At 39.9% G+C, this 144,179-nt stretch overlaps 1 protein-coding gene and 1 long non-coding RNA gene across 6 annotated transcripts; one reads left to right on the top strand and one right to left on the bottom strand.

Annotated features, from left to right (window-relative positions):
- Positions 1–48,765: 48,765 nt before the first annotated feature.
- Positions 48,766–51,770, bottom strand: LOC125913449 (uncharacterized). The gene is made up of 3 exons (XR_007455031.1): positions 51,458–51,770; positions 51,168–51,314; positions 48,766–48,913 (listed from the first exon to the last, which is right to left on the bottom strand). It is a non-coding gene; the product is annotated as an uncharacterized LOC125913449 (long non-coding RNA).
- Positions 51,771–61,768: 9,998 nt separating this feature from the next.
- Positions 61,769–141,257, top strand: RAP1A (RAP1A, member of RAS oncogene family). Of its 5 annotated transcripts, XM_049616572.1 has the most exons (9): positions 61,864–61,919; positions 69,287–69,380; positions 120,278–120,361; positions 124,621–124,689; positions 128,037–128,093; positions 130,411–130,551; positions 132,162–132,305; positions 137,076–137,191; positions 140,560–141,257. In XM_049616572.1, the coding sequence occupies exons 3-8, from the start codon at positions 120,305–120,307 to the stop codon at positions 137,160–137,162; spliced, it is 555 nt and encodes a 184-aa protein (XP_049472529.1). In that variant the 5' UTR covers positions 61,864–61,919; positions 69,287–69,380; positions 120,278–120,304; the 3' UTR covers positions 137,163–137,191; positions 140,560–141,257. The 5 variants fall into 5 exon arrangements, with proteins under 5 accessions (XP_049472532.1, XP_049472528.1, XP_049472529.1 ...); XM_049616575.1 differs by lacking the exon at positions 69,287–69,380 and having other exon boundaries at positions 61,769–61,919; positions 120,278–120,308; XM_049616571.1 differs by lacking the exon at positions 69,287–69,380 and having other exon boundaries at positions 61,852–61,919.
- Positions 141,258–144,179: the final 2,922 nt, after the last annotated feature.

Below are 144,179 nucleotides of genomic sequence, written 5' to 3'. Positions count from 1 at the left end.
GAACTTCCATCCAGTATGCCGTTACAAGGCATACTTCCTTAAACTCAATTTCTACTTAGTACCTCTACAGTTCTTTTTCTTTTTCTGGCTTTTAGGCTCCTCCATACCTCTCCAACTAAATTGTCCATCTCTTCCTGAAGAAGACCTACTTCATAGGCCAGGAATTTCAAACACGTATTACCATGCTCATTTCTACTTCTTCTTCTTTTTTTTTAATGTTTATTCATTTCTGAACGACAGAGAGAGACAGAGCACAAGCAGGGGTAGGGTGGAGAGAGAGGGGGACACAGAATCTGAAGCAGGCTCCAGGCTCCAGGCTCCAGGCTCTGAGTGGTCAGCCCAGAGCCCAACACAGGACTTGAACTCAAGAACTACAAGATCACGACCTGAGCCGAAGTCACCTAACCGACTGAGCCACCCAGGCGCCCTGCTCGTTTCTACTTCTGACGCGGGGTTCATATTTCCTCCACTTTGGAATTTCTTCCCCATTCCCTTTCCTCCTACTTAGTCTACTCAAATCCATTTCTCAAGACCTGTTTCAAGTCCAAAACCAGTGGGAAACATCCCCATTGATCATCCTTTCTGTGAACATCTATAGTACTTAAGAATCTGTACACATAACATAGAATTTGAGTATATATTATTTTCTAATACTGTTTTCTAGAGGTTCTACATGGGCATGCATTGCCTCCTCATTCTGACTGTGAGCAGGAAGCTGGGCACAAAGCAGAAATTGAGTGTGATTGACCGCAGTGGTAAGTGCATGTTCACTGAAGGCAGAATCCCAGATCAAAATATCTATGTATTGACTTTGTGACCTTGGGCATAATGCTTAACTTTTCTATGCCTCAGTTTCTTCATCTCTAAAATGGGAATAATGAGGGGTGCCTGGGTGGCTCAGTCGGTTAAATATTGACTCTTGATCTCAGCTCAGGTCTTGATCTCAGGGTGGTGAGTTCAGGCCCCATGTTGGGCTCTGTGCTGGGTGTAAAGCCTACTTTTAAATAAATAAATATATATGTATATATATGTATACATATATACATATACATATGTACATATATATATGTATATATATGTATACATATATACATATATATATGTACATATATATATATATATGTAAAATGGTAATAATGATCATGGTAACACTATCTCATAGAATTGCTGTGAGAATTAACATAATACACCTAAAACATCCATCAAAGATCAAGTTAGAAACATCACAGAATTTAGCACTATGGAAGCCCATGGAAATACATAGTGTTACAGAGGGTTTCACATCTGAAAACCCTTTCTGCTGTAAACCAACAGGTAAAATTTAACAAGCCTTCTGTTTCACAAGAAAATAAAGATATTCAAAGGTCAAAGGTGAAACCACAGCACAACCCCAAAGAAGAGGGTTAATGTTAAAGCAAGGGGCTATTCTAGAGCATTTGCTGAGACACAGCAATGTCTAGATTACTATCTAAAGCATTTGTTTTAGTGGCCACTTGGAGGCAGCACCATAAGTCTGGAGTCCAAGTGAGTTCAGGGGTAAGATTAGAGACCCAAACATTTATCCAGAAGTTACAAAGGATTACACACTCAGTGAATAGTTCAAAGAGATGAACAGATACCTCTCAAAAGAATATAGTGAAAAATAATAATATCAGTCATGGTACTTGGTACAGGATCCAAAGTCTCTTTTGTGAATTTTTAACCACATGTGAGACCTCAGATAAGTTGGGGGCCTAAATTCAGATTTCCTTTATGTTCCAAAAAAAAATCAAAAACTTAGTCAAAGAGGTCCAATATTGGTAGTACTCTGGCAAAAACAACCACAAATTCTCTCTACTCAGACCTCTAAGAACTCCCACAAAGTTCCAAAGAATGTTAGCTCACAATCAAAAATCACAAAATACATGAGGACATAAAATTCCCTGAGTGAGAGACACAGAAATAATGTATAAGGGAAAAATTACCTTCCAAGTTTTTAAGTATAGATATTAATGGTTACAGAATATTAAGTAAGTATGTATAGTATGTTTACAAAATAAGAGAATTAATTGAAAGTATAAGAAACTAAAAATGACCATACATATGTGAAAAAGAACTAAAGAGATATTCTAAAAATGTAATAACTGAGTTTAAAACTCAGTGGACAGGGGCACCTGGGTGGCTCAATGGGCTAAGCGTCCAACTCTTGATTTCAGCTCAGGTCATTATGTCATGCTTTGTGAGTTTGAGCCCCTCATCGGGTTCTATGCTGATACCATGGAGTTTGCTTGGGATTCTTTTTCTCCCTCTGTCTCTGTCCCTCCCCTGCTTGCTCTCACACACACACACTCTCTCTCTCAAAAATAAATAAATTTGTTTAAAAAAACCTCAGTGGACAGATTAAATAGTAAAGTGACCCAGAAGAAGAATTCATAAATTGAAAAACAAAGCTGAAGAAAGTGTACAGACTTAATATCACAAAGATAATGGAGACAAAGATTAAGGAACATGAAGGCCAAACTCCGTGTCTATTGAACTTTCCAAAAGAGAGACTAAGAAGAAAGGAGGGACAATAATACAAGAGATAATGCTCTTTTCAACAAGTGGTGTTGGGCAAACTGGATATTTCACACGCAAAAAAATGAAGTTGGACTCTTATCTTATACCATATGCAAAAATTAACTCAAAATGTATCAAAAACCTAAACTGAAGAGCTAAAAGTATAAAACTCTTAGAGGAAAACACATGGGAAAATCTTCATGCCATAGGATTTGGCGATGATTTCATGGATATGACACCAAAAACAGGTAACAAAAGAAAAAACAAATTGGACTATCTAAAAATTCTAAACTTTTGTGCATCCAAGGATACTATCAACAGAGTAAAAAGGCAACCCATGGAATAAGAGAAAATATTTGCAAATCATATATCCAATAAAGAATATCTGGGAATGCAAGCTGGTGCAGCCACTCTGGAAAACAGTATGGAGGTTCCTTAAAAAACTGAAAATAGAACTAGCTATGACCCAGCGATTGCACTACGAGGCATTTATCCACAGCATACAGGTGTGCTGTTTCGAAGGGATACATGCACCCCCATGTTTATAGCAGCACTATCAACAATAGCCAAAGTATGGAAAGGGCCCAAATGTCCATTGAAGGATGAATGGATAAAGAAGATGTGGTATATATATATATATATATATATATATATATATATGTATATATACACACAATGGAGTATTATTTGGCAATCAAAAAGAATGCAATCTTGCCATTTGCAACTACGTGGATGGAACTGGAGGGTATTATGCTAAGTGAAATTAGTCAGTCAGAAAAAGACAAAAATCATATGACTTCACTCATATGAGGACTTTAAGAGACAAAACAGATGAACATAAGGGAAGGGAAACAAAAATAATATGGGGACAGGGAGGGGGACAAAACAGAAGAGACTCATAAATATGGAGAACAAACAGAGGGTTACTGGAGGGGTTGTGTGGGGGGTGGTGTGCTAAATGGGTAAGGGGCATTAAGGAATCTACTCTTGAAATCACTGTTGCACTATATGCTGACTAATTTGGATGTAAATTTTAAAAAATAAAAAATTAAATTAAAAAAATAATTTTAAGTCAAACACACCATAAACTAAAAAAAAAAAAAAAAGAATTAATATCTAAAATAGATAAGGAACTCCTACAACTCAGCAACAAAAAAACAACCCACTATTAGAAAATGGACAAAGAACTCAAATAGACACTTGTCCAAAGATGCACAATGGCCAATAAGCATATGAAAAGATGGTCGATATCATTAATCATTTGGACAATGCAAATCAAAAGCATAATGAGATAACACATCAGACCCATTAGAATGGCTATTTTCAAAAAAGAAAACCAAACCAGACAGAAAATAGCAAGTGTTGAGGAGAATGTGGAAAAATTGGAATCTTTGCTCATTGCTGGTAGAAATGTAATATGGTGCAGCCACTATGGAAAATAGTATGGTGGTTCCTTGAAAAATCAAAAATAGAATTCTATGATCCAGCAATTCCACGTCTGGGTATATAGTGAAGGAATTGAAAGTAGGTACTCAAACAGATATCTGTCTGCCCATGTTCATAGCAGCATTATTCACAGTAGCCCAAAGATGGAAATACAATCCAAGTGCCCATCAATGGATGAATGGATAAATAAGATGTGGCATATCCAGACAATGGAACATTATTTAGCCCTAAAAATGAAGGAAATTCTGACACATGCTACAATATGAATGAACTTGAGGACATTATGCCAAGTGACATATGGCAGTCCTGGAAGGACAAATACTGCATGATCACACTTATATGAGGTACCTAGAGCAGTCACATTCATAGGGACGGAAAGTAGAATCATGATCGTGAGGGGCTGGGGGAAGGAAGAGTTAGGGTTTAATGGGTACAGAATTTCAGTTTTAACAAATAAAAGATGTTCTGGAGCTGGGTGGTGGTTATGGTCATGCAACAATGTGAATGTACTTAATGCTGCTGAAATATACACTTAAAAATGGTTAAAATGGGGGTGCCTGGGTGGCTCGGTCAGTTAAGCAACTGACTTTTGATTTCGGCGCAGCTCAGAGTTGGGCTCTGCGTTGGCAGTGTGGAGCCTGCTTGGGATTCTCTTTCTCTTACTCTCTCTCTGCCCCTCCCCCACTCACTCTTTCTCTTTCAAAAGAAATAAATAAACTTTAAAAAATGGTTAAAAATGTAAACTTTGTTTTGTATATTTTACCACAACTTTTTGATTTACTTTATTTTATTTTATTTTATTTTATTTTATTTTATTTTATCTTTTGAGAAAGAAAGAGAGAGAGAGCAGGGGAGGGGCTGAAGGGGGGGGAGAAAGAGAGAGAGAGAGAGAGAGAGAGAGAGAGAGAGAATCTGAAGCAGGCTCCATATTCATTGCAGAGCCCGATGTGAGTCTCAATCTCACGACCCTGGGATCATGACCTGAGCCAAAATCAGGAGTCTGAGGCTCAACTGACTGAGCCACCCAGGCACTTCCACAACTTTTTAAACTTGACAAAATGATAGCAGTTCATTTTCCAAAACTGATAAAAGACACAAATGTTCAATTAAGGAATTACATGAATCCCTTGTAAAAGAAATACAAATCTAGACACAGGTGAAGTAAAACCGCAGATTAACAAAGAGACGATGTTAAGACTAGTCACAGCACAAAGATATCACCTACAGAGGAATGATATTTACCCTGACAACTGACTTCTCAACACCGTGATGAAAGCCAAGACAGAGAAGTGTGAGGTCTTGCAAAGACTGAGAGGAAAAATAATTCTACCTAACAACGTATGCTTTATTTTTTAAATGTTACAAAAGTAGGGCAAATATACCCCATGTCATTCTGTACATAACCGTGAAAACAGCACAGTTAGCATTTCGGTACAGTTGGTTTTGTGTCTGACTTCTGCACCAGAACATAAGGTCGAGAACTGTGTCTTCTGTTAGATTTCGAGAACATAGCACAGAGCTTGGTAGCTTAAAGACTGTTGACTGAGTGGGATAAATTAAATAGATAGCCAAATAAAATGCTAATCATTTTTGGTGATGTACAATAAGACATCTACATTTGTGTCCATTAAATTCTTTGAACAAAATCAAGACACATGGTCTGAATATGGGGCAGAGGATTTAAAACGGGAAAATACCCTCAAAACTATGCTGCCTTGTGTTCATGTTCCATGACCATACCACCAAGGGAGCCTCTCAGGACTAACATCACCAATCTCCCCTTCCTCTACCCAAACCTACTGCCGTAGTTCAAGTGAAATTTATCAGTTGTCTACCCAAGAAAATCAATTACATTTATGTTACCACTTAAGTCTCTGCCTGGGACAGGAAGCCATACTCTTTCCGTTCTATTGATACAGGCTGGGAGCTTAAAGCCAAAAATGGCCTTGAGTTACTGTTTGCTTCATTTGCTTTACTTCTAGTTCTCAATCAAGCATTTTGGGAAAACCCATTCTAGTGCCTAGCGTACTGCTAGCTGCTGTTGTCCAGGGAGTACAATTAATTGGGCTTTTAGTGGGTACTAGGTACTGCGTTAAGAATGTTAGATGCATTATCTCTTAATTCTCACGACGATGCTTCACAAATGGCACCGTGATGTCAATATTGTGGGAGATGAGGAGATTAAAGTTTAAAGAGATTGCATAATCTACCCAAAGCCTTACACAGCAAATAAGGCTGAGATTTAAACCCAGGACTGAATGACTCTGAAGTCTGTGTTCTTAACAACAAGCAGCTTATGGTGCATCCGGGGAGATAAGAAACTCACATATGAAATCATTGGAAAACAGTATTTGTTGAAACGCCAAACGTAGCTCCTTAAATCACAGATTATGGTGGTTCTCCAAGGCCACATCGAATTTGTTTTTGTAAACCCCGAGGGACAGTCAAGAGGAAAGGGCCTGAGTTTTACAACAAAATAAAAGTTTACAAGAGCCCTGAGTCATATACAACCAATAAACTCAATGATTGAACATGTGGGGTGGGCAGACAAGAGAACTCAGGAGAAAATGCCCACAGTGCTAATAACCTGTATTTCTCAGAGAACTAACAGCTCACAGAGGAGCACTTTCACAGAGATCATGGCACGTCTTCACAACAACCCCGGGAGATACAACTTACCTCCATTTCACAAGTGATGACAAAGTGTTGAGTGAGTGGCCTGCCCCACATCACCGAGTCATGTTCCAGACTGCCCCTATGCAGACTGAGACCTAGATCTTTGTCCCAGACCTTACATTTTCTGATCGGCCTCATTGCCATTCAGGAGGGCAGCCTGACATCCATTCTGCCTGCTTTCCCCAGAAGCTGCCCTACCTGGTGCCTTTCTGTTCCATGCATCCTGCAGGATCTCTTCCATCAGTCCAGCTGGTGGTCTCCTTTACCAACTGCAGTGGAAGCTTCCAACAATCACATTCCACCCATCCAGCCCTTCTGCCTGTGGAGGATCAGGGGTCCCTTGGTTCTGGGGGCAGAGACTCAGACATACTTGTGAAGCCCTCAGCCTCCTAGAACTTATGATTTCCCTTTTTGTCCCACAGCAACTGTTACAGCCATCAACCAAGGAAAAGCTGGTTGTTAGGTAACTTTCTAACAGACATTTTGAAACTTGGAAGTGGGAGAAATATTGAAATTTCTGGAACTCTGCTCCTGTGTGCCTAGTTATCTTTTCCCTTTGCCTAAGTTCCCCTACAATAGTCTAACCTTCTTGCAGTCCCTAAATATTTATTGAGCTCCTATGGGGTGCCAGAGACTCTTCTAGGTTCTGGAAATGCATCACTGAGCAACACAGGAAAGCACCCGTTCTCATGAAACTTGCACTCTGGTCGGGAGCATCAGATTAATTAAGCTGATAACATGCGAGGTGGTGATGGGCACTGTCGTAAAAAATAAAGTTCAGGAGTTAGAAAATGACTTGCAGAATGGAGCCCATTATTTTTTATTTGAGAGAGAGAGAGAGGGCGCAAGTGAGCGAGGGGCAGAGAGAGACGGGGAGAGAGAGAATCCCATGAGGAGCAGAGAGAGAGAGAGAGAAGTAGGGCTCATCTGAAACAGGGCTTGTGCTCACCCAATGCGGGACTCGAACTCACAAACCGTGAGATCATGACCTGAGCTGAAGTCAGATGCCTAACTGACTGAACCACCCAGGTGCCCCCGCCTTTTTTTTTATTTTTTAAGTTTATTTATTTATTTTGAGAGAGAGAGAGAGAGAGAGAGAGAGCTGGGGAATCCCAAGCAGGCTCCACACTGCCAGCTCAGAGCCTGCTGTGGGGCTTGAACTCAATGTACCATGAGATCTAGAGACGCTTAACTGACTGAGCTACTCAGGCACCGCCCACCTTTCTTTTTTTTTAAGTCTATTTACTTAGAGAGAGACAAGGAGAGAGAAAGCGAGCTGAGGAGAGGCAGAGAGAGGGGCAGAGAGAGGGAGAGAGAGAATCCCAAGCAGACTCCATCCACCCTGCCAGCATGAGCCTGATGTGGGGCTTGAACTCATGTACCATGAGATCACTCCCTGAGCCGAAATCTTGAGTCTGACGCTTAACTGGCTGAGCCACCCAGGTGCCCTGGGGCCTATTTTTGAAAGGTTGGCCAGAAAAAGCAGCTTTACCAAGGCGCTTACATACAACAAGGTAGCAAATAAAGTTGATTGGCTCTGCCGGGGAAAGGCTGTTCAGGCTCAGGGCACATGGCACTGAGTGCCTGAGCTCAGCACAAACACGGGGCCTCCATGGAATGGCAAAGAGCCAGCGTGGCTGCAGCAGGGCAAACAAGGGGAGGGTGGTAGGAGGTGAGACGTGAGAGCAAGTCGGGGAGCAGATTTTGTGGTGCTTGGAAGGCCCAGAGAAGATTGTTGCTGTTCAGGCCTCCAACCTCGTTCAAACAAACCCAGCCGCCGTTTGAGGCCAGGATTGCTGGGTGCTGAAAATTCAAAGATGAATAAGACAGAGATCCAACTGGCAAGAGGCGTGGAGTCTGAAGAAAAGCAGAGACAAGCAAGCAGGCAACTATATCACAGGGCAATAAGTGCTCTGATGGGGTGAAGCGCAAAATCCTGTAGCAACACGGGGAGGGCACCCAGTGCACCTGGGGATGCCCGAGAGAGTGGCATCCAGGTTGTGCCGTCCAGTACAGCGGCCACTAGCCACACGGGATTCCCGAGCACTCGAAGTGTGACTAGCATGACCGAGGAAATGAATGTTCAAATGTGCTTAATTTTAATGAATTTGAACTTGAAAACCGAAGCGGTGGGAAATAGTGTCCCATCAAACACAGCTCGGGTGTTTTGGTGGGACTACAATTCCGCACTTGCTATTCCGTCACATAAGCTATGATTGTGCCGGAAGGTTCGTGTACTTTCAGCTTCTTACAACGTGGCTACCAGAAAATTTACAATTAACATGTGGCTCCTGTAGCGTTCGTGTTGGATGGCGCAAATCTAAACTGAACGTGGAAGGGATGAGTCAGCGCAAAGTAGAGGGAGCAGCCTCCAGGCAGAGAGCCTACGTGTGCCAAAGCCCAGATGGTAGTGAGAGCTTGGCACCTTCGAGGAATTACAAGTAACTCACTGAGATGAGCCGCGAGATGCCAGCAAAGAGCGGGGGAGACAGGAAGGGAAGGTAAGCAGCGGCCAGGTCCTGAGGGATTTGTGTACCACACAATCTGAGCTCCATCTTGAGTGTAATAGGGAGCTATAGAGGGATCCGGGCACAGGAGCTGCCTGACCGGCTTGGAATTGTTGAAAAGGTCACTCTGGCTCTCATGTGAGGGATGGATTGAAGGGGGCAAGAAGGGAAGGGAAAAGACCAGTTAGCGCCAGTTGCAAAAACCAGGCTGGAGACCAAGGCAGTGACAGGGAGGCAAAAAGAGAAGTGGGCTAACGTGGGACATTAACAAGAGGTCAGGTTGGCTAGACTTTCCATCGAGCGAGGGTCAATGACTACTGCCCTCAAAGCGGAGGGTCTAGACAAATGACCGAGCTCCTGAAGTACAAGGTCTGACCCTTGTGGCTGCTTCCTCTCTCCACCAAGATTATGAGTAATAGTTGGTGGGAAGAAAACTGTCCGGGAATTGTACTCGGGGCATCTTATTTTATCTTTAATTAATGGATTTCTGGAAGTCTGTATATTCCATGCTGCCAGGCAGACAGCTCGAGTATTTTCATTTCCTTCGATCAAAAGATGGCCGAGTGACAAGATTATATCTCTCAAAAATCGTCTTGGAAAGAGACGTGTATTTGAGGTGCTTCCCTCCTTTTCAGTGGCAAACAAGGAAGGGAAAAAATATTAAATACAGCAGAGTGCCACCCCTCACCTTAGCAACCCAGGAACATACCCAGGTTTTGTGGAGCCCAAAATTTATATAGATTTTTTTGAGGGGTGGGATCTTTTTAAAGAAAAGAGTACTAACTTGTGACTTCAAAATTGCCAGGTAGGTCCTCCAGCAAATGAGGGGCCCTGATGCTTAAGCTTCATGAGCACATAAATCTGCCTCAGTATCAACAACTTTAAGATGCCATTTTGTTTATCCACCAGACGCTTATCAAATACCTAATGCGTTATGGGCATTGAGCAGGGTGCTGGGGCTATAAACAGACTGAGATGAGACATAGGCCCTGCCCTCAAGAAATCTACCCGTTAGCGGAGGAGAGAGTTAAACAGGTCACTGTGGCAGTGCATTGGGAAAAAGTAAAGATAAAATGTCTGTCCACGGGGTATCGTGGGTACAGAGAAAAGAGGCACCTGACTCACCTGAGAGAAGAGTGGTCTAGTGTCTTCCTGAGAGGTATGGGTAATGCTTTAAGTCCCATGAAGCTGCAAAATTTGTCAACCAAAAGTAGAAGGGCCTTGAATGGCAAACTCAGTTCTTGCTAAAAGACTCGTCACTGCTGAGATGAACGGCTTATTAATAACTTGAGATCCTCCCCCAAGGCAAAATGACAACCTTGTTATGAACTGAACTGTGTCCTCCCAAAATCTATGTATTGAAGCCCTAACCCTCAATTGTGACTATATTTGGAAATAGGGCCTTTAAGGAGGTAATTAAGGTTTAATGAGGTCAAAAGCATCAGGCCCTGATCTGATAGGACTGATGTTCTTATAAGGAAGAGACACCAACAAAAGGAAAAAGGAAAAATAATTTTTTTAAGATTTTTAAATTTTTAACAAATGTTTATTTATTTATTTGAGAGAAAAAAAGAGAGACAGAGAGAGCATGCGTGAACAAGTGGGGGACAGGCAGAGAGAGGGAGGAGAGACAGAATCCAAAGCAGGCTCCAGGCTCTGAGCTGTCAGCGCAGAGCCCGACGTGGGGCTCAAACCCACAAACTGTGAGATCGTCACCTGAGCTGAAGTCAGATGCCCAACCCACTGAGCCACCCAGGTGCCTCCAAAATAAATTAATTCAAAAAGAAAAAAAAATAATGGGGCGCCTGGGTGGCTCAGTCTGTTAAGCATTCAACTTCGGCTCAGGTCGTGATCTCACAGTTCGTGGGTTCGAGCCCCGTTTCAGGCTCTGTGCTGACAACTCAGAGCCTGGAGCCCGCTTTGGATTCTGTATCTCCCTCTCTCTGCCCCTCCCTTGCTCATGCTCTGTCTCTCTCTGTCTCTCAAAAATAAATAAACATTAAAAACATTTTTAAAAAATAACAACAAAGAATTTTTTTAAAAGAAGATTAAATAATTAAACAAAACTTTAAAAAAAGAGAGACACCAGTTATATTTCTGTCTTTCTCTTTCTCTCTCTCCTCCTTACCTCCTTTTTTCTTCCCCTCCTTCCCTGGCAAGCCAGGAAGAGAGGCCTCATCAGAAACTACATTTTTCTGTACCTTGTTCCTGGACATATAGCCTTCATAAATGGGAGAAAATAAGTTTCTGGTGTTGAAGCCGCCCAGCCTTTGGGCAGAACTTTGTTACAGGAGCCTGAACAGGCAAGACAGACGCCTAGAGCAATGTGGTCAGTTTCTCACTAGGCTGGGTCCCGGGGTGGGAGAACCACTTGGTACCCCTCACCTCCATGGGCTCTCTCCTCTATTCCTTCTTCCAGACATCTTAGCCCCTCTGCGGTTTTAGAATCATCCCCCAGGGGTCGTGTTCATAGCTAGCAAATGATTCTCTGTTCCTGGATTGAGGAGGTAGCTAATATTGCTAAACAAGTCCTCGTGATACTTAGAAATAGGCCAGGTTGGCCACTGTCTAGGGTACAAGACCCCAGGCAGATCAAGTCCTGATTCTGAACTGTAAAACGAGGGCTGGGCTAAGTCACCCCTAAGCTCCCAGATTCTAAGCTATATATTTCCAGGGTCCACTTTCAAGGGAGTTTGAGGACTGAAATGTCCCCAGAGTCCCACAGAAAGGAATCATTCTCTAAGAGGGCGATGTGCTTCTGGCCAAGAGGCCCCCAGCAGTCTTCAAATCACCCTTGGGTGCACAGGTGACTGTACCACCTACACAAAAGTCTTGGAGTCTGCTGCTTTTTGTCACTTTTGGATCCATGAATGTATTTTGGGAGGTGGGAATTCAGAGGTCTCTCTGGAAGGTTCTGATCAACAAGAAATATTAGAGTCTTTTCCCAGTTAGACAAGGAGACTCTGTGATACTTCTTCCACTTGGAAAAAATAAAAATAAAAACCAAGCATAAAATGTCAGGGAGGAAACTGCTTGAGGCCTATGTCCTGAGCATTGATGTGGGGAAGCTTCTTAGTCTCCCAGAGGACATTGCCAACATTTGCAACCCAGCCTTCATTTTGGCATGGAGACTCAAATGCTCTATGAGCAAACAATGGCTAGCCCCTGGCCCTTGCACCATGACAGCATTGTGCCTGGTCAGTGTGGCAGGCCTTGGGAGGCAGGCTGTGACACTGAGGGTCTCTGAGGCCATGTGGAGGGAGGGGCCATCTCTTGTCCCTTGCTCTTCTCTTATAGCCCTATAGTTGAGCGTGTTAGAATACATAGAAACGGAAATCATCTGGAAGTCAGAAGGGACTCCAAGGTCAAATGAAGACCTATTGAGTTATAGCAGTTCACTTGTTGGGCACTTATCAAAATGGCTTTGAATTGTGCATTTTTTTATGTGCCTCTGAACTCCCAATTGATTGTCAACTCAAAAAGCCATCTATTGCTTTCGTGTCTCTTCCTTGGTGCTTAGTATGTTCATTGCTGAACGATGGTTCCTGATACCAAATGTGTGGGAGTTTTCCCATGGTGCTCCAATTCTTCAGCACCAACGGGGTGTCCAACGACTCAGTTCTGACACTAACTCCTGCAGTTAGCGTCAGACCCCACCAGTTAAGGGCACAGCCCCCCAAGTCTGCCTCCATTGCAGATGCCAGCCACGAATGGGGTGCTCAGGCTACCCAAGCTTATGCTTAGCTAGCTGCAAGTTCAGAGGTTCCCACAAGCCCCTTCCCCAGTTCCACAACTGGCTAGAACAACTCCTAGAATTCAGGAAAGCACTCTGCTTACATTTATCAGTTTATTACAAAGGATATAACTCAGGAGTAGCCAAATAGAAGACACTCATAAGGCAAGGTACGAGGTGTGGGGGCGGAGAGTGCATGGAACTTGAAGGCTTCTTTGAACACACCACCCTCCCAACACAACAGCATGCTCACCAACCTGGAAGTCCCCTGGGTCCCCTCGTTCAAGACTTTTTATAGCCCATCTCCAGCCTTCCTCTCTCCCTGAAGGTCAGAGAGTAGGGCTGAAACTTCAGTGTTTCTGGGGACCAACCTCCACCTTGAAGTTACCACGAGGTCCCACCCTGTAGAGTTCCATTGGCAAAAAACACAGGTGTGGTCAAAAGGGACCCTTTGTGACTAACAGAAGACATTCCTATCACTATGGGAATTCCAAGGGTTTTAGGAATCTGAGACAAAGACTCAATATGTTTTTATCATACCACAACTGCACACAGTAGGCTCTTAGTTAAACACGTATCAGTTGGTTAATTCCTTGACTAACTTGGAATGCAAGAAGCATAACTAGGGATGAAAGATAATAGCAGACCCCCATTTTTTTGACAGTTCCAATTCTTCTGCCTGTCCCAATTCCACTTATAACCTTGAATTTGTTGAAAGAATAGATGACCGGAGCGCCTGGGTGGCTTGGTTGGTTGAGCGTTCGACTTCGGCTCAGGTCATGATCTCTAGGTTTGTGAGCTCAAGCCCCACGTCTGGCTCTGTGCTGACTGCTCGGAGCCTGAGCCTGCTTCCGATTCTGTGTCTCCCTCTCTCTCTGCCCCTCCCCTGCTAACGATCTGTCCCTCAATAATAAATAAATGTTAAAAAAAATTAAAAACAAAAAAATAATAGATAACCTAGCATTCCTTGTGGCTATTCTTTTGTTGTCGAAAAGCTGAAATTTATATTTAGGAGTTTTGCTAGGTTTAATTAAGAGGCTGCCCGACCATTCTTTACTCCCTGACCCCCTCACTGAAGCCCTAAACCCGAACAGGATGACAAAAAGCAGAGGCTGGACCACAGGGTGCTTAGCACCTCTGCGGCACGCAGGCCTGCCACTGCCAGACACAGGGGCTTTCCAGAAGCCGCATCTACACGGGTCTCAAAGGGTCAGTGAGCAGAAGATACACCAGCACCAGGGAAGAGGCAGAGCAGGTCGTCAGGGCCGTGCTGAGGCCGTCAGTTACGCAACAGGATTTGGCTGCCTTTCGGAAGCTGCCTTCCGCACATTCCAAGGGCTCTACCGTCAGACAGCAGAGCAGGCCCCGTTGTCCCCAAGAAGGCCGACTCAGAGAGGACGTCCCCGGCCCCCACAACGCACTGCTGTTGGAGTTCCACACGTGCTGTGGACTGAAACGAAACTGAAATTATCCAAGGGGGGCTGTGGGCAATTTGGAACTCGGGAATTCCTGAGGCCTCAGCTGACGAACCTGAAGAGATTGCTTTGTTGTAATTCCCAGAGCCCACGCTTCCGTCGAGAATAGTGACGCTGAGATGGTCCGTGTATCCCCTGGGTTCAGTTCCCATCTGAGGAGGGAGTGGGCTGCCCCAGATGGTTTCCACTTGGCCAGTAGGGGGCGGCCTGGGTGACACTGAGGCTTCATTGGCCCATAGGTCCTTCTCCATTTGGAAACTGGGTTCTGCCATGTGACGTCTTCTCCTTCCTCATCCTCTGTCCTAGCAGGGCACCAGTCCGGGAATAGCAGGGTGACCAACTATGATGGTTTGCCTGACATGGAAAAGGTTCCTGGGACACAGGACTGCTGAAACCAGGGAAGTCCTAGTCTCAGACAAACTGGGATGAGTTGGTCACCCTGAGAAATGGCCAGGACTGACCGGAAACAAGTACAGTCCCAGGTAGGTGGTTACGGGGTCGATTCAGAACCTGGTTTTGTTTGGAAGGTGTCTATATTATTCACTTAAATTTGGTGATAAATAATGATGTGAAACTACACAAAAAAACGGATCTCTGCAGTCGTAGGAGAGTAAGCATATAGACTCTAGGATAGAAAATAATCCAGGAAAATGTAAAGTTTATGAGACCAACACCCATGGTTTCTGTATACCTATCACATACTACAATGCATAGCTCATGGTAAATATCCAGTAAATATTTGCTACATAAATGAGTAAACAAATCCATGAGTAAACAAAAAATTCCACTGCTGGCTCCATCATCACTAGCTGTGTGACATTAATCAGTTAAGGAACTGTTTAAGCCTCTGTTTCTTCATCTGTAAAATGGGGATGATAATAATTAGCCACTTTATAGCTGTAATGATCTGAACAGCATCCTTCCAAAATTTATACTTTGGGGTCCCAGCCCCTAATACCTCAAAATGTCACCACATTTTGAGATAAGGTCTTTAAAGAGGTAATCAAGTTAAAATGAAGCCATTAGGGTGGGCCCCAATCCAATCTGATTTATAAGAAGAGGAAATTTGAACACACAGAGAGACACCGGACACACACAGAGGCAAGACTGTATGAAGACACAGTGAGAAGATGGCCGTCTGCAAGCCAAGGAGAGAGATTGCAGAAGAAACCAAATCTGCTGACCCCTAGATCTTGGACTTCTGGCCTCCAGAGCTGTGGGAAAATAAATTTTTGTTGTGTGAGCTACCCAGCCTGTGGCACTTTGTTATGGCAGCCTGATAAAAATGAATGCAACAATAATTAAACAAAATAACACATGTAGGTCATCTAGCCCATGAATGCTCGGTAAATACCTCTTGTTTTTATTCCTACTTGCTACTAATAAGAATATCTGTGCAGGACACTGGAAAAGTATATAATACGCACAAAAATATACAAAAAGGATAAGCAGAGTTATTGTCCACACTGGGGGGGGGGGTGGTTTTGGGGGACAGTGGAAATGGACCCTGCCCTGTATACTGACCACCGTGCTGGGATCACAGGAGAATCTCTGTCAGTAAACAACACTGAAGCCCAGAGCTTCTCAAACCTCAAGGTGCACATGAATCTCACCTGCGGATCTTGTCAAAATGCAGATTCTGATGGTGTGTCTGCGTGGGACCAGCAAGCCTACATTTCTAACAAGCTCCAAGCTGATTCCCGTGCTCCTGGTTAGGGGCCCACACCAGGCAACACTGAGGAAATACCCTGCTTAGTCCCAAGGGGAGTTATAAACTATTCGGATGCAACTTCGGCTCAGGTCATGATCTCCCGGTCCGTGAATTGGAGCCCCGCATTGGGCTCTGTGCCCACAGCTCAAAACCTAGAGCCTGCTTCACATGCTGTGTCTCCCTCTCTCTCTCTGCCCCTTCCCCTCTCCCCCCATCAAAAATAAATAAACGTTAAAAAAATAAACTATTCAGATGCACAAGACACAAAACAAAATATATCAAGTGACTTGACAATCCTCACTAAATTGTATCCTGTATCTATACAATGAACAGAGTTCAGAGTACCCTTTAAGTAGACATATAATCCGGGGCCATCGAGGTAAGGTGCTCAAGCCAGTGATGTTATTTGGAGAATTCCCGGAGGAAGACGAGAAGGCACTTGATTCAGCAGGGGAAATGAAAGCATTCTCTGTAGGGAAACCTCTCTGGGCTAACGCAACCTTTTCTAGTCCAAGCTAGGTTGTATTCAGCTCTTTATTTCCCCATCCAAATAAGGACAGAAGTGGCATTTCGCTGCTCCTTTGAAGGGGTGAGGAGAGGAAGGCGTGGGTGTGTTTATGGCACTGTTTGCTACCAACCAAGCTAATGTTTGGTTTCCTTATCTGTGGAGAGTGTAATGGATGCTGGTGCCAGCTTGGAGGCCACCTGATCTCAATCAGACACTAAAGTCATTAACAAAGCTACCAGGAGGTAAGCGTCCCTGTGGACCCGCAGCCAGCACTCTGGGAAGAGGGCGCATGTAGGAGGAAAAGCAGACTCGGCCTTGGGGGCCTAGGGAACCTGAGATGAACGTCTCTGATAGATGTTCTTCTGGGCTTGCTTCTCCTGTTGTGCCCCGAGCAGTCCCTTCCAGGTCCCCACCACACCCAGGTCAGATCTTCCTTGTCTCTGGAGACCCACAAGCATTCCTGGGTCGAGCAGGTGTGGATCCAGCAACTCAGGGAAGCTTTTCTAGAGTTGAATGTGCAGAGGGGAGTTTAAGGAGTAGCAGAAATCTCAGCCCCTGAAAATTCGGATTAATCAGGTAACATCAGGGTGTGCTTCTGCAGGAATCCGCGTTTCTGATAAGATGAGTGGTCAAGACGACCCTGACGGTAATTTCTCCCTGCATAGGCTTTTGAGGACTTCATTCAAACCATCAGACCAAGTACATTCTTGTGTTTAGACCAGGAGCTTGGTTTTTGGAAGCTTCCTAGCTGCGTTTTCAGGTCACTTCACCTCATTAAAGTCTCAATTTCTCATATTTACAAAATAATGGTACTTATTTCCAAATAAATCATGCACTAAATGGGAGATAACGCATGTACAGTGTTTAACTGTTGTTATAACTTCTTTCTTTATTGCACTGAAGCACATGTTTCCATGTTTCCATGTTTCCAGTTGTTACCATGATGCAATCGCAAGCCCCATAAAGGCAGTGTGGGCTGTGGCTTTTGTCCCTTCCCTCCTCTCATCCTGAAGTCTACTGTGCTTCTCAGATAAAATTTAAAGGAGCCTCTCCTATATGCCAAAAAAAAAAAGACAGAGTCCTTGCCCTGAGGGAATACAGTCTCTTCGAAGGAGACAGATGACTCGACAAAGACGTATAATCAGGTATCGAGTATTTGCCCTGACAAATGTCTAAATGGGCAAAGAGCGACAAAGCAGAGCGTGTTTACTTTTAGTTTCGAAGAGACAAGAAAGAGTTGAGGAGCTTCTGGGTTGATGAACATGAAATCTGGGGAGGGTGATGCCCTCTCCCCATTCGTTGGCCTCCACATCTCTGCCATCTGGCTGCTCATAAACCAGTTATCTAGACTACTGGCTCTCTCTCCTTTACAAGTGCCTGCCCGGCCCCTGAAGTCTTGGCCTTGCAGGCCGCTAGGCTCCAGCGGAAGCCACGCCCACATCAAGTGATCTGGAATAAACTAATAATTTATGTTCACTGCACAAACCACTACAACCACAACTGTGTTATGGATCCATTGCACTTTTTATCATCAACCTGCACCAATCAAGAAAGAAAATCAAACTGGCCTGGCCTCTCAGGGACAAGCTTGTGCACCAGCATCCACTGCAGTGCTATGGGCAGGGGAGGGTCTGAAGGCCAATCTTCTCTCTCTCTCTTTTTTTTATGGGGGGAAGGGGCAGAGAGAGGCGGACAGAGAATCCAAGGCAGGCCCTGTGCTAACCGAAGCGAGTCCAATGCAGGGCCCGAACCCATGAACTGTGAGATCATAACCTGAGCCAAATTTTGATGCTCAACTGACTGAGCCACCGAGGGGTCCCCAATCTTCTCTCTTTAACAACAATAAAGGAAGGTATGGAGGGTCCCACCAGCCACATCAGAACTCCTAGAGAGGTTGATTGAGTGGAACTCCACAAACATTAATTTGAACTCCTATCACAGGCAAGAAGGCACGAAGCCACTACTAAAATTACAAAACCAGAGAAGAATCCCATCTAGCAGGCAAAATGACCCAGCACACAGATAAAATAAAACTGAGAAAGGGACATGCTTTAAAAAAAAAAAATACGTTTCTCTAGTATCCCAAAAGAAAAAAAAAATATGGTACAGAGTAGACATTTAAACCAAGTTTTGAGAAATAAGAATTGATTGGCCATGTGTCCCAGAGTATACGTCTCTGCGTGGCCTTGTGTATGGGCACAGGATGGAAAGGAAGAGGTACAGGGTCAGTCACCAGACAGAGGGAGTTATCCTATGCAGAAACACGCAACTGCCTGTCTTGTTCAGGGATCTGGAAGAGGTTTGGAGTGGTCAGAGCGTGTTTTGTAGGGGGAGGTGGAAGAGGATAAACTTACATAACTGGATCAAGACCCAATCACAGGGGACCTTGGAAGCCATGCTGAGAGGTTTGGACCTGACCACGAGGGCAACGAACAGCCAGTAGAGAGGAGTCGTATGATGAGATATGCCTGTAAGAGTGTTTCAGCAAAACTTTTTTCTTTAGTTGCAAAACTAATTTCTTTTCAATGGGAAAAAAATTAGAGAACACCAGAAAAAGATCATTTATAAATCCCACCATACATATACAACTCTTAGTTTTCTGGAATGTGTCTTCCAGAAGAAAATAACCAGAGAAAGGGAACTAACACGTAGTGAGTACCTAGTACACACAGAGTGCTTTACAGAGGTTATCTCATTTAATGTAATACTAAGGTTCCCCATTCCATGTAGGCAATAGCCAGAGGGTTCTGGGCAGGGCAGAGGCGGGAGAGGAACTGACTCAGCCTTGCATGACTAGGTCACCTAAGATGAACATCTTTATGAAAGCCCCCAGTATCTGTATCACCAGGGTCTAGTGCTCACACGGTGCTCCACTGGGCAGATGAGATGGGTAATGGGAAGATGGGAAGAGAAGCAACTTTGGAAATGGGAGATAGGATAAGTTCTCTTTGAGATGTTTATGAAACACACACACACACACACACACACGCACGCACACACAGGAGAGAAAGCTGATTTGAAACTAAATGTTTTGGAGTCAATGTTATCTTAGAATGAAAGCCTTGAGAGAGAAGGGAGAAGACCAAGAACAGAGCCCTGGGGAATGACAGACCTTAAGGGGCAGAGCAAGGGAGACTCCAATAAGGTTTGTGACAGAGAGTCAAAAAAGAACCAGGAAAGAGGGGTGCCTGGGTGACTCAGTCAGTTAAGCATCTGACTTCAGCTCAGGTCATGATCTCACAGTTCATGGGTTCAAGCCCCACATCGAGCTCTGTGCTGATAGCTCAGAGCCTGGAGCCTGCTTCACATTCTGTGTCTCCCTGTCTCTCTCTGTCTCTCCCCCACTCACACTCTGTCTTTCTCAAAAATAAATAAATAAACATTTTTTTTTTTTAAAAAAGCAGGAAAGAAAGACATTCTGGAACTTATCAAGTGTCAGATGTCATAGAGGCCAAGCAAGATGAGCCAGGGAAAGAGAATACAGAGTTTAGCCTTTTATCAGCAGGAGCATTGCCAGAGCGCTTCACAGAGGAAGGTGAGGGAAGCCTGGCTGCAGCAGGTGAAAGACTGGATGGAAAGGGACAGTGAATGCAGGCTCTGCTTTTGGAAAGTTTGACTGTGAAAGGAGAGTGTTTGGGGTTTGATTCATTTGTTTTGTTTTGAGAGACTGGAGAAAATATATATTTATGAGAGAAAGGGGCCAGTAGAGGCTAAATACAGAGCCAAGAATGGGGGGATGATAACCAGGGGGGGCAAAGTTCTAGAGCAACTTTTCTCAACCAAAGGCAGTCAACATCTGGAGACGTTTTGGGTTGTCACATCTGGGTTGGGGAGTTGTTAGTAGCTTCCAGTGAGCAGGGGTCACAGATGCTACTCAACATCCTGTAATGCACAGACAGCACCCCCCCCCCGCCACCCCAAAGAAGAAGGGTGTGGCCCAATGTCAACAGTGTCTAAGAAACCCTATTCTAAAGGAAAAACAAGGGGCGCCTGGGTGGCTCAGCTGGTTAAGCATCTGACTTCGGCTCAGGTCATGATCTCCCGTTCATGGGTTCTAGCCCCGCATCAGGCTCTGTGTTGACAGCTCAGAGCCTGGAGCCTGCTTCGGATTCTGTGTCTCCCTCTCTCTGCCCCTCCCCTGTTTGCACTCTGTCTTTCTCTTTCTCAAAAATAAATAAAACATTTAAAAAAATGTAAAAAAATAAAGGAAAAATAAAACATATCAAGACAGAAGTGATAGGATTAGTGTCCATAAGATACCATTAAATAAATATACAAATAAATAAATAAACAAATTAAAAATTCCATCTGGAAACCCTATAATTTAAGCATGGCATGAAGAATTTGAATACTATGTAGATATTACAGACTGAGGGATAAGACACAGACATCTCCAAAGTTTTGAATAAAATGATGCTGGAGTATTAAGGAATGCTTGGCAAGTGGGCATGGCAGAAGGAAATTGATATTTATTGAGTGTCTTCTGTATGCCAAGCATTGTATATAGTTCTGTGAATTAATTCACTGCAGTCCAGTGAGCAAGGTATTAGCTCCATAAGCTGAGGAAGAAACACACTACGAAGGTCAAGTCAACTTGTCCAAGGTCACCCATCTAGTGAAAAATGGTTCTAAGATTTAAATCCAGGTATGTCTTACTCTGAAGTCCAAGTACTCTCCACTATGCTGTGCTGTCTTCACACTATAACCAAATCAAGTGATGTCTCAATCTTGAAGGATAAGTAAGAATTTGCCAAAGAGGGGAGAGGTGAGGAATAGGGCCATTCTAGGTGTTGTGGAGCACGTGTAAAGGCCCTGTGGTGTGAAACAGCCTAGCTAGCTTGTGAGGCTATGTGACTGAAACAATTGGTACCCACCCAGGGCAGGGGCGGGGGTGGAATCCAGCACCAAGCAGTAGATGAGTAGTGTGGCCGCCATATAGCTAAGTCTTTTCTAGAAGTCAGCAGTTCTCAGTTTTAGCCTTTCCTGAACGTACTCAGCCACCTAGAGCCTCCTTATCCTCTGTTTTACATGGTTTTCCTTTTACCCAGTATTAAAATTTCCATATTCCAAGCACAGAGGTGTCTAAATATTGGTTTAGGGTTTAGTAAATCTTTCCCTTTTCTATGACAGCAAACACGAACTATGTAACTTACAACTCCCTTGACTGAGACTCATTTTACAAGGCAAAATGAGTTATAGACTAATTTGGGAATATTTAAGCACCTGTTAAACAGCAGTGGGCACACAATTGCCCAGAACATAAAACCAGGGCTGTCAGGGAGCAGCGCTAGCTTGTTAACTATAATGCCAGATAAATGTCATCCTCTGCTCAGGCTTTTTAATAGTTTCTTAAAAAATAAAAATAAGAAGTACTCAGTTGTACTTCCTAAGGCATTTCCTGTTTACAGGGTGTATATTCTAACAGCTGTGTTAGAAAGTGTGACCTAAGGGCCTTTGGATCAAATCGTCCTTTGAAGCTACTAGGTGCCAAGCTAGGGGATTACTCCCACCCAGGCCGGAGCTGGGTCTCCTGGTCCTGATCCTGGTTGTTCTGGTTTCCCAACTCCTACATCCATACAGTCCTGTGTTGACTGCAAGGGGATGAAAGGTTCATGGAGGTCTGGAGTCCACCCTGATTTCATGGAATGTGTCATTTAATTGGGAACACAGGACAGAATGATTTTCACAAAGGATTTTGCAGGGATTCCTGTACTCCCTGGTCACAGAGCAGAGGTTGCCAGGCATAGATGGCCGCTGGTTTTCTACACTCTCCACTCAACCTACCCCCAACTTATTTCACTGCTTTGGAAGAGTGCAAAAGGGCAGAATAAGTCCAAGGCTGCTGGACATATGCCCAATTATTCTTTGGGACAAGGGGTCATCCCCTGATGGTGATAAGTTTGTACATGCTTACAAAACAGACAAACAAAAACCTTGTTTTTAAGTACAGTCAACTTAAACACAATTATTCACTTCTTGGCCACCGAATTTTAGTCCACTAAATTCACTAACATTTCAATATATTAAAAAATACCCAGCCAGCCCAAAAGAGGTGACTCTCATTTCATACAGAAAAAGATGAATGCAAGAAGATGTTCATCACAGCATTATTTGCCATAGCAAAAACCTGAAAACACCCTAACTTACAGCCACAGGAGAATGGATCAAATTTTGAAAGTATGATATGTACACAGGAAGATATTCTGCAAATATTAATAACTACGCTTAAGAGAGCTGAATAAGAAAATGCTTACATTATAATGTTGAATGAGCAAAATAAACTACGTGACTTTATATACGATGGATAGTTTAGCTGGGAAGAGGATGCACAAAGGATTGGATCCATTTCCATTGGTTCTTACAGACACTTGCCAGGGAACAGTGCAGGAGATAAATTCATGGTCGTGGGCTTCTCCGCCATGTGATGTAAGCCCTGCAAAATGAACAACCCATTCTTTCGTTCTCTCTGGAAAGTCATCCAGTGCCATGTACCTTAAAGTTGAAGTAGATGTTGATGACCATCAGGACGTTGCTTCAGGGTGTTGAGTCATTGCAAGCCAACCTTCCAATGGTTGGCTTTTCAAAAGGGCCAAAGGTGGGTGAAATTTTCTGGAGCTAGTATGGAAAAACTTGAAGCAGCCATTAATGAGTTAATCTAATCATGTTTTCTGAAAAAAGCATAACTGACCATCAGCTGTTGAAAGTTTATAATTTTTATTGACAAAAAAAAAAGATCAGAAAGATGTGTAACAAGATACACTATGGATCAGTTTTACTATCAGAAAAGAGCAAATCTCTCCTATGTTGGAAACACTTAGAGATAAAAGGATCCTGAAAGAGGGGAGAAGAGAGGAATAAGGTCTCTCAGAGCTAGTTTACATTCCTCTAATGCCTTTAGAGCGATTCGTTTATAAATAGGAAATAATTTATAACTGACTAGCGTGGGTAATGACCAGAATGCCATTATTTAGTAAGAACAAAAAGAGTAGCAGCTATTAGAACCAAAGTAAAAAAAAACAAAAAACAAATTTGAGTCTTCTTCAGTTAAGATACTGGACCTGGGAAGATGAACTCCAGCTGCTCACCATAAAATTCTCAGCACGAGAGTCTGCAGCTTTCCACTGCAGACTAGAAAATTGAGTATCTTTGATCTTTATTTTCCCACTCTGCTGTATTTGCTTACTAATACTAGGAGTTGAGGCCGGTAAACAAAGAGCTTGCTTCTACGATACTATGGGCCAGAAGGAAAGGGGTAGGAAGAGCTACCCATCTCTAGTTACTGCATGGTGGTTCTATCCACCATTGTTCTTGTCTTGATCCTCCCTTTCAAGTTCAGACACCTGCTTTCCGTAACTATCCAGCCCCAGGGGAGCTGGGGTTTTCGGTATTGAAAAAATATTTATCACATCCAATAATAGATTGCTGTCTGTATCTATTTTTAAAACTGCCTTAGGTGTCTTGGAAACTTCTCAAAAGAGAGGAAAAGGACACCGAAAGTGTATGCTCTGTGAAATATTAAAGCTCTGAAGCCAGAAGGCCCGCGATTAAGGAGATAAAATAGATATAGATGATGGGTATACATCAGAAGCATGTTGTCAAAGATTAGTAGTTACTAAAAGTTACTAAACCTGTTTAACACCCTTCCAGTAGGGAAAAAAAAAATTGAAATCTGAGGATTTTTAATAGAGATCTGGGCCATTAAGCCATTATGTAATTTTTATCTTTTCTTGCTCCTTTTACCAGAAAGCACAGCGATATCCTCTGCAGTAAGTACATTTCCTCTGCCTCTAACGTGCTATGGTGTACAATCCTAAGCCAACTGCCTATCTCTTCAGACTCAGTTTCCTCATTGGGAAAGGAGGGAGTTAGTTGGGTCTGCCATTCTACGTTTTCCCAAAAGAAAATGTTTAGAGAGTTCTAGGACATGAATTATCCTATATCACCCATTCTAAGACACATTTAATTGCAAGAGACACCCTTAGTTTATTTATCACTAAGAGAAAACAAAATCCTGCCAACTCCATTATGACACGATGCCTTACCCATAACCTCCTGACCCAGGGATTAGTCACACCAGCCTCTCACAGTTTTAAAACATGAGACAATTCTCCTTGCCTTCAATTACATTGCTTGGCTTTTCTTAGGCACTTACTTTGGGTATATATCGGTAACAAACATAACGCATTTTTTTCAATCTGTTTGTGGGTATTTCTTCTTTTGTGGGTCCCATAAAATATCTGTCTATTGTCTCTTTTGCAGTTATATGTGGAATTGTGGTAATTTCTCCAATAATAAATATCTACTTCACCAATATCAGATTCATGCCCCACTATTTCCATGCCTTCTTCGAGTATGATAACTTTTCATTTCAATGCCAAATGATAGTGTAAGTTTTGTAATTTAAGCAGCAACTAAGCTCAACGTGTTATTACCAACAGTGTACTTAACACGATTGAAGTAATGACCGCATGAACAGCTATAACTCAGTGTGAGCCTGGGCAGACCATGCCCGCTGCATCACGACTGCCGCCTGGATGACCTCATCGTAGACAAGTATTCCAACTGATTTCAGAGGTCTTTAAAAATAGTGGGGTGGAGTGGGATGTGTGTTTCAGAACCAATGAATTGAGATATGCCTTGTTCACAGTCAGGGATGGGGATTTGGGCCATAGTGAATGTTCAATGAATATTTTCAGGTTGTTGAAGGACGGGAACGAAAGGGTAGGATGAATGAAAGAATGAGTGAACAGACAGACAAGCAGCTAACTAGGCGTGCTGGAAAGACGGCTCACGGCCTTCTTTCAGACTTTCTTATTTGGTGGCAAACTACCCTGCAGGCTTGGATCACCAGGGTCAGCTGGAATCAGGAGTCTCCCTTCACCTAGGACTTGGCATCTGGTTCTCGTTCCTCTTATCCTTCCCCACCACCTCTTACGCCCCCGTCAAACCATGAGACTCCAATGTCCCTGTGGAAGACTCATGTCGCAAGGTCTTACGTTGCCCTGATTCTTCAACACCAGTGGCCTTGACCTCTGATCCTCTCCAGCGGCCCACTGCCAGCCCTCTTACCCTTGCCCTTGTACTTCAACCATTCTAGAACATTCTGGCCTTGATTGTTGCCATCCTGCCTTTTGCACTGGGGCACCCAGGAGGCTACAAGCCACCACGCAGGTTCATTTGCTCCAGCTTCAGGTGGCGCTCAAGTTTCTGCCGCTTCCCCCTTTGCCCTCAAACCCCCGACGCCTCCACTTTCAGCACATCATCTTACTTCCTACTCCACGAGAAAATGAAAGCCAGAAGGTTGGAACCCCCTGAGCTCCCTTCCCGGTGCCTACACACGAAAAACTCTGACTTGATCTTTTCCTCCTCTCCTGTTCCAGGGTGACTTTTTTCTCCAGTTCAAGGCTAATCCCTTCATCTGGCCTCTGCCTCCTCCTCAGGAAGCTCTTGCTCTATTAATTCTCCCATCTATCTCCTTTACTCCAAGCCTCCCTTCACTTGATCTTTCCTGACAGCATGTAAATATTTTCACCTCTACTCTGCCCTTCCATACCAACGCTCTCTCACTCTCCTCCTAGCAACATCCCTTTCCTTCTCCTTCAGAGTCAAGATTGTAGAGGCTAGCCCATGATCGTGGTCTCCACATTCGGCTCCCATTCCCTTGAAGGTCTACTTCAACCTGGCGCACATCCTCAGCATGCCAGTAAAATTGTTCTCCAAGGTTATTAGTGGCTTCTGTGTGGCCCGTCAGCATCTCACTTTGTCTCCCTACAACACTTAATGCTGTATAATCTCCTTCCTGGATGTGGCTTCCCTCTTTGGTTTCTGTGATACCATTCTGTCCCTTTTCACATCTTCCTTCTGTGTATTCTTTGACCAGAGAGAAGAAGGCTCTGTCTTAAGGCTTTTGCTCTCCCACTCTACATATGAACTCTCCTTGGTGATCTTCAATCAAATATCCAGCTTCAGCTTCCACATACGACCTCAGCCCCAAATCTTTCCCAAATATGTCAAACTCAAACTTCTGTCCACATAGACGACAACAGGCCCCAATCAAACCCATCATCTTCCCCCATAAACCTGCTTCTCTTCCTGCCTCAGTGATCAACATCACCATCCACACAGTTGTCAAGCTTGAAATGTGGCCGTCCCCTTGTTCTCGTCCCTCTCTTCTCACCTGCACATCTGATCAGTTACTTAGGCTTCTAGAGCCTTCTTCTACCATCTCGTGAATCCACTCCCACTGCTTTTACTTTAGGGAGAGCTTCATCATCTGTCACTTGGATCATTATAGTGGTCTGCTAATTTCTTCTTCTCCAATATACCTGCCACATTACTGCCAGAATAATCTTTCTAAAATGCAAATCAGATCATATTATTTCCCCACTTAGAATGCTTTGATGGCTCCCCAGTAGCTTTCAAGATAAAATTAAAACCTCTTAAACACCTAATCCTTCATAATTTGCCTCTGCCCACATGTTTGGCCCTTATTCCACTAAGTGCCCTAAGTATCCTTCTTTCTTCTAATCAAACTTGACTATCTGCACAGGATGTTTCATGCCCCTGGGCCTCCTCCTCGGATGCTCTCCTACGCTTTTCTCCTTGGTCCAGCTAACAAAACTGTTAAATATCCTTCTCGACTATCTCCTGCTCTAAGAAGCCCTCTGTAACTCCCCGATTAGCTGCCGCTCCCCTGTTCCACAAGAACATCACCTCTATCATCATTGCTGGTGGTTTCATATGTCAGGTCCTAGAAAACATTCTCCAGGAAGGCAAAGACCATGTATTATTTGGCTTAAGCTGTTATAAATATTAGTAGAAGGAAATGAATGAACAAAGAAATCACTGAGCCTTCAAGTCTAAAAACAAGTTCAAGTGAATAAAAAGTTGTTTTCTACTCAAGACAGGGGACAAAGCGTAGATAAATTAAGTAGCGATAACATTGGAAGAATTATGGGAAAAAGCACTACAAGGGAGCCTGGGTGGCTCAGTTGGTTAAGCATCTGACTTTTGATTTCACCTCAGGTCATGATGTCACGGTTCGTGAGTTTGAGCCCCACTTCAGGCTCTGCACTGACAGGCAGAGCCTGCTTGGGATTTTCTGTTTCTCTCTCTCTCTGCCTCTCTCTCTCTTTCTGCCTCTCTCCCTCTCTCAAAAATTAATAAACATTTTTAAAAAAGAAAAAAATGCACTACATTAAATTAGAGATCTTCATATGCTTATATATATCTTTCTCTAAAATGTACCATTCCCTTAAATAAGTGTTAAAGCAGTTATGATTAATGTTTTGGTGTCTTACTGACATCCTAATTTTTTAAGTGAAAAAAATCCTAATTCATTAGGAAAATACCTTACACTGAACTCTCAAGGGAATAAATCCAAGTGGAGCCTAAGTACCCGAAACACAAATCCAGGCACCACCAGATACCTCGGGCAACTTTCGTTTTGCCATCCAACACTTCAACTTGGATTTAAATAGCTCCAGGGTCTCTTCCCAACCTATTTCCCACCACTCCTCTGTATTCAACCCATATTCTGCTCAAATTGCACTTCTAAATTTCAATGCTTCATATTTTCTCATTGCTGTATCTCTTCTACCTGGGCCTTAACTCCCTCCACCAAGAATCTCTTTGCTCCAGAGCACCCGGGTGGCTCAGTTGGTTAAGCTTAGGACGTTGGCTCAGGTCACGATCTCATGTTTCATGGGTTCCAGCCCCGCATCAGGTTCTCTGCTGACAAAACAGAGCCCACTTCAGATTCTCTGTCTCCCTCTCTCTCTGACCCTCCCCCCCTTTCTGTGCCCTCCCCCCATCAAAAATAAATAAACATTAAAAAAAAAATCTCTTTGCTCCACTTCCAACTGTTTAAATATTAAGTGCAGCTTCAGGTGTGAACGCTTCTCTGATTCTTTTTTGGAGAGATTAATTTCTCTTTTCTCAGGAGTCTCATGACCTTGTGTACCTATTAGTATATCTGATTTAACTTTTTAAACTTTTGTATAGCAAAAATTATAATAAATCCTCATACGTGGTTTTATATTGACATTTTTGTTTATCTAACATTTTTCAACCCTTTAAAGACAGTACAGATATAACTCTTTTGATGACATATTTTAAGCAAATACATTTTAAATACAGAGAACAATACCATACTCTATCCACATTGATACATGATAGTTCTAACTCATGCATGTTAACTGGTGTATATTATTCCCTTGTATAAATATTCCACAATCTATGCAGCTAGCCTCTTCCAAGTTGTTGCTACTGTGAAACAAGAGACATACTTGGACATGATCTCTCTTGCGTACGTCAGAGAGGTTTCCCAGGATTCCCTCCTGTGAATCATATTCTTATGAATGGGCAGTTAGATTACACACATCTTCAACTCTACCAGCTCTCACCCTCACCTCTCTGCAGTGTGAGGCACCTGTGAACAGAAGGAAGTCCCAAAGGGTAGGCTAATAACCGGTGAGACAGAATGGAGAGCCCAGAAACAGTCCCAAACATACATGGAAATTTGCCCTATGACAAGTAGGTGGCATTACACATCAGCCAAGATACGGACTGATAGTTGGTGTCCACGCAGAAAAATAAAAGAAAATCACAGTTACCGCACACCATGTACGATAACTAATTCTAGGTGGATTAGACTCCTAAACATCAAAGACAAACTTTAAAACTTCAAGAAGCTTGGGTGGCTCAGTCGGTTAAGCATCTGTCTTGGGCTCAGGTCATGATCTCACAGTTCGTGAGTTCAAGCCCCACATCGGGCTCGGTGCTGTCAGTGCAGACCCCACTTCAGGTCCTCTGTCCCCCTCTCTCTGTCCCTCCCCCACTTGCGTGCACATGCTCTCTCTCTCTCAAAAAATTTTAAAAACTTTAAGAAGAAAATATGGGAGAATATTTTTATGATCTTGGGAAAGGAAATGACTTATAAAATAAGATACGAAAAACACAAGTCATAAACGTCCAGATTGATACATTTCATTATATTAAAATTAAAACTTCCACAACAAAAAGGCTCAACGTGAACAGTCAACCCAGCAGCTAGCAGTGTATATTTATAATGTATACAGCCCTCCTAAAATTAGCATTATAAATAACATAACCCACAAATTACTGAGAAGACGACCACTCAACAGGAGAAAAATGGGCCAAAGATGTGAACAGATACAGAAAGGAACACTAAGACTGGTGAATAAACGTAAGGGAAAATGGTCAGGCGTATTAGAAATCAGAGATAAATTAATGCAACCAGGTGTCATTTTACACCTGTCAGATGAGTAAAATTAAGAAAAAAATGTCTGAGTGCTGGTGAGGATGTGGGAGCACGTATGCTTACTGCTTTTGTGTCTCCCTCTCCTACTAGAATGCAAGCTCCAGAGAGCAGGGACTTCCTTCAGTTCACAGGTGCCTCGAGCAGTGCTGCACTACAGAGAGGTGAGGGCAAGAACTGGTAAAGTTGAAATGCCTGTAATCTAACTGTCCATTCGTAAGAAAATGATTCACGGGAGGGAATCCTGGGAAACCTCTCTGATGGGTGCAGGAGAGATCAAGTATCTTGTACTGATTTATACTAACTTGATATGTGGTAGGGCATGTTCCCCCAAACTTGTATTTCTTCACAATTGTGTTGCTTTTTTATGGCCTTCTGAATGTGCTACCTTCCAAATTTATATTGCGCTTGTCCAGCAACACCCAAAAACCACAATAAAACAAAACAAAACAAAACAACACTTGCAGATTTTGATTGGAATTGCACTGAACTCATAAATTACCTTGTGAAGAAATGACATCTTTTTTTTTTAAAGTAGGCTTCATGCCCAGCATGGAGCCCAATGCAGGTCTTGAAACCATGACCCTGAGATCAAGACCTGAGCTGAGATCAAGAGTCCGACACTCAACTGAATGAGCTACTCAGGTGCCCCTGAAGTGACACCTTATTGATTCTTACTTTCACAAAATATAGTACCTCTCAGTAATTATTTAGATTCTTTTATGTAGAAAACCAATATGGTTTTATAGTTGTTTCCATGATTGTCTTAAACATCTTTAGAGTCTTTTTTTTTTTTTTAAGTTTTGCTGCTAGGGAACATCATTTTTTAATTATAGTTTCTAATGATTTGTTTCTCTTACATAAGAACGCAGTTGATTTTTGCATTTTGATTTTGCTTCTATGGATTTTGCTGCATTCTCTTATTTTAATAGTTTGTAGATGGTCTTGAATTTCCTGTGTTATTAAATATATTGTGAATAACAATGATTTGTTTCTTCTTTCCAAATCCTTACACATTTAATTTCTTTTCATCTTGGGGTTGCTTGCTCGGCCCTCCAGTACTCAATTTAATAGAAGCAGTGATGGTAGACATGTTTCTCTTAATCCTGACTTCAAAGGGAATTTTTCCAAAAAACATTATTGTTTGCAATACATTTTGGGTGAACACCATTTACCAAGTTAAAGAAGTTCCTTCCATGATAAATTTGCTAAGAATTTCTATTATGAATTAAATTTTATTAAATGTTCTCTCCGTATCCATTGAGATGATGATTTGTTTTTTTCCCTTTTAATATATAAGTGTATTGAATTATATTAGCAACTTTTTAAATGTTCTAGTTTTGTGTTCTGTGATATACCCCAACCGAGTATAAATATTAGTTCCAATGCATTGATGAATTTAATTTTCTATTATATTACTTGGGATTTTTACATCTGCATTTATGAGAGATTATAATTTCCCTTTTCTATCTATCCTTATCTGGTGTTGATATCAAAATTCTATCAGCACCATAAAATGAGTTGTGGTCATCCTTTCTTTTTCTGTTCTCTGAAATAGACTGCATGGGATTATGTTTTTCTTTTTCTCAAGTGACAAATCTCTGTCAGATTTGCTTATAAACTACTCTGGTCCTTGTGTATTTTGTTTCATTTCTGTAGGTAGATTTTAAACTACCAATTCAACTTTGTAAAAATAGCTATAGCTCTCTAAGTAGATTTTCGATTTCCTCTTGAGTTAGTTTTGGTAGGTTTCATTTTTCTAGGGAACTGGACATTTCATATAAGTTTTCAAATTTCATTGCATGAAGTTTTAACATTCTCTTATGTTTTTTTAAATTCTACTATATATGTAGGGATAAGAAAACATGAACTTTTCTTGATCATTTCCATTGTAACTTTGTTTTCTATTTAATTTCTCCTCTGTATTACTTCTTTTCTGCTACACTCTTTTGTGTGTATGCCATTGTTTCTTTTATCAGTGTCCTGAGGTGGACACATGGCTCATTAATTTCTAGACTTTTTTCTTTTCTAAAGAAGCATCTTAAAGCTTTTGTAAGTTTCTCTCTATAATTTCTCTGCAGCTTTTGCCACATCAAACATGTTTTAATTATATTTTATTTAGCTTCTATGTTATCCAATCCTAGTTATATATAAGAACATATAAATGTAGTTATTTTTTTCTTTGAACCATCAGTTATGATTTATTCCTAACGTTATTTAGAAGTATTTTTAAATTTCCTAATTTATGGAAATCAACATTAGGGGTTTTTAAAGTAAGTTTTCTTTGGGGCGCCTGGGTGGCTCAGTAGGTTAAGCGTCTGACTTCGGCTCAGGTCATGATCTTGCGGTCCGTGAGTTCGAGCCCCACGTCGGGCTCTGTGCTGACCGCTCAGAGCCTGGAGCCTGTTTCAGATTCTGTGTCTCCCTCTCTTTGATCCTCCCCCATTCATGCTCTGTCTCTCTCTGTCTCAAAAATAAATAAACGTTAAAAAAAATTTTTTTTAAGTAAGTTTTCTTATAACTCAGAGGACGTGACCTATGGGATACTGATTTATTGTCGTCTGGGCTGAGACAGATGGCTGCAATGTGCCATCAAAGACCCGCATCCTTCCATCTTTCTGTTTTGTCATCCTAATACATGGCTTCCATCACATACTTTCTTTGTATTTGTCACAGGAAATGGTTTGCATGTAGCAGCCGTTGGTACAACCTACTGTTGAAACATACAATCCTGCATGAGAAGCAATAAACAGCCCAGACTGAATAATCATGAGATATGTCTTGAAACCCACGAAATGGTCCTCTTTCTATTCTCATCAGCTTCTTCCTGTCAGATAAGAGTTCAGAATCCTGTTCTGGAATTGCCCATCAGAAACCTGGGCTCTGTCCCATGCCGCAGTTCTGGACCTCAAGGACTGCCTCCGACATTAGGCATCTAGGAAATATTTGTTGAAGTAAAGAATGCATAATTTAAAAGGAATGAATACTCTCAGTATGCTAATCTTGCAAGCCCCAAACTAGAAACGGATGGTAAATGTCACAAACAGCAATTCAATACTCTTGCTAAAGAGACTGGAACTAGAACATAACTGGCCTATGGAACAAGCAGAAGCACCATGTACTGCATAGTCTGGAGGGGGAACAACTTAAGGAAAATTCATTTCTAAACAACTTTCTGGAAACCTCTCAGGCAAATATATTCATGAATCTTCTGGCTGACCTGTCACACGTGATTGTTTCATTGTTCACAACATAAGCAGCGTCTGTCTACTCAGGACAGCCGAGACTCCACATGCCGGATGTCGTCCACAAAGCAAACCTAGATAATTGAGCCAAAGGCACATGGATACGGGGGAGTGGGAGACTGACGTTAAGGGAAAATGGTTTGGATTGTACTTTGCAGATGGTGTTGGGCTGTCCCTTAACTGCACTCTTCCTTCCACCTTGCGTCCGAGTCAACACAGCTAGGGTGTGGTCGCTCATAAATATTCCCAAAGAGCAATGACGATTCTTTTGGATTCCTGACCAAGCCATCTCTGCTGTGGGAGAACTATGGGGTGTGTGTGCAGGCCTCTCAATGAAGTTTTAATCAAAGCACTGTTTCCTTCCCATTGTTGCTCTTGGAATGGCCTTGTTCTCTGAGTCCGGGCTCTGACCACGGCACCTCCGCTGAATTTTTCCATAGCAGTTTTGGATTTCTGCCCCACCCCCCTCCGCACTGCACACCCCCATTTCCTCTCTTCTCTGTTTTGGCTCTGTGTGGTTCTTGGTAAAGTAGCTGAAAAGTAACAAACCCGAAATACCTAAGTCGCAAATGAGTCACCACCCTTCAACGGCAGAGCTCTGAAGATCAGTGGGTATGCCAGGGGATAAATAACAGAGAAGGTGGCTGCCCAGAGAAAGAGAGAGGGAGAAAAATAGAAACAAAATGAACAAGTTGGCAGAAGTGGCTGACAGCAGCTGAGTGGGTGGAGCGGGCGGGGAATTTGGTTGGCTTGCAAAGGTGACATCAGCACTGTGGCTTGTCACACCCTGGCTGACTCAGGCTAAGTGCAGGCCCCTCAGGAACTGCTAACACTGAGCTGTCTAGTAAAACTCAGCTGGACCAGTCACCTGACCGCTCTGCTCTTCTGTTTACAAGCTCTGGGTCCCAGGGCTGTGGAATTCTCGGTTCAGGTTGCTGCAAGGCTGCTAATCAGGGACACAAGGATGTTGCTCCGCAGCCATTCCCTCTCTGGTCATGTGGTATCTGGGTGACAAAAGTCAGGCTGTAGCTTAAATGACTTCTTTGTACTTTCGGTTTGTTGGGAGTTTTTAGAATGCGTCATTTTCCTAAGACCTGATCTTGAAGCATCATAGTGGAGCTGGATGCCAGCCTAAGGCTAAGGCTGCGGGCAGGTCGGGAGTGACGTTTGGGAAGTGGGGGAGGGTCGGGGGGGGGTGAACATGGTGGCTAACCAAGGCGGTGGCTCTGCTGTGGCATCCAAGAACACTGCCCCATCGGGATGGGCTTGGCTGAGAAGCCACTGGGTGTGTGTCCGGATTAGGACACAACTCCTACTTTTTACACTTTTCTAAGTGAAACAAGAGTAGAGTAGGCTGAGCCCTTGGAACATGTCTAATGGTCTGGTTTCATGGGGATCTGCCTGGCCAGCCCTCAAGTCCCTCTTGAAGACTTTTAGACTGTCACAAGAGACCAGAAAGAAAAACCACGTGCGCAAGGAACAAGGGCCAAGAGGCACGTAGTCCTGTTAATGTGGTATGGCTGCCGGGAGAATCTTCTGGAAAAAGAAAAAAAAATTATAAAATGTCCCCTGAGATAGGCTGTCACAGATCATGGGGATGACAGTATTTGCTCACAAGCTGTCTGGTTCTCATTTTAGGACAAAACCAGGAAGTTTGAGGACTAGCTTAAAAACAGAGGAAAACAAAATAAGTTGATCTGGGTTTTTAAGCCTGCAGGCACGTTCTGCTTCAGTTGGTCCCACAGTGGGGGCTGGTGTCAGCCTTTGGTTTCATCTCCCACAGCCCCCACCCCCCACCCCTATCCCGCATAAGTGCATAGCCAGATGCCATGCCATCACTTGGAAAGAGCAAAGCTTGATCTCAAGAGGAAGTGGGGCGACTTAAAACTAACAAGGCTTAGCAGCTAGAGAGAAAACGACTACGACGCCTGTAAAGAAAGATGAGAATTCAAGACTTGAACAGGGCAAACTTTTTGATCCCAATTAAGTCCCTAAAAACTACCGCCTCTGCTCACTTTGACCTTCATTCGGTTGAGCCAACCAGTGAATTACTACTGCATATCCTCCTTGGAAATGATGCTTACAAATCATCTCAGGTCAGTCCATATTCTTGGCCTCAAAAGTCTTCAAAATGTTTTTTTAAGAGGATGTAAACAGGCGTGCCTCACTGGTTCAGTCAGTTGAGCATCTGACTCTCGATTTCCACTCAGATCATGATCCCACAGTCGTGGGATCGAGCCCCACATCGGGCTCCACACATAGTGTGGAGTCTGCTTGGGATTCTCTCTCTCTCCCCCTGCTCATGTGCTCTCTCTCTCTCTCTCTCTAAAAATAAAATAAAATAAAATAAAATAAAATAAAATAAAATAAAATGGAATAAAATAATAAAATAAAATAATGATATAAACAATATATGCTTGTTATAAAAATAAACGTAGTAACAAAAAATTAGCCATAGTTCCAACACTCAAATGTTAAAGTGTTTCCTTCTAGTCTTTTTGTTTTTAATTTTAATGTTTGTTTATTTTTGAGAGAGAGACAGAGTATGAGTGGGGGAGGGACAGAGAGAGAGAGAGAGAGAGAGAGAGAGAGAGTGCAAAGCAGGCTCCAGGCTCTGAGTTGTCAGCACAGAGCCCAAAGCGGGACTGGAACTCGTGAGCCTTGAGATCATGACCTGAAGTCAGATGCTTAACTGACTGAACCACCCAGGCACCTCTCCTTCCAGTCTTTTTATAGGTGTAGATTTATTCTTTTAACAGTTACTCTCCTATATACAGAATTTTGTACACTGTTTTTGTTAAATATATCTCACTGTTTTTTCCTGCTATCATATGGAAATTATGTTATTATTATTATTTTATAATAGTTCTGTTATGACTAATATTATTCATTGTTTAAATAATTTTCCTTTATGTATATAGAATTAACATAATCTATAGAGTTAACTTAATCATCTCGTCTGTTTTAGACATTATATTTGTTTCCTTTTTTTTTTTTTAATGCTTTTATTTATTTTTGAGAGAGAGAGAGACAGAGCACAAGCAGGGTAGGGGCAGAGAGAGAGGGACACACAGAATCCGAAGCAGGCTCCAGGCTCTGAGCTGTCAGCGCAGAGCCCGGTGCGGGGCTCGGACCCATGAACCGTGAGATCATGACCTGAGCCGACGTCGGATGCTTAACCGACTGAGCCATCCAGGGGCCCCTATTCGTTTCTTATTTTTAAGACTCTAAGTCTTGGGCGCCTGGGCGGCTCAGTTGGTTAAGCAGCAAACTTGGGCTCAGGTCACGGTCTTGCGGTTCATGAATTTGAGTCCCGTGTTGGGCTCTGTGCTGACAGCTCGGAGCCTGGAGCCTGCAGCCAGCTTCCGATTCTGTGTCCCCCCTTTCTCCGCCCCACCCCTGCTTGTGGTCTGTCTCTGTCTTTCAAAAAATGAATAAACATTTAGGGGCACCTGGGTGGCTCAGTTCGTTGAGCGTCCGACTTCAGCTCAGGTCATGATCTCACATTCTGTGAGTTTGAGCCCCGCGTCGGGCTCTGTGCTGACAGCTGAGAGCCTGAAGCCTGCTTCAGATTCTGTGCCTGCCCCCGCCCCCCCCCCCCCCCCACCCCCGCTCGAGCTCTGTCTCTCTCTGTCTCAAAAATAAATAGAAACATTTTTTAAAATACTTTTTTAATGAATAAACATTTAAAAAAATTTTTAAAGACTCTAAGGCTTTATTTAACGAATGTAAAAAATTTGGAGACTTTCACATCAGCCCATCAGGTAAATCCTACCAGGATCTGCATCTGTAACCTGAGAGCTTGAAGCACCTATAGGACACAGACAATCAGAGAGGGCTGCCAGTGGACCTCATGGGGGATCTAGCCCCTCTTGGGCTGTAAGAACCATGGATTTCTGGTACAGGGTCTTGAAGGACATAGAAATTGCTTAAGGCAATGTCACTAGCATCTACCTCTGTATTTCCCCGCCAAACGTGGCCACAAATTCCATCTCCAGCCCCACATTTTCAAGCATCCTGGGGATAGTAAAAAACACTTTCAGTGAGTGAAAAGAACTGTAAAATAGAGGACAGGGGCTACACTTAATGTGACAAAGCTGAGGATCTCATTTTTTAAAAATTTTTAAAAATGTTTTTATTTTTAAAAAATGTTTATTTATGTTTGAGAGAGACAGAGCAGGGGAGGGACAGAGAAAGAAGAAGAGACAGAATCCAAAGCAGGCTCCGTGCTGTCAGCACAAAGCCCCATGTGGGGCTCGACCCCACAAACTATGAGATTCTGACCTGAGCTGAAGTTGGCCGCTTAACCAACTGAGCCACCCAGGCACCCCAAAGATCTCATTTTAAAACGTAAAGTATCTTACTGTCTCTCATTCTGATTTCTTGCTGGAGCATGCTGATTTCTTTTGGGCTCCTCTGGTCGGGTCATTTGCTAGAAAGGTATGGCTTGAGCTACAGAATGAGGGCAACAGAAGCAGAAAGGGTTGGCACCAGTCAGGATGGCAGCGTCAGCTATGGATATAATTTTATCATTTACCAAATAGCTCACGGTTGTGTATGGTTGTCATTAAATATTTCATGCAAATGCTGTGCTCTTTCAAAGGCGAGACCTGTGTCACATAGAATATAGTTTCCAAGCATCATGAAGGAGAATGTTTCACATACCAAGCATTTCTTAGTGATTATTTAAGAATGTGAACAATCCTGAGTTGAGTGCTATTTTTTCCCATTTTGCATGAGGCAATTAAACTACAGAAAAAGTGAAATCAATAAGTCTCCCAAGGGGAAATGGTTAATAAACGTTTGAGCCAGGATTAGAACCCAGGGCTAACTTCAAAGCCTGTGGGGTCTTTGTACTATATCACGCCACCTCTCTTAAACCTAATAGATAAACATGCTTGTAATAAAAGATGAGCTCATACTCATAGATTAAAGGTGGGGCTTTCTCTGAGTTCTGGAAGTCATCATTATGCGCAGGTAGGATCCTTCGTACCATTTTCTTGAGGCCCTAAGGATAATCTGTGAAGACTAGGAGTCAGCCAAATCAACTGTGGATAAGGAGCTCTTCCATGAGGTGGTTTTAATGAGCCTGTGGAGGCTCTGACAACAGGAGCCCACGAGGAGTGCCCACCTCCCATTTTTCCCAAGGGGAGTCCTTGTGACACATGGTGGTTGATGAAAATGAAAACAATTCGTTTAATGTGTTTTTTAATCCCTGTACAATAGAATGATTAGGTCATAGTGTGTTTTCCCACTGGACTTGAGTTTTGTGAAGTCAAAGACCATACTTATCTTCTTCATTGCTACATTCTCACTCCTAATACCCTGTTTTATCCATAGTAGATGCTCAATAAAATTTGTTAAATGAATGAATGAAAATAGTATCTTACCAAGTCTGTGCCAAAGGTGTGGACGGGAGTTAAGTATGGTCATGATCAACTCCCTGGGTATAGATGTGTTTCTCAGGATGTATAGTTTGAATCAAGGTGGTCCAAAGCAGGGTTGGTCAGGGAGTGTGTGCAATCAGCTTCTATTTAAAAAAATTTCAAAAAAAATTTTTTTAACGTTTATTCATTTTTTGAGAGACAGAGCACAAGCAGGGGTGGGGCAGAGGGAGAGGGAGACACAGAATCTGAAGCAGGCTCCAGGCTCTGAGTTGTCAGCACAGAGCCCGATGCAGGGCTCAGACTCACAGACTGTGAGATCATGACCTGAGCCAAAGTCAGATGCTTAACCGACTGAGCCACCCAGGTGCACCCCCAAAAAAATTTTTTAAGGTTTATTTATTGTTGAGAGAGAGAGAGAGACAGAGCATGAGCAGAAGACGGCCAGAGAGAGAGGGAGACAGAACCCAAAGCAGGCTCCAGGCTCTGAGCTGTCAGCACAGAGCCTGACATGGGGTTCAAACTCACGAGCCGCGAGATCATGACCTGAGCCAAAGTGGGACGCTCAACTGACTGAGCCACCCAGGTGCCCCAATCAGCTTCTATTTTTTAAATATCCATAATAAATTCTTGGTTGGGAAGCAGGTAGCCATCTGACTTGGGAAGTGAAGAGTTTCCTTTTTCCCCTGTTCTTACAGCATGGAGGAATAAACTTACTCTTTTTCTCTTCTCCTCGATTCTTCAATCAAACTGGATTTATGCTAGGCTTAGGAAGAGAATCCCTCCTGCAGAGAATGCTTACAGCATCCTGCTTGTTCCCCAAAGGGAAAATTTTGGCTGAAAGTATACATTAAGCCCCATCATTAAGCAATTAATATTGTGCCCAAGAAACAAAAAGCAAGAGCATTACAAGTGGATTTTGTCATAATCCTACATCTCCCAAACGTGTAAACTCCAGGAAAGTCCAGATCCCCAGCAGGAACCCATCTGCTATATTTCTGGTGTGATACTCTTCTGTTTATATTTGCTCATTTCTCTCACAGAGTGCCAGGAAAGAAAAAGTGATATTTAAAAAATTCATCTGCTAGTATTTATGCAAACACATTTCTCTCCAAGTGTGGGTTGAGCAGTGTGAACGAAGCAGATGCAAATGTCTCCAATGGACCACAATGTCACTTTAATGAAGAGAAGAGAGAAATATATATGCCTGGCAGATTTAAAGATCAGAAGACAGGAACTGTCCTCTGACCAGCCACCCTCGATGGGGAGGAGTTGTGGGACTTGAGCCCCAGATTTGGGGGCTCATTTGAATCTGTCAATGAATCTGTGGAACGTCTCCTCTGAGCTAGCCAGTTAGGAGATTATAAAAGCTTAAGATGCCTGGTTGAGGGTGTAACAGTAAACAATTATAAGACACCATGTCACTGACATAAGGATAAAGGAGAAGAAACTTTGGTTAAGCCTCAGTTATGTGCCAAACTTTTTGCTGGGCGCTTCATGCACATTATTTTGTTTAATTCTGACCCCTTTCCTATGATACCATCATCCTCGTTTTTCAGAACCAGCATCACAGCAGCCAAATAATTTGCTCGACAGGCTCTTTTGAAAATCAATGCTCTTTCCCCTATATCATACATAAGAAACTTATAAGGCTTCAAATCCAATGTTACATGTGTTTGTTGTCTAAATAGCTAACATTTGCTGAGTGCTTTTTTAAAAAATATTTATGTATTTTGAGAGAGAGAGAGAGCGTGCGCACGTGCACAGGCCCAAGTGGGGGAGGGGCAGAGAGCGAAGAGAGAGAGAATCTCAGGCTCCTCTGTGCTGTCAGAGCAGAGCCCAGTGCAGGGCAGGATCCCATGAAGCAAGGTCAAAATCAAGAGTCAGACGCTTTGCCGGCTGAGCCACCCAGACGCCCCTGTAGAGGGCTTTCTATGAGATAGGCAGAAGTCTAAGTTCTTTATATGTGTTAACTTTGTAACCGTCCTATGAGGTAGATATAGCTATTATCTATCCCTCATTTTAAGGATGGGGAAACCGAGGGGCGCCTGGGTGGCGCAGTCGGTTAAGCGTCCGACTTCAGCCAGGTCACGATCTCCCGGTCCGTGAGTTCGAGCCCCGCGTCAGGCTCTGGGCTGATGGCTCAGAGCCTGGAGCCTGCTTCCGATTCTGTGTCTCCCTCTCTCTCTGCCCCTCCCCCGTTCATGCTCTGTCTCTCTCTGTTCCAAAAATAAATAAAAAACGTTGAAAAAAAAATTTTTTAAAGAAAATAAAAAAAAAAAAAGGATGGGGAAACCGAGTTTCCATACAAATAAAGTCACCCAAGGCACAAGGAAATAGCAGAAGCCAGTCTGGACTCCAAGCCCACACATTTAAGCCACACATGTACTCCACTGCCTCTCCTCTGAGGAGTCCTTCTAAGCACCTTCTAGAATCCCACTCTCCCCTTCAACCACCCCAAGCCTATGCTGATCTGGTGGAGACAATATTCAGCAAACACAGTATTTTGATTCCTCTTAATCCCTCTTACAGCTCGTATCCCAGAGGCCCGCCTGGAGGTGTCATACTTCAAGCAGGTCAGGATGGTTACAAGCTTGAAAAACCCTAGATGATCTACACTCTTTAGAGGTCCAACAACCAAGCACTATGATTTTAGAGTTTCCTCCTTAGTATAAAGAGAAGATTCCTCTGTTTGTGATGGGGGCCGGCAGGCCTCCTCTTCCAGCCCGATGCTAGGAGGAGAGGCTGGCTGCAGGCTAGGCCCAGAGTCCCCTCGTCCTCGCCTGGCTTCTCCTATCCAGGTCTCTGCCTGAAGGAGAATGAGATAAATTAGAAGAATCAAGGCAGGAGAGCTCTTTCCCATTCCCTGTGAAAGCCCTTGTTAGGGCGCCATGTTTAAAAGGGTAGAGCAGTGAGGAGAGGGAGCCAGGGGCCTGGTCTCAGAACCAAAAGTACCACTTACAGAGAAGCAAGCACAAGAAGGGAAGAAACTGAGACTGCGCCTTAACCCAAAGGTACCGAGTTAGGCCTAAAGGAGCTGCTTAAATCATTGAATGACTAAATTTTAAAACCTATTGAACTAAAATTAGTTTTTCCCTCCAGCTACCCAGCAGGTGTAGGATCATAAGGGATATCAGAGTGATTCAGAGAGAAAAGAAACTATGTGTTCTTTACACATCTGAGTGGAGTGAGTAATTGTGAATCCTGGTTTACACATGAAAGGGTAAGCAGATGTGAGTTTCAGCAGTCAAAGTCAAAAGCGGAGGCTCCCATGGCTTCACTCCCTCCCTCCTCCACAGTGGAGTAGGGTGCAATCCCCAGGACCTTTCTTTGAAGACCTGGTCTCTCCCCAGTGAGGTCTACATACTTATATTTAGACAATGTGAGAACACGTTCAATGGGGAGCCTGGCTGCCCCAGTCGGTACAGTATTCTACTCTTGATCTTGGGGCCGTGGATTGGAGCCCCACGCTAGGTATAGATTACAAAAAAAAAAAAAAAAAAAAAAAAAAAAGAACACGCTCACTAACCTCAACCACCGTGTTCAGTGTGGGTAAACTGCCTGCCTGCCTGCCTGTCTCTGGTGAGTCGGTGATGACGGTGGCATCCTCTGGGTCCAAAAAGTAGAATTGTAGCCACTTTCTATTGCCTGTGGCTGTCCAGGACACTGACCACCAGAGAGTGGTAACCCACAGCTGAGAATGAAGATCTGGGTCTCCAGGCATCCATCATTCCCATCACAAGAGGAAGGTGCTAGAGGTCCCCTGAGGAGAAGGAAGGAGAGGAACAAGGCTGCAGTGAGAGGGATCAGCCTCAGCAGGCCTCTAAAGGGTTAATGCATCTGTGGGTAAAGGGACCCAGTGCTCTGTGTGGCAGAAGCCTGCCGTTACTCTATAAATGGAAAATGAGAAAAGAAGCCTCTTCTTCTCCGTGTGCAGGAGTGACAATTCCTATCTCTGTACAAGCTTTCCTGAAAACAGGCTGCAGAAAGTGTAGTTGATAGGTGCCCAGGTTGGAGAGTTCAAATCCCGGTTTTGTCACTTCCTTCCTGTGTAACCTTGGGCAAGTTACTTAACCTCTCTGTAACTTCCATCTGTACTTTCATCTGTAAAATGGAGAAACTAATAGTACCTTCCTTATAGGATTGTTAGAGGAATAAATAACACATATAAAGCCTAAGGAACAGTTCTTGTCACATAGTAAGCCCTCATTCAATTTGGCTTGATTACTTTTATGACAAGGGTATAAAAAGTATCCTTTTGCAGGTCCTTCCAGTTTAAGGTATCCCTAAAGGTGCTGAAAAGTGACCAGGGGTAAACTCCAATAAGATTTTTCACCAAACAAGTCATCGAGTGTCTCCCTCCATAGGCCAGTGACCTTCAGAGGGACCTGTACTCCACACCCTCGTGTGGCCTTCGGTCAAAGAGGGTTTCAAAATGAGTTTGACATCCTGACCCTTCCTGTCATTGGACATTCTGATAACCATGTTGTGCAAGAAGACAGTACCAGGCTACTGTCCTTTTCCTGTTGAAGGCTGAGTTCAGGATCAGGTCAGTCTTCGTCCAAAACGGGCACATCAGCGACACAATACCCACCGAGGGAATGTGGAGTCAGGAAGCCCTGGGTTTTCAATTCTGGCCTCATGGCTTCCTAACTACAAGAGCCCAAGAGAGTTGTCTTTCGGAAAGGGGGATAATAATACCTACAAAGTAGGGTATCGTGGGGGAGAATTAGATTCTTTATATAACGTGACCAGCCTAGAGTTGGCACTCAGTAAGCGTCAGTTCCCACTTCCTCTCGCCCTGTTTCCTCCTGGGGAGGGAGCAGTCATCAAATATTGCGGCAGTTTATTTTTCTCCCACTTATCAGAGGCGAGAGATCGTGAAGATGGGAGGAAAACATGCACCCATTGTTCTAATCTTTTCTACCTGGTGAAAACTGTCCATCTGTCTCTTCCAGCCCTTAACAAAAATGATCGAAGTTCAGCCGATCCTGAATTTATCTACCTACTCTAAGACCTCTTGAGCAACCTAGGAAAAAGTGTCCTGTTGATCTCTATCGAAGGTGGAAACAAATCAGGTCTCAAGAAAATTGACCCCAGGGGCACCTGGGTGGCTCAGTCGGTTAAGCGTCTGACTTCAACTCAGGTCATGATCTCGCAGTTCGTGGGTTCGAGTCCCACATCAGGCTCTGTGCTCAGAGCCCGGAGCCTGCTTCGGATTCTGTCTCTCCCTCTCTCTCTGCCCCTACCCCGCTCACACTCTGTCTCTCAAAAATAATAAATAAACATTAAAAATTAAAAAAGAAAAAGAAAAAGAAAATTGACCCCCATATGGCCCCTCCGAAAGTTTGCAGGATGTGTGCAACATCCAAGGGGGCGGGACAAGGGAGGCCAAGGGTCAGGCCCGGCCACGGCGCTGTGATGCTACATCAGCAAGGGAGGAGGTCATACAAGTCCTGCTAGCTTATTACTAGAGTTTGAAGGGCAAAGATGAGTCTGCCGCCAGTCCCCTCGAGCTACATTAATTCACAATCACAGAGCTCAGATCCACTCAAGCACCCAACTGCCAAACTCACCTATGCTTCACCCCTACGGTTGCACCTGCTCCATTTTCTTCAACTGCCAGAGAACTTCTCTGAGGTGGAGCAGAGGCCAGGGACCTGGGGCCTCTGGGATGGGAGTCTTCTTTGCTGCTGACACATACACGAGCTGACATGGAGAAGTACAGCTGCTGAGTCCAGAAGCCACTTCCCAGAGATGACAGAGGGACCCAGTGCTGGGTTCCTGGAATACCTCTGATTTGGTCCAGAACCTCGAAGCCTTCCGTGCCTGTTTCCCAGCATGTGTGGGAAGGGTAATGACAGCCAAGGCAAATTGCTACCTACTACCCCACCTGTCATCACTCGAAGTTTGAAGAACTTGACCAACTTCAGACTGCTGTGGAGATTAATGAGTATTTACCATGTATTTAGAGATAAAAGGTACCAAAATTACCTTTCAGGGCGGAGGCAAGCTGTAGGGTGTTAGCTAGGCTGTAGTGAAGATTTGACAGACTGTTCCTTTAGCTTGTAAACGGAACTCTAATTTTTGTTAAGGTAGAACATTTTAGATAACAATTGTTTTATTTGTTTATTTTTTCCTTTGTGAGATACTTCAACCTCATTCCTTCCAAGTCCGAGGCTGAAGGGTTGTGTTGGAACACCAAACCCGCTCCTCCCAGGTGACTGGTTCAGGACTGAAATTTAAAAAATAGTGAACATCTTTTCAATTCTTCTTCATACCATGCCTGCTAAAGAGATAGTACCTAGCTCCTTCCTCCCTGCCTCTCTTCCTTCCTTCCTTCCTTCCTCCCTCCCTCTTTTCTTTTCCTTTCAAAAAAATTTTTTTAATGTTTATTTATTTTTGAGAGACAGAGAGAGACAGAGCACAAGTGGGGGAGGGGCAGAGAGAGAGGGAGACACAGAATCCGAATTAGGCTCCAGGCTGTCAGCACAGAGCCCAATGTGGGACTTGAACTTGTGAACCACAAGATCATGACCTGAACTGAAGTCGGACTCTTAAGCAACTGAGTCACCCAGGTGCCCCTCCTTTTCTAAGTAGGCTTCATGCCCAACACAGGGCTTCAACTCGCGACCCTGAGATCAAGACCTGAGCTGAAATAAACACTCAGATGTTTATCTAAGCCCCCCAGGCACCCCTTAGCGTCTCTTTCTTTTCTTTCCTTCTCTTTCTAACAAAACGAGTAAACATTTCATGGTTGAGACTCTATTCAGCTTTTGCTCCTGTTCAGCTTTTGCCCCAAAAGCTGTCTTTGATTTTTTCAGACGAGCTTCATTTCACGCTCATTTTGGAAATGCAGATGTTTATTTGCTCCTGGGCCACTTCTTCCTTGCCTCTCTACTCAAACTTCAAGAACACAAAGGAAAAGATTGCAACGATCGTTTGTAATCGGCCGTCCCAAACCTCTGATGTAAGTAAGAGAGGGCAAAGCAGGCTAGAGTAGGCCTCGGCTGCTCTGCTCACAAGAGCCGTGTGAAAAGGAGGAAGTGGGAAGAGGCCCGGTGGCTGTGGTGCAGGCCATCAGCAAAGTCAGCACCTACAGACTGATGAAGACAGCAGAGGAACCTGCGCCTGGTGCCCCACAGTGAAACTGCCTATCAGTCGGTATCAGGGGCTGTCGAGCCCAATTCCTGCACACCGTCTGCACTCCTCGCTGCTGTCAGTGACACAGACATCCTTTGAAGCCGGGAGGCTGCTTCCCGTGGGCCTAAAGTCTCTGCCTCATGCTCTTGTCCACGTTCTCCCTCGGCACCGGGCTTGACTCCAAATTCTTCTTGGAGGTTCCTGCTCTATGCTGGTGCTTCTCGAAATCAATTCCCAGTGGCCAGAGTGTCCAAGGTTTAAAATGAAAATCAAATGAAAGCAAAATCATCAAAACAAATACAAATGAGTCCCCACTCCTGACATAATTTTGATTTCTGGATGTGTTTACAATGCTACAGTTCCTACCTACTTCCCATCTTGCACTGACACTTGCTGCCTCTGGCCCTTTTCCTTCTTCCTCCTTTTGGGCCAAGCCATTGACAACCATTCCACAAAATGGTTGAGCAGTGAAGTCCCTGTCTCATATAAACTTATCCCTAAATCAAGTGTAGTTAAAACAATCTTGGGCTCTTTATCAAAAGTGGTCAGCAATGTGCTTTGAAACATCCAGGCCTGTCACCTCTCTGAACAGACCTAGGGTCATTTTCTGACTCATTAACCTCTCTGACTCTGGTTTTCATGCTGTTAGGCTACCTTGGGGTTAGTTGTGAGACAAAGAGCTACTGACAGAGGTTCGAGTTAGTAGCGATAATACTCCATTAAACCTCAGACAGACGGCTGACGTGGTTTCTTACCTGCCGGAAATCAGCAAACATGGGAGTGGAGTGATTTCCAAGACTCAAGATCTGCTGAGTGGTCCTCATAGCTAACAGCTAACAGAGGAAGGGGACACCCAAAATAAGCCTATCCAGTGAAGTGTTGGGCACAGTTGGCCTACTGAGGATGGTGGTTTGCACATCTTTGTATTTTTGCCATCATTTGGGCAGGATAAACATCCCCAAGGGTCCATTTACCCCAAATGGCCACCACTTACCAATGCAAAAACAAACAAACTTAAGTTTGTTTATTGAGAAGAAAACCAAAGCTTTGAGAGAGGATAGGGACAATGTCTTTGGATCCCCAGGACCTAATGGCTTCAAAATATAATTATTGAGGTCATTGATTATTCTGAGGGTTAATCATACATGATTCTCCATCCTTTCAGTCTTGGAACTGTCTGTCTCAGAGAGCAACTCTCTGTCTCAGAGTATAGCCAGGTAACAGATTATGGGTCGATCAAATTCTCAATTTTTACAAAACCTGGAAGGAGGAGGAGAAGAGGAATAGGAGCCCGAGCCTCACCGATGCTGAGAATTAATTAATTGATTCGTTCATTGATGTGTTTTAAAGATGTTTCCCTCTAAAATTCAGTGGGGGGGATGGGAGGTGGAAGGCAGGTCCAAAGTGGTCACCAAGATGGCCAGAAACCCAAATACTGTTACAGGCAAAGGTCTCAGTACAAGAGCAAAGAAAATCAGGCAGTAGGATTGGACTGTGTGTTTCTGAGGTCATGTCAGCAGTCTCCTGGGCCACAGCCTTCGCTTGCTCAGAATGCAATTTGTTCAGGCAGTGCAGCTGGGGGCAGCAGGGCTAAAACATTGGCTGGCGAGAGAAAATCAAAATAATCCCCATTAAGTTCCCATTATCTTAAAAATTAGAAACCCTAATGAGAGGCTTCCAGAGCAAGCAGAGCAGCAGGGGGGCACCTCTGATGAACGCTGTCCTCTGTGAGGATGTCACTGTCACCGTGGGCAGGCTGAGTGCCTGAGTGCCTGGGAGCAGTTTCCCTGGAAGCAGCCAAGACGGATTGGGCACCCCCAGGACTCGGATGTCATGAAAAGACAGAGAAGCAGCCCAGAAGCGAGGCCAGCACTCTGAAGGAGAGACCCGTGGCCTGAGGCGTGATTGTCTTTAACCCTGAATTTGGTCAACTTGTTCCTCAGACACTGAACATATTTAACTTGGAAGGTCCCAGATTCTAAGTGTGGTGCCCTCTAAAGGCAGGTAAAATGCCCCGTGGAAGTTCTGAACCTGTGATCTCATCAGGTTTCAGGTAGAGGAGCCTCTGATAAGAAGGTAGCTGGGATGCCTACTCCCCTGGCAGTGAGCAACTGGGGACACACTCTACTTATAGGCCTGGCCAATGGCCTCCAGTGTTTTCCGTCTAAAGGCTACATCTCCTCACCAGCTCTGCAACACATCTTGACGCCACGCGGTCCAGTAGTACCACATCATCTGGTGGCACTGGGCCAGGAGCGTGCCCAGATCGCTCAGCACCATACAGGGAGTCTACAGGGCCCGCGGGCTCCCTCCCCCGCACTCCTACTGGAGCACAGGAGATTATCAGGCGGCGAGTCATGGTGTTGTTATTATTACCCTGATGTGTAATAAATCTACATGGTGCAATAAATTAAGGCAAGGCTCTGTTCTCACTTTACATACTGCCAATAGTTTTATTGTAACAGCTTGAAGATGTGAGTTTTCCTTTTTAGGCAGAGCAGAGGAAGCTGTGAAATCTGAAGAGAGAACAAAAGGAGATGAATGTAGTTTGCAAAGACAGGTATTGTACCCCAGCCGGCTCATCAGGACATCCAACACCTAACATTTTTGTGCTGAATGGTATCGGGGGAACTTGGAAGCCTTACAATGCCCCGAAGAATTCATTTGAATTCATTTTCATATCAATGTATCTGCATTCTGCAGCGCTGACTTCTCTAACAAGACTTACAGCACTTTCTTTCAGCGGTGAACCTGAGCTGATTATAAGATCACAAATTGGTTCTGGAACTCATTAAAATCAGCAAATGAACATTAGCGAGATAGCTGCATGGGCTGAAATTGTGATAATCTGTTCATTTTGGCAATGACAGCTCAGGGGATGAAGAGAGGGGAGGTGAGACCCTACAACTCCCCTCCCCCACTCCCCCTTTCCCCCGGGAAGATTATGATTCATTTCAGACCCCTGTCCAGAGATGCACATGCTCTGGCTTTTCTTCCTTTACACCGAGCACCCTGTTCTGTAGGAGGCAAGGGAAGGCCTCGAGAAATGCTTCCCCTCTACCCTTTGCCAAGTTCAAAGCTCAGGCAAGGCCGTCAGCCACGTCCCCAGCATACCTGACACTTAACGAATTTTGTAGGCATCCTGTTCTTTGCTAGCAAATTGTCAGCTATGAGATTTCTTAACACTCTGGTTCCACAGCCTTCCTTTTATCTTCTTCCTCTCAGGTCTCACTGTCTGTGCTTTATGTGTCATTGTATCCCCTGAAAGCTTAATAACATAGTTGATACTTAATATATAAATGTTTATGAACTGACTTTCAAAGTAGTCATCTAGCTCATTCTACAACTTCCAGCATCGTTGCCCTACTTTGCCATCATGTATTGCCCTGCAAAGCCACGGACTCCTTACCACCTTCCAGTCCATAAACAACTACTTCCCTTGGTAATCCCCTTGACAAAACCCTAAGTTCACCCCTCTCTCCTCCTTAGAAAAGCCCATACTCCTTCAGTCAGCAGCAAACGCAAAGACAGGAAATTTCACTCTCTGAGTTTGGATGTTCTCATGAATTCTATTTTTCTCTCCTAGGTTTTTCCCCTAAGACGTTCTACCTCTGGTTAATCTGCAAAAGCCTAATCAGTACACACTCTGGAAAAGCTGAGGTCATAATTTCTGAATCTGGTTTGCATTTGGGATTTGCTTCTGAAACTCAAAATTAATATTGTAAATTTACTGGAAGTGTGTTTTTTGCTTTCTGGCCTCAAACTAATATTTTTTCACACACAAACATCAGTATCTGGCTCAACCTAGTTATTAAATGAAAAAGAAATTTCCAACTCCTTCCCTGACCTTTCCCTGTCTCACCACTGCCTGCCTCCAACACACACACACACACGCACACACATACACACACACACACACACACACACACACACACACAGAGTTACTGTCAATGGGAAAGATGCAGTCCTTGCTTGAATTCCCCTTAGGTTGTATCATTGTTTAGAAATTATTGGTTCTCATCCAGAAGCAGACATGGACAAAGTAAGGAGTTACTGTTTTAGCTCAGCCATATAAAGTAGCACAAACCCCAGGCTTCAGTCTTTCTGTGTTCAGTGTTCTGAACTTTCTGTGTTCTGGTGTTCAGTCTTCCTTGTAATGAATAAGCAGATTCATGTTAAGAATACTTACTGAGTACTTCTGTTATTCCTAGTACCGTATTGTCCATTACGTTATCTCATTTAACTTGATTCTTGCCTTTTAAGGTGTATTGATGTTTTCATTTTATAAATGAGGAAGCAAATGTTCAAAAGTACCAGGCGACTCGTGTTGAGTGGTAGAACCAGATTTTTGGATACTAAGTCTACTATTGTAGTAATATTTCTGCTTGTCTGATTCTCAACTTTGTGCTAACAGAATCCTGTTATATGCAAGAACTGTAACTCCATACGAAGTGGCTGCTCTTAAGCAACCTACAGAGCACAGAAATCCCATTACAGCAAATACCCTTCTGACAAAACCCCATGCTAGAGCTGGTATTGGCTCCTGAGTTTCACCTAGTAAATACTCAAGTAGTACTTTGCGAAAGTTTCAACACATTTCTCAGAGGAAATTTGGCCTTTAGGACATCTTTAAGATTGGGCTGATGTGTTAGGCCACCAGGGAAAAACAGGAAACCTGATGATAAGATGTTGGTTGTGTGCTCCTTTATGCGATAGATAGCGGTCCTAAAAGTTATACTAATTTCATTGGCTGTAAACAAAATTGAAAATAACGTGAAAATAGGAGACAAAACCATCTCCACCTAGGTTTTTTTGTAAAAGGTACTTGGAATCATAATGTCAACTGAAGAAAACATTTGGAGGTAGTAAATAACCACTTATGCTTCCTACAAAAGTAGCTGGTATTTTTATCAGCATTCACTATGTGTCAGTTACCATTATGAATTTTTATGTATTATTTAATCTTCACAACAATTCAATGAGGTAAATGCTGTTTTCGTTTTATACACAGAGAAACCGAGGCTCAGAGAGGTTAAGTAACATGACCAAGGTCACGTAGCAGATGAGCGGCAGGACCAGATTTTGAACTTACACAGTATGGTTCCACAGTCTACATGTTTAATCACACTTTGAGTTGCAAGATAAAATACAGAATGTCCTGAATTTCAGATAAATAAACCCCAAATATTGCATGGAACATAGTTATACTAAAAACATTTTTGTTTATATGAAATTCAAATTTAACCGGACATCTTGTCTTTTCACTCGCTAAATCTAGCAAACCTAACCACACTATCCTGCCTTCTATAAATTCTGTATATATTCAGGTTGCCTAATTCAGTGGTTTACATGTGCTTGAGTTTTATTACAGAATAAATAATGTTAACTCATATCCACAAAGCTAGGGCAAGCCCTCCTGGATTCCTTTTCCCTCCACTTACTGAAGGCTGGGGACCGTCTTTTCCTTGATAGTGCAGTTAAGTGCAAGCTTTTCTCTTCTGATAAGAAAAAACTTGGCTTACCGTTGGCGCATTCTGGCCTCCTGCCTACATTGGGCTTTCCCTTCAGTGGCCAGCAGTGTCCTCCCTGGTGTTCATCCGTATCCAATTTCCTTGCTGCTGATTCTTCCTAGGAGTTACAGTGCCGCATGGCTGAGTAGCTGCTTCCTTCTAGATGACAGTGTTCCCAGAAGGAAATGGAAAAGAATGAGCTGGCTACAACTTAGCAGGAAGGGACCCTGCAGATAAAGTCTGTGGCATAAAACATATAAGTAGGCAATACACACATCACCGAGCAAACAGCTCTTGCTTACCTGTGTGTGCACTCTCCACTAGGATGTACTTCATGCATTTCAGGACACGCACCTGCCTTCTTTTACCGCCCGAGCAACCTGTGCTGCAGAAATAGAAACTGCATCTAATGGCCACATAAAAGACAAGTGTCCCATGGCACCTGGGTGGCTCAGTTGGTTAAGCATCTGACTCTTGGTTTCAGCTCAGGTCATGATCTCGTGGTTTCGTGAGTTTGAGCCCCACGTCAGGCTCTGCAATGACAGTGCAAAGCCTGCTTGGGATTCTCTGTCTCCCTTTCTCTCTCTGCCCCTCCTCCATGCTTGCTGTCTCTGTCTCTCTCAAAATAAATAAACTTAAAAAAATTTTTTAAAAAGACAAATGTCCCCCAAAGTACTAAAAAGCAAATATAAGGGAACTTGGAATTAGCTGATGTTCATTATCTTTTAATAATGCGAATAATTGAAAAGCAACCATCTATTTACAAGCCCGGATAGTTACAGAATCACCTTCATAGTCAATATTTTTTAAATCTTTCAAGCAGCATGAATTTTTATGAGCCCAAGATGAAATGATAGATAATATTTCTTATAACATAAAGCAGCATTTTGTCATTATGTGACAGGCTCTGTGAAAACCACTGTACATGTCTGACCACATAATTTTTACCAAAACCCTGTGAAATTCTGTACTTTTATTATATCACAGATAAGAACACTGAGGCTGCCAGAGGTTTAGCAACTTGCCCAAGTTTGCACAGTCGGTAAGTGGCAGAACCTGTGTTTAAACACAAGAAGTCTCACTCCAGAAACCATATATTTAATTCCTGAACAATGATACCTCCACAGCATAAGATCAGGAGATATAGCTTCTGTGGTGAAAAGCAGTTTTGTGTGTTTTGTTTTGTTATTTCACATCTGTTGTTAACTCTTTTATTCCAAAGGCGTGAAGTGTTCTCTTTCCAAAAAAGTAAAGAATATCCAGGAGGAGAAGAAGGTGGGTGACAAATAGCCAAACTGGTTAGGATTAAATAGATGATTAAATCCCTAGAAACATGCAATCTACTAAGACTAACTTATGAAGAAATAGGAAATCTGAACAGACCAATTACCAGTAAGCAGATTGAATCGGGAATCAAAAACCTCCCAATGGACAAAAGTCCAGTACCAGATGGCTTCACTGGTGAATTCTACCAAACATTCAAAGAAGAATACCAATCCTTCTTAAACTCTTCCAAAAAAAAAAAAAATAGAAGAGGGGAATACTTCCAAACTCATTTTCCAAGGCTGGCATTACCCTGATACCAAGACCAGACAAGGATGCCACAGGAAAAAAAATTACAGTCCAATATCCCTGATGGATACAGTAAAAATCCTTAACAAAATATTAGCAAACTGAATTCAACAATATATTAAAAGGATCATACACCATAATCAAGTGGGATTTATTCCAGGGATGCAAGGATGGTTCAACATCTGCAAATCAGTTAATGTCATACACCACATGAGCAAAATGAAGAATAAAAATCATATGATCATCTCAACAGATGCAGAAAAGGCCTTTGACAGTATTCGACATCCATTTATGAGAAAAACAAAGAGGGTATAGAGAGAACAGAGGGAACAGACCCTTACATAAAGCCTACATAGGACAACCCCAAAGCTAATATCATACTCAATAGTAAAAATCTGAAAGCTTTTCCTCGAAGATTAGGCATAAGAAAGAAAGAAAGAAAAGGCATCCAAACTAAAAAGGAAGAAGTAAAACAGTCACTATTTGCAGATGACATGATATTATATAAAAAAAAAAAACCCTAAAGACTCTATTGAAAAAGTATTAGAGTAAATGAACTAGATAATACCGCAGGATACAAAATTGATGCACATGCACCAAAATTTCCACACTAACAATAAACTCTAAGAAAGAGAAATTAAGAAAACAATCCCATGTACAATCCCCCCCCATTAGGGAAAAACATAAGAGTGGCAATAATTTTCTAAAATCTGACACCAAAAATAAGAGCAACAAAAGCAAAAATAAACAAGTGGGACTACATCAAACTAAAACAACTCTGCACAGAAAAGGAAACCATCAACAAAATAAGAAGGCAACCTACTTACTGGGAGAAAAGATTTGCAAGTCCTATATCTGAAAGAGGTTATTATCAAAAGTGTATAAAGAACTCAAATAATTCACTAGCCAAAAAAAAAAAAAGAAAAAAAAAAGAAGCAAATAAACAAACAAAACAACCCCCCCAAAATGGACAGAAGATCCAAAGAAGGCATGCAGCTGGCCAACAGGTACGTGAAAAAATGCTCCACATCACTCATCATCAGGGAAATGCAGATCAGAACCACCATGAGATACCACCTCACACCTGTCAGAATGGCTAGCATAACAACAACAACAACAAACAACAGGTGTTGGGGAGGATATGGAGAAAAGGGAATCTTGTGCACTGTTGGTGAGAATGTAAATTGGTGCAACCACTATGGGAAACTGTATGAAGGTTCCTCAAAAAATGAAAAACAGAACTACATATGATCCAGTAATTCCAATTCTGGGTATTTATCCAAAGACAATGAAAACCTAACTCAAAAGGATACCTGCACCCCCACGTTCATTGCAGCACTATTTATCATAGCCAAATATGGAAACAACTTACATGTCCGTGGATGGATGAATGGATGAAGAAATAGAGATATATACACACACATATACATGTAAAATAAGTCAGACAGAGAAACACAAATATCATAAAATGTCTCTTATATTTGGAATCTAAAAACCAAAACCAAACCAAAATAAACTCTAAGCTCATAGAAACAGAGAACAAATCGGTGATTGCCAGAGGTGGGGGTGGGAGGGGAGGAAAAATGGGTGAAGAGGGTCAAAAGTTTAAAAAAAAAAGTTGGATGCTTTATAACTAGTATCCAGCTCATACCACGTGACTCACCACACAAGGCAGTCGGGCAACACCTGAACTGGTTTCTGCCCTGCTCAACTGGACAAGCCTAGTGATTGCTTCTTGTATGTCACAGCGATGTCAAGTTGCCACAAAGGATTCTAAATGCTCACTCTCATTTTCTGTCATTAAGGCCAACTGGTGCTAAGATCTGAATGCTTGTATCCACCCCCCAATCTATATGTTGAAATCCTAACCCCCAAAGATGATGGTGTTAGGAGGTGGGGACTTGGAAGGTGCTTAGGTCATAAGAGTGGAATTTCATGAATGGTACTAGTGCCCTTGTAAAAAAAGGTTCCAGAGAGATCCTAGTCCCATCCACCAGGTGAGGACACAGCAAGGAGGCACCACTATAAACCAGAAAGCAGGCTCTAACCAGAACGTGACCTTGCTGACACTTTGATCTCGGACTTGCAGCCTCCAGAACGTGAGAAATAAATTTGTTGCTTATAAGCTATGCAGCCTGTGGTATTTTGTTGCAACAGCCCAAAATGGGCTAAGGCACCTGGCAATAAAAAAATTCATGGACCAGTACCAGTCTTTGAACCATACTCTGAATAGCACTAATATAGAAAAGATCAGCTTAGCATGTAATTAATTAAAATATAAAAATATGCTAATGAATTAGATGGTTGGCTTATATTCTCTCCCCAGCCCTCTCTCCACAACACACACACACACACACACACACACACACACACACACACACACATTTATTGAGAACCCACAATATGCCTGGTACATTTTGGGCTCTGGGAATATAGTAATGAACAAAACGGATCAAGTCTGTGCCCTCGGGGAACTTATATTCTAATTCAACCAATGTTTTGACACCGAAAGATCTGGGTTCCAGTTTGAGATCTTGCCAATGAATAGCTCGGCTTCTGTGCAGTTCATTTAATCCCTTTGAGCAAGTTTTCCCCTCTGCAAAATGAGACTTAAACCTACTTTAATGATATTTGTTTGTAGGATTAAGTTAGGCACTGTGGTGTCATTTTGAAAACTGTAAAATGGTATACCAATGCCCGGTCACTTATATCTGTAGCAACAAGCATAAAGTAGCAAGCACTCAGTTAAAACTTGTTGAATAAATGTGTGTAAGGTCCTATATGTGTGAGGTATGTTTTTTTGTGTAAAATATGCCTGCTTTTCAAATCCTTTAAACCACCGCACCAACAAGAAAAGTGTATTAGGTATTGCAGGATTTAGCATATGTAATTCTGTTGGGTTACAGGTTCCCAGGAATCCTGGTCTAAAAATACATTTTCTAAACATTTATTGGATGGAAGCCTCTTCTTACTGATTTGTATCACAATCTGAATGCTTCTTAAAGACGTCTTCCATAAATTGACCCTAGGAGTTGCTAACTATGCTGGCCCTGCCAGTTCTAAGTGTGCTGACGACGCTCCCTAGGATTACAAAATAGAACTGAGTTGTAAAAGCACCCTAAGTTTGGAAAGCGCTTGGAAGAAATTCTCAGCAAACAGTAGCATGAAAACAAACACAGTCCACTTCTCTTCAAAAGTTTGAATCTCATGTTAGGAAATGTCATGGTTATGTGTTTGCTTTTGTTTTAATTTTAAGGTCAGTTCATCGAGTCCAATGACGAAAGCTATCAAAAGAATATTCTCCTGGGGCGCCTGGCTGGCTCAGTCGGTTGAGCGTCCGACTTCGGCTCAGGTCACGATCTCGTGGTATGTGGGTTCGAGCCCCGCGACGGGCTCTGTGCTGACAGCTCAGAGCCTGGAGCCCGATTCGGATTCTGTGTCTCCCTCTCTCTCTGACCGTCCCCCATTCATGCTCTGTCTCTCTCTGTCTCAAAAGTAAATAATAAAACGTTAAAAAAAATTAAAAAAAAAAAAAGAATATTCTCCTGAAAATTATCTTTTCTTAGAAAAACAGAAAGGCAAATCAATACCCTGTCAGCACAGCGTAGACACAGATGTTGTGGCAGTCAAGTTCAGCAGACAGAAGAGTCCATTTGCTGGTCGAGGTAGGGGGTTGTAGGTAAGACTGTCCTCATCACTCAGCCCCAAGTCATCCAACTCCTGGGACAAAGACTCATCTACCTCCACGTTGTTTCCAGAATGCTCTAGAAACTGGCTACCAGATGTGTCATGATTATGATCTATTTCAAATACCTGTTTCTCAGGTTTTTTCCTGCTTGTTCTTCTTCTTTCATTCATTTCTTCTTAATTTCCCAGAGTTCTGCCCCAAACCTGGCGCTCTGACCTAATGAATTCTCAATTGTAACAGAAGTGCCATGGAATGATTGTGGGTTTTTTTGGTTTCTTCTGCTTCTTTTCCGTTTTGTTTCTCCGAGGGTATAACAACATTCTCTCTGGGGGTTAGTGATAGTACTCGCAGTCAGGGAGAGGCATAAATTCGCTTCACTTTCCATGAAAGCGTGTAATTCAATGCAGTGGCTAATTGAGGATTACCTCATACATATAAGGTGCAAGACTGACAAGGGGACACTAATGTGATTAAAACACAGTGATCGGCAAGGAGGGAAATGTAGTGACAGGAATAAAATGAAAACACAATACATACGACAAGGCAGCTTGCAGGTGCCACAGGTGAGGTGAAAACAGAAACTGTGGGATTTCAGAGGAGAGGAAAAATCAGAAAAGGTTCCAGGTAGCTGCTGCAATTTGAGACAGGCCTCCAAGGATTTCAACAGATGTGGGGGCTGGAAGAGGGAATGGGGGGCACTATTCCAGGCGGAGACAATTTAAGCAAACAGGTTGGCTCCTCTGTAAAAAGTTGGTAGGAATTACAGCCAGTAGTTCCATTTTGCTTGAGGAACAGCTCTTTCTAAATAAGGGCGCCGTGCAAGGGAAGGCTGGAAAAGTGGGATGGACGCACATCACGGGGCAAATGCCAGTTTGAAATTGACAGAGAAATAGCAATAATTTTAAAAATAGGGTGGGGTCACAATGTGGCCACCGTTTAGAGAGGTGGCTCTGGCAAGAACACATGACAGATGGCAGGGGAAGTAACTAAGCAGGAGACCAAAGAGGAGACTATGGGAAAAGTCTGGACTAGAGGTAATCAGGCATGGCAGCAGAGGTGGAGAGAAGCAGAAGAGACACTGTGGGGCGCCTGGGTGGCTCAGTCAGTTAAGCACTCAACTTGGGCTCAGGTCATGATCCCACAGTTTGTGAGTTCGAGCCCTGCGTCAGGCTCTGTGCTGACAGCTCAGAGCCTGGAGCCTGCTTCGGATTCTGTGTCGCCCTTTCTTTCTGTGCCTCCCCCACCCCCACCGCTCATGCTCTGTCTCTCTCTCTCAAAAATAAATAAACATTAAAAAACAATTTAAAAAAATAAAAAGAAGAGACATTGTGTAGGAAGGACCTCTACCCATCTGTCCAATACAGTATCCCCCAGGTATATGTGCCTCGTTAAGCCTAATTTAAATCCGTTAAAGTTAAATAAGATTTAAAATCCAATTCCTCAGTCATGTTAGCCACATCTCAAGTGCTCGATAGCCACATTGGCTGCTGTACCAGACTATGTAGATAAAGAACATGGCATAATGTTCTATCGGACGGCACAGATTGCTACACTTTGGGGACTAACTGGACACAGGGATGGGGAAGATTAAAGGCAGCTGAGGCTTGGCAGTTGAGTAACTGAAAAAGATAGTGTCATAAGCAGAAAAGGGGATATCAGGAGGAAAGATGTCACTTGGTTTCTGTCAAACACCAGGCAGAATAAAATGTCTACACAAATGCGTGGGTGTCCTCGGTGAAAAAAAAAGGCAGGTAAAGCAAAGCACCCAGTCGGCTCCCCAAAGGCTTGTAAAGGGACCTGGCAGAATCCAGGTGGCTTATTCCCTGCTGTGCTCAGTTTCTCCCCAGCTTGTGCAGCTCCCTCAACCTACTCCCAACCAATGGCTCAAGTGTGCTGCCACAGGGCAAGAACCCGAGGGCCTTGCTGGTTCTTCGGTTCCAAGGCTCCTCCCTGAGCCTATTTTTTCCTCATAGATACCTTCACTTCCTCTTTCGCAACCCCCTCACTCACCCTTCCCCATGCTTGATCCTTGGAAAGTCCCCTTTCCTCACTTATTTCACTGTTTCCTCTTTCTCACAGGGACCACCAAACCCTTGACCCCACTGTTGTATTATTTGCCTCTCTTCCCTCCCAGTGTAGGTTCCAAGGGGCTATCACTACAACCACTCCCTGGTGTAGACTTCCTCACCTTCTCATTGACTTTCATCAGCAAACCCAGCCCTGGTCAAATCCACCTCTCCTTCAATCCCTCAAGCAATGGAATGTGGCTGGAGAGAACCATACAACTTTGCCTAATGGTCTCACTTTGAATATAGGACCACCAGCTCAAGAGGGTCCTCCTCAGTGTTGTCTACACCACACTTCTCTAGTAACTCTTCAATGCTTCAAGAGAAGTCTTGCTCATCTTCTTTTAGCTCCTTAAATAGCCAATAGCCCCTCCCCATTCACAGTTTTTATTGCATAGAGTAAAGGAAAGCATATGGCCCAGATCTATCTCATCGGATCCAGTGAGGTAGCTAGCACATACAGTACTCAATGTAAACTGGGAAAATATACACACTGTGTGTGTGTGTGTGTGTGTGTGTGTGTGTGTGTGTGTGTAGGAGGGTGGGTCAAATTGCTAAAAGGCACCACCCCCTCCAGCTGGAGTAATTAGAAGAGGTGCCCCTCCCCTCCCTGCTTCCTCCAGATGGGTATGGCCTCATAGCTGCTTGGTTGGCAGTACAGGGGCTGCGTGTTAGCTTCCACCTGTCCCCTTCTGCTCTGCAGAAGCTTAGGCAGTGGCCTAAGCATGCCATCACCAAATGGACTACTTAACCTACCTGCATTTGCACCCACAGACTTTGCCTTCTCTCCAAAAATAGTGTGTGAACATACAGTCCTTATTCCTACCCCAGGCCATGCCCTTCACTAGGACATCATTGCTTCTCTTCTTGAGGACAATCTTTCTCCACTTGTCTCCTATCTTCTGTGCTATCATATTTATCTCTCTAAAGGATCGTTCCTCCCATCTTAAAATACTCTCCCTTGATCCCAAATACCCCTTGGGTACTGCCCTTTTCTCAGTTGCCCTTGACAGCAAAGCTCTTCAAGAGCTGTTTAGACTTGCTATACACACTCTCTCTTCCTCACTTCTCATTCTCTTGTTCACACACCCTAATCAGACTTTCTCCCCTGTGAACCATTGAAACTGCTTTCATCAAGGACATTAGTAACCCTCATCCGGCCAAATCCAGTGTTCAAACTCTGTCCTCAGCTTATTTATTTCAGCAGTATTTGATAAGAGTGATGACTCTCACCTTCCAGAAACAATTCTCTTATCTTCCATCACTCACCCTTTCCTGGTATTCCTCTGATCTGACTGGTAGCCCTTCCTCCTTTTCTACTTAATCTCCAAGTGTTGGATTCCTCTTAGTCCTCTCCTCCAGTACTCTCCCTCCCTAAGTGCTTTTATGTAGACTTAAGGCTTAAAAAGCATCTATGCTGATGAATCCCAAATATATATCCAATTGTTGTACTCAATATTCCATGTGGGTGCATAACAAGCACTTCATGTAACATGTACAAAACAGAACTCCTGATTTCCCCCATCCCCAAATTTCTCCTGTTGAGTCTTCCCCATCTTATTAAATGGCACCACCATTAACCCATCCTTCAGGCCTTGAACCTAGGAATCATCCATGATGTTTGTTCCTTCACACACTCTCTGCCAAATCCACTCCAAAATATATCTGAAAAGCCTTCTCACCGTTTCTCTGCTGCCATACAAGTTACCTACCACCACCAACATCCTTAGGGGTCTTCCTGCAGACATTTGTGCTTCCCTATTGTGTATTTTACACATATTAGCAAGAATAACTTTAAAAACATTTTTTTAAGGTTATTTATTTGAGAGAGAGCTCCAGTACTTGTGAGTGGGGGAAGGGCAGAGAAAGAGAGAATCCTAAGTAGGCTCCACGCCATCAGTGAAGAGCCCAACTTGGGGCTCGATCTTAACAACCGGGAGATCATGAGCTGAGCCAAGATCAACAGTGGATGCTTAACCGACTGAGCCATCCAGGCGCCCGAAGAATACTTTTAAAAAAAATTTTTTTTAACGTTTATTTATTTTTGAGACAGAGAGAGACAGAGCATGAACAGGGAAGGGGCAGAGGGAGAGGGAGACACAGAATCTGAAACAGGCTCCAGGCTCTGAGCTGTCGGCACAGAGCCCGACACGGGCTTGAACTCACAGACCGTGAGATCATGACCTGAGCCAAAGTCGGAGGCTTAACCGACCGAGCCACCCAGGCGCCCCCCAAGAATACTTTTTTTTTTTAACGTTTTTATTTTTGAGACAGAGAGAGACAAAGCATGAACGGGGGAGGGTCAGAGAGAGAGAGACACAGAATCCGAAACAGGCTCCAGGCTCTGAGCTGTCAGCACAGAGCCCGAAGTGGGGCTCGAACTCACGGACCGTGAGATCATGACCTGAGCCAAAGTCGTCTGCTTAACCGACTGAGCCACCCAGGCGCCCCAAGAATACTTTTTAAAACGTGAATCAGATGTGGTCATTCCTCTGCTCATCCTCCCATGGTTTTCAGTTGCTCTTATAACAACTCACAAGGCTCCATAGGATCTGGTCCTTCTAAACCTCTCTCAACTTAACTATCGCTACTCTCTGGCCAGCTGGTTCCATTTAGCCACACTGGCCTTTTGCTGTTCCTGTAACCTACCAGGTGTATTCCCAACTCTGAGTTTATGGCTGATTGTCTTTCAGCACGAAAAGCCTGTTTCCCTCACACCTCCACACTCATTTGCTAGGCTCATTCCTTCATATCCTATGTATATGATAGGTGCTCAAAGGTCTCCTCTGTGGGGCAGTATCTGGCCAGCAATAAAGTCATTCCATTCCTGGTTTTATTTGTCTTCACACTACATAATACGGATTGAAATTTTTGTTTAGTTTGTTGTCTGTCTCCACTCTCCCAACCCAGTAGAATCAAGCTTCACAAGGGCCTTTGCTTGCCTAGGGCATTATCCCTTGCGCCTAGACAATGCCTGGCACTTACTAGGTGCTCAGTTAGTACTTGTTGAATGGTTGCATTCCCTTCCAAATTCTATTCCTCCTGAATCGTCGGACTCTCCTTCATTCTGTTTCCCGCCTTTCGCAACCTCCTACTCAGCTCTTCACAATACCCCAACACCTCGTTCCTCCCCATGATCCTCAGCTCTCACCACGCTCCTCTGCGCGGCTCCTTTAAGCGGACTCCGGAAAGCCGTGGGGAAGGCGGGGCCAAAGTCTAGCTGACGGAGACTCGGAGGGGCGGGGTGGAACTGGGGGCGGGGTCAGCGTGCTGCGTGCGTGCGCGTTCTGGAGGCGCCGCCGCCGCCGCCGCCGCCGCCGCCGCTCTCGAGGCCGCTGCCGCCGCTGCCGCCGTCGCCGCGCAGAGCCGGAGCAGGAGCCACGGCCGAGAAGAGGGAGGAGGTGGAGGAGGAGGTGGAGGAGGCGCCGGACCGGGGGGGTGAGTGAGGGGCGGGGAGCCCAGCCGGCCCCAGAGGGAGCGGGGGACGCGGGTCGGCCGAGCCTGGGCTGAGGTGGCTCATGTCGCCGGTCAGTCCCTTGGCTCCCCCTTCCTCCTCCGCGTTCCCTCGGTGTCCGGGGCGGCGGCCCGGGGGCCTGGCCGGCGGGAGGGGCCGGGGCTCCGGGAGGCCCTGCCGCCGCCGCCGGGGCCAGAGCCAACCACGCCCGCGGACCGAGCCGGTCGACTGTGGCGGGGCCTGCGGGAGACGGACGGGAGGGGCCCGGGCCGGGTGTGGGAGAGAAAGAGGACATTGTGTCCCCCACCCTCCAACTCCCCGAGGTGTCATGGCACAAGCCCATTTCCCTCGCCATCTCCTCGGACACAGTGCCCTCGCCACTCACTGCCCGAGAGATGCAGAAGCTTGGACATCGCTACCTTTTCGTGCATGTCCCCAGACTAGGGTCAGACCTTCCCTCCAACCCAGCTCTCCCCTTGGGCACGCGAAGAGGGGGCTGGAGGGTTAGGTGAATTTTCTGTCCTCCCTCCTCTGCTAGAGAGGTGCGGAGAGTAGGCGGGAGCGTTGCCCTCCCTGCGTTCACTTCTGGCAGGGTCGGGGTCTCCCTTTCCTTCCTTCCCCCCTGCCTCCCACCACCCGTGCCGAGGGCTGACATCTCTACGCCCCACTCCACCTCCCTGCCCCTTTCCCGCCCTCTTTCCCCCACGTCTTCCGTAGCTTTGCCATGTGTTCGCCTTTTCGGCGTTGCCCTTCTTGGGTCTCTGCTTCATCCCTGAATTTTGTGAGGGAAGGGGTCACCGTGTGATTCTTGTCTTCCTTCAGACTGGGGCCGGTAGGAATGTCACTTGTCCCCCTCAGGAAGTTAAGGACGGTGTCTTCAACCGGATTGTGTAATTTACTGCTAAAGGGAGAAGGTGAGGGGGAAGATTCTTGCGCCCGAGAACTGGAATCTCCTCGCAGGGCGAAGCACCAAGAGTTTGGGGGACCTTTTGACCTCTTGTTGGAAAAAAGAACTATGACTGAGTTATGTATTCCTTTTTGGGAGGGAAGATGGTTTTGTCACTGCTTTGAAGGGAGGAGAGTATAAGAGACAAGGGAATACCAGGGTAGGAGGTTAAGGGGCCAGGGCCTTACAGGTGGCCACAGTTTTCTGCTTCCTGGATGTGGGATGAGGATTCTTTCTGTTTTCATCACCGTCAGGAGTAAGGTATCAGCTCTTGGTTTTAAGGTGGGGCTCCTACCTTCAGAAGCATGCTGTAGGGCAGTCTCAGAAGGGATGCTGCTGGAAACAGGATTTGGAAACTTTTCTTCTGGTTTCCTGTCAGTGTGTGGGGGCGGGCATGTGTACGTGTACTTTTTCTTTTCTTTTCGTGTAATTGATATCTGCAGTATTTTGACATAATAATCACTAAATCAGTCCCGGAGCCCCTTTCTTTCTGTCTTTATTAGGATTTCTTACAACACTTTCTGTTTTGACATTATATTTGCATCGGTTGAAGCTGTTTTTTAGTCTGGCGTTTCACTGAATCCTGTCTCCTTGGTATTTTGAATTCTGCACTGCAAAATGTGATTAGGTGCGAGGTATTGAGGATCACACGGTGCCTGGCACAAGGGAGGCACTCAGTTTGTGGATGAATTGAATGATTACAAAGATGTGTCTAGGTGTTATCCATATTCTGTCCTTTTGAGAGATGGCTTATAGTAGAATATTGCATTTTACTTCCGATATAAAATAGTAGTTCTTAACCTTTTCTAGGCCACTGACACCTTTGAGATTATGATGAAATATATAGACTCTTTCCCCAGGAAAAAAAAAAAAAAAGTACTAGACCAGTTTCAGGGACACTCTGAAGCCAAACATAGATACCTGTCTCAAAAGTAAACTGGAATCCTGAGTATTATTCAGTTCCATATTAAAACTGTTTAAAACTGTTCACTTTCTGTGTGAACCTCAAGATTGACAGTGTTGACACTTTAGACTAAACTTTGGGTCTTTAGGAACAAGATTTTGGAGTAATTGTTCTTACAATTTTAGGAGGAAAAGTTGTCACTAATAACTAGTACTAGTCAGTTTTAAATCAATACACTAGTGGCTTCCAAAGAAATAAGATTGTTATAGAGACTTTTGGCAGCCTAAAATCATAATCACAACTGACGTAATTTTTATTGTATAAACTGCTTAATAATATCAGCACGTGAACATTTTCACAAATCAAACTATTCATTTTTCCTGTTCTCCTCCAATCATATTTATATGCATGGTTTTTCATGTAGTTAAAAATTATTGTATCAACCTTTAATATTAATTCAACAAATGCTTTTTGAATGCCTATTGTGTGAATAAAATCGAGTTCTTGTTGTCGTAGAGCTATAGTCTAATCAGGAGAGATGGGCCGTAACCAAATAAACACAGACTATGTTAGACGATAAGAGCTATGGAGAAGAGTGAAGTAGGGGAGGGGAAAGAGAGAAACGGTGGCAGGGAAGACATGCGACTGGAGCAGAGACCTGAAAGAAGCGAGTTATGTGTGCTGTCTTAGGGAAGAAGGTTATAGGCCGAGAGGACTACAGGCGCAAAGACCCCCTCAGTATATTTGGCCTTTTTGAGAACAGCTAGGGAGACAGTGAGGGAGTGAGAGTTTAGGTTAGAGAAGTAACTGAGCATTATAGGTCATTGTAAGAACTTTGGATTTTACTTTGAGATGAGCAACCATCTATTGGAGGATTTTACGGAGAAGAGTTTCTGAGAATCGTTGTGTGTGGAAATCAGCTTGGCAGGGAGTTGAGGTGGGCAAGAGTGTGAGCAGGAAGACCAATTAGGAGGTTAATCTTTATTTTAAACCTTTTTCGGAGGTTGCAAAGTAGTTCATCTACCCTTTGTTGGGCATTATAGGCAGTTTGTTTCCCCTAACTAAAATAATGAAATAAACACTTTTGTATATGCAACATTTTCTTTCTTTTGGAATATTTCTTTGGGATTAATTTCCAGAAGAAGGACTGCTGAATCAAAGTATATGAATTTACTTGTCTTCTTGATGTATCTGTGAATTCCTTCCAAGAATACGTTGTACTAATTAAAGTGATAGCCACAGTCATCAGTCTTAAGTATCAAGTCAGTTGTCACTGGCATTGAGTATTATTATTTATTACTTAAAAAGTCATTTGAGTTATAAAAAAATATCTTTTAGATTGTTAGGTTGAATTTCCCAATAGCTTGAATTTAGAGTTCATATGTTTGTTCACCTCTCTCTTCAACATTTAACAAGAGAGTGCTGATTGTTCGGGATATGGAGATGAATTAGACAGGGTCTTTGTCCTCAGGGAGTTTTACATTCTGTTGTAACTTAGATTCGAATCGTTAAGTAACTTAAAATCTTGCTATCTTGCTAAAAGTTTACTATCATTTGTGAACTTTGTTATTATATGGCTGATAATCTTTTATATAAAATAGACTTTCCAATCAAGCATCTAATTCTTCATATTGATAATTACTTTTTTTTCTTACAAAGGGAGTTTTAATTAATTTTTAATGTTTACTTTGAAAGAGAGAAAGCATGAACGAATGGGGGAGAGGCACAGAGGAAGGGAGGGAGGGAGAGGAAGAAAGAGAGAATCCCAAGCAGGCCCCATGCTTTCAGCACAGCCCAATGCAGGGCTTGATCTCACAAACTGTGAGATCATGACCTGAGCTGCAATCAGGAGTCAGATGCTTAACTGACCGAGCCATCCAGGTGCCCCTACAAAGGGATTTTTAAATGATATCTGCAATTTGTGTAATTTGTTTTCCATGTCTTTATAATCTTAAAACTGACAGCTCCATGTTTTGTTCTTTGCAATAAATTATGCAACTAGTACTTAGTTGAATTTTTAGATTGTTATAATTCTTTACAGTTATTCAAAACACAGAGACCATTGTTTCTGTTAAATAAGGTTAGCATTGCATTGTTGACATTTTTTTGAGTTTCAAAGGGAGAATGATACCAGTCTGTTTGGATAGAAATTATACCACTGTGAGGACATTGCTCGGAGTTTCTAGTTCTGGAATCTAGATGGTTCGATTTGGCATAAGCAGAGAACTTCACCACCTCTGAAGTGAGTCAAATAATTGAGTTACCTGCAAGCACCTAGCTCTGTGTTTGACACATGCTAGGGACCCAACAAATGTTCCTGCAACGTCAAATAACCTCTGAGTTCCCGGTTCTAAAATTCTCATACTTTAGAAGTTCAGTAAAAAAAAAAAAAAAAAAGAAAAAAAATTGTATAAACGGTTTATATATTAATGTTGTGGTGAGTTTAAAATTGTGAACTTAAAATTACTTCCTCCTAATGTTCTTTTTCAGATTAAACTCATCAGTTTTAAAAAGAGTTATGGCGTATTTCCAAGTATATCCTGTCCATTCTGATGTCATATATTGCTGCATGACTTAATGCCAAATTCACATCTTATGAAAGTGATCAGGGTTAAACATGAATGTATTTAAGCTTTCATATGTTATTGAGATGAAGCATCCATCCCCCCCTCCCCTTTTTGCGCGTGAATGTTGGGGATTACAAGTGATAGTTTTTATGTGCTTTTCAGTCTTTCATGTACAGAGTTAATATTGGCCCATTCAGGTTATGCATTTTTGTAATAGTGGTTATGGACACTGAATGATTTCACACACTCTTTACAGTCCCCTTCTCACAGTTTTGAGATGAGTGGTTAAGAGGGCACTTTGTTTCAAAGTTAAATGATCCAGAAGAGTATTGAACCTATAAGCTTAGCTTATCATGATGTACTGATCAGCAAAGCAGTTTAACAGAGAACTATGCCATGCTGTTGTTTCCGCTTGAAAATAGGCCTTTAGAGGTAGAAAGTAAATGTGTGTACCAACAAGAAAAGGAAATTGTGCGTGATGATTATGGTGGAGTTGAAACAAGAAATAGTGTACTTTTATAAGTGGTCTAAAAATAATTGTTTTAATACAATTTTCAGAAGTATATGCTATGCACATGGTGGATTAAATATGTTTTATGAAATTAACTTCGATCATTAGAGAAGTTAATGGCTTTTTTTTAAAGGTACTGATGACTTATTTTTTTAGGCTAATTCCAGAAAAGTCTGGGAAAAAATTACTTTACATATTCAGTTTTCTATTTCTAGCCTATTTAGTTGCCATTGATAGAGATTGGTTCAAAGTGTAGAATGGTAAAGGTAACAGAATTTGGAATTAAATATGTAATCCCGTGTTTGGTTTCAGAATTTATTCAAGTTAGTCCATATTTCATAAGAATAGGAATATACGAAGCTACGCTTTGTAACTGGTAAAAGGTACTGTTGGATTAATTAAAACTTGAAGTACCTTACTTTGAACTCACAAGTATATATACCTGTAACATTCATGGTTGTTTGCAGTGTACATTTATGCTGGTTGTATAAAATAACTTTGCTCAGGATAGAACTGTTATAGTTATTAACCACAAAAGTGTAAAAGTAAGAGAGGCACAAAGAACTGGGTGCAATTGTTTCTTTGGGCAAATCCCAAATGTAGCTTGTAAGTTTCTAAATTAGTAGTAGGAAATTATCTCCTATGGCAAACTGAACATTTCAAATTGTTCAGATGTGTAATCTGAAGAGTAAATTCATTCACTGTGTTTTCAGTGATATTTAAAAATGCATTTATGAACAGGATCATTCTGTTCTAGACAGGTTGGCTGTATTATAGAACATTAAGCAAGCAACCATAACTTAATTATTTTAGCAGTTGAAATTTAACACTAATCTTTGGATTTTATGTAGTTTTAGTGTCTAGCCCAAATCATTGATGTCTTTTGATCTACCTTTTCCATTCCATTGAATGCATGTAAAAATGTTGCATGATTTTATTAATAGATTTCAGATTCAGTCATTGAACAGATGTTTGCATGACCCAATATTAAGTTCTTTGATGGAAACTGAGATGTGACGCTGTAGTTTCTACTATAAGGAATTTATAGTCTAATAATTTGTTTGCCAGGACCTGACACATGTTTTATAAATAAATGTTGTATTTTCACGGTAGAGTGGAAATAGAATGATACTCTTTTTCTAAGTAAAATCAGTGTGATATTTTCAAAATTTTCTTAGTAGCTCAACACCTATTTCTGTGGTATTATTCCCCCCCCACCCGTGGTGTTATTTTCTGACAGCTTACTATTACAAGAAAACCAGTTACCCAGTTTAAAATACAGTAAAGTAAAATAAGAATTGTTTCCTTACTGTCTATTTTACTTTACTCCAAGACCTTTTTTTTGGGGGGGGGGGGGTGGCAAATCGCTCTCTGCATATATGCCAAACTGTAGCGAAGTCCCCCTCCCTGCCCCCAGTTCAGTTGGCAGTTTTAATTCTGTGTTTAATGCAAGAATGTTTATTTATTTATTGTTGTTTTGTTTTTTTATAGAACAGCTTAATCTTTTTTCTACACCGATGAAAACCATCTTTTGCCACTAAAGTTAACTATGCCCTAGGACAGAAATGTTCATGTAGATAAAATGCATCACTGTGCATTTTTAGTGAATGCTGGTAGTTTGCCAGCTTTATTTTCAAGTTCCTCCCCCCTCCAGACTTAATTGTGATGTGCTTACAAGGGAACAACAGTATACATAGTTAATTTGCAAAACCAGAATAGTTTTTCGGTTTTTCCATTTTGCATGTTTTGAGTTAGGATTAATTGGACATTTATTATTCTCAGTAGACATACAATAAAACAGTTCATTTAACTGTGGTGTTTTCTGTTGAAGCATTGGCTGACTTTTAGATAGTGAGCCTAGTGCAATTGTGTGAATACTACTGAATTTTGGATGACATTCTTTACACAGTTTAAAAGTAAGTGTGAGTATAACAGAAGCTGGAAACAAAACCAGTTTGACTTTTTTTTTTTTTTTTCCACTAGGAAGTATTTCTTTTCCAAGTAATATGCCCTTGTTAGGTTCAGGATCATTTTCAGTAATTATAGCCACTTAAACGTTTTTTTTTTTCCTGTTTGCAGTAATTCATGTTCCACCGTGGCAAATTTTGAAAAGAACATAATTGTAAAGAAATGGAAAATCATTTATAACCCATCACCTAGAAATAATTACTGCTAACATTTTAATGTACATTTTTCTAGTTCTTTCGTTGCATGTACACATTTTTTAATTTTTTAAAACATGGAATTATACTTTTATATACATCGTTTTGTTCCTACGTTTTTCTCTGAACAGGATATTGGTCTCCTAGTGTGGGACTTCTCGGTTGATTCTTTATAATATTACTATTTTAAATAACACTGGGGCAAACATTTTTGTACATTTATCTTTGATTGCATCTCTGTTTTTTTTTTTCTTCCTTTAGGATAGATTCCCAGAAGTGGGATAACTGGATCAGAGGGTGGTTACCCTGTGTATAAGAGTGTGTGTCTCACTGCACCTTCAATGGCATTGAGTAGGTCAGTTTTTACAATCTTTGCCAATTTGATAGATATCTGTTACAATTCTTGGGTGGTAATCGCAAAATCCTCTTATTATTAATAATCTGTAAAACCATCACAGTGTATGAATAGTAATTTGCAATCATCTTTGAAAAAGTTGCCTGGAATGAATTTCTTTGAAAATATTTTAGGTGAAAGTAATCTTTGTGACAAGAAAAGACATTCCTTGAAGTTGCAATTTGAGCATTGTTCTTTTATTGGAAAGAAGTAGCATTTTCATGTTCTCCCTTTGCTAAACTGACAAACATGAGAAAGCTTATTGTATAAGAAGCAGTAAGTGGAAATGTCATGTAAAATTAAATCATTTCAGATAGTCACATGGTTCAGACAAAAAAAAAAAAAAGGCAATGCAACTTAGTGTTTAGAGCAATGGCTCTGGACTTAGGCAGCCTGGGTTCAAATCCTTGCTTTGCCACTTACTAAGTATATGATTTGAGGCAACTTACTGAGTTAACTCAAATTTAATTTGAGATAACTTCCTAAATATATGATTTGGTGTTTCTGAACGTTGGCTTTCTCATCTTTACAAGCAGAATAATAATGCCTACTTCTTAAGTTTATTGAAAGCATTAGAAATAATATGTAAAACTGCTTGGCACAAAGTAAGCATTTAATAAAAGCTAGCTGTTGTTAATTTTTTTTTGCCCGGTTGGGGGGGGTGGGTAGGGCAGGAGATATCATCTGTGTGTCCCTGTTTACATGAATAAATGCAGAGACGCAAGAAGGTCATGAGCAGTGGCAGCTGGAGGGGAGTGGTAGACATTCTTTATGGTAGGAATGGCATGAGCCAAGATAGAAAGTTCAGGACAAGTTGGAGGACAGGGGGTTGATTTGACAGAAGCCTAAGCTTGTGTAATTAGAAAATATGGCGATAAGGCTCTAGAGAGATTTATTGGGCTAGACTTTGGAAGTCATTGAATGCTAGGTTGAGAAGTATAGACTTTATTCAGGAGCACAAGATGTTTTGATATGAGGAAAGTGACCCAATCAGCGCATTTATCTTTTGGAAGATGAATCTAGCTACAGAGTACAGAATAAATTGAGGAAGAAAGGGACTGAAGGCAAGGAGGATGGCTTAATACAGGTAAGGCATATCTGAGGGTTTAACCGAAAGCAAGAGGGAAGGATTTGAGGAGAGTTGCTAGGAGTCATTGTTGTGAAAGTCTCTGGGTCTTCAAGTGCACCCAGTTTGGAGATGAAATTCAAAAGGAACAGTCTGAGCCTAATGGATAGACTATGAAGAATTAGACAACATAGGACTCACTATGTATGCTTTGGTTGTTGCTACTTTTTTTTTTTTTTTTTTTTATGTTTTTATTTGTTTTTGAGACAGAGACAGAGCATGAGCATGGGAGGGGAAGAGGGAGAGGGAGACACAGAATCCGAAGCAGGCTCCAGGCTCTGAGCTGTCAGCACAGAGCCTGACGCGGGGCTCGAACTCACAGACTATGAGATCATGACCTGAGCCAAAGTCGGACACTTAACCGTCTGAGCCACCCAGGCGCCCCAACTACTTTTTTTTTTAACTGAAGGGTAAAAGATTCCTATTATTTCATGTGTGAAAAGCATATGTTTAAGCTTTCTTCGACCAATGGATAGTCTGCAGAAATGTTATTTATTTAGCATTTGGAGTTCTTAGTTAAAAAGGACCCCTCACTTTTAGACATTATATTTCTGGAGGTATTATCTTAAAATACTTCATTGTAAGGTTAAATTCGGAATGTGGTCTTTCAGCGTCAATGCAACTGGACTTTAGAAGCATCAGTTGTGTGAGCAGAAGTGAAGAAAAGTGAAATGCAGACTTCTCGTTAAACACTTAGAATGCTGTGGGCAGTGAAATACGGAGCAATGAAAAATAGGAAATTGAGTATAGAATCTTCAGAGAGAATAATACTTTTAATATTCTCTCCTTCCCTACTTAATTTATCAATTAAAAAAAATATTTGCAAATGTCATTCTTAGTCATTGTGGTACCTGGCTCTAGTTCTGTGCTAAATTGTACTTTCCACTTGGCTAATAATAAGCAAGAAAGTTAGCCTACAGACTGATATTAATGTTTCTTTGTGACTGGTAAGTAAACTCACATGGGCTGTGGATTATCTGCTCCCTGTCTTCTTTTAATACCACCAGTTGAGAAAAGAAGCAACCCCCAGTTTTTAAAAAATAAATAGAGGCTTGTGATAACTTTTAAGGTATTTACATTTTCTAAACCACTGAATTGTTACACCTTTCTCAATGTTTCTTTTAGTTTTCAAATATTTTCTAAACTCTGAAATAAACTCTTCATTAGTTATTTGTATTTAAAGCTCTTCTTTTAAAAAGTATTTTTAAAAATATTTTTAAATTAGTAAGCAAATGTAGCACATAGTATTAAAGATTGTGTGTGTTATTTACTACAAATACTGTGTTTTTCTTATGTGTAACTGCAAAAGCCCATGTATTGTCAATCAAATGAGATTTCATTTGCCAAAGAGACCTCAGGTATTTAAAACAGTTACAAGATTCCAGTTGAGTCTCTTTTGAATTGGTTTCAAGATCTTTCAACAGAAATCAGAACTATACTCATTCTCCTAGGTCTGATCACTCTTACCCCTCTCTCCTTCCCAGCCATAGCTGAGAGCAGGATCTTCCCTGTTTTGGGCCATTCCAGCACTGTCGCTGTTAGGGCAACTGTGGCCTTCTCAGTCTGTATGTTTTATATTCTTAGAAGCTTTCCTGCAGGCATCTTGGCAGGAAAAATAAGTTATTAGGTTGAGTGGCTAGCAGCTAATGGCATACTTTTTTATAAGAAAATTCACAATTTTATGTCAGTTATACTTGAATAAAACTGAAATTAAAAAATCATTTACTTTTTTTAAAGTTTACTTATTTGGGGGGGCGGGCAGAGAGAGGGAGACAGAGAATCCTAAGCAGGCTCTGTGCTGTCAGTGCAGAGCCTGATGCAGGGCTTGAGGTCACAGACCGTGAGATCATGACCTGAGTTGAAATCAAGAGTCGCACACTTAACCGACTGAGCCACCCAGGCACCCAAAATTCATTTACTTTTTACATGAGGTGACATACGAAGTGTGTGAAATATTTTCTGTCTGAAAGGATAGACATAAAAGAAAGCTCACTTGTTGAATTGAATGTTGTATACATTTTTCTTATTCTCTGTAGTCAAAAACATTTTTTTAAATTTCTTTTGAATCAGTAATTTTGAATGCTAAATGTAAGTTCTTTACTAAGAAATCAGTCTTTCTCCAGAATAGTCTTAAACAGCTTGGCCAGTGATCCAGCAAATAGTAACTGCATGATTATTGGGTGCCTTGTAGTATTCTAGGAGCTAGAGATAGAACAGTGAATAAAACATGTTCTCATGGAACTCTTGATATTGGTGGGGTTTGGTGGTGGTAGAGAGAAATAATAAGCAAATAAGGGAACAGGGTAATTTCAGAGGTCACAAATGCCATGAGGAAGCTGTAACGGTGAAATACTAGAGTGATAGGAGGGTTTAGAGTGATAGTAGAGTGATAGCAGGGAAAGCTCTGAGATGGTAACATTTAATCTGAGGCCTGAATGAATAAAAGCTAAATGTGATGATTTGCAAGAAGAGTGAAGTAGGCAGAGGGCCCCCGTGGTACAAAAGCCCTGAAGTGGGAACCAGTAGGTCACGTTTAAGAAGTCCATAGTGATAGGCTGAGAAGAGACTGGTGGATGGGATGGGGTTGGCAAGAATCAAACCACATCAGGCTTTGGTGAAGGGTTTGGATTTTGTTCTTACAAATACCAGGGAAGACACAGGGTATCACTACCTACTTACCTTTATGGATAAATATATGTAACTTTTGAATTTGAAGGTGGTGTTAGTAATGATACTGGCTTAAAACAAATCCGTAGGGTAACCAGTAGTTTCTTTAGACATAGAAAATCACTAACCTGGTAAATAAATTACGTTTTTCCTAGGGGTCTGCAGAGAAAGGAACAAATTATTCCCATATTGTAAAAAGCCTTATGAAAATTATGTATGTTTTCTCAATAGATTTAAATAGGTGAAATATTGTATGTCTTTGCTTTGACCAATAACTGTATTGACTCAAATCTTTGTGACTGATTATCACAAATCATTATCATATATTGTGATTTGTAAGCTGTTAATGAAATAAAACATGCTTGCACCTCAAGAACCTAACATTGAGTTTCATTAGTATTTATGCCTTTGGCAGTTTGAGACTTCTGATTAGCTGTTACCTATCTGGTTAATTAAATGTCAGTGCAGTTGGTAGACAAAAATCTACCAAAAATCTAAAGATGTGGAATCTGTGGACAAAAGAAGAGATTTTTCAGAGTAAGGTTGAGAACCACTGATCAGTGTCCTAATCTCTAGAGGGATCTACAGGGAGAAGGGAAGTAATGTTTTTTTGAAGGTAAAATTACTGTATCTCACGTAATCTGCACAGCAAATCTGCGAAATATTGTTCACTTTTTACAGATGATAAAACTCAAAGTAATTATATAACTTATGACAATTAACAAACTCTAATTATAAAGGATCATACTGACAGCAAACTTCCAGAAGAGACTACCACAGTTACAAAGCACACAAGTGATCAATAAATATTTATAGTTTACTTGTATCCAAACATGAATAAATGAACAAGTAGGTGAATCCCTATATTCTTATAATCCTTTCTTTAGTGTAACACATCATTTTTCTTCCAAATGAGCCTAGAAAATTCCTCAGAAATAATTGGTTTAACCTTTTTTCCTCTGTAAATCTCCCCTCCCCCCCCCCCCCCCCCCCCCCGAAGTTTAAGTTACTTAAAATAAATCACACAGTAAAAATCCTGAGGAGGGAAATAAAGACTAAAAACTTGGGAAAGTATAATTTCCACTTTGATTTTAACTGAGTAGTCTATAATGTTTTTAGTTTTTAAAACATTCAGGATATCATCTTTTGTATTCATATTCAAGATACCATCTTTTGGTTCTATGTCTCTTATTTTTTTTTTAACTTTAAAAATTTACTATAGTTTTCTGAAAACTATATTCCATTATTCCAACTGATGTTAGGCAGAACGATAGTATGAGATCTCTAAACTGTGTATTTATAAAGCTTCTAATCCTTTAAATGAATTAATGTCTTAATAAATTTAAGCTTAGAGTTTTTTCAAATGAATACCTAATAGGAATGGATGCCTAAGAGATGAAAACAGATGCAGGTCATCTAGAGAGTGAAACTATTTTAGATGAAGATTACAAAAGAGAATGGATTATGATACAGGATTAACCATAGGAGAATAAATAACACATGGAAGTTGCTGTGATTAGAAAAGAAATTTATTTTCCCCGAAACAGAACCAAAATTGATGAAATGTGAGCTGTGAGGAGATAAATTAATGTTGAATGAGTAAAAAGAACACTTAGTTTAGAGATGGTGGCCTATAGGGACCTTCAGAGAGGATATGATGAACCTTACCACGTGTGGCAGTAACATTATCTCATGGAGTGTGGGATCTGTCACGTTGATTTGAGTTGGAAGTACAGTACAATAAATGTAGACAGAATGAACAGGGTTGTTTTTGTGAAGCAGGAACGTATTTTAAAATTTGTTTCCAGTTGTCCGATACTAAGGTTGTAAGATGACTGGTCTGTAAAAAATAAAACTTTATATGACATTTTGGTTCTTGGTATCCTTGAAGTGTTCTTCTTGTTATTTTGGGTTTTTTGCTATATTTCTGCATGACAACTTTTAGACTGCTTTCCTGTACATTCCACTCTTCCATTCTAATCGTAGAATCAGTTTAGTAATGACATAACCCCTGGTATGAAATTTTCATGCTTCCGGACATTGTTTTGCATATAAAGTAGAAGTGTCAGTTTGCCCTGTAGATGTGTATATCTAAAAATTGCAGGTGACTTTGATTAATTTAATTATTTAAGAATATCAGATTAATTTAAGAAAAACCACGGGCAAGTGAGTTTAGAAGGTGAATCTTACGTCTCAGACTCACCTTTGTTTGTTTAGATTTTCAGGTAGTAGGTTACTTGGATGGTGTTTCTTTTACATCCAAATGGTAAGTCTGGAATTTGAGTAACTCAAATTGGTTGAATAGTATACTCTTTTTAAAAAGTTTTTGTGTCTTTTGAATAGTTTCACACTTAGGACAAACTTCATTGTAAAACATTCCTTTGAACTTTAAATAAATATTCAGTGACTTCTCATAGTACTCCAGTGTCATAGTTTTCACATTGTAATAGGACAGTATTATAATTCAAGAACCAACCAAAATCTGCAGTTGAAACCATGAGTAGAGTGGTTTAGATGATGTAGTCATTCTGTTATTCCCATTTTGTTTTAGACTTGGACTACTGTCATTAATGGGACGAGCTTGAGATTGTGTCACCACTCAGTACCATCTGCTTGCATGTGTATGTAAGCACTAGGCCTTCAACACTGGATATAAAGAATCCTCGCTTTGTGGTGTTCTCAGCTGGCTTTCTTGGGTTCCAGTGTACTGGGCTGAGCTTGTGTCTAGAGTGAATTGTCACGGTTTTGATCTTTTGCAGCCATAACACTTCCATAACCATGTCTTCGATATATTGATGTGCTGAAGATGGATGTGTGCCGTTTTTTAGTAGTCCAAAGAAAATGCTTATTTAATCAGTAAAATTTAACGAGTTTTTAAAAACATTCCAATACTTGCAAGAGAGAGAACACTTTATGTAAAAAGTCCAATAAGCCAAAGTGTTTTGTAGAAAATCAATCAGAATTGTATTTGCACGATTTTTAAAAAATTCTCTATTGTTAGGAGAGAAATAAACAGACTACCAGTGTTTATATAGTATAATTTCAGTTCTAAATTTTACAAAATACCTATTCATATATAGGCATAAAGGAAATACCAAAAAGACTAAAGTTATCTTGAAGTTGGGATTATAGGTGGTTTTATTTTTTTCTTTATACCTTTTATTTTCTGAATTTTTATACATCATATATTTTATAATAAGAAAATGAAAGTAATAGGGGCACCTGGGTGGCTCAGTTGGTTAAGCATCTGACTTCGGCTCAGGTCATGATCTCACGGTTCATGAGTTCAAGCCCTACATCTGGCTCTCCACTCCTGGTGCAGAGCTGCTTCATAGCCTCTGTCTCCTTCTCTCTCTGCCCCTCCTGCTCTTTCTCAAAAATAAGTAAACATTAAAAAAAATTAAGAGAAAGGAAAATGAAAGTTCTAAAATGAATTCACTATAGAATATGAAATGAAATTTAGTAAAACTTTTAAAGATGAAAATTCTTATGGGATAAAATGAATTAAAGGCTGTAATGATAAAATCTGTATTTCATTATTTAAAAATTTTTTTTTTAATTTTTTTAATGTTTTTATTTATTTTTGAGACAGAGAGAGACAGAGCATGAATGGGGGAGGGACAGAGAGAGAGGGAGACACAGAATTGGAAGCAGGCTCCATGCTCTGAGCCATCAGCCCAGAGCCTGACGTGGGGCTCGAACTCACAGACTGTGAGATCGTGACCTGAGCCGAAGTCAGACGCCTAACCGACTGAGCCACCCAGGCGCCCCTAAAAAAATTTTTTTAAATGTTTATTTTTGAGAGAGAGAGAAAGAGCACAAACAGGGGAGGGGCAGAGAGAGAGGGTGACACAATCTGAAGCTGGCTCCAGGCTCTGAGCTGTCAGCACAGAGCCTGATGCAGGGCTCAAACTTTCAAACCATGAGATCATGACCTGAGCTGAAGTCGGACACTCAGCCAGCTGAGCCACCCACGCACCCCTAAAATTTGTACTTTAAAACCAAGCAAAATTAAGTTGCCTTTTTTGGGGTTTAAGGAGCAAGAGAAATGGGAAGAGTATTGTACTATCGATATGATAACTTGGACAATTTTTGTTCAATTCTTCTCACTCAGGTTTGCCTCAGTCACATACATTTATATGATGTTTTATGGATAATTATTTAATTACAAGTTTTAAATTTATTTATATAGAGAGATGATAACACCAAATCTCACTTTGAATATTTGGTCATTTGGTAGTAACATATTTGTGGTCAGCAGGCAAAAACACTCAGTGAAGGTTTGCAGATCACAGATCGCATCTGCCAGCTGCAACTTCACCTCCTTATTTCTCGTTGTTGGTTTTTTTTTTTTTTTTCATCTGTAAAATGGAAAAAGAACAATACCTATTTCTCAGACATGTCTGAAGATTAAATGAGTGTGTGTGGCATACAAAAAGCACTTAATTATTATTGCTGACACTGTTAGTATTAAGACCACCGAAAGTTGGCTTTGGTGGCTATAAAAAATTGGAGAAGATTGCTAGGGACTGGAGCGATATCTTACACTTTGTATCCACTATGACTAATCCAGGTATATTCTCAGTCAGTTAAATAGGACTTTTAGCTATGCACCAAGGTAGTTTCATTTTTTATGTATGCAATAAATCTTGGCATTGTGGTTTAACATTTTAAACCTGGAGGATTTAACAAGGGAGATTTTGAATTTGGTGTAGGCAGAATTTGGAATCCTGCGTATTTGAAGGCCGATGTGCCAAGTTAAGTATACTAACTAGAGAACTGAGTGTGACTGACTGCATCTTAGCTATTATTATCCAACAGTGACTTTTGTTCCTTGTTTAATTTGCATCATAAGAGCAAAGAAAACCTGTGTTTCTTTGTGACTAATGGTGCCTTGAGAAAGCCAATGGTTATGTTGGCCTAAGTGAGTTTATTTGCCCCTAAAATAGGGGCAAAATTTATCAATATTCCTTTTTTGTTTTATATTCTTCACAGTGCCTTGTACCCAGTAGAGATAGTGAATAATAGGGTGTGTTTGAGAGTTCATGAAGAAATTTGAATCAAGTTCCTTAAAGGAAAGGGAGGAGTTTAGCAGGGATTCCTAGATTTCTAGGCTCTTAGTTTAATTTTATCACTTTAGTACATAATTTAAAAATCTCTTAGACTTAAAATCTATCTGCATTTCATATTTCCATGGAGTGGGATGATGATATAAATATGCCTCATTTAATAAAAGCCACTCGCCCCATTCATAGAAATCTTGATTGGTCTGCAGTAAGGCCAAGGAATCTGTAGTTTACTTCTTCAGGTGAATCCAGATGTTCTGATGCAGTACTTTATCAATTTCTTTATATTTTCATTTTAGTATTATATTTTAAAAACTCTGTATTCTATTTTAAAGACAGTATAGGAATAAATTTTATATTCAATAATGAAAATTAATGCTGTCTTAACTTCCATCGTATATGTCTTTTTAATTAGTTAACTGTACATATATTACCATTCAAACGCAAGTAATAATCGAGTTCATTGTAGAAAAATTGAGAGTACCAATGAGGCAGTGTTTCTCAGCCTTTTTATCATTATCGCTCGTCCTGCCCCAGTCTTTTTAGATATTATTTTTCTAATTGTACCCCCTTATAAAATTTTAATACCTCTCTGTTTATGTATTATATATTAATTTGTGTTTTATAAGCAGAAAATGTTCCTTTTCTTTCCTTTTTTTTCTTTTGCCCTCAATAGCCAATTTTCATCCCCTTGGGGGCGATAATGCCCCTTTTGAGAGTGCATGAAATAAGCTAAAAAAAAAAAATAAATAACCCTTAATTTTACTTCTCAGCCTATTAGTATTTGGTATATATCTTTACCAGTGGTTTTTAATGCATATGTATTTTTTTCTTTTAAAAAATGAGATCACGGGTGCCCGGGTGTCTGAGTCAGCTAAGTGTCCGACTCTTGGTTTTGGCTCAGGCCATGATCTCAGGGTTTGTGGGTTTGAGGCCCACATTGGGCTCTGGGCTAACAGTGCCGAGCCTGCTTGGGATTCTCTGTCCCCCTGCGGGCTCTCTGTCTGTGTCTCTCTCAGAATGAATAAACAAATAAACTTAAAGGAGATCAGAAGCATAATGTTTCATTTTCCTTTTAAAAATATATTGTGGGGGTGCCTGGTTGGCTCAGTTGGTTAAGCGTCCGACTTTGGCTCAGGTCATGATATTGTGGTTTGTGAGTTCGAGCCCTGCATTGGGCTCTGTGCCAACAGCTCAGAGCCTAGGGCCTGCTTCAGATTCTGTGACTCTCCCTCTCTTCCCCTCCCCTGCTCATGCTCTGTCTCTCTTTCAAAAATAAATAAATGTGAAAAAAATAAAAATATATTGTGAATTTTTGTGAAAAATGAGTATATTTTAATAATATCTAAGAATAAATAATATCAGTGCATAGTATTCTGTTATATGAATTTGCCGTCATTTAAATGATTTCGTATACTTTTCAGTTTTTTTATTGTAAGTACTGGTCTGAATATCATTGCAGTTGAATTGTTCCATGCAGTCTTAATTGTTTCCTTAGGATAAATTCCAAGAAGTAGAATTATTTTATTCTGTACATTTAAATATTTTTGGTAGGTATAGTTTAGAGGGTGAAAATCCCCTTTCCCCAAGGACAACCACCATTAATGATGTCTAGTAATTTATCCATTCTTCTATTGAAAACCTTTTGTTTCCTGGTTTTTTGGTTTTGTTGTTTGCATACACCTTTGTTTGCTTGTGTTTTTCTGTATCAAAAATTCCCATTTGTGTTAGAATTGCTGGATCATTTAAGAATTGGAAATAAAATACATGCTTGAGTTTCTTTTTCTTTTTTCTTTTTTTAGTTTTTAGGCTTGCTTTATTTGCCTACTCTGATGTTGCTACTAGATTTTAGTTACTGTAACTTTGTAGTGTTGTGCTTTTATACCTGGAAATGTAAAATGTTCCATTAAGTAGGCACATGTGTCTGTATATTTTTCAGATTATAAGTTACAGTTTGGCTAGCTTTTTTGTTTTATTGTTTTTTAAAAGCCAAGCATATGTATTTTAACTAGACTAGAAAATTATAGATTTCTGAAGATTTACAGTTTTAGGGCTTGAGAACTTTTAGTGCCTAGCAGTGATTTAGAACTCTAAAAGCACGGGGCGCCTGGGTGGCGCAGTTGGTTAAGCGTCTGACTTCAGCCAGGTCACGATCTCGCGGTCCGTGAGTTCGAGCCCCGCGTCAGGCTCTGGGCTCATGGCTCGGAGCCTGGAGCCTGTTTCCGATTCTGTGTCTCCCTCTCTCTCTGCCCCTCCCCCATTCATGCTCTGTCTCTCTCTGTCCCAAAAATAAATAAAAAACGTTGAAAAAAAAAAATTTAGAACTCTAAAAGCACCTCTGAATTGCAAAGTAAAGAAAAAAAGCTGTTGAGCTGTGAGCTTTCTGGAATATTTGGAACAACATTTCTGTCAAATATGCCTTTTAATCTTTGGTTTATTGATTGAAGTATCTCGGGCATATTCTTGTTTGCAATCCAACTTTCCTTCCTTTTAAACTTGGTAACTAGGTATATAGTTATATATAGGAGATACATTCTCTTTCTCTTTTTACATTTCTGGTACGTATTTTAGATATCTCTCACTATGCTATTCCTGCTTATTTTTATAGAGTTCCATTATATATCATCTTTAGAGTTATTCATACATTTTTTCTGAGGGTTGGAGTCTCATAAAGTTAAAAATCTATCAGAATAGTTATTATATTAGGTAACACTTGTGAACCAACACCCGATTTTTATAGAATCTTAATCTAATTAGTGTTTTTGCTGGATTCAGGTAAGTTTCTTTATGAGAAGCCGTTTAACATTGCAAAAAAAATTATGCTTTGGTTTTCAAAGTAGAAATGTTTTTTGTTTTTTTACAAAAAGGGCTAATTTTTCTCAGGTACTTTCACCTTTAAATTTAAATTGAATTGCTGACACCATCACTAAAATCTTTAAATGTTGGTCCTGACCCGACTATAATTATATGAGCTAATTTTCTTTCTTTTTTTTTTTTTTTTTTTTTTTTTAACATTTTTTATTTTTATTTTATTTTTGGGACAGAGAGAGAGACAGAGCATGAACGGGGGAGGGGCAGAGAGAGAGGGAGACACAGAATCGGAAACAGGCTCCAGGCTCCGAGCCATCAGCCCAGAGCCTGACGCGGGGCTCGAACTCACAGACTGCGAGATCGTGACCTGGCTGAAGTCGGACGCTTAACCGACTGCACCACCCAGGCGCCCCTAATTTTCTTTTTTAAGACACACTCTTGAGTGAGACTTCCAAATGCTCTTAGTGTTCTGAGAGAGTTAGTTTACCTTTGTAATGAAAAATCCCTCCTGTGGGTACTACACTCGCCACTAGGATGAAGGCTAATCATAATAAATGTAATAAATGCTAACTCTACCTAGGCAGTTCATACAGGGCAATTTTCTATGAGTAGCCTCTCCACGTTGACTTGTCTACAGCTAGCCCCAGTCCGTTGCAGAGGTTTACCTTGCTTTGGGTCACGGTTCTTTTCTCCAGCGGATTGAAAAACCCATCTGTTTTCCCTCATGGTGATGGTCTTTCTTTTTGCCTGCTATGTTTTAAAAAATTAGCATTGCTGATGTGATTTTGTCTCTTGAGACTTACCATTTAACCAGGTTGGAGATTCTATTCTTTGGTGATTCTATTTTATTCTATGCTTTATGAATATACACGAAGCTGGGTCCTTTACCGAAGTATCACAACAGCAAACAAATGACAACACGTTTGAGCATTAACTCATTATGGCTTTAGACCTTTGGCCAAGCCCTTTGATTGCTCGGGTACTGCTTTACCGCCCCCATTGCCTACTTCTTTGTTTTCTGAAGCTGGAAGCCATATGAAAAACTTAAAATTCATTTAAATGTGTAATCCATATAAGGAGGCTATTTTAACTAAATTGAGACTACTATAAATATTGTAAAAATTAGCCTGTGTGATAGACATTTGTGTTAGTAAAACTTCAAAATATTTCCATTTTATTCTTATTTAAAATATTTTCTTCTCACACTCAGTATTGTTATAAATTAGTATTAGTAAGACTTTAATTAGTAATAGCCATTTGGTGGGAAAGATTTATTAATACGTTTGTTAGAATATAGATCTCCACTGCACAGAGAAGTAGGGAGATTTTATGTTTTGTGTGCTGACAAAAAGTAAACTGCTTTTCAGTAAAAAGCACCAAGTAATTTTTACTAGTTTTTTATATAATTATTTTTCTATTCAAAGTATAATTAAAGTAATCTTTGAAGATCTTTTTAGTCACACTGTTTTTAAAAAGCTCATTATTTTGAACTAAACAAGTCATGCATTATGAGAAGAAATAACAGGTAACATATAAAGTACAGATCAAGAAAAAAGTACAGATAAGGGAAAAAATAATAGTTAACAGTTTGCTGTGTACCCTTACTGAAATTTTTTTGTGTAAACATATGTATATGCATATATACAAATATTTTTGTTTTCATACCTGCTTTTTTTTTTTTTTTTTATTTTTTTTTTAACGTTTATTTATTTTTGAGACAGAGAGAGACAGAGCAAGAAACGGGGAGGGGCAGAGAGAGAGGGAGACACAGAATCTGAAACAGGCTCCAGGCTCTGAGCTGTCAGCACAGAGCCCGACGTGGGGCTCGAACTCACAAACCGCGAGATCATGACCTGAGCTGAAGTCAGCCGCTTAACCAACTGAGCCACCCAGGCGCCCCCTTGCTTTTTTTTTTTTAATAAAGTTTTCAGATGGTGAGGCAAGAAGACTAGAAATGTTCTTTACTAGCATACTGTAGCACTAAATAAAAATTCCATTCTTCAAAGACAGGTTTTGTCAAGTTCCCATCTCTAGCCTTGCCCTTCCCCTTACCTGGATTCTTTGTCATCACTGCTCTTCTTGAAAGGAGAGAAGTATACTGATGTGTGGGTCTCCATTCTGGCTTGGCCATATGTTAGAATTAACTGAGGAGCTTTGAGAAATAACCACATCCTGGCTCCACCATCCAGAAATTCTTTTATTTATTATTTTTTTAAGTTTATTTATTTATTTTGAGAGAAAGAGTGTGTGTGCACAAGTGCTCCCCAGTGGGGAAGGGGCAGAGAGAAAGAGGAGAGAGCAAGAATCCCGGGCAGGTGCTGCACTGTTAGTGCAGAGCCCACCGTGGGGCTTGATCTCCCAAATCATGAGCTCATGACCTGAGCTGAAACCAAGAGTTGGATGCTTTACCTACTAAGCCACCCAGGCAGCTCCACCATCCAGAGATTCTTAATTAATTGGTCGTGATGAGGCAAGATATGTGAGAAGAGAATGTGCTTTATCTTAGCCTGAGTATGGAAGCCTGCCTAAACTTTTGAGTTCAAGCATGGGATAGGGGAAAGTGATGATTGAGTCCAACGGGTGTCTTCCTCACTTTCCTATCTTTAAGAAGGGTGATAGGCATAGGTCTTGGAAATCCCTCATGTTCTCAAAGGAATGTACTGCCACAAACTTCTTCATTTATTCTAGTATTGATTCATCTACAGAGTTTGTAATATTTCAATTCTAAGGAAAATCAACTCATTAAATTAATGCAGTGCAGATGAGATAGACCAGAAGGTCAGTGGTAAAGCAGTATGGTGTTGTTGGTTAACCTCACAGGTGCTAGAGCCACACTGTCTGTGTTGCAATCCCAGTTCTGTAATTTATATCTGTTGAGCTTGGGCAAGTTTGTTTTAGCCTCTGACTCATCTATAAAATGGGGATAATAGTCTCTACCTCATAGGAATGTTGCGAAGATTAGAAATATTAATATGTAAAGTGCTCAAAACAGTATTTTGTAGGAGCACCTGGGTGGCCTAGTTGGTTGAGCATCCGACTCTTGATCTTGGCTCAGATCATGATCCTAGGCTCATGGGATCAAGCCCTGCATCTGACTCTGCAGAGCAAGGAGCCTGCGTAAGATATTCTCTCTCTCTCTCTCTCTCTCTCTCTCTCTCTCTCTCTTTCCCCCCCTCTCTCCCCCCCTCCCTCCCCCCTCTTTCCCTGTGCTCCTCTCCCCAACTTGCACACACATGTGCTGTCTCTCTCAAACATAACAAAACAAACCCAGTGTTTTGTATATGGTAAATACTCAATAAATAGTAGTACAATTAATATATTCTTTTTCTTGTATCTTCTTTTCTAACAGTTTTACCCTTTTCTTGCCCATTTGCCAAAATTCATACTTTCTTTGAATTTCTTTACTGGAGCAGGGGTCAGCAAACTTTTTTCTGTTAAGGGCCAGATAAGAAATATTTTAGGTTTTTAGGGACATACGGTCTCTGTTGCAATACAGTAGGGCAGAAGCAGCCATAGACTATATGTAAACAAATGAGCATGACTGTGTCCACTTTATTTATGGACATTGAAGTTTACATTTCATACAATTTTCACATGTCATGAAATACTAATTTTCTTTTGATTTAAAAGAAAGACGTTTAAGACTGTAAAAACCATTCTTAGTTTATAGGCCACACAAAAATAGGCAGTGAGCCCTATTTGGCCTACAGGTCAGAGTATACTGATTCCTGAACTAGAGTAAAGGAACCCACCCATTCTGCCTATTTTAGACACTCTTTCTTTCTTAAGTATGCCTTCATTCTTTAATTCCCTGTACTTTGGAGGAATCTAGAAAATTATTTTTGTTGCCATTAGGTTTAGAATTTAAAAATTGTACTCCTAGCTTAAACGATTAGCACATGGATAAAACAGGGAGCTCTTTGTGAACTCTGTCCTTAGTCACGTATATAACAGTACTTAGGGTTCTTTGGTTGCAAGCAACAGGAACAGACTTTGTCTTGTTCTTAGCACCAGTAGGTGTGTGTATTTGGGGTCTCCAAAGAACAGGCCAGTAGGATACACACACACACACACACACACACACACACACACACACACAATTATTTATGCATAAATAATTGTGTGTGTGTGTGTGTGTGTGTGTGTGTGTGTGTGTGTGTAGTGGGAGATATATTTCAAGAAATTGGCTTATGTTGTTGTGGGGCCTAACAAGTCCAAAATTTATAGGGTAGGGCAGCTGGAAACTCTCTGGCAGCCACATGATAGAATTTCTTTTTCATGGAACCTCAGTTTTGCCCTTAAAGGCTTTCAACTGATTGGATGGAGCCTTCCCTACATTATTGATAATCTCCTTCACTTAACGTCAATTGATGTTAGATGTTAACCACATTTACATAATACCTTCACAGCAACACCTAGATTCTGTGTTTGTTTGTGTAACTGGATACTACTGTATCCTAGCCAAGTGACACCTACAGCTAACCGTCACGTAATTCAATAAATATTTTTCCAGTAAAAGGATGAACAAATGGCTAAAATGGTTAATTTAAGCAGAAAAATACGTGTATTTGAAGGATGTTGAATAATAGAATGTAAGAAAAAAATAAGCATGCAGGCCTCAGGAAGCCTCAAGAAGCACCAGGGCAGTCAGTGTGCAGGGCTTGAGACCTAGGTAGCAGGAATAAACAGCGTCTTTAGCGTAGCACAGTCAGAATGAATCTACTTTAACCATTTCCCGCCTTTATATCACTCTCCTCAAATTTCAGCTTCTTAGGAAAATCTGCCTGAATGGCCTACCTTGAGGGGTAAGAGATCTCCTTTGCCCACTGGAGGGTGGGGCATCTTGATTGACAGTTCCACCAAAACTGCAGTGAGGGAGATGGGTTATTTCCCAACAGAGAGTCAGGATGCTGTTACCAAAAGAAGGAGGAAGGGATACTAGACATGCAAAAATAACAGATGTCTACTTCACCAATTCTTGATATCTGCCCACATAGAGGGACAGCTGGTGAAGCTGACATGGACCAGGGCCAGATCATGGAGAACTTTACAGGCCCTGTTAATGAGCTTGGTCCTAAGTCCTCTAGAAGAGTGGACCTTTTTGGAGTCGTAGACTCCATGAGAATTGAAATTTTTGGACCAAATTTTGGATCCTCTTCTATTCTTCAGAAAATTATATTTAGTCTTAAAAACAAAAAAAGGTTTCTTTTCTCCTATCTTTTGAAGTACATCCATGGTTGATGGGAAGAAGGGCTAGTCTCTTAACCTGAATGGTTAAGAATTCATAGGGAGAGGGTGGTATATACTGTTCAAGGATTTTAGGCAGGGGAACCACAGTAGGGTTGCATTTTAAATAAATCGTTCTGGCTTGCATTGGAGGATAGATTCAAGGGGTGTAAGGCTGGGTGGAGGCTAAAAAAGAATGTCAGTATTACTGCTCTTCCCTCAGCTTCTGATGTTGCAGTTTTTTGATTCTCCTTAATCTCTGATTGCTCATGGAAATACTTGGTTAAGGGATGATGAGTGCTTTGATTAACAAGTAATAGGCATGAAAAGGGTAAACAATTTTAAGAAATATTTAGGAGGTAAAATCCACAGGACTTAGCTATCGATCATATTTGGGGAACAGATTGTACATGGGCATGCATGTTTCTAGCTTGCGTGACAGAAGATTGCAGAGGGATTAGTAGAGAGCAGGTAGAGGGATTGACCTTTAAATGTGAGGAGGGACTTTATCTTCTGAGTGGGACTTGAGGAAAAAAGATGATAGTGACTGGACTTGATACTAGTAAGGGGGGGAGGGAATGAGGGAGGAAGTATAACAATGATTGGTAAGAGGATTGATGTGCAATACTGAAGGTCCAGGTGAGATTTCAGACCAGGAATGTGTCGTAGTGATGTCAGTTACATAATGGTGTTGTCTCCTGCAATGAAGAAAGATTTTAAGATTCATTCATGGTTGATGTTACATTGGCTGATTTGGGGGGAAACACAGGAATACACAGAATAGAGGTAGCTGGTCAAAGACTAACTCAAAAGGGTATAATTATGATGAAGAGCGGACACATATAGAGCCCATACTCTGTGGTAGGCACATTTATACATATGCACTAGGGATACTAACTTATTTACTCAGAGTAACCCTCTGAAGTAGGCACTGTTATCCTAATGATGAAACTGAGGCACAGAGAGGTTAAGACATTGCCTACGATTACAGAGCAGGTAAGTGACAGAGCTGGACTTCAGACCCAGAAGTTAGGTTCCAAAGTCTATGCTTAGCTACTAAGCTACACTGATGACCGCTCTTGGAATCTAGATTTAGGAGAGAAGGAGAGGAGCTGATAGGTTGGGAGATGATGAAGGGATCGACGTGTCTGAGATTTTATTTTAGTACGGTGGGAAACCTGTGCTGTGGGATTTTCCTCGGATTACAGACACAACGATTTATACCAGGCCAGGTATTGAAAAAAAGGAAATTAATTTAGACATTTACTAATAATTCTTAATGATCAGGAGCCTTTTTCATGAATTGTATTTGGACTGCCCAGTTCTTTTTGCTTCACTTTTGTGTGCTGATAACAAGATATTCTTGTAAAAGTAAACCTCTCCGTTTCCTTTTGTATGCTTCATTACCCTAGTTTTGACAGAACCTTTAATAAATGACCAAATTTTTTCTACTCTTTCTCTTTGCTCTCATAACATTAATTTGGCAGGCTTTTTCACTCCAGTGTGTTTGCGTCCACTGCACTGCTGCTGTTTAGTAGGGGAGCCCTGCCAGTTAGAGCTAGAGAGGTTTTGTTCTGATTTGGAGAGACAGCATGTATCTGTCTTTCAGATTTCCTTTTCTTTCCTTCACCCACCCTCCCCCCGCACCCCGAACTTGGTGCCCAATTTGTAAATACATTTCAGCAAATGCAGACTAAAGGAATAAAAAATGAATGCATGCCTCAGAGTAGAGCCACTTCTCAACATAGAATTGGCTTTTGGAAAAATGTTTGACTTTTTCCAATGGTTGTTGTTACCTAGAGGCCATACAATTGATAAATTAATCAAACTAACACTTTGCACAAAGGCATTATAATATTTTTGTCTTACTAAATTTAGTCAACTGGTCTTATTTTCTTTTATCACTGCCATGTATTCGTAGTAGATCAACATAATGGATATTTGTAAGATTAGGCACCACTGTAATACTGTTTTTTTTTCCCGGTATTAATCCAGATACTGAGTTAAGTTTGATGTTTCCTGGGCTCAGTATGCCTTAGATTGATTTAGGCAAATAAATCAGTTATTTACGTCTAGCCAGTAAAAGGCATTGTTAGAAACAGGGCTCTAGATCTAAATGTTAAGATTTTAGCCTCTAGGAAATTTAGTCATATATGTTTAATTGTAGTATCTGCCTTTGAACCCTGACCCTCAAGACTTTAGTAATACTTAATGTTTTTCCTGTACTCAAGTGGTTTTTGATTTGACTCTAAATACTTTTTCCCAGTTAACAAGCTTAGTCCAGATCTAGGCCTCTAAGTTTTTTTTTATACTCAGAGAATTTTAATAGTTCTTATTGATTGGTATCTTTTAACTAATATGAAGTTATTTAAATTGGTAAATTTTTATCAATAAAATATTATAATAATTCATTTTTGAAGAACATTGAAAATTATGTGAGTCCGAAAGCATTAGACTCAAACACAATTGTTAAGAGTTGGTAATTTTGTAATTTACTTGTATGTAGCATTTTTCAGATTTTGCGATTTATATATGCTGTTGTTCTGATAGTTTCATTATCTACCAAAGGATTAAGATCAGTCTAGATACTGAGAAATTTCTAAGCATTGTGAATGTGTATGAATGTTGTAGGTAACCTATTGGTCTTTTAGTTTGCTCTATATTGAGAATTCTGTTTTTCAGTGAAAATATCTGGTATACTTGTTGTCAAGAATTCTGCATAGAAATTCCTCTATAATCATATTTTCTGGTGTTTCATGACAAAGGCACTGCTTAACTGTGCTATTGTTTCCATTTATTTGTGGTATTTTGTGTATGTGGTTGTTTGGAAATTTTATCATATATCATGGAAATATTTCTTTTATGACAATTTAAAGATTGTTCTTGTAACCCTGCATTTTATTTTTGTAATTTTAATTTTTTTATTAAATGTTGCTTCTTTGGCAACTCTTAATATCCTTAAATGTTTCCATGTTTGTGACCTCTGGTCGCTGTCTTTCAACATATTGTTGTCAAATGCAAGATTTGGGAGTTATTTTCTCCTTGTACGATATTCTTTAAGTAAAAGAAAGATAAAAGCTGTAATTCATTCAGCCCTAACTTTAAAATAGAGTTAGATACTACTATTAAGCAAATATTTAGCAGGATTAGTTTTCTTCCTAGTCAGAATTTTCTGGGCAGAAATGTTGTACTCAAAGTAATTTTCAGAGTTGGAAGTATTTTAAAGCTTTGATCGGAATTGCATTTTCAAGGAGATTGTTGTAATATATTGATTTCTGTAAACATGCAGACTCAGTATGTACCAGACCTTGCATTGATGTATATATACATAAGTAAAAACGGGAGTAGGGAAAGTGGAGGTGGGATCAGTTGGTTATGCTGATGGAATGTGGGTGGACCTGGGTGATAATAAGTATTTCCTGGTGGTCATTTCTGTCAACGAACAGTATTTCAAATATTTGAAGTGCTCCTTCTCTGAGGCAGGTATTCTAGCACATTTCAGACCCATTGGAATGGGTTTTCTTAAAAGAATTTAGCCACTGTGAACAAAGAAACCTGCTGAAACAAGGCTTAATTTTGAATTAAAATTAAATAGAAGCTGATATTAGAATGAGTACATACAAGATATGTTATCTCAACGCTTCATTTCATCACCCTATTTTGTATAGTCTTCTGGCCATTGACTACTTTTTATCAGTTTTGTAGTAGTTGGACATGGAAAGAAAATGAGATGAAGCACACATCTGGAAATTTTGCCTTTTTAAAAATTTTGTTCTTGTTTTGTTTTTACTATGGAAAATAAAATCTGGTAAACAATTTAGGAAGACAGCATAGAGTTGAGGTTAAGAATGTGGGCATTGGAATCATGTTGCCTGAATTCTGATCCCAGCTATGCAAATTACTGTGTGATCTTTGGTTAAGATACTTTTCTTAGCCTCACTTTCTTTAGCTATAATATGATATAATGGTAACTCTACCTTAGGCCATGAAAATCACATGGTATGGTCCATATGAACCACTTAGCATGGAATATTAGATATTATCATTGTTCTATTATCCCTTCTTTTCTCTTCATCAAAACTTTACTATGGATTCTGACTTGATTTTTGAGGTTACTATTTGGTTTCCACTGAATTTTAGCAGGCTGTTTAGTGTTTAAAGGAATATTTAGTACATTTTTCTTTTAGCTAGAATAAGCTAAAGATGCAAAATGTTGTGTTAGATTCCTGAGACCTGGGAAACCGGTCTGAATACTTTTATGCACTTGGTTAACCTTTATGCTATTCAGAATGTGAGACCAGTTTGTGCTGATTTCCATTCCTCTATTAGTCTTTAAAAAAATGAGTCACCATAGTGTCCATTGATGTCATTGGGACCATTAGGAGAATTGCTTGTTATCTATGAAGATCCAGGGAACTCTTGTTTGTACTTATTTTAATAATCAAAGCTTGGTTTTGCTTAATTCTTCTAACAATATGTGAGTAATGTTATTTGTAGAGTGCTTTTTATAAACTTTTATAAACTTTGTCTCATTTGATCTTCACAGTTATGTGAAAAAGGTAGGACAGATGGAATCACTCCTACTTGTAAAGATGAGAAATCTGGGCTCCAAAGAAGTTCAGCGACTTGCCCAGAGATAAATAGTTATGTCTGCTGTCTCTTATATTAGTTTTCATTGTACTATATCAAAGAGTTTCTTTGTAGAACCAATCCCTTCTATAATGGTCAACCTATAATTTCCAGAACATCAAATTCAAATTGTTGAAATTACTGGATTTTCACATTTGCTAGAAATATGTACCTTTTGTTACGGTTTCACTTTTTTTTTTTTTTTTCACTATATATCAACTTCTGCCGAAGTATATTACTATAATTTTAATCTTATTTGTAGGTATAGGATTTAGAGATACTTGATTTGGAAGTATTCCCTTAAAATACATTTGATGCTAGAAAGTTATTTTAATAAGTAAATTAACTATAAATATAATTTTGATTTCAGAGGGCATTATGAAAGACTTTTTTTCTCTGATTCTTATGGTACTTGTAGTCAAGCTGACCAATTTCAAAAGAAAAAATGACTTTTTACTTTCTGGAATCATTTTAAAAACTAGTGTACTTTATATTGTGTAAATACCTGTGGGGAGATACATATATTTTTTTTAATTGAGGACATTCTTTGTGTAAGAAGTTCAGTTTAAGTAATTTTAGATCTTCTGCTCTTGTATTCATGAGCTGTATACAAATCACTATGAAGGAATACGAAATAGTTCTTAACTTGCTTTCAACAAAGTTGACATTGATACAAGAGAAGGTAACACTAATTATGACACAAAGTAGAGGTTGTCAAACTACAATATAAGACCTGGTTTTGTATGGCAATCAAGCTAAGATGGTATTTGCTTTTGTTGTTTAAAAAAACAAACAAAAAAAACCAGGAGAATGTGTGACTTAGACCATGTGTGATCTGCAGAGCAAAAATAAAAATATTTACTGTCTGGCTCTTTACAGAAAACATTTGCTGACTGTGAATTAGGGGAATATGTATTGCATAAGATAAAGTGTAGCTAGAGACATTCGGGAAGGCAGACCAAAACCACAACGTGATACCGTTTCATACCCACTAGGATAGCTTTAATCAAAAACTGGACAGTAACAAGTGTTGACAAGGGTGTGGAGGGATTGGAACTCTCACGGTCTGCTGGTGGGAATGTAAAATGGTATAGCCACTATGGAAAACAATCTGGCAGTTCTTCAAAAATGTTAAACATAGAGTTACCATATGACCCAGCAATTCCACTGTAGGTATAAACTCAAGAGAATTAGAAACATGTTCACATAAAAACTTGTTCATAACATTATTAGTCACAATAGCCTAAAGGTCCATCAGCTGATAAATGAATAACTAAAATGTGGTATAGCTATACAATGGAATATTATTATCCAGCCTTAAAAATAAATGAAGCACTAATACATGCTACAACATAGACGAACCTTGCATTGTATGTGAAAGAAGCCAGACACAAATTATCACAAATGCTATTATTCCATTTGTAGAAATGTCTACAGTAGTCAAATCCATAGAGACAGTAAATAGAGTAGTGGTTGCCAGAGACTGGGTGGGGAAATTGGGAGTGACTACCACTGGATGTAGGGTTTCTTTTTAGAGCAATGAAAATGTTCTGGAATTAGTGGTGATGGTTGCACAGCCTCGCGAGTGTAATTTAAACCACTGAATTATATACTTTAAAATGGTGAATTTTATGTTATGTGAATTATATCTCAACAAAAGAAAATGTAACTGGAGACTAAGTAGTTTTATAAAAGAAGTAATGAGAGGTCAGGTAAAGAAGAGAAGACTATAGGCACAAATCGATTGATACAACTTTGAAGTTGGGGCTTTAAATGCACCTCAGAGGGCGTGGAGGGTTTGAATAGAAACAGAGGAAGGTAGGTAGGTAGGTAGGTGTGGCATTACAGATCTTAGGGAGGGGTATAAACCGAGTTCTTGGTGTTTGACCAGAGATGAAGGAGTGGCAAGACTAAGAGGAAGAAAGACCACTTGAATTTGTTTTCATGAGGTTTGTAAACTGGCATATTTAACTGATTTGTCTTGTTAGGGATCATGCTTTGCACTATCATTTTTATGGAACTAATTGTGTATTCTTCTAGGCTAAGGCAGGAATTTTTTATTCCAGCCAGAAAGCAAGAGCCTAAGGGCTCCATGGTACCTTTAACAGGTTACTGTATGTAAGGATTTTAGTTCTCAGTATATGCTTTGAGGAATTTGTTACCATCTTTTTTTTTCTTTTTCAAGCTTTTATTTAAACTCCAGTTAGTTAACATGTAGTGTAACATTAGTTGCAGGTGTAGAATTGAGTGATTCATCACTTACACACAATACCCAGTGCTCATCACAAGTGCCTTCCTTAATACCCATCACCCATTTAGCCCCTCCGCACCTCCCCTGCCCATCTCCTGTCTAGTAACCCTATTTGTTCTCTATTGTTAAGAGTCTGTTTTCTGGTTTGCCCCTCCTTTTTCTTTTATCCCCTATATTCATCTGTTTTGTTTCTTAAATTCCACATATGAGTGAAATCGTATGGTACTTGTATTTCTCTGACTTATTTTGCTTAGCATAATACTCAGTCTCCATCCATGTTGTTACAAGTGGCAGAATTTCATTCTTTTTTTATGGGTGAGTAATATTCCATTGTGCATATATAACACTTCTTCTTTATACATTCATCAGTCGATGGATGTCTGAGCTCTTTCCATAATTTGGCTGTTGTTGATAGTGCTGCTATAAACATCAGGGTCCTTGTATCCCTTCGAATCAGTATTTTTGTATCCGTTGGGTAAATACCTAGTAGTGTGGTTCCTGGGTAATAGGTAGTTCTATTTTTAACTTTTTGAGGAACCTGCATACGGTTTTCCAGAGTGACTACACCAGTTTGCATTCCCACCAGCAGTGTGAGAAGGTTCTCCTTTTTTTGCTTGTTTTGTTTGTAACCAATTTTAAGTCATACATAGTATCTGATTTTTTTGTTATTCACAAAAATCCTTAATAATATGGTTCCTTATATTTGCCACTTTATACTTTATAAAGTTCTTTCTTGTATATCCCCTCATTTAATCCTCTCACCACACCTGTGAGATAGATAGTATCATTCCCATTTTAAAGATGAAAGAGGCCATATAATAATAATAGAGTGATTTGGAGGCAGGATGGGGGTACTGGAATCAAACAAAATGCCTAGGTTCGAATTCTGGTTTTGCCATTTACTAATTGTGTATGAGTTTTGAGTTATTTTAACCTGTCTGGGTTATACGTTTTCTCTTATGCAAAATGGTGTTTGTAATCTTGTAGAGTGATATTTGAATGTTACAGAAGTAAAATTCTTAGAATCGTGCTTGATGCATAGTAAGCCCTCAGTAAGTGTTGTGCTGTTACTATAGATCATGAGAATTGAGTGAGATTAAGAAGTCCAAAGTCTTGGGGCGCCTGGGTGGCTCAGTCGGTTAAGCGTCCGACTTCGGCTCAGGTCATGATCTCGCGGTCCGTGGGTTCAAGCCCCGCGTCGGGCTCTGTGCTGACTGCTCAGAGCCTGGAGCCTGTTTCAGATTCTGTGTCTCCCTCTTTCTCTGACCCTCCCCTGTTCATGCTCTCTCTCTCTGTCTCAAAAATAAATAAATGTTAAAAAAAAAAAAAAAAAAAGAAGTCCAAAGTCTTCCAGCTTAATAAGTGGTAGAGCCAGCACTTAATTATTGGTGTTCTGAATCCAACTCTTGTTTATCTAGTTGCTTTCACCAGATTTTATTATATACTTATTTATTGGCCATACATTTATAAATTTTCTAAACTTTCATTTAAGTGTAAACCAGACAATAATCCAGGTATCGATAGCACAAGAGATTTTCTTCTACGCCCTTTACAACAGAACTTTCATTCCTAAATCCAGTCTTTTACTTTAATCCACTAACACCCAGTCCTTAGCACTTATAAACCAAATTATGAACTAGGAAGGGAAGATGACAAAGGAAAACATAGATTTAACATAGTAACAAAAATTAACTTGGATATGATAAACTATTAAAAGCAACACACCTAGGGGGAAAACCTGGAATAATCAAAAGGGTGGCTGTCCTTAATAAATAAGCAGAAAAGACTGATTGATTGGAAAAATAACTTTTTTCAAAGACAAATGAGGAAAGACTAGGCAGTTAGCTAAAGAGAAAAGATGTGAATGATAAATATCTGAAAAATAGGTTAACTTCAGAAGTTAATCAAAGAAATTTAAGTTTAGGGTAATACATTTTTGATAATACAATTAAACTAAGAACACTTAAATTTTTTTTTAATTTATTTATTTTTGAGACAGAGACAGAGCATGAGCAGGGGAGGGGCAGAGAGAAAGGGAGACACAATCTGAAGCAGGCTCCAGGCTCTGAGCTGTCAGCACACAGCCTGATGCGGGGCTCGAACTCACAAACTGTGAGATCATGACCTGAGCTGAAGCCGGACACTTAACCGACTGAGCCACCCAGGCGCCCCAAGAACACTTAAATTTAAAACTAAGTTGAAACTCTGCTGTTAGGGATATAGTGAAATGGGAACCACATATTTCTGAGGGAAATGTCAATGATAAACCCCAGTAGTCTCCATGAAAAACCTAATCTTAGATCTAGTAACGATCCATTGGAGAATGTAACCCAGAGAAAAAAATGATAACTTTGGATAAAAATTTGTGCACAAATATTCATTGCATCATTATCTATAATAACATCTGGACATATCCAGCCAAAAGAATAGTTAAATTATTATACACTTATTACAATATTATTATTGAAGAGTTTCATTAAAAATTTTAATGCCCTTGGGAAAAGATGATGACATAATGTTTGGAGGGTTTGGAAAAAAGCATGATTCAAAATTGCACTAACCTCTAGTGTCAGGGGGAAACTTAAGTCTTGAGAATAAATAGTTTCTTCTGGACAAACATTTACTGAGTAGCTCTCAAATGTTTGATGTATTTGACTGTCTACCTACTGAAAAAATAGAATAAATAACACAAAAGACCTCTTAAACCCAAATCCTCTTTCCCTTGTAGTAGTGACTACTCATTTCTCTATTCTTTCAGCAAACTCCTAAAAATTTTTTCTACAGTTGTTTCTGATTTCTCACTCTTTCCTGAATCCAGACGGGCTTTTGTCCCTAGGTTAGTCCACTGAAATGAGTTCAAGTCTCCAGTGACCCCCAGTGGTCAGTTCCCAGCCCTCCTCTTCCTGGAATCAGCAGCAGCATTTAGCAGTTGATCACTTCTTTCACATGTTTTCTTCTCTGTCTTCTAAAGCCACACACATGGTTTCCCCTACCTCACTGGCTGTTGCTTGTCCTCCTTTGCCGACTGCTCTACTTAAGGGTTTTTTTTTTAAGTTAGTGTGATGAATTATATATTTTTAAAAATTGTGATAAAATACACGTAATACAAAATTTACCATTGTAACCATTTTTAAGTGTCCAGTTCAGTAAAGTACATTTACATTTTTGTGAAACCTTTCACCATATATCTCTAGAATTTTTCTCATCTTCCCCAGCTGAAACTCTGTGCCCGTTAAATACTTAACTCCGCATTCCCTTCTCCTCCCAGCCCCTGACAACCATTCTACTTCCTGTCTATAGATTGGACTATTGACTGCTCTAGGTATTTCATGTACCTTGGAATCATACGGTATTGGCTCTTTCGTGACTGGCTTTTTTCAGTTAACATAATATTTTCAAGGTTCATCCATGTTGTATCATGTGTCACAATTTCCTTCCTTTTAAGGAAGGAATGTATATACCATCACATGTATATACCACATTTTGTTTGTCCATTCATCTGTTGATGGACACCTGGGTTGATTCCACTTTTGACCTCTGTGAATAATGGCCGCTGTAAACGTGGATGTACTACAAATATCTGTTTGAGTCTCCGCTTTCAGTTCTCTTGGATATATATCCAGAAATAGAACTGCTGGCTTTGGGGGGACGGGGAGAGGAGCGGGGCGGTGCCTGGGTGGCTCAGTCAGCTGAGTGGCTGATTCTTGATTTCAGCTCAGGTCTTGATCCCAGGGTTGTGGGATTGAGCCCTGTCTCAGGCTCCACTGGGTATGGAGCCTACTTAAGATTCTCTCTGTCTCTGCATCTCTCCCCCACTCACGTGCTCACTGGCTCTCTCAAAAAATAAAATAAAGAACATAAGAAGTAGAACTGCTGGATCATATGTTAATGATTCTATATGTAATCTTTTGAGGAACTGCCATACTGTTTTCCATATTCCCACCAGCAGTGCACAAGGGTTCTAATTCCTCCACATTCTTACCAGTATTTATTATTTTCTGGTTTCCTCTTCTGTTTGTTTCGTTTATTTTGGTTTGATAATAGCCATCCTAATGGATCTGAAGTGATATATAATTATGGTTTTGATTTGCATTTCCCTGATGATTAGTGATGTTGAATGTCTCATGTGCTTACTGGCCATTTGTGTATCTTATCTTCTTTGGAAAAATGTCTATTTAAGTCCTTTGTGCATTTTTTATTTGTGTTATTTGGTTTTTTTGTTGTTGAGTTGTAGGAGTTCTTTATGTATTCTGGATATTAACACCTTATCAGATATATGGCTCACAGATGTTTTCTTCCATTCCATCAGTTGCTGTTTTACACTGTTGGTTGTGTGCTTTGATTCACAGAAGTTTTAAATTTTGATGTACTCTAATTTATCTTTTTTCTTCTGTTGCTTGTGCTTTTAATGTCATATCCAGGAAATCATTGCCAAATCTAATGTCATGAAGTTTTTTCCCTGATGTTTTCTTCTAAAAGTTTTATACTTTTGCTCTTACATTTAGGTCTTTGATCCATTTGAATTAATTTTGTATAAACTGTAAGATAAGAATCCAGCTTAATTCTTTTGCTTGTGAATACCCATTTTCCCAACACCATTTGTTGAAAAGACTGCCTTTTCCTCATTGAATGGTATTAGCAACCTTGTCAAGTCATTTGACCATTTATGTAAAGGTTGATTTCTGGGCTCCCTATTCTACAAATTTTGGTGTGTTGTATTTTCATTTTCAGTCTGTTCAAAATACTAATTTCCATTTTAATTTCTTATTTGAATCATGGATTATTTAGAGACATGTTATTTTGTTTCCAGGTATTTGGGGATTTTGATGTCTTTCTATTATTGATTTCTAGGATAATTCCATTGTGCTCAGAAAACATACTTTGTATAACAAGCTTAAATGCCTTTAAATTTATTGAGACGTGTAGTCTAGATTATAGATGATAGTCTGTCTTGGTAAATGTTCCATGTGCACTTGAAAATAATGTGTTTTGTTGTTAGATGAAGTATTTTATAAATATCAGATGCAATTGATTGATGGTATTGTTCCATTCAAATACGTCCTTACTGATTTCTGCATGCTAAATCTCTGAATTACTGATAAGGTGGTGTCGAAGTCTCCAGGTGTAATAGTGAATTCATCTATTTCTCCTTGCTGTTCTATCAGTTTTTGTCTCCTATATTTTGATGCTCTGTTGTCGGGCACATATGCTTTAAGGATTTTTATGTCTTGGAGAATTGACTCCTTTTTCATTATATAATATCACTCTTTATCTCTGATGATTTTCCTTTCTTTGAAGTCTGCTTTGTCTGAAATTGTATAGCTACTCCAACTGTTTCTTTTTTTGATTGGGATTAGCATGGTATTTCTTGCTCCATTTACTTGCTCCTTCACTTGTTTCTTCTTCTTTTTTTTTTTTAAAGTAGGCTCCATGACCCTGTAATCAAGACCTCAGATCAAGAGTTGGATGCTGAACCAGCTGAGCCACCCAGGCACCCCGTTGCTCCTTTACTTTTAATCTGTCTGTATTTTATATTCAAAGTGGGTTTCTTATAGGCAACATATAGTGGGATCTTGTTTTTTGGTCCACTTGGCAGTCTTTCTTTTAACTGATGTGTTTAGACCATTGATGTTTAAAGTGATTTTTTGATATGCTGGATTAATAGCTACCATAGCTGTTGGGGCACCTGGGTGGCTCAGCTGGTTAAGTGCCCGAATTCGGCTCAGGTCATGATCTCACAGTTCATGGGTTCGGGCCCCACGTCGGGCTCTGTGCTGACGGCTCAGAGCCTGGAGCCTACTTCGGAGTCTGTGTCTCCCTCTCTCTCTGACTCTCCCCTGCTCATGCTTGCTCTCTCTCTCTCTCAAAGATAAATAAACGTTAAGAAAAATAATGACTACCATAGTTGTTAACTGTTTTCTGTTCATTGCTCTTGTTTTTTCTTTTTTAATCTTTATTTTCTGCTGCCTTCTGGTCTTAATTGAACATTTTATGTACTTTCATTTTTCTCCTCTCTCACCATATCAGTTATACTATTTTTTTTTTTTAGTGGTTGCCTTTGAATTTAAAATACACATTTACAGCTAATCCAAGTCCACTTTCATATAACACTATACTACTTCACAAGGCATTACAGGTACTTTATAACAGTATTCCTAGTTCCTCCCACCAATCTCTTATAATATTGCTGTCATTCATTTCATTTATCCATAAGCTGTAGTCACCTAATATATTGTTGCTATTATTATTCCAGACTGTTATCTGTTAGATCAATTAATGATAAGAAAAATAAAAGATTTTATTTTACCTTTATATGTTCATATTTATGTCCATGTAATCTGACCTAACTCATTTTCCTTCCTTCTAAAGAATTTCTAACATTTCTTGCAGGGCAGGTCTACTGGAATTTTTATTTGAGAACATCTGTATTTATCTTTCATTTGAAGGATAATTTTGCTGAATACAGAATTGTAGCTTGATGAGTTTTTTCTTTCAACACCTTAAATAGTTCACTCTCTCTACTTGTGTAATTTCTGAAGAGAAATTTGATGTAATTTTCATCCTTAACTCCTCTTGAGTAAAGTGTTTTTTCACCTCTGGCTTCTTGCAACATTTTCTTTTTGTCTTTGATTTTCTGCAGCTTGAATATATGCTTGGGTATAGTTTTTCAGTATTTATTCTGCTTGATGTTCTCTGAATATTTTGGATCTGTGGTTTGGTGTCTTATTATTTATTATCTTTTGCTTATTATTTTTCTGTTAATTATTCATTTTTTTTCCTTCCAACTCCTCACTCCTTTCGGCCCTGACTTCCCAGTGTATCTGGAAGATAACTAATTCTTACCACTCCACCGCTACTACTTTGGTCCAGGTTATTACCATCTTTTGGGTTGTTTCATTTGCTTTCACATAGTTCTCCTTACCTCTGTCCTTGACTTCCTCCTTCATTTCAACAGCAGGATACCTGTTCAAAATTTCAGTGGGAATCTGTCATCCTTTCCTCACAACCAGCCAGTGATTTCCCATCTCACACCAAGTAAAAGCCAAAGTCTTAACCATGGCCTGAAAGTCTATATTTAGCTATCTCTTACTTTATCTCCTACTAATCACATTGCACTCCTGTTAGGGTGCCCTTCTTTCTCTTTGGAAGTCAGCAGACCTCTCAGAGATCTGCATAACTCCATTGTCTAACTTCCCATTGCCTCTAGGTGTTTGTTCAAATATCACTTATTTTTTTTATTTTTAAATTTAAATTTATTTATTTATTTATTTTTTACATTTCTTTATTTTGAGAGACAGAGAGAGACAGCATGAGCAGGGAGGGGCAGAGAGAGAGGGAGACACAGAATCAGAAGCAGGCTCCAGGCTCTGAGCTGTCAGCACAGAGCCCCATGCGGGGTCGAACCCACGAACTGTGAGATCATGACCTGAGCCGGACGCTTAACCAACTGAGCCACACAGGCACCCCTGTTTTTAAATTTCTTAAGTTTATTTATTTTGAGAGTGAGAGAGAGCACAAGCTGGGGAGGGGCAGAGAAAAGGAGAGACAGAATCTCAAGCAGGCTCTATACCATCAGTGCAGAGCCCTATGTGGGGCTCGAACTCACAGACGATGAGATCATGACCTGAGCCAAAATCAAGGGTTGGACGCTTATACCAGCTGTGCCACCCAGGCACCCCAAATACCATTTTTTTCTAATTGTAAATCTCCATGCCCTATGAACTCTCTGTCTTCCTTTTCCTCTGTAATATTTTTCCAAAACACTTTACCAGCCAGCCTGTGTCTTTGGCAGGAGAGAGCATGGCACACTGGAGAATATTAAAGCCAGTTTGGCTGGAGCATTGAGAATGAGAGGAAGTGTATTGTGAGGTGAAGCTAGGTAGGAGTTAGAGACTCAACTGTGCAGACCCTTGTAGGCCATGTTAACATTTTTGGTTTGTACTTAAAGGTAGTGGAAAAAAACTGAAGTATCTTAATTAGAGGGATTTGGGAGGAGGGTCAGTAACATGATTAAATTTATCTTTTTATACTGATCGTTCTGGCTTCATTGTGGAAAAAAGATTGGAGAGGGAAAAATTGGATGTGGGGAAACCAGATGAGAGGCTATTACAGTAATCCTGGTATAAGCTGATGGTAGCTTATCAACCTGGGGTTGATGGCCATACAGAAAAAATGTTTGGAAATGTTTGATTCTTATGAAAAAATCCATTTATAAACATACGTGGCCAGCGATTTGTAACTCCTTATTGCCAGATTAGGATCTCTCATTTATAAAATCTCATCTGATTCCATTATGAGCAAATAAAATTGTTTTAACTCTTTAAAATAAATCCTAGAAGATCAATAGTCTTCTATCTTTTTGTAGATTTCTTCACGTTAGGCACAAAATTAAAGATCCCTAATTAAGTTATTTATTCTTATTTGAATGGCCAGTTTCTAGGCCTGATCAAACTGATTCATCTCTCATGAAAACAAGACTTTAAATAATTTTATTATAGGGTGCCTGGGTGGCTCAGCCAGTTAAGTGTCCGACCTCAGCTTAGGTCATAATCTCACGGTTTGTGAGTTGAAGCCCCACGTCGGACTCTGTGCTGACAGCTCAGAGACTGGAGCCTGCTTCAGATTCTGTGTGTGTGTGTGTGTCTCTCTCTCTCTCTGCCCCTCCCCCTACTCATGCTCTGTCTCTGTCTCAAAAATAAACATTTTTTAAAAATTTAAATAATTTGATTATATTTTTTCTGACTTCCTCTTATCTCAAAAATTAAGAAGTTGATTTGGACTAAGATTGTCCTCACCAGGAGTTTTAAAAGACAAAGATGGCTGCCTGTGTTATTTCTTGTCACAAAGCCAGCAACCTCTGACAGCAGGAAACTGTAGAGCTTCACAGTTTATGAGAATCAGAAACTCATGAAATTCTAGCCATGCTAAGATAGATTAAAGTTCTTAAAGCAAACAAACTAATAAACTAGGATCCTAACAGTTTTCTAATGTGGCAATATTTTCATCAAACCAGAATGTTGATCCTCTATTTGTTTCACTTTAGGAGGGAAAAACATTTAACCTGTCCCATGCTACGTATTTTATTTTATATGTACCTAAAATATGTCATATTGTTTAATTATCAGAAACAAGTGAAGTTATCTTAATCCAGATTTGTTTTGTTGATACACAAATTGCATATCAATCAGGGCAAATAACTTGTCCAGGCTCACACAATTTATAGAGTTTGGTTTTGGATCCAGATATGCCAGCAAAAAGATCTTCCCTTTCAATCAGGGGTGTTAATTTGGGTTCCTTGGTCTCTACTTCCCCCTCTGTGTTTATGGTTTTCAAAGAGCTGTGGACCCTTCAATAAAACTCAAAGTCAATAAATTTTATTATTCTGCCTCATTTGGGATTCCTAATCTCATAGTGCTGTCCACTCGTTTTATTTTATTTACTTTATTTACTTTTTTAATCTTTATTTATTTTTGAGAGAGAGACAGCGTGTGAGCAGGGGAGGAACAGAGAGCGGGAGACAAAGAATCTGAAGCAGGCTCCAGGCTCTGAGCTGTCAGCACAGAGCCTGACGCAGGGCTCTAACTCACGAACTGTGAGATCATGACCTGAGCTGAAATCAGACACTCAACCGACTGAGCCACCTAAGCGCCCCTGTCCACTCTTGTTTTATATTACCTTTCCACAATTCTTGTCAAAATACCAGTAACACTCTAGTTACAGTAGTAAAGCAGCGATAGTAGTAGTTATTTTTTAGTGGATAATATTTGCCAGGCATTATATGGCAAGTATATTTGCCAGGGCTATATATGCATTATCTTATTTGATGTTCACAGCAACGTTGCTGAACTATGCCCTTTAAGATTAACCTTCTTTTATCTCCAATCCCAGCCCATTCCTTGCTCTCCTAACTGATCTCCCTGCTCCAGTTTCTCGTTCCTTTGTTCCAACCTACACAATTCTCATCGAGCTTTTTTTTTTTTCTTCCTTTCCTCAAATTACTCAAAAGCCTTAGGTGGCTTTCCCCCACTGTTAGGAAAGCAAGTTCTTAAGATATCAAACAGGGATTTTGGTAGTTTACTAGCTTATTGTTCAAACAATGACTGTACTCATTCCTTTCCCACTGCCTCACTGCCTTTCACTGAGAATATTCAGCCACCTAGCCTTTTTTAAATAGTTTTTTTCATTAGACTCTTCATTTTCCTGAGTCTGCCTTTTTAAATGGAACTCCATGTCTGCAGTACTCTCTACCCGTCCTCTGGCCAGACTTTCAAGAAATGCACGCAAGACATACAGTGAAAAATCTCCCTTCTTTCCATATCCCTTCATTCCTCCAAAGTTTCCTTCCAAAGATAGTCTATGCATTTACAAGTTTCCATGTACATACGTGAGTATAGAAGCAAGTTAGCATGTTGGTTAATGAGTGTGAACTCTGGAACTGGGCTGCTAAGTGTGAATCATGGCTTCTCTTCTAGATGTATGGCTTGGGCAAATTACTAGTTCCTACCTCACAAGCTTTTTGTGAGGATTTCTTAAAACAGTGCACGGCATGTGGTAAACTCTCAGTAGGTGTATGCTATTATATTATTGTTGTGGTGTTATATAACAGAGCATGATACATTGAAAAGAGAATGGCATTTAAAATTGGGACAGCCTTCTAGTTATTTTGTGCCTAAGTCATTTAATCCAAGTTAAACCTAGTATGGTTTCCTCATCTTTAAAATTGGGATAATGGAGGGGCACCTGGGTGACTCGGTTGAACGTCCGACTTCGGCTCAGGTCATGATCTCGCAGTCTGTGAGTTCAAGCCCCGCGTCGGACTCTGTGCTGACAGCCCAGAGCCCGGAGCCTGCTTCCGATTCTGTGTGTGTCTCTCTCTCTCTGCCCCTTCCCCACTCATGTCCCTGTCAAAAATAAATGAACATTAAAGAAAAAAAATTTTTTAAATAAAAATAAAATTGGGATAATGGATTTGATTTTGATGAACAATAAAAGGAAGGAGCTTTGTAAATAATACTATGTGAAGTTTAGTTGTTGGTCACATCATTTTACTTTCTCTTTTGGTGAAAGGTCATAACATTTCAGCTGGTGATAAGAAATGAAGTCATCTTTAAAGGATAAAGATATCAGAAATTTAGTGATAGTTATGCTGTTTTGCTTTACCGATTTTTCGAAATTCATACTTTTTCATTAGCTGTGGCTTGCTTTTGGTGGGTTAGTCTTAAATTTTTAAGTTATGATTATATAATTTATGTGTCAGTGCCATTAAGAGAATAATGTTAGAATAAATACCTCTATTTATGGAAATGTATCTAGTTTACAGAATTGATGTAATTAGCTATACTTAGCATAAATTAGTAAACCTTATCTGTAAACCTTCTCTTTTCAGGAAAAAAAATTTTTGTCAACCTAGAAAATACTGGTCACTGCCTCTAACATTTTTTTTCGTGGTTTGCAAAACGTGTTATTTGCCTATGATAAGAGTTGCTGAAGAATATTTGTTTTACTAAGTAGATGGTGATACATGTAAAAAGAGGTTCCTGTTGATGCTCTTTTTGATGATTTATGCTGTTGCTAAAAGAGAGGCATTTACTCTTTTAAAATAACTCCTGGATGCCACAGTGCATATCAGTACCCAAAGACACAGAGAATGGGATATTTTTGGGTACTATGATACTCTCCCTTCTTTTGTTAATGAGAGGCATTTCCAGTAGGAAATGTTCAGGAGGAAAAATGTAGTCAGAGGTCACTAAGTGGTAGAGCAGAATTCTGGCCAGCAGTATGGATCCTAAGTTCAGGCTTTAAAACATTTCAGTATATTGCTTCTGAGAATGAGACTATGAAAAATTACCAGAAGACAAAGGAAGGGGGAACTTCTAGAAATAATATAAATTAAAAAATTCAAGCTTAATAGATAGCTTTAATAACAGATTAATCTAGAGAGTTAGAGAACTGGAAGATGATCTAAAGAGTAAAGCAACCAAAATAAAGCGACAGGGAGAGGAAATATGCAAGCGAAGAAAAGAGAATTCGAAATCTCTAGTTTTCCTTGATTCCTTACTAAGTTATGGATGTATTAGTTGGATCCTTTGCTGTCCAGCTATAGCTTTCATTTCACTACCTTTCTGATAGTGAGGTTTGACTATGTGACAGAGTTTTGCTAATTTAGATGTAAGTGGAAGTTATGCGTGCATAGGTTTTTTTTGTTTTTAATTGTTTATTTTGGAGAGAGAGAATGAACAGGGGAGGGACAGAGAGAGGCAGAGGATTTGAAGCATGCTCTGCACTCTCAGTGCACAGCCTGATGTGGGGCTTGAACTCACAAACCACAAGATCATGACCTGAGCTGAAGTTACTGAGCCACCCAGGTGCCCTCGTAGGTTTTAACCTTATAGGATATGCCTATAAAAGGAAAGGGATATACCTTTTTTTCCCGTGGACTGGAATGTGTACATGGTAGTAAACTATTTTTAGCTTGTGGGAGAGGGCAATACTCTAAGGACAGTAGAGCAACAAGATGTGAGAACTTAGCTGACTAGTAAACTGCCCCCTGGACTATATCCCTTCTGACTTTCATATGAGGGAGAAGAAGTTTGAATTTTGTTTAAGCCACCCTAGGGTCTCTTATTATAGCAGCCTAGTCTGTGTCCTAATAGAAGAGGAGCATGAGAAAATACAACAAATTTAAGCAGAGTCCACATAGGAAGAAAAGTGATGTAGAAAGAATATTTGAGATTATGCTTGAGAATTTATAAAACTGCAAAAAGATACAAATGTAAGAAGTCACATAAAGGTTAAATAAAAATCTAAACCAAACTTCATAGTTAAAATTGCACACAATGAAAGATCTTAAAAATAGCCAGAGAGTGGGGTGCCCACGTGGCTCAATTGGTTGAGCATCTGACGCTTGATTTTGGCCCAGGTCATAATCTCAGGGTCATAAGATCAAGTCCCCGCATTGGGCTCTGTGCTGAACGTGGAGCCTGCTTAAGATTTTCTCTCTCCCTCTCTCTCTGCCTCTCTCCCGCTGGCTCTCTATCTTTAAAAAAAAAAAAAAAAAAAAAAAAAAAAGAGCCAGAGGGAGAATACAGATTATTTTCAGAAGATCTACAATTAGGCTAATTTATGAAAAAGAAAATTGAAACCAAAAGAAAGGAGAATAATAACTACAGTGTGCTGAGAGTAAATAACTCTTAGAGCTAAGAATATAGGTAATATAAAGTTTTTAGATAAATGAAAACTGAAGAGATTTTACTACCAATAGAACATCTCTAAGACAACTTCAAAAAGACACACTTCAGGTAGAAGGAAAATGATCCCTGGTGGAGGGTCTGAGATGTTAATTAGAAAAGAAAAATGAAAATTAAAGAGCCAAGCATCCAATCTAAGTTAGGAAAAGAACAGAATAAAGAAAATAATGAAGTAATAGGCATAAAAGCAGATATTGAAGAAACATAAAACAAGCTTACGGTAAGCCAAAGTTGATTGCTAGAAGACAAACCTGATAAGATTGTTAAAAAAAGGGGGGGACATAATAAGAATGAAAGAGGAGCTACAACCACAGATACATAGACATCATTACACAAAAGTATACCTGAGTAAATTTTTGTTTGCAGAATAATTTGAAATGGTGGATGACTGCATAGGTTACCACAGTAGTATAGTAAGCCTTTGAAGACCACTTGTCAAATTTGCTCTCCTGAATTAAGAGGATTGGATTTAATTTTTTTTTTTTTTTTTTTTTTTTTTTTTAAAGAGCAAGCAGAGGAGAGGGAGAAAGAGAGGGACAGAGAATCCCAAGCATAGCCTGTGCTGTTAGTGCAGACCCTGATTCAGGGCTGGAACCTACAAACTATGAGATCATGACCTGAGCCAAAATCCAGAGTCAGATGCTCAACCTACTGAGCCACCCAGATGGCCTTGTATTAAATATTTTAATCCTTTACTTGAATTTTTGGAGAATTTCAAAGGTGCAATGAATGGGATGGTTGTCTCAGTCATATTTTACTTAAGTCATATAATCTTAAGATTTTGGTAGATTTACTTGGGGATAATTGACGGATGAATTAATTCCTTTTAAAACAATAGAGTTTATGTTCGCTTTTAATATATAAAGAAGTGGGGAAGTATCAGTAAGGAATTGCAAGAACATAAGCAATTGTAGAAACCTTGTGTTTGTAAAATTGTTTTTTTAAAAAGTGTTACTGATAAGTTTTGGATGCTTGTACCAGAAAGTGGTGGCACAATACTGAGAATGATCTGTAATTGAGTGTTTCTTTTCTTTCTCTGTAAATAAAAAACTTGTTACCAGCCCTATAGTACATATTCATACTGTTCAACTGAATTAAACAGTGTGCTTATTAAAGAAGATTTATTGGGGCAAGTTCCTTATTTTCTGGAGGAGCAGTAGCAAATGGTAGTGATAGCACTTTGTGGATAGGCATTTTGAAGCACAGTGTTCTAAACGAATACATAAGACAGTCCTAGGTTGACAGACATCTGCAAGTCGAGAGAGCAACTGACACAGATTTCAACAAGCTCTATGAAGGGTGAGGGGTGGGGAGGGGAGGGGAATGAAGTTGATAGGTTATCTGACAAGTTGGTTGGAAAATTACGTTGATAGAGAATTCCAGAATAAACACAAGTTCTATGAAAAAGGACATGTAATCTTAATATACTACTTTGCTGTGTGTTAACGAGCACTAAAATTCTCATCTACCATAATAGCAATACCTAAAACTAAAAACCAAGAGATAGTAGTATAAATACCTTATTTAGAAAATATGGAAGAAAATACTCAAAGAAGCTAGAAGTTTGAAGTAACTGTTTTAAGTGAAGGGGATACAGAGACTGCTTTTTTGTTTTTTTAAGCTTTTCAGTAATGCCTGCTAATACTCCTAATTAGCACATAATGCTTTTATCTTAAGAGAGAGTAAGAACTAAGTATTTTGCAGAGGAAACCAGAATGATTACAGAATTTGAAACTTTAGCATTTGAAAAAAGAAATAAGACTGCTTTTTTAAAAAAGAGGATGTGTGGGGGGGAACAGCTGTTTTCAAATATTTGAGGAATACAGACTTCAGAAAAGAATTCTCTTTATCCTGTTTAGCATCAAAGGACAGAGACCCAGTAAGTGGCCACTACTAAGAAACAGTGGTGTAAAGAACATTCTAACAGTTAGATTACCCAGAAATGGAATGGACTATTTTGTGAAGGTAGAGTTCAAAGGGCTTAGATGACCTTATCTAGAGATGTTTGTAGAGTGAGTTGCCACAGACGAAACCCTATATTTCAGGCATTCTATTGTTACATACTCACTTCACAGTATGTAAAACAAGAAAAGGTGGGGTAGCTGGGTAGCTCAGTCAGTTAAGCATCCAACTCTTGATTTCAGCTCAGATCACGATCTCATGGTTTGTGAGTTCAGGCCCCATGTTAGGCTCTGCGCTGACCTCACAGAGCCTATTTTGGATTCTCTGTCTCCCTCTCTCTGGCTCTCCCCTACTTACTCTGTCTCAAAAATAAACATTTAAAAAGAAAAAAAAGGCGCAAGGGGTGCCTGGGTGGCCTCAGCCCTTAAATGTCCAATTCTTGATTTCAGCTCAGGTCATGATCTCACAGTTGTGAGATCAAGCCTCCACTTCCGGCTCTGCGCTGACAGTGTGGGACTTGCTTGGGATTCTCCCTCTCTCCCTCTTCCCCTCTCCCCCTTTTGTCTCTCCCGTTCTTGTGCTCTTGTGTTTCTCTCTCTCAGAATAATTAAATAAACTTAAAAACAAAGGACAAAACCAGCTATTCATACAACATGTAAGATTTGCTGCATGGAAGTTACGTTTATTGTTTTCCAAGCCTTACATGTGTCATCTTAGACTTCATAAAATAAGCTTTTATCATTTGTGGTTTACAGACTAGGATTTAGGAAGACTTCTTTTTATTAGGACTACTGATCTGTTTTGTCTTACTCTTACTATCTTTTGTTTACGTTTTGTTCCAGTTGTTTATTTTTCATTTTCTAACTCTGGTTGAATTGGTCAAGTCTTTGTCTATTTTTCCTCTAGTGATTCTTAAATTATGTATAATGTAGTTGTTAACATTACATTTTTCACATTTAGATTTATATTTTTTCAATCTGGAGAGAGAGAGAGAGAATCTTTTATTTTCCCAATCAAGAGAAAAACTTCAACATGCCTTCACTTTTCCCTACTAATTCCTCTCAAACCAAAGTGTGGAGATAATCACGAAGTTTTATTTCCAGGTTTTTAAACATATTTTACAGTGATCATTAGACTTCTAACCACAATTTTTACTGATTTATTTGTTTGCCATGATTTCTTGTTCTTACGCCTTTTGATTTCCTGAATCATTTTCCTTGTTTTGTTGGCATACCTCCAACAAATAAGTTTTGATATATATTTTTTGTCGCTTAGTTCTAATTGCTTACTTTCCATTTTGATTTCTTCTTTGACCTGTGTATTTAGAATTGGGTTGTTTAACTTACAAACATTCTGATATTACGTAGTTATATTTTTATATTGATTTCTAGTTTAATTCCATTGTGGTTAGTATATATACTCTGTGTGATTTCAGTTCTTTGAAATTAGTTGAGACCAGCATGGCCTTACTAGTAAATGATCTATGTGCACTTGAAAAAAAAAAAAATGTGTCATTTGCAGTTGTTGGGTGTGGTGTTCTATATATAACTATTGGGTTAAGTTGATTCATCATTTGGTCAAATCTTATATGTATATCATTACCGTTTTTATACTTTATCAGTTGCTGAGAGTCATATTAAAATCTAATCATGATTGTGTATTTCTCTAGTTTTCCTTTAGTTGTGTCAACTTTTACTTTATATATTTTGCCTTATGTTTTAATTTTCATTTTTTCCCTATTGAATATTTATGGAATTAGGGAGTGGCTCAGCTGGGTGGATCTGGCCTAAGGTTTCTTAAGGTCTTGCAGTCAGAAGGTGGCTGTCTGGGATCGTCTGAAAGTCTTCTATATTTACAGGTCTAGGGGCACTGAAATAGGAGGGCTGTTCAGGCAAGTCTGTCTCTGTGGTCTCTCCAAAGTGGTGGCTTCAGGGCAGCCTGACAGCTCTGGACCCATGCCTGGCTCCCAAAAGAGAGATCCAGGAGGAGGCTCTGTTCTGGCCACCCTTTCTAGCATCAGAAGTCAGATAACACTTTTGCTATATTTTGTTTAGTAAAGCTGCCCATATTCAAAGGGAGGGGAATCCATTTTTCCTCTTTAGAAGCTTTTTAGGATTTTGTCTTCACTTTCAGTGACTTGAATTTTCAACTACTATATGTTCAGTTTTGGATCTTTTATTGTTAAAATTACTATTTTTGGCATTCATTGAGCACTTTAAATCTGAAGATTTCTGATTTTCTTAATTTACTTCTGGAAATGTCTTTCTGTTATTTCTTCAGTTCTTCTGTTTCTGGACTTCCTGTCAGATGTAGCTGGTAGAACTTTGAGATTTATCTTTCTTACCTCTTTCTTTCATACATTCCATCTCTCTGTCATTTTGTGCTGCGCTCTTTGGGTAGGTTCAGTATGTTGGTTCACTGACTTGCTTTTCAACTACATCCATTTTTCTCTTCAGCCTGTCTACTGATTTTTTTTTTTTTTTTGATGATCATATATTTTATTTCCTAAATCTCCAAGTGTATCTTTTGCATAGACTTGATAATCTCAGGAGTTTCTTTAGGGATATTTCATTTATTTCACAGTGTTTTATAGATCCTCTTAACTCTGTTTTCTTTGGTTTTTGTTCTTGTGATTGTGGAATTCTTGTGATGTTCTTGTGACGGTGATGCCTCTGTCAGAATGTTTGCCTCATCTATAATTGTCTGCTCATCTTGAGAATCCTTATGACCTCTTAGTCTATTTATAAGAGCTTATCTCCTTTCATTGTAGGAAGGGGTAGGAGTGCTACTGGGGATATGTACCTGGTTTTAGACTGTGAAGACTAATTTATAAACTTCATTTACAAGTATGTGACGTCTTATCACTTTATCCCTATATCCTACCCCCAGAGTGCTAATCTTGAGAACAACAAGAGGAGAAAGTATCAAGGAAGAGATTCTTGCATTGAGATAATAATGTGATTTTATGTTACAAAAAAAGTTGAATTTCCATTATGATGTACTATGAAGAACATTGTTTTTTATTTTAGAAGATTAAATCTTACCATGATTTCCATATTTATTCACTACCCCCCCCCACCCCTTTGTGTGGTCAGTTGTCAGTTTTAAGATATTCATGGCTTCTGTAAATATTTAAATATAATCAATAATATATCTACTTGTTCCTTAAGGTAAAAATTTTTTTCTTCAAAATTTCTCATCACAACCAAATTTCCTTAAGTGAATTTTGTTTTGTAGGTTCGGTTGTATATAGAAGAAACTATTTCATCTTATAATTAATTAGTTTATATATTTAAAAACTGAAACAACAAAATTGGGATTGATTTGTGTCACAAAGACAGTCAAATTATGTTATTTTGTGAAACTTAGAGGTAGTTTTGCTGAAGGAAGAATGGAAAAATTGTTACATTATAGCTTGGACTATAATGTTAGGAACTCAAGATTGACTTAAAATTTAAACATAGCGTAGTGTTTATTCTTGTGCTCCTTATTCGTCAGTGAATCTTAACCAGAGTGAGAAATTTTCTGGTGCTGTGTTGGGAGTGCAGGGCACAAGAGATTTCCATAAAAAGGCATGGGATTTGCTTGGAAGAACATAGTGGTTTTCTAACTTGGCAGTAATGAGTTAGAACTAACCCCCTTTCAAAAGAAAATATTAATCCACATTATTCCTTATTGGGTATTTGTGTGTGTGTGTGTGTGTGTGTGTGTGTGTGTGTGTGTTATCTGAGCTGTATTATTTTTGTATTTGCATGTGTGCATATTGTATACATTCATGACCCATGGTATTTGTTAGGTATAAAGAAAATTTTCTGTACATGGAGTATTTTTGAAAAATGGCTTTGCGACTTGAATATCTTACCGCTTGGGTAGAGGAATAGGGGCCAAATATTTTGTTGTTGCAGAATACCCAAAATAATTTGGCCATGTCTGAGCACTTTCCTCAAATTCTGTGGACCTAGGAGGCAATTTGGGGACTATAAATTAGTCTTGCTATATTAGGATTCCCTCTTGAAAGATCCACATTTTTGGATTAGAGATGATACATTTACATCTTTGACAGCAGTCCCCAGCTAAGAATCACCAGGGGCCTGAGAAGGGAGTTGCAGTTAATGTAGATTTGTTTGCATGAATATATGCTCTTGTGTTTAATAGTCAAGGTTGAAAGTAGAGGGTAGGATAGAGGTATAGGATGATTAGTGTTCAGCACAAACCACTCCTAAATCACATTTTCCTCAAGTTCCTGTCCATCTACATAGATGTGGTCCTTTCTCAGGTCTCAATTCTTTAACTTTCTTCTGTTTTCACTGAATAAATTCTCCTTGGTTGATTTCATCTGCTGTGATTTCAACTACTAACATTTCTTAAAACAATTCCGAAATCTGTACCCTCTAACCCTTTGGTTACTACTGAGCTTTCGGACTTGGATTTTTAACTATCATATGTCTCTACCTGCTTTTCTCATAGAAATCTCAAATTTAATTTTGGGCAGGAATATTAACTTTTTAAAACTCCTTTTAGCCACCCAATTTGTCCAGACCTAGATCTCTAGGAGTTATCCATGATTCCTCTTCATTCCCCTAAATAATGACCTCTAACCAGCTATGGAGGCCTGTCAGTTTCACCTTCGGAAAACTGTAGTCTGCTTTTCAGCCCTAGTGCTGCTGTGCAAACGTGTATCATTTCCCACCTGAGCTATTTCAGTAGCTTCCTGACTATTCTCCCTGCCTCTGGTTCTTTCAGTCCATTTTATATACTGTTATCACTTATCTTTCCAGACTATATATCTGACTGAATTACTTAAAAAACAAAACAGGTTGCTGTTTTCTCCCCATTGCTTACTAGATAAATTGTAGACACTTACATGGTAAGTGCCTTTGCAAGCATAACTCAGGCTCTATACCCTGCTCCGTTTTCTGTAGCTTGATTTAAAACCCTGTTTTAAACCCTGGGTGTTTTGGCCACACCCAGCTGTGTGGTATTCCCTGGATCTTGTGTATTTAGTGATTTAGAGTGTTTGCTCAAGCTGTTTCCTCTGCTTAGAATGCCCTTCCCTACTTACCTGGAACATTCCTATTCAGTTTTTCACTAAGTTCTTATGTAACCTCCACTGAAAAACTATCCTGCTCTCTCCTCTGTTCCTCCATCCTTCCCCCACCCTTTAATCTCCACTGTGTAATAACGTTGTTCACATGATATTGCAGTTATTTATTTTTTCTCCTCCACAAGTTCCTTGAGGATGGGAAACATTTTGTGTCCCTGGCACCTGGTATAGAACTGGTACCTACCTGGGAAATACTTTGTAAATGTTTGTTGGTTCAGAACAACAATCCTAACTGCCACCATGTCTGTCGCATAGTCTACTATAATTTATCCTTACTGTGTTTCTTGGTCAGTAAGGGCTGCTGGAACCAATTGCCTTGGACTGGGTGGCTTAAACCAGAAATTTATTTCTCATAGTTCTGGAGGCTTGGAAGTCCAAGACCAAGCAAGGCACTGAGAGATCAGGTGTCTGAGGACCTGTTTCCTAACTTTCAGATGGCTGTCTGTATCTTCACTTGGTGGAGACAAAGAGAAGCAAACTCGTGGGACTCATAAGGACACTAATCCAGTTGTGAGGGCTATGCCCTTATAACCTCATCTAATCCTAATTACCTCCCAAAAGCCCCACTTCTTAATACTATCACATTGGGAAACACATTGTTTATAAAACTATGTATGTAACTGGCATTCTGAGAAATATTCCTTTTTTCCTCATTGGATTTTCTTAAATTAATTCTATTGAGCTATAATTTACATGTAATAAAATGGTTTTTTTCGGGGCACCTGGGTGGCTCAGTTGGTTGAGCTCCGACTTTGGCTCAGGTCATGATCTCACATTTCGTGGGTTCAAGCCCCGTGTCGGGCTCTGTGCTGACGGCTTAGAGCCTCGAGCCTGCTTCAGATTCTGTGTCTTCCTCTCTCTCTCTGCCCCTCCCCTGCTCACACTCTGTCAATCTCTCTCTCAAAAAATAAATAAGCATTAAAAAATTTTTTTTTAATTTTTTTCTTTTTAAATTTTTTAAATTGTATCTTTTAATTTTAATTCCAGTATAACATTCAGTGTTCTGTTAGTTTCAGGTGTATAATATAGTGATTCCACAATTCTGTATATTACTCTGTGCTTATCATAAGTGTTACCCCTCCCCACCCATCTCCTCTCTGGTAAACCATCAGTTGTCTATATTTAAGAGTCTGGGTTTTTTGGGTTTTTTTTTTTGTTGTTGTTCATTTTATTTCTTAAATTCCATATATAAGTGAAGTCATATGGTATTTCTCTTTGACTTATTTCACTTAGATTATACCCTCTAGATCTGTTCATATTGTTGCAAATGGCAAGATTTTATTTTTTATGGCTGAGTAATATTCCATTGTACACATATATACCACACCTTTTTTATTCATTCATCTATCAATTAACACTACAGTTGCTTCCATAATTTGGTTAGTATAAATAATGCTGCAGTAAACATAAGGGTGCATAATTCTTTTTGAATTAGTGTTTTCGTGTCCTTTGGGCAAATAGCCAGTAATGGAATTACTGAATCATGTGCTAATTCTCCGTTTTCCACAGTGGCTGCACTAGTTTGGATTCCCACCTGATAGTGCATGAGGGCTCCTAAAATGTACCTATTTTAAATAAGATTTGATAAATGGAAACACCTAGGTAACCACCACTGTAATCAAGGTAGAGATCATTTCTATCACCCAGAAAAGTTCCCTTATGCTCCTTCATAGTCATCACCCCTGCCCTACCACCGCTGTCCCCAGGTAATTTTTTGGCACTATAACTTAGTTTTGTCTTTTCTGGAATTTTATATAAGTGGAATCATACAGTAGTCACTCTTTTGTGTATGTTGCTGGGTGTGTTTTAAAGATTCATATCCAGGGGCACCTGGGTGGCTCAGTTGGTTGGGCATCTGACTTTGGCTCAGGTCATGATCTCATGGTGTGTAAGTTCGAGCCCCACGTCAGGCTCTGTGCTGATACCTCAGAGCCTGGAGTCTGCTTCGGATTCTGTGTGTCTCCCTGTCTCTCTGCACTCCTACCCCCTCGTGCTCTGTCTCTCTGTCTGTCTCTCAAAAATAAACATTAAAAAAAAAAAAGATTCATATCCATCTTGTTGAATCTTTTTATTACTGAATAGTAGTAGTATTCCATTGATTGGATATACCATAATTTATCCATTCACTTCTTGATGGATATTTCGGTTGTTTCTAGATTTGGGCAATTATGAACAAAGGTAAGAGTTGACATTCATATTTTTCTGACTTGACTTACTCAAAAGACTATCTCTTACATACTGAATTACTTTTGCCCCTATATTAAGTGATCTATTCCTGTGTAACAGTTTAACACAGATCTTACTGGGATTAAACCAACAATAATCATTTATTATCTTAGTTTCTGTGGATCTAAGGTGTTTCAGAGTGGCTTGACTGTAAGGTTCTGATTCATAGTATCATGAGACTGCAATCCTCTGAATTAATAAGTAAGACTTGACTAAAACTGTAAGATATACTTCTGAAGGTGGCTCACTCACATGTTTGGTAAATTGTGCTAGCTGTTGGTAGGGGTCCTCAGTTCCTCTCCAGTTGGGCCTCTCTGCAGGGCTAGTTAAGTGTCCTCATGACTTGGTGAATGGCTTACCTTGGAGAGAATGATCCCAGAGACCATGGTACAAGCTGCAGTGCCTTTTGTGTATTTTGCCGATTGTGTATTTTATTTTTTTAATGTTTATTTGTTTTTGAGCACATGCTCGGGAGAGAGCACAAGCCAGGGAAGGGCAGAGAGAGATGGGGACAGAGGATCAGAAGTGGGCTCCATGCTGACAGCAGAGAGCACCATGCGGGACTCGAACTATGAGAGCATGACCTGAGCTGAAGTTGGACACTTAACCGACTGAGCCACCCAGGTCCCCTTGTTGAGGGTGTTTTTAAGATTCATCCATCTTGTTGATGGATGAGGAGCTAGTCTTAGAAATCATATATGGTCACTTCTGCCATATTCTCTTGGTTGGAAAACCAGTCTTAGGAGGAAACTACACAAAAGGATATGAATACTGAGAGGGAACAGTTCTAGTTATGAATACCAAGAGGCCAGGATCATTGTGTGTGTGTGGGGGGGGGGGGTATCTTGAAGGATGAGTACTACAGTCCCTTTATCAAAAATGAACAGAATATGTATATCCAGTTTTATGTCTGGGTTTAATTTAGTGCCATTGATCTGGTTGTCTTATGCCAATATAACAGTATCTTTATTACTGTAGTTTTGGATTATGTCTTAAAATCAGGTAGTGTAAGACTTTTTTTTCTTCTCCATCTCTGTTAACTGTTCTGTTAACATTTTCAAAAAAAAAGGTTATAGTCATCTTACCAATTTTTACAAAAAAGAAACCTGCTGATTGTGCTTGCACTGAATCTGTAGATCCAACTTGGAGAGAATTGACATGTTAATAGTAATATGGACACATCTTAATATAATATGGCATGTCTCTCTGATTACTATGTCCTTAATTTCTCTGAGCCATGTTTTGTAGTTTCAGTGTATAAGCCTTACACGTATTCTGTTAAATTCATCTCTTGAGTATTTTATGTCTTATTGGATGCTATTTTAGATGGTATTTTTAAAATTACATTTTTCAATTCTTTGCCTGTATGTAGACATATGATAGTTATTATTTTTTGTCTCAACCTTTTATCCTGAAATCTTGCTACATTCACTTATTAGTCTGGTAGCTTTTTTGTATATTCTGCACAGGATCATGTTATCTGTGAATAAAGACAATTTTCTTTATTCCTTTTCCATAGTCTAGACCCTGCTATTTGTAGCTTAGAACAGTGTTGAATAGAAGTGGAAAGAGCAGATGTATCAGTAGAAGAAAAAGAAAAACTGTATAATACCAATAGGTGCAGAAGAAATATTTGAAAAAATCTAACATCTATTCCTGAGAATCCATATAAATGAAAGCTCTTAATAAAGTAAAGGGTATAAAGAAGATGTGAAACAAAAAAGTGTAAGTTTGATTAGAGTAACCAAAAATGCTGTTTAGAGTAGATAAGGATTTATAATCTAGGGCCTCCAACATTTGCATAGGAAAAAAAATCTTTATTTTTCATAACTTCTGAAATTAAATTTAATATTTGTTTCTATTTTGAATGCAGGCAGCAAACCACAGTAGTAATATCAGCAGCAACTGTGACTTTGTCACCAATAAATATTACTTTTAACTTTCCGTGTATCTTTAAAGTTTCTTTTTTAAAATGATTGATTGATTGATTGATTGTTAGAAAGTGCATACATAGGCCAGGGGCAGAGGGAGGCAGAGAGAGAGAGAATCCCAAGAGTCTCCACATACCCGCGAGTGGCCTGTCTTATAAACCATGAGATCATGACCTGAACAAAAATCAAGAGTCAGGTGCTTAACCCACTGAGCCACCCAGGTGCCCCTAAAGTTTCTTTCTTGAAGATAACATATGGTTAGGTCTTGCTTTCTTGACTTTGAATTGGAATGTTGGAATATTGGAATAGATGATTTACATTTATGCGGTTGCCTTTTAATTGTATTGTTCTGTAGGTTTTATATTTGTCTCATCTTTGTTCTTTTTGCTTGTTTGTATTCTTTTCTGCTGTTTTTTGAATGAATCAAAACCCCACCCCCCACCCCACCCTGGCTGCTCTAGGTTTTAGAGTATGCATCTTTTAACATATGACAGTTTATCTTCAAATAGTATTATACTACTCCACATATACTGTAAGAACCTTGAACAATATACTTCCAGTCCCCTTCCCTTTTTGTGCTATTATCGTTAATACTTTTTACTTCCACATGTGTTGCAAAACCTTGTAGTACATTGTTACTAGTTTTGCTTTAAGTGGTCGAAAAAGTCTTGTAGATTTACTCTCACCATTTCTGGTACTTTTTATTCCTTTAGTAATCTTCATTCCTTTATGTAGATCCAATCTTCCATCTGTTATCATTTTCTTCCACCTGAAGAACTTCCTTTGCTTTTTATAAGTGTGTACTGGTGAACATCTTCCCCTCGCTTTTCCTCTTTCTTTACTTCTTTTGTTTACTTTGTCTCCCTCCCTCCCATCCTCCTTTCTTTCCATCCTTCTTTCCTTCCTTCCTTCCTGTCTATCTATTTGAAAAAAAAAAAAAGCTTTATTTCACTTTCATTTTGGAAGAATAGATTCATTGTATTTAGCATTCTGGGTTGACCATTTTTTCTTTAAGCATTTTATTTTTATTTTTATTTTTTTTAATTTTTTTTTTAACGTTTATTTATTTTTGAGACAGAGAGAGACAGAGCATGAATGGGGAAGGGTCAGAGAGAGGGAGACACAGAATCTGAAACAGGCTCCAGACTCTGAGCTGTCAGCACAGAGCCCGACGCCGGGCTCGAACTCACAGACCGCGAGATCATGACCTGAGCCAAAGTCGGCTGCCTAACCGACTGAGCCACCCAGGCGCCCCTCTTTAAGCATTTTAAAGATACTCCATTTTCTTTTGTCTTGCATAGCTTCTCAAGAAGTCTACAAATCTTCTGGGATTTCAAGTGAATTGCCTGTTTTTCAACAAGGAGAACTTTAAAAACAAAATTTTTTTCAAGTTTTATTTATTTTTGAGAGAGCACGAGCAGGGGAGGGGCAGAGAGAGAGAGGGAGACACAGAATCTGAAGCAGGGTCCAGGCTCTGAGCTGTCAGCACAGAGCCCGACGTGGGGCTTGAACTCACAGACAGTGAGATCATGACCTGAGCTGAAGTCAGTTGCTTAACTGACTAAGCCACCCAGGCACCCCATGGGAGAACTTTTCTGATCAGAACTTCAGTCTTTCTTAGCACTGTGGTTCAGCTTTTAAATCCCTGTTTATTCTTTGCCTTTACCTCATGGAGTTTCATCCTGCATGCTGTGATTAGTGTTTGGCCAGAGACTCAAGTGAAGCCCTTTGCAGATTCCTAGAATTTTCTGTACCTGTCTCCCTCTTTTTGATATACTTTCTGGTCTCTGCTTGGTTCTTCCTCCCTGTACCACAGTCTGAAAAGTGCCTTCAAGCAGAAAGCCAAGACAGATGTAGGTCTTACTTTATCTTGTCCCATCTCTTAGAAATCACAGTCCTATACTGCTTATTGTCAAACATCCAAAAAACAGTTGTTTCATGTATTTTGTCTGTTGTTTTAGCTGTTGACAAGGGGATGGAAAGTCCATTGATACTTACTCCATCATGGCCATTGGAAATTCTTTCCTGCCCTTTTACCTTTTAGCATAACTGGAGATAAAAAAAAGTTTGTATTTCTTTTCTTTTTTTTCTAGCAATTTGTGTCTTATGGAGTATATTGCTAATACCTACCTATAAAATTTTAACAATTTCATCAACAATACTCTTTCATATCCTAAGTATTTTCAAGGTAACATTTTACATGGTTCAGCTGTAATAGAATAATGAACAAAATAGTATATGAATCACTGTATATTTTAAGCAAATTAAATAGCATATACATTAAAGCTCATGAGTAAACTTTTCAAAAAAGTATGTTACGCCATTTAAACAGTAGCTTTGTAAAGAATTGGGTTCATGATTGTAATTATAAGACAACTACTAGTTTTAATCACCTTATTTTCTGATCACTCTTGGAAGTAACATGAACAGACTCGAATGACTTGTGCCTAGTCAAAGATGATCTTTAATGAATTAAAATGCCTGGTAGTAGTCATTACAAACTTAGGTTAGAATCTTCATGGTTTTGCTATGTAGCCTGTCTTCCGCCTGATGACCTTAAGAGAAAAAGCAAACAAAATCCAAAATACCATATTATTTCATGTAACATTTGTACATTCTTAGGCTATTCTTAGCATGTTTATTGATCTTTGTGGTTTTTTTCTTTTTTCCAGATTGTCAGTATTTAAACAGACCACATCATGCGTGAGTACAAGCTAGTGGTCCTTGGTTCAGGAGGCGTGGGGAAGTCTGCTCTGGTAAGTTAGCCACCTAACTCTAACTTAATTAGCATAGTATAGGAAGAACATTGATATTTGCTTGCCTTAAAACTTTTAGTCACTAATGAGAAAAGGTGACAGTATTTTTTATATGCCTAGTATCTGTCTCATAGGGGCCGGGGCTTCATTCAGCAACCACAGATGTGTAGTTGTAAACTAGTGGCTCACTCATTCTTTCACTTACCCAGTATTTATTGACTACCTACCATATGCCGAGCACTAGTGAGTGGGATTCAAAGAGGAATAAGATCATTCTCATTTTTTAAGGAACTTACATTCCAGTAGGGGAGACTAATTATTTCAGATACCAGTGGAATAAGTCCTACCTACCTAACCCTCAGCCCAGACTTAAGTGAAACAAAGGGTATTTTTTGTATACATGCTGTATTTATTTAGTAAGTATTGAGCTTATATGATGTCAGATGCCAGGGTTACAACAGTGAACAAAAACAGTCACAATCCCTCAGAGCTTATCATATAGTGGAGGAGACATACGAAATACACAATTAAACAAAGAACTACCTTATTATAATTGTGAGAGATACTTTGAAAGAAAAGTACAGACTGTTAAGAGAGACCCCATGACAAATGAACTTAAATTAGCATTTGAATAACTAAGGTCATAATTGCTGAGGCAGGAGTGAACTGGAAGGAAAGTAGAGGGAAATGAGGTGAGAAGCAGGGGCCAGACCATGACTTGAAGACCATGTAAGAGCTTGAAACTTACTCCTAATGACAGTGAGAAACCATTGAAAGTTAGTTTTATTTTTTTGGACGAGAGGGAAGGGGTTATTGACAGAATTGGATATATGTTTTAAAGAGAGTACTTTGCTATGTGTGGAGTGACTTAGAAGAGAGGCCGAGTGGACACAAGGAGACCAGTTGGGAGTTAATGCCAAACCCCAGATTAATGTTTGTGGGAGCTTACATTGGGGCCATGGCAGTGAAGAAGAGAAAAGTAGATGTTTTGAGAATTAAATAACTTAGTGCTGGTTTGCTGTGAGGACTAGGAGAGAAGGAGCTGTTGAGGATGACTACCATAGTTCCAGTTGAGCTACTAATTTTATGGATGGATCCTTTAAGTAGAAGGGAAACACTGGAGAATGAGCAGATCTGAGCGTGAAAATCAGGAGTCATGTCACATTTGATATGTGAGATGCTAAAGTAAATACATCACATAAGAAATTGGGTCCTCAAGATAATAGCTTAAAAGAGAGACTTGTGATAGGATTTGGGGTGCCATGAATATATCAACAGTATTTAATTTCATGAGAATTATGTTACTCTTAGCAATGTAAATTAGTACCTCTGAGGTGAATGAGGATATCTAATTTAAATGCGTAGAACTTTCAATTCAGCAAGTCTCTTTAGATTTCACATATAAGTTCATATGTACAAAATAGCATGGTCAAGGATGTCCACAGTAACATTCTTTATCGTGGTAAGAGTTTGGAAACCACCTAAATGCCTACCAGTATGGGCTGGTTAAATAAGCTTTTAATACTAATGTTTTGAGTAGAATAATACAGAGCTATTAAAAAGAACGCAACGGGTCTGTATATACTGATAGGTAGTGATATGCAAGATGTATTATTTAGGGGTAAATAAGGTAGCAAGCAGTGTAGACTACCATTTGTGTTTATAAAAAAAAAAAAAAAAAAAAACGGGTGAGGGGGAAGATAGTATAAAATGCACAGACTATCCCTGCGAGGTAAAATAAGCTTACAGATGACATACTGGTTACTTGGGAGTGGAATTGTATAATTGAGAACAAAGGAAGGTAGGTAGGGTTGGTCACCACTGCCTACTCTTTTGTGTCTTTTGTATTTCGTCCTATGTTCATGAATTACCTTTTCAAAAATAAATGATGAAAAATAAAAATCGATAGGAATAAATGAGATTGTCTAGGGACAGACTAGAGAAAGAAAGAGCTCAGTACTGAACTCTGGGTACCTCTCAACCTTTAAAGAGTAGGTAGAATTGAAGGATCTAGCAGAGAAGAGTGTATGGTATACTTAAATGTAAAGAGTGGATCTCTACCTGACTGCTCAGAAGTCTAGTAGAGGAAGGAGATGATATAGGAATATGGAGGTAGCTGGGCTTCGTGAAATCAACTTCAGTAAGGTTATGGTGCTGTAAGCGTCCTGAGGTGGGTTGAAGAGTACATGAGAGCTGAAGAAATAGAATCACCATTGTAGATAGTTGAAAAAGTTTGATGATGAGAGGGAACAGGGAAAGGGGTCGGGGGTGGGGGAGAGTGAAGCTAGAGGGGTCATGGAGTTCAGGGGAATATTTATTTCAGGGTAGGAGATGGTAGAGCAAATTGTGTGCCGGAGGCAATAAGCTTATGTGGAAAGGAAAATAATAGCCCAGGAGAGGAAGGGAATCATTGTCACAGGTGTCAAAAGTTCAGAAATAACAGAAGTAAAATTAATGAATCATAGAAGTAGTAATTAGTTTATTGTGCACACACCAGAAAGACAGTTTCCATACCAGACACCTTCAAACCAGAACACTGAATGAGGCTGAGGGTATATTGTTATAAAGCAGCTTATTGTGTGAGAAAGCAGTGGCTGTTTATTCTTCACAGTGACTGGTTATAGTGTTAGAGTTTTCTTCAATGACTGAAAATTGGTTAGTGGTTACCTCATACCCACCTTGGGAAACAGTTGTAAGTTTCGCTTTTGATTTCCAGAGGCATAAGCAAGAAATGATCCCTAGGTCAATTTAGCTTTGCTAAATAAACTAAATTAAGCTTTGTTTGTATGACCGAACTGGTTATTATCTGCTTAGGGAATTTTCAAGGCTGGTCTCCGTTTTTTATTTTAACCCAGAAAGGACAGTAGGTAAGGAAGGAAGAGGAGGGTTCAGTAGAAAAACTACAGGAATAGAATAGAAGTCGGTATGGATGAATGAACTGTCCCTGAGAACTGAGAGGATGAGATTCAGAGCAATGATGAAGGATTGCTTTAACAAGAAGGACACGAAACCTGTGAGACTGTTTCTCATTTTTGCAAGTCTCTGACAACGGCTTATAGAAAGCACTTGGGTTCTCATACCTGCTTCTGCATCCAGTGTCTTGCTATAGCATATGTTACATACCCGTGGGAAAACTCCACTGTAAATTTATGAGACAAGGAGAGTATGTCATGGTATTATGAGATACTTTTTTTCTAATCATCTGCTCTAGACCATATTTTGAGAACCTCTGTTCTGGAATAAAGGATTTAGGAAGTTTTCCGTATTTGAATTATATGTAGTACTAAGAGGATGAGGTGATTAAATCCTTGATAAAAATAGTAAAAGATGTGGTGTAATTCTGTCTTGAGTCTCTTCTGAAGAACAAGAGCTTAGGAGAAAGAAGTTTGAAGTTGACTGTATTTTGGTTTATCTGTTTAGCTCAAGCTACACTAGTGCATAATTAAGTGTAGGTGACCTCAGGCCATATTCTTACCCTTCCTTGCTTTTAGGCAACAATATACCAGACCCGGTTTTAAATCTGTCCAGGCAATATTTCACAGCCATCTTCTATACTGTTTATTTACCACATGATAAAATACCTCGTTTCGTAAGTCTGTGTTTACAGGAATCTTAGAGAAGTAGAAAATCTGAAAAAGATGAGCAGGAAGTGTTTCCAATGAAAAAGGAAGTCTTTGGAATCAGGAAGATTGTATATTTGAATCTCAGCTGGCAAACGGGAAAAATAACTACTTCTGGGGAGAACGTGAAATTCGAATGAGACTGTGAATTTAATAAATTCAGTGCCTGTAAATTTCTTTTTCTCTTTCCCCCACAATTAGAGAAACTGTTTTAAGGTTCTTAAAAATTTAGACCCTTTTGTCTCATTGCTTTAAGGGCATGAGATAAAAGTTACTATAGATAATGCGAAGGAATATTAGCTTAAATACTGGTTAATTTTCATTTTTTCATAAATTAGGAGGTATGTCCTTCTTATTTGTATCTTCATTGTATTTTGAAACTTAATATAGTTTCACAACATGAGTTGGCAGCAGCCTTGCTGACGGCTTTTAATATGAACACCTCCCTTCATAATGTGCCCTCTTGGTTGTGGATGTATCCTTGTGTTAGAAAATAATGAGACTTTACATCTGCATGTTTACCCAGAATTTTCACATAATTTCATTTAATCTTTGCCACTTTGTAAGGGTGTAAGTAGCATTCAAGAGTAGTTGATTTTTCTTTTAAGTTCTTAACTTTTCTCTGCTTTTTTTTTCTAGACAGTTCAGTTTGTTCAGGGAATTTTTGTTGAAAAATATGACCCAACGATAGAAGATTCCTACAGAAAGGTAAAATGTGAAACTTGTATACGCATGCTTACAAATAGTTCCTTAGGGCTTTAAAACTTGATCCACAGGGGCGCCTGGGTGGCGCAGTCGGTTGAGCGTCCGACTTCAGCCAGGTCACGATCTCGCGGTCCGTGAGTTCGATCCCCGCGTCAGGCTCTGGGCTGATGGCTCGGAGCCTGGAGCCTGTTTCCGATTCTGTGTCTCCCTCTCTCTCTGCCCCTCCCCCGTTCATGCTCTGTCTCTCTCTGTCCCAAAAATAAATAAAAAACGTTGAAAAAAAATGTTTTTAAAAAAAAAAAACTTGATCCACAGAACTGGTTTTTAAAAATAGTTTTTGAGAAGTGATACAGATGTTCTGTATCTGGTTTTAAAAATTTCACCAAGGGGCGCCTGGGTGACTCAGTTGGTTGAGCGTCTGACTTTGGCTCAGGTCATGATCTCGCAGTTTGTAGGTTTGAGCCCCACGTAAGGCACTGTGCTGACAGCTCAGAGCCTGGAGCCTCCTTTGGATTCTGTGTCCCCTCTCTCTCTGCCCCTTCCCTGCTCACTCTCTGTCTCTTTCTCCCTCCCTCAAAAATGAATAAACGTTAAAAAAAATTAAAAATAAATAAAAGTTTCTCCAAGACAGACTATTTCTCATAGAATACTACTTAGCTACAGAAAGCTCCGTGTTTGGTTACTGGTGAGTAAGGTGTTCTTTAGTGTGCACATTTTCCTGGTTTTTTTTTTTTGTTTTTTTTTTTTAAATTATTATTTATTTATTTTACCGTTTATTTATTTTTGAGACAGAGAGAGACAGCATGAATGGGGGAGGGGCAGAGAGAGAGGGAGACACAGAATTGGAAGCAGGCTCCAGGCTCTGAGCCATCAGCCCAGAGCCCAGTGCGGGGCTCGAACTCATGGACCTCGAGATCGTGACCTGAGCTGAAGTCGGACGCTTAACCAACTGAGCCACCCAGGCGCCCCTTTAATTATTTTGTTTAAATGTTTTTTTGAGAGAGAGAATGCATGCATGCAGGCAGGGGAGGGGCAGAGAGAGAGAGAGAATTCCAAGCAGGCTCTGTGATGTCAGCACAGAGCCCAGTGCTGGGTTTAATCCCATGATCTGTGAAATCATGACCTGAGCCAAAATCAGGAGACAGATGTTCAACCAACGAACCCACCCAGGAGCCCCGGGGTTTTTTTTAACGTAGCAAAATTGCATAGGAATATAGGTATATTTTTGACAACTCTTTTTTTGTGAACTTAATTTTAGTTTAGATCACTTTTGTGCTTGAAATTATCCAGTGACTGAATGTTTTTATTTTTGTTTAGTTTTATAGTAACTTTTAAAGATATTTCATCTTTAGCAAAAATTAGATACAGGATTCTGTATGATAGTGTAATGGTGGGTACATGTCATTGCACATTTTCCCAACCCGTAGAATGTACAACACCAAGAGTAAAACCATAACATAAACTGTGGACTTTGCATGATAATGATGCCTGTATGTAGGTCCATTGATTTTAACAAATGTACCACTCTGGTGTGGGAGGCTGATGGTAGGAGAGGCTAGTGAGGAGCAAGAAGAAGGGTATATGGAAACACTGTACTTTCTGCTGAGTTTTGTTTTGCACCTAAAGCCCAAGTTCTAAAACATAAAGATTATTTAAAAGGAAGAAAAAATAGTCTTGACAAAAAATACTATTTTATTTCATTCTAAGACTAGAATTGTGGGGAATTTTCATAACTTTATTTCCCAAGTATGTTAAGGAGGGAGGCAGGGAATTAAACGTACCTTTCAACAAAGTGGAAAGGATTGAGTTGTTAGATGTTATAGAATTTACCTTTAATAGTGTTATAAGTTTTGTTAAATTAAGTAAGCTCATCCAGCCATACTGGCCAGAGCAGTTTCATTATCTGCAAGTTGGAAATAAACTTGTGTTCTAGATACCTTGAGAAACTGCAGACCTCATTCATTATTCATTGAGCATGCCCATTTACTGATGATGCTGATTATGCCACATTAGTCCCGTTTAGTGGTAGGACAGTTTGTAGCACCAAGCGGTGCTTCTCATCAACCCCTGATCTGACACAGAAGCATTTAAAATAGGCCTTAGGGGGGCACCTGGGTGGCGCAGTCGGTTAAGCGTCCGACTTCAGCCAGGTCATGATCTCGCGGTCCGTGAGTTCGAGCCCCGCGTCAGGCTCTGGGCTCATGGCTCGGAGCCTGGAGCCTGTTTCCGATTCTGTGTCTCCCTCTCTCTCTGCCCCTCCCCCGTTCATGCTCTGTCTCTCTCTGTCCCAAAAATAAATAAAAAACGTTGAAAAAAAAAAAATTTAAAATAGGCCTTACATGTTTAGAAGATAGTGTTGCAATACTAAAATTTCCCCCAAACAAGTTGCCGCCTAACATTGTAACTACAAACAGATCTGTACCTAGAGTTCTGAAGATTTAACACTTTTTTAAATCCCTTCTTGATTAAAAATTTTCTGCACAGTTGATAGTTCCTGCTGTCTTTAGTCCAACCTTCTTTTAGGTTATAAAACACTGGGGAACTACAACTCAGTATATAAAATTTCACCTAATGCACACAGCTTTTCCAAAGAAGTACCTTTTTCTTAAAGTCTTGAGGACTATATGAGTTCAGTGTTACTCTTTTTAGCACCTCTGTGTTCCCCTTACCTCTTTTTTTTTTTTTTTAAGTTTATTTAGTTTGAGAGAGCATGAGTGGGGGAGGGGCAGAGAGAGGGAGAGAGAATCCCAAGCAGGCCCGACGTGGGGCTCTGTGTCACGAACTGTGAGATCATAACCTAAGCCAAAATCAAGAGTCTTAACTGACCACTTAGGTGCCCCTCCCCTTATCTCTTAAAATTTTCCAATGTATTAAATTTAGGGTATATTTTAGTAAAACTTTAGCAACTTGAACGTGGTAAGTTGGCTGAATTTTCTTTACTCTAAAATCTTATCTGTATTTTGAGCTATTTAATACTTTTTCTTCAAAGATCATATAAATATACATATTTTTATACATTTTTATTTCTGTCAGAACTGTACCTATTGTAATTTTTCTTAAACAGAGAATATAACCATTGCCTTCTAATAGTAACAAAAATCATTACTCAGTTTACAGTGGTCAGAAACTATCTAAACTCAGCATTAGCGGTCCTGCTTCTGTAGTATTAATAGAACATGCTTGAGACCTCCTGCTCTTTATTCCACTAAGTCAAGTCTCAACCAGTATAGCAAACTCCTGGAGAAAGGCTTTGTAGTTGTTAATAGGTACTTGGAGTGAAGAGGTGGCAGGAAAACAGACTGACATTTTGATTTGATAATACTTTTCATTTTTCCTCCCTTCTCCAACAGCAAGTTGAAGTAGATTGCCAACAGTGTATGCTTGAGATCCTGGACACAGCAGGAACAGTAAGGATGTTTTCTCTTTTTTTGATAAATTTTAGTTAGTGAACAGATTTTGTCATCTGAATAGTTCCTCTGAGTAAAGTAAAAGTAATTACTCTGATTAAGAAGAAATTACCTAAAGGTAGGGCTTCTTAGATTTTCTTACAGCTGCTTCCAACATGTACTTAATACCCACGTATCAGTCTCAAATTGTATGTCAGGTTTACCTCCCAAATGTGTGTGTTGGGTATCTTCTCCTTATATGGAGGTAAAGATTATCCTATTACTGCTTTTAACAAAAGATATTTTAAATCCAGAATTGTAATTAAGGTAGGTATTTCTCTGGGTTCATTCCTACCCTAAGGTAGGAATCTGTCTCTTGGCACCATAGTCACTATTTTTTATCAGAATTGTTTTTGCTTTTTTATTAGCATTTTAACATTCCAGGGGGCTGGTGACAGAAAATCTGACAAAAATCTTCAGGATTATTTTGAGCCTCATTTTTCTCCTCTTTAAATGAGTATTGTATAATGACATTAGTATATCATAGCATGCTTATAATGATCAAATGAGATAATGATTATAAATCACTTGGCACAATGCCTGTTATGTAGTATGAGCTCCAAGTATTTGCTTTTATTTTCATTGCCTTCCTTTGTCATCTCCTGTATAATTTTGTTATTAATTACTGATGATTTCCTGTTATACTGCCACAAAAGAATGCACACATTAAGCGATTTTTTTTTTTTCTCCATATACATATATATAGACTTTCCCTGTTAGGCAGTTCTAAGCTTTAAAATGGATGCTATTCTTAAATGTTATAAGTTGTTTAAAATTTAGCACAAATTTTCCAAACAATTTCGTAGATGATATAGTTTCATGTCATTAGGAAAAGCATGTAAGTAGGCTGGAGCAGTTGTAATACTAATTAAACTGTATGTTTCCATTCTTTTGTGGGAAAATGGGTCTTGATTCCAGGAGAAAGCTTGGGATCATTAGAACTACATCTTTCTTAGATCTGCTGACTCACTGTCTCCCCCTTTTGTAATTCCATCTCCCCAGTTTCCTTAGCTTCTGAATCAGCAGTCATTCCCCTGTGTTCCCAGACACCCCAAAAGTTAAAGAATACTTACCCCATTCATCACCTCCACAAGTGTGCGAGGATTCTTTTTTCTTCCTCTTGTCCAAATTAAGAAGTTCTTTACCGGAGATATCTTTCTCCAGTATCTTAGTTGTCTGTGTCCCCAGTGCCTTGCATGAAGCTTGGAAAGTAGTTGATGTTCATTAATCGTGTCCCACATCACTCCTTACTCCTTGAAGATTTTGGCTCACTTTCTCCATCGCTGCTTCAGTTAGAATTCTTGGTGATTTTAGTATCCAAATAGAATCTATATGGCATTATAGATGATCCATTTCCCTTGGCCTATCAGTGTCTTTTCTTTCCTTTTTTTCAACCGACGGAGCCACCCAGGTGCACCGGTCTATCAGTGTCTTGATCTCCGTGCTGCTTCAGCCATTCACGCCCATGGTCTTCCCTAAACTATGTGATTACCAATAACTGTGACACAGCCTTCATCTTATTTTCAAGCATCCCTCTCTCCACTCACCACCTCTTGTTTTTCCTTCTCACTTCCTTTTATACCTTCAACTTCCCTGGAACCTGCAGTACGTTTATCCCATCGTCTTTGATCATCCTCATATCCTAACCCCCTTTTCACATCGATTCAAGTCTGTGGTGGACTGTCATTATTCATGATCTGCCCTCTGCATGTATCCTCAGCTCCCTTGGACTTTTCAGCAACCTCTGACTCAGTTGATCACTATCCTCTGTACAAATTGTATTCGTTTGGCTTCCAGGAAGCAACACTTGGTTGGCTTTCTCCCTATCTCGTTGGTTAGTCCTGAGTCTCGTTTCCTGATTTGTCTTCATCTCCCAACCCCTTAGTATTGGAGGCCCTAAGGATTCAGTACTTGGGACTTCTCTTTTCTAGCAATACTTCTTGGAGGTCATCTTTAGTAGCATCAAAATAATTTAATTAGGATCTATATGTAAAAGGGACCTACATACAGTTTTCTGAATGACAGAAAAACCGTGTTAAAGTGGTTTAAGATCTCCCTTCTGATTCTTTAGTTCATTGTCATGGTTTCTAGTCATGTAAGTAGGGAACAAGAACATTCACCTCAGTTTCTAGAAACTGTAAAATAGGTCTTAGGTTTCCTATCATGATAACGTGTAGGAAAAAATTCAGTAGCTCACTTTTGTGATTATTCTGATATAAATTGTTCTAGTATTCACTCAAGAAATCATATTTATAATTGCACTTTTTTTTTATTATAGGAGCAATTTACAGCAATGAGGGATTTGTATATGAAGAATGGCCAAGGGTTTGCACTAGTATATTCTATCACAGCTCAGTCCACGTTTAATGACTTACAGGACCTGAGGGAACAGATTTTACGGGTTAAGGACACAGAAGATGTAAGTATATTTCTCTCTATAAGACATACTGCTCTTTCTCTGTGGCCAAATAAAAAGTGTCTGTTTTTCTGTTAAGAGGATTTGGAGGGTATCTACCACATACCTAAAAGAGTCCCTGTGATCAGAAAATTTTTACAACTTTCTAAATTTACTTGCAAATTATATGCTAAGATAGTTAGAAAAGGAGGGCATGTATGGTAAAGTGCTCATTGTGCTGTGTGTTAATAAATGCAGTAGGCAAGGAAGAGGAGTCAGAATACTTGGTAGAAGAAGTGGGGGACTCGAGTTGAGCTTTGAAAGGTGGTAGTTATGTCAGAAACAGTGTTCAGAGAACATTAGTAAGAACCATAGTGGTATGTTCCATTTCTAAAATTCTGTTGGTAGTGTTTACTTACAGTGTTTTCCTTTGAATTATGTTGAGGATTTTCATTAGCTGCATTTTTATATTTTGTACATTTTATTTTTGTTATAGAATTCTTATTTGATGAATGGCATCATTGCTGTTGTACCTTTTTGCAAAGATGAAATACATACTTTACATGTTTACCTCAATTTTGAACTACAGAGAGTTCCTTTTCAGTTGTCTAAATTGGGATATAAAATTTCATGTGTACCTTTCTTTCTGTTTTCCTGTGTTCTCTCTCATTATTAATGGGAACATATGCACCTGCTCAGGACCTCAACTTTGGGTAATACTGTAGGCGGAAGGGATTTCTACCATATGACTCATTACCAACCGTAACCTAATGAATAGTTCTCTTCTTTGCCATGACTAATTTATCGAAGAGACTTCTGTTTTCGTAGGCAATTACATGCAAATCACTGAACTCTGGTAATGTGAACCTCTCTATTCCGTGTAATAACTGAAAAAGATGGAGCTGTAGGTCTAGTATGTTTCGCCTGACTTGTGATGATTGTTTGGGACACAAGATCCACATGTGCCTTCAGTCCTTTCTTGGGTGTAGTGTCCATCACCTCACAGATGACTTTGTTCTGTGGACACCTTTTATCTAAGGACGTTACACAGTTTTGTTAGCGACTTGTTTAATTGGCAGTTGGGACAGCATTTCTGGCATGGGGAGAAAGGGAAGGCATAGCTGCTTCGCGGCTGTATTTTTATTGTTTGTCCTTTTTTAGCATCTCACCTAAACTGGTCTTCAGATCTGGACGTCAGATACAGAAGTAGAACCTGTCGCTTGGGTTGGTCTTGCCACTACTTCTGGTGTTCGTTGGACCTGTGAGGTGAAGCACTTAAACCACGCTTAGGACCAGTGGAGACATTCTTCTCTGTATTGCAGGAGCTGCCTTTCCCTCCAGATTTTTGTACTTGGAATTCAGCTATTAGTAGTAGTCCACATGACACTGTTGCGATTATAACCTTAAAATAATTTAGCAAGTGAGCATAGTAGGGTCTCTTCCATATTTTTTCTGTCTCTTCTCCCTCCATCTACCTTCTTTCCCTCAATACGCATACAGTACATATTATTTCTTTAAGTACTTGGTGAAGCTTACGATCCTAATTAATCCATTTCAATTGGTGACAGGTAGTTGCTTACTTAGAAGAGTAACAAGTATGCTAGTGCTCATATTATGTTTTGTCCTTCCCACAGGTTCCAATGATTTTGGTTGGCAATAAATGTGACCTGGAAGATGAGCGAGTAGTTGGCAAAGAACAGGGTCAGAATTTAGCAAGACAGTGGTGTAACTGTGCCTTTTTAGAATCTTCTGCAAAGTCAAAGATCAACGTTAATGAGGTAACCTACATCTGCTAGGCAGCACAAACAAGTGCCTTTTTAGTTACCTTTCTTTTAAGTTAACAGCCAAAACCAAGTTTTTTGAAGAAAAAATTTTGTTCTAAGCAGTCTTGACTCTGTCAGTCTATACAGAACTCTAGGTAATTGCTAGAAACCATATTCCTTCACTTGCATAACATCACTTTGATGACTAATGAGGACACTTATGTTTACCTTATCAGCATAGAGAAAGTTTAAGTTAAACAATGTGTTTAAAGTCCCACTAAGCTTCTGAATGATATGCCAGAAGGCGGTAGGTGAGAAGTGTCATATTACCCTTGTATTGTAACAGTTACCTATGCACATATGTGTGAAGAGGTTGTAAAGTCAAGTAGGAAAATACAAAAATCAAAGTAGTTATTGAGCTTATCAACTTATGTTATACAGTTATTACCTCATGGATATCACAGAGTTGGGTGTTTTGAGTCCTGCTTTCCTTTGGTTTCTGACTCAAAAGGAGGTTTTGGGAGCATGGATATGGAACTGTAGTTCACCCAGTCATTGAGGCCTGATACAGCAGGTGCACAAGGCTTTTTTTGTCCATGACTCAAGCTTTCCACTATCTTGAGAACATAGCTGTGACAGGAATGCTTAACAAGTACACCCGCCTGCCTGGGTGTAAATCCAGTACCCTACTGGATCCCTAAAAGATCAGCCCAGGTCCACCTGCCCCCACCAACCAACCAAAATTTAAGAGATTGTCTTTGCATCTGTTAGTTTTAACATAAGCTTTTTTAAAAAAACAAAAACAAAAACCAGAGTAGGCTTCTTTCTTCCACAGTAGCGCAGAAGTCTTCACTTGCCAGTTTGCTGGTCATTTGTGGCATCACAGGCAATCAGGCAGAATTCAGTTCATTTACAACATGGGTGAGAGTTGAGAGTGCATTAGGTTATCCGCATCCTGTGCGTTTGCTATTCCTCTCTGGCCTTTGCTTCTGTAGGTCACTTTTCGTTGACTTAATATTATTATAGTTGTGGACTACTGTCTGAGTTTTTTTTTTAATATTTATTTATTTTGAGACGGAGAGTGCAAGCAGGGGGAGGGGCGGGGGGGACATTGACAGAGGATCTGAAACGGGCTCTGTGCTGACAGCAGAGAGCTCTATGCGGGGCCCAAACTCACGTACCGGGAGATCATGACCCGAGCTGAAGTAAGACACTCAATTGATTGAGCCACCCAGGAGCCCCACTGTTGTCTGAGTTTTAAAATGACTGAGTTACTTTCAACATCTGACAGGCAAAAAAATTAAGCTTGCTGCAAATCCTGTTTTCAAATAACCAAGAATGTCAAAGCTTGCTCTTACAGGTAAAACCAATTTTTATAAGCACATAAGAATTGATAAATTTCATTTTTTGTGTGCCTCTGTGTCTGGCAGTGTGTTAGGCATTGGGGTAGTAGTCATCCAGACACTGTTCCTGCCCTAAAATTTACCTCCTAGTGGAGAACAAGTCCTAGTGAGATCTTTACCTGTCATTTCTTTTTCACTGCCAAGTAAACAAAAAGGAAGTATGATATGCTTTTAGCTTCAGCTTTCTCTGTTGTGGAATTACAGCTTCACAGATGTTATTTTGAAAAATGTGGCTCATAAAATTTTAAGTTTTAGTGCAGTCTTTTCTCAAAAAAAGCACTTTGAGATAAAAAGCATTAGGATTAATGCATGAGCTTGGATAGGGAAACAGTAGAGCAGGGTCACCATCTGCAGGATGATTGGTCTTAGGGATCTGGCTCCTTGCTGTCCCTGTTCTCCCTCTCACTGGTACCTACCCACCAAGTTCATAGGGCTCAGCTGGGGCTGGGTTGGGCCAGGGTCCAGTGAGCACAGCAGACAGGAGGTGTTCCTTACCTTTTAAGCATCCCATGTTTGTGGGAACCCCCGTGCCGCTTGCTGCACCTCTCTCTGGGTGCAGTTTCCAGTGCAGCAGAGGTCCTTTTTCAGGACAGTCTTGTTCCAGTCAGCCCTCGACGTGAGGCTTTATTAGACAAAAATGGAAGCAGTAAAACAAAATGGAATAGATTAGCTAGTTTAAGGATCTTAACTCTTTTGAGGGACATACAAATTTCATGCTAGAGTATAATGTTTGAGTTTCTTTTAATGTCTCTCTCTTTATAGCCTGATAATCCAGCTACAGAGTTCCTTTGATAGAAACAGCTTTCCTCCGACAGCTAATGCTTTGTAAATATGTGAGTGATTTCTGTTGGACTTAAAAATTTGAAATCACACGGGGACATACTGCTTGGCTAAGTAGCCCTCTAATTCTCTGATACCTACATCAGAATGTATATATGTTTTAACTCTTATCCACACCATTTTTGGTATGTTCTGGAACTAGGACATAGCAATACCAGAATCACATCAGTCTTAATCAAGAACTAATTGTTCTTTGCTGAGGCTGGAATAATAATCTTGAAATACATCAAGACATCCCAACTGAGAATGGCAGAGGGTTTGAGGAACTCCTCTGTGTTCCCTTTAGATTTTTCTGTAGTTCAGAGAAATGGGGAAGAACCTAGGCTGAGGACCCTGAGCATATCTAACCAAATACTTAACTATAGTTCGTACTTGCCTTCATCATATAACCAGCCGTGGCTGTGAGGTGGGCAGTGTTTGCCAAAGTTGTTGAGGATATTATTACAAAATCAGTCAGTGTAGTCCCAGACACCCAGAACTGCTGGCATGAACAAACGTGTGGTTTTGATTCTTCGACTATTTTAGTTTATCCATTTACTTATTTTTTATTTTACAGCTTCTTCATTGAGGCTAGGGAACAAAGGAGAACCTGTTTGTGGCTTTTCCACATTAGGTTTTTAAAGGGTTTCAGAGTTGTGAAACAAACTGCCATGTTGTCCATATATCCTGTGTTTTTAACTTTCTTAGAAATAAGATAATAGAGAAGTTAAATGGTTTGAAGAAGATGGGAGTGGGGAGGATAAAGCAGAAAGAAAAAAATATAAACGAAACACTTACAGCTTTGGGATAAATCACTGAGTAGTGTTTTTTTTTTTTCTTTTTAACGATTTAGTCTTCTAATCTGAGGACCATTTTAAAAAGTAAATAGAAATTGTTTTATCTGAGCACCATCTTAAAGAAATGGAAACCAGTGATTTAAAAAATATTTTAAAATTTATTGAAAATATGTAAGAACAATAAGAATTTCTGTTTACTCTTCCTCCAGATTCACCAGTTAACATTTTGTCAGTGTTTATATATCACACTTCTTTACTCCTAAATATGTTAGTGTCTGTACTCTTAGATCAAAGACATTTTCTTACACAACCACAACACAGTTATTAAAATCAAGAAAATTGTTATTCACACAGCCCATGTTCAGTGCATATTCAGATTGTGTCATTTGTCCCTATAATGCCCCTAAAAGGTAGGACCTTTTGATACACTTCTACAAAGCATGATTTATCACAAATCAGTAATAGTAAGGAGATTCTGCGGTATTTGCTTCTATTCCAGGTCATTAGTGAGTATTTGCATTTCATGGCAAAGAACCAAATTCAGCTGATTTGTTTAATTGTTCCAACACTTTGGCATACTTAGCACTATGAAACATAGAAATACATCAGAATTAAAATAGTCTGCTTCTGTGAAATAAGTACTGTTGTATTTTTGTCTTTGATGCCTTGCATTTTTCATCCAGAATGAACCCAAAAGATGTATTAATAGAAATGTTTTAATGAAGATGTATTTGTCACTTCAAATTGTGGTCACACACTTTTTTTATTTTTCACTTTAGCCAAAATTAACATCACCAAAAAGCGGGAAACGAAAACCATGTGCTTTTTTACGTACGATATCCTGAGAGGAACACATTATCTCTTTTGTCCTATTACAGCCCAAAATCTATAACGTGAATCTAATCATGAGGAAACATCAGACAAACCCAAACTGAAATTCTATAAAGTTACTAGCCATCAGTTTTCAGAAATAACAATGTCATGAGAGACGAAGGCTGAAGAACTGATTTTAAAAGATTAAAATGACATGCAGTGTGTGATCCGATGATGGATCCATTTGCGGTGGTGAGGAGAAGGAATTACTCTCAAAGACATTATTGGGATAACTGATAAGATTGGGATCTGCAGTGTAGATGATACAGAGTAACATATCCGTGCTTAAATGTAGTAAGCATGATAACTAACATGGCTATCTAAGAATATCCTTGTTTTTAGGAGGTACATACTCACCCATTTAAGGACCCATTGTATGCAGAGTGCTCTCAAATGGTGTAGAAAATAAGAGAGAATATGTCTAGAGAGAAATGATAAAGTACACATGACAAAATGTCATTGGTGCATCCGAGTAAAGAATATACACCAGTCCTTGGTATTATTCTTGCAACTTAGTGTGAATTTGAAGTTTTCTAAACATAAAGTAAATGTGAAGATTCAAGTTGAGCATTAACTATTCCCTTAATAATTATGTTTTGAAGCATAGAAGATTCCATGAAGAATTTAACTTCACTACCATATTTTTCACAACTAATTTTTTTTTTCCTTAGGTTGATATTGAATGTCTTAGAGTACATGTATTTCCCTTATGGTAAATTGGTGAGTCCTGCTTTACCCTGAGGTCACCTGGGGCCTCTAAGAAACCTGCCATTAAAAACAAAGCAGCAAACAGAGATCCAAGAGCAAAATAACATCTACCAGAACCAGGATTGTTTTGTGAGCAAGATCTCAAATGTTTGTTGAATAAGACTTTTTTTCTTGTTTCTATTTAGATATTTTATGACCTGGTCAGACAGATAAATAGAAAAACACCAGTGGAAAAGAAGAAGCCTAAAAAGAAATCATGTCTGCTGCTTTAGACCCACAGTAAGCAGCAGCTCTGAGCCAGGTAAGGTACCAAAAGCAGAACAGATGCCTTTCTCATGCTCTTATTTTGGGCTTTCCCCAACCCAAACCACTTCCTGTTCCACCTGTTAGGGTATTTCCAGTTTCTGTAACTTGTAAATGGGACCTATAGCTCGTAGATCTCTTCATCTGTTGATAATTTGTCTCTCTCCCTGTGAGAAGAAGCTGTTGGAGGGCAAGGACCATGTATGTTTTGTTCACCACTGTGTCCCCAGTGCCAGGTACAGAATGGGAATTCAAAAAATAGTGTTTGAATGAATAGAATGCCATCCAGGGTGACTCCTAAATTCATGCCACATTAAAGTGGAACGTGGTTCATCCTGAAACAAATTGCTGAAGTGCACATTTGATTAATTATTTCAAAGTGAACACCCCTGTGTGTATCAATAATGGTCATTCCTACCATGGGGTGCTTGGGTGGCTCTGTCGGTTGAGCATCCGACTTCAGCTCAAGTCATGATCTCATGGTTTGTGGGTTCGAGCCCCGCATCAGTCTCTGTGCTGACAGCTTGCTCAGAGCCTGGAGCCTGCTTCAGATTCTGTGTCTCCTTCTCTCTCTCTGCCCCTCCTCTGCTCATGTGCTCTCTCTCTGTCTCTCAAAAATAAGTAAATGTTAAAAAAAAAAAAAGTCATTCCTATCCAATGTAACCCCTACCCTGATTCCTAACATCATAGTTAGTTTTGCCTCTCTTTGAACTTAACATTTAGAAAAGCCAGTGTTATGTCTACTTTTACTAAAAATATGTTTTCGAGAATTATCCTTGTTGCATATGGCAGTAGTTCATTTTTATCATGTAACTGTACTAGCAATATATTTATATATTCTGCTACTAATGGACATTTGGGTTCAAGAACCAATATGGCTAATTCTGTGCATTTTTGCATGAGTCTTTATTCACATGTGCATCATTTCTGTTTGGTGTGTGTGTGTGTGTGTGTGTGTGTGTGTGTGTGTGTGTGTGTATGAATGAAATGACCAGTCTAATACCATATAACTGATAGTTTTAGCAGATACCTCTAAAAAGGTTTTCAAAGTAGTTGTACCAGTTTACACGTCTAGTAGCAGTTTTTGAGTTCCATATCCTCCCCAGATTTGATATTGTCAGTCTTTTAACTCAAGCCGTTCCACTAGATATGTGGTAGTATGTTTTGGTAGTCATTTCTTTATAGGTGTAGGTTGACTTCTTTGAAATGTTTTGTCTATAGGCTTCTAAGTAGTAAGTACCACTTAAGTTTCCATTAAGTGAAACCATTGGAGAGAAATTAGTGGCAGCATTGAAGCTGCCTACCAATTGAGAAACCAGGCCCTGCGGGACCATTTGGGGTTTTTTTCTCTATTTATATTAAATCCCCTGAACAGTTTCTGCTTTGTCTTCATGAACTCTTTAAACCATACCATAAAAGAATATTTTCATGAAGTGGATTTATGATGTAATTTAATGCTGGTTATGTGCCTATTACTAATTTTGTCAGGTTAGAGGAAAGTCTGCTGTTCCCACTTGAGAGTTGGTTACACTGTTTTGTAAGTCTCTTGGGTCCATTGAGCAGATTACCTCTTTCAGAGCACCAGATTAACTAACACGTGCTTCCTCAGAGACTTGGTTGAATCATTCTCTTCAGGGAAACAAATGAGTAATTGTATCCCCTTCTTAAATGAAGGTAGAGGAAAATGGGCAGAAAGGAGGAAACAGCAGGGGTTTGCCTTCGGTACTTGGATTTGGGAAAGATAGCTTCTGGTCGAATGTTTGCTTTAGGCTCTTAGTGAAATCTTGATTCAATAACTATAAATCATTAGCTCCCTGAAGGTGATTATTTTAAAATTTGCTGGTGTGTGTGTTTGGGTAAGGGTACACAGGTAGGAAAAAGAGGACTCCAGTTCCTGTTCTGATCTATATTCTTTAACTCTCTTGTAGTTGGCTGTCTTGTTGATGCCATTACCTTAGCTGACCCTAGTTTAATTTCCAGTTCTCAGAAAATCTCTTTTAGCTTACGTTTAAGGGAAGAGGTGCCGTCTCCTGGCCTGTTGTGAAGATTCCTTCATATGTTGTGTTTTACCTTAGACGAGAGAGATCTTGGCCTAGATCTGGAAACAAGACTTTCATCCTGTTGCATAAATTCTTAGGCTTTGATATATAATTCAGCTTAACAATATATTCAATAAGTCACCTGAGATCTCTGTGGATGTTGGATAATAACAAATAACAAGTCATTTCTTTAGTGATCGGAATACTTTGCAGAGCAAAGAAATCACAGAGTGGTTATAGACTGGAAGTGCCATGTTGATCTCATTTAAAAAGTACAAAGGTTGGGGGTACGTTTAAGTAGTTCTGTATATGTTTAGTAAGAGTACATGAATGTTGAGGGCAGTTTATCTGGCTTTACCCTTTAAGCAAGATTGTATTGAAGCATGTTAATCTCTTTTCAGTATGTCCCATTTTTAAAGACTAGGAGAGAAGAAATTCATTTTCAGGAAATTCTTTCTTTAACCTAATTTTTTTCTACTGAGCAGTACCACTAACGTTGAGTCTTCCACCTTTGCACACGGGGATCAGCTCTTTCTGTGTCCTCTCTTCTGTCCAGTATTAGAGGTGGTAGTCCTGGGCGCCTGGGTGGCTCAGTCGGTTAAGCGTCTGACTCTTGACCTCGGCTCAGGTCATGATCTCACGGTTCATGAGTTCAAGCCCCGTGTCGGGCTCTGTGCTGTCAGTGTGGGGACTGCTTGGGATTCTGTCTCTTCCTCTCTGTCCCTCCCCTATTCATTATCTCCCTCCCTCCCTCCCTCCCTCTCTCTCTCTCTCCCTCTCTCTCTCTCAGAATAAATAAACTTAAAAAAAAAAGAAGTGGTAATCCTAATATTCTATAGTACTGAAATGGTTAAAAAAATTTTATGCACAGGTGTCATTTCCTTTTTGGAAAAGGAACTTTTAAAAATAAGATGATAATGGGATAGAAATAAAGTAATCACTGTTTTCCGCTTTACAGACAGGACTGTCAGATTGTGAAAGCAATCAAACTATTTTTTAAACATTTTTAAAGGGAGTTTAAAATAGCCCTGTTACTGTAGCTGTTTAGTATAATTTGTCAAGTAACAATCAACCAAAGTCTGTTTCTTTGTATATTATTAAATATCTGCTCGTTCACTACCATTTTCTGACCTCAAGAGATTCATATACACATATATACATATATACACATATATACGTGTATATATATGTATGTATGTATACGTGTATATATATGTTCGTATATGTATGTATGTATACATATATATACATATGTGTATGTATGTATCTGTATATGTATACATATATATGTGTGTATATATATGTATATCTCTATTCGATGTTCTAGATTACAGGAATGAAGAACTGTTGCCTAATTGGGAAGTGCCAGCATTCCAGACCTTCAAAAATTAAATCTGATGAAGAGGCTTCTCCTGTTTTATATATTATGTGAAGAATTTAAATCTTGTATTGGTTTGCACAAACTCCCTGGAGAAAAAAAATTGCTCTGTGTATATCTCTTGGAAAATAAGACAATAGTATTTCTCCTTTGCAATAGCAGTTATAACAGATGTGAAAATAAATATACTTGACTCTAATATGATTATACAAAAGAGCATGGATGCATTTCAAATGTTAGATATTGCTACTATAATCAGATGATTTCATATTGACCTTTTTATCATGATTCCTCCCTGTCAAGCACTAAAAAGTTGAACCATTATACTTTATATCTGTAATGATATAGATTATGAAATTTCCCCTCAAACTCATTGCAGCAGATAACTTTTTGAGTCATTGACTTCATTTTATATTTAAAAAATTATGAAATATCATTCTGTCATTATATTCTAATTAAAATTGTTTGTGCATAATGCTTTGGAAAAATGGGTCTTTTATAGGAAAAAAAAACTGGGATAACTGATTTCTATGGCTTTCAAAGCTAAAATATATAATATACTAAACCAACTCTAATATTGCTTCTTGTGTTTTACTGTCAGATTAAATTACAGCTTTTATGGATGATTAAATTTTAGTACATTTTCATTTGGTTTGTGTGTTTTTGTTATTGTTTATAGATTTAAGACTTTTATTTTATAATGGTCACATTGTTTCAATGTGCTTTTATGCCTGGTACCTGCACAACACTTGGCTTTAAACCCCTCAGTAATTGCTGGTTTCTCTAAGAACAGACATCACACTTTCTGTTCCAGATGTATTTATTCCTACTATACAGCAAATCACATCAGACTACATAGAATAGTTTTGTATATTCTCTCTTGATCTTAAAGATTGTATCTTATTGAATAAAATATCCCACTGTGTATTATTTTTATATGTAAAAATAAGTTTAATACTGTATCAGGGGTTAACTTTACTATTTCAGATCTTCCACAGCTTGTCATTTCATCAGGGGAATCCTTCTGTCATTGTTAATTTGTTGGGTAGAAGCCCACCAACGAAATGTTATGAAAGAATTTTCAAATTTGCTTTATGATAGATTGAAGAATTTGAAAGAAGTAGGAAAAAGTGAAAAAGCATGTAAAGAATGTTGTCAGTTTGCTTTTGCTTTGACTACATGTGAAATAGTATAGTAGTCATAGTGTGGAAACGATTGCTAAGTTAAAAGTTTAGCTGGCTGTATAGTGGTGCTTTTCTTTTCCTTCCCAATTTTCTCTGTTTTTACAAAGATGGCGCTTAATGAGGACATGAATCTAGGGTGACCATATATGACTGATGTGCTCTCCACAGAGGAGCACAATAGCCTGTTCGGGCCGGTCAGGTGCTGGCAAAGGAGAGAAACCAGCTTAGGAAACCCTGTGCCTTGTCCCTGAATACTGAGGAGGAGATGAGTCCTAGAAAGTCTGCATCACTGCTCAGGGATCTAGATACTGTCTCGTTGCAACTAGGTATGAAGTAGTGTTCATGCCTCACTGAGACTTTCCAGGAATGTGGTCAGTCCATAAGCTGCTAAGTTGAGATTTAAGAATAAGATTTCAAATGTAAGCTCTGACCAACCTGAGAAAATGTTAAGATATTATGGAAAAAAAAGGAAGAAAAAAGAAAAGAAAGAAAATTGGAAACTGTATTCTTTTGAGTTTGAGTTTCTAATACATTTAGTTAACGGATACTTTCTACTGATCCAGTTACACGTACGTCTGGGATTGAGGGGCCAAAAATCTAATGAATGCAATAAATCGAAAATAAGTAAGTGAAGTGTTAGGGCCAGTGTGTCCAGGTCAAGGTGGCATATATTAAGGTCCTCTAGAGTCACTCTGCTTAAAAACTCACCTCTCAAACACTCCTTTCGACTTAAAATCATAGACATCTCACACATAAGTAAAAATTGCCAAACATTACCTGTTACATAGATTGTGTGGTTATTTGCCAGATCAATAGGGATCATTAAGAATAACTCCCAAGCTCCAGTCTGCTCCTTGGTGACCCTCTTCTCCAGTCCACTTGGGATGAAGTCAGAAGCGCGAAGAAAAACGCCCCGGTGGCACACAGCAGCACACAGAACAGGGCCTGCTGAAATCAGAGGCGCAGTACTATCTCAGCAAAACCTGCCTCTGCTGAGCCAGGTGGAAAGGCATCCTGTCAGGAAGGGAGCTGGGTGCGCTTTTATGTGGTCCCTCTGTGGACTCTGCAGTCTTGGTTCCAGAGAGGAGGGTGCCTGAAACTAAGATGTACTTGGTGTATCTTACGTAGCTGAAAAATCCAAAAGTCCTCAAGGATATTCTCTGTGACTCTCATACGCTAAATATCCAAGAACTGGTATGTTCGTATTTGTGACTCTTTAAAGCATGATGGCTTTAGTCATATGAGTAACATATCATTTAAAGGAGGCTTGACGTCCCAGTTGATGGTTTTTCCCCACTAAAGCACGAACGACTTTAATGGCTTTCTAGTGCTCCCCCCGCAATCTAGTTTTAGAAACAAAACAGTAAATACATCATCTATAATTTTACCCTCCACCAGGGGGAGCTTCAGTATCAGTTAATACTTTTACAAGCCTTGAATGAATAGTATGAATTCAATCCATCTGTTCTTATAAATAAACACTGCTTGCCTCACAAAGAGGCATAAAGGCCTTTCCTCAAGAATTTGAAATCTACCGGGCAGGGGAGAGAAGTAAGAAATTCATCAAAGATGTGAAAATACTGTCATTTATTAAGCCGTGGTCACAGAGTTAGTTCTCTTAGGAATGTTAGGAGAAATATGGGTGTTGGCATGTTATCCTCTCTCCCCTACAGCTTTGAAATAGTTTCTCTTTGGCCTCTCGATGTGCCATCATGACTGGCCACCTTTTACTCCTCAGTGAAAGGGTCTGTTTCTTTGAAATTAGAATGTACTTGGGAAAAGTTAATCCTTGGGAAGGTGCTGATCTTTATTTTATTACCAGCATCATTTAAGACAGGTTACTTGGGAGCTATTTTTCTCCATATATGAACATCATCACTGGACCTGCCCCATTTCAGTATTTTGCCTCATTTTCCTCATCAGGGACACCTATATTTGTCAGTTCACGTATCTCATTTTCCTTTTTAGGACTGAGGGACAGAAAGAAAGGTTACCTCCGTATTTTCATTGATAAGCAATCGCAGTAGAATGTTAGAAGACAGAAAATATGCTCTTATAAATTATATGTGTGTTGTGAAACCAAAGTGTGAAGACATTGTCAGGTATTTGGAGGAGGAAAACAGCTTGTAAAATAACCTTTTGTTTTATTTGGGTCTTGTACTTATTTAAGGTGCTACATAAATGTGTATTAAAATAGCCCCTCTTGACTCAGCTCCAAACTTAAAAGGGCAGAGTGGTTTGGGTGCTCGGCCAGCATCTGGAAAAAGCCCATCTTGTGCAGGGAAGGAAATGAATGCAAGCTTTGAGGTAGTCCAGCCACCAAGCTTTTAGTGTTTCTATTCCCCAAAAATGTAAAAAATGCAAGTTATTCTTGAAAATGTAGTA

Source organism: Panthera uncia (genome assembly GCF_023721935.1).
Source record: "Panthera uncia isolate 11264 chromosome C1 unlocalized genomic scaffold, Puncia_PCG_1.0 HiC_scaffold_4, whole genome shotgun sequence".
In the NCBI taxonomy this organism is placed as follows: Eukaryota; Metazoa; Chordata; class Mammalia; order Carnivora; family Felidae; genus Panthera; species Panthera uncia.
The sequence above is the reverse complement of the archived record's forward strand: the minus strand, read 5'-3'. Positions and strand labels throughout refer to the sequence as shown.

What these genes read in the sequence shown, in the direction of transcription:
- RAP1A (XM_049616571.1), top strand. Translation starts at nt 120,305, where the DNA reads ATGCGTGAGTACAAGCTAGTGGTCCTTGGTTCAGGAGGCGTGGGGAAG. An exon ending in GCGTGGGGAAGTCTGCTCTG is followed by an intron (nt 120,362 to 124,620) that starts GTAAGTTAGCCA and finishes TTTTTTTTCTAG; the next exon opens with ACAGTTCAGTTTGTTCAGGG. An exon ending in CAAAGATCAACGTTAATGAG is followed by an intron (nt 132,306 to 137,075) that starts GTAACCTACATC and finishes GTTTCTATTTAG; the next exon opens with ATATTTTATGACCTGGTCAG.